Below are 121,896 nucleotides of genomic sequence, written 5' to 3' on the forward strand. Positions count from 1 at the left end.
TTTTAAAGAATACGTGCCCTAGTAGCTGAAAATACTGCTCTTCCCTTCAGCAGCTTCTTGATGTCTCTTAAGCCCTTTTTGCTTGTTTATATGGCTTAATTTTTTTCCAGAGAGGTGTTAGCTGGTTTCTAAATAACTAAAAACAGAAGGCTGGACTTGGAGGTTATTATGACTTTTCCTGCTACTGGTTTGTGGGATATGTTTGTCAAATCTCATGGTGCAGTCTTTGAGCAAAGAAAAGGCTTATTAATCAATGAGGATGTCTTGTACTTTGCACTTTGTTTTTAGAGAATATTGTAAATATATTAAATTTGAAAAGAGAGATAGAAACTGCAGATTTTTTTTTTTGTTCTTAAAAGAAGGCACCACCAGATATGCCCTGCTCCCTTGCAGGGGCAGATCTTAAATGAGGTAGCTCACAATCAGATGGAAAATCTTGCTTGTAAGAATAAACCAGCTGTAGTTTGTTTGTAGATGACCCTCCAATGTATTACCCTGAGGATGCATGTTTTAATGCATGTTTAATTATATGTAAAAAAAAAGTAAGGCCTTTCACTTGCTGGTATTCATGGGCCCTGTGAGCAAGGAAAAGCTGACAGTAGGAACAGGCCACAGTAAAACTAAGTGTGAAACTGATGTAAAAGTGACAAATAGTTTTTAAAACAAGTAAGTAAAGAAGAAATTTAATGGAAAAACAGTGATAGTTCCTTGTGGGTTTTTATAGTCATACTTTTAAGCACATGGTTGCCTCTCAGGGTCTGAAATCAGTTGTTTTTGATGTAACCTGTGAGGGAGCCTGGGGATGTTACCACAAATTGAGCCACAATTCAGCATTCATTTAATGCACTTCTCTAAGCAGGATCAAACTGCATTGTCAGGTATCTAAGCACAAAGTTTTACTGTTAATGAACAGTATGCACCAAACCCAGAATAAGAACTGGTTTTAAATTCTTCAAGCATGGATGATGACATGGAGTTTATTTCAGTTAGGCTTCTGCTTTTACTCTCTCACAACTATAAGCTGCAGTATAAAGTGTTTTCATAATAAAACCATCTGGTTCTTGTAACTGAATTATAATAATGCAATAGAATCATTTGGGCTGGAAAAGGTCTCTTACGATCATTGAGACCAACCATTAACCCAGCACTACCAAGTCCAGCATGTCCCCAAGTGCAACATCTAAAAGTTTATAAACACATCAAGGGATTGTGACCCAACAGCTTCTCTGGGCAGCCTGACCACCCTTCTGGTGATGAATTTTTTCCTCCTATCCGATCTAAACTTCCCCTGGCACAGTGTATCCTGTCCCTGTTCCCTGGGAGCAGAGCCTGATCCCCCCCAGCTGTCCCCTCCTGTCAGGAGTTGTGCAGAGCCAGAAGGTCCCCCCTGAGCCTCCTTTTCTCCAGACTGAGCCCCCCTCAGCTCCCTCAGCCCCTCCTGGTGCTCCAGCCCCTTCCCCAGCTCCGTTCCCTTCTCTGGACACACTCCAGCCCCTCAATATACTTGTAGTGAAGGAACACAGGATTTGAGGTGTGGCCTCACCAGTGCCAAGCCCAGGGGGACAGTCACTGCTCTGGTCCTGCTGGCCACTCTGTTCCTGGTACAGCTGGAATGCCTTTGGCCTGTTTGGCCAGCTGGGTTGGCTCATGATCAGCCATTGCCAACCGATAGGACGTAGGTTTGACTTGTGCAAGATGCTTGGCTCTAATACTGATTTCAGTTTGTTGGTGTGGTATTAAATGTATAAATTTGCATGACTGTAAAACTTCCATGTTGGTTATTTAGTTCCTGCTCAGTTAGAGACAAGTCATTGATGTTACTGATTTAGAAATGGGAGCTAAATCTGTTCTGCAATGTAAATATCATACAGTAGCTCCTGTAGAGAAAAATAGCTAAAGAATCCTTTTTCTCTCAATTTTAGTGTTGAGGAAGTCTGTTCCAGTTGTATATTTTTGTGAAATGAATTGACTGATGGCATGTTCAAAGAGAATATTTACTTGATAATTATACGGTGTGTTCTTTCAGATATTTAAATATTTAAATCAGACCTATTTGCTGGATAGATTTAGAGGGTTTGCCACAACTCTGAAAGATGCAACCTTTTTCCAAAGGTAATAACTAAATTAAGAAGTGCTTTCCTAGCAAAGAGTTGGCTGTGCACTCAAACTCCCCACAAATTATACCTTTTTTGGGAAGTCTGAGTGAGTTTCGTGAACCTGTGCTGTAGTAACCTCTGACTTTGTGAGATGCATCAGAACACCAAGATAGTGCTGGTTTATTTGGAGAAGAGATGCTTTCAGATGGGTGAAATGTGTTACTTTAAAATGTAATTTAGCTCTGCTCTGGGTTAACTTCAAAACGCATGTGAACTGCGTCATTGACTCCAAATTTTGTTGTTTTCAGGGTCTTTGTGATGAGCTTGCTCTGGTTGATGTTATGGAAGACAAACTAAAAGGAGAAATGATGGATCTGCAACACGGGAGCGTGTTCCTTCACACTCACAAGATCGTGGCAGACAAAGGTGCACCTCAGTTTCTTTGATTTAACACTGATATTCTGTGACTTTGCTTAATAGTGGAGAATTAGTTGTGCCATCCTAAAGAACTCTTAGGATTTGGCATTGAAAAAGGTGAACTGTGTGATTTGGGGTGAGTTCAGATGAACACCGTAAAGGGAGTGGCTCTTAAGCTGGGCTCTCTCTTACATCTCTTTACAATTAGGGGCTTTTATTAGTAAAATTGATTTTAGTGAAACTGTATGTAGAAGAAATAGTATTATTTTCATAGTGGAAATAAGAGTCAGAATGGCTAAATGGACTCTCAACACCCACATATTGATATATTAGGTCAGAGTTAGGAGATGGTGCTGGCTTTCAAACTGATGTCTCGGGTTTTGGGTTTGAATGCAATGCACAGTGCAGAAGCTCCCTGTAACTCCTGTATTAACACAATGCTACTGGAATTAGTGGAATTTTTAGAATTATTTTAAACACACTCTGTATCTTCTCCCCTGTGCTGGTTAGACTATGCTGTCACTGCCAACTCCAAGATTGTGGTGGTGACTGCAGGAGTCCGTCAGCAGGAGGGGGAGAGTCGGCTCAACCTGGTGCAGAGGAATGTGAATGTCTTCAAATTCATCATTCCTCAGGTCGTCAAGTACAGCCCCAACTGCATCATCCTGGTGGTTTCCAACCCAGGTAAGGCAGTCTTTTCCTAAAAACTTACAGATATGGTTTGACAAGATAAAACATTAGTTAGTTCTCAGAATATCTCTTCAAATACAAATTGTTGAAACTTAATAGCTTTTTGTGGACATAGTGCAGACAAATACTCTGTACTTTCTGATGCTCTCTTTATTCAGAACTTGCTATAGTTTCCATATTTTAAAAGAATGCTTTGTGATAAATACTTAAGTTCCTTGCATACTTTGGCTTAAGCAGTAGGAAGTTTAAAATTTTTATCTCTTAATGGATAGCTTTTGTGTCTGGATAGGATAGGGCTGTTTTCAGCATGAAGAACTTGCCCTGTAGTCGTGGCTATACTTTCAGAAAAAAGAATTTGCATGCTGAAGCTTATGGTGAAACAAGGGCTGAGTGTATTCCACAGTTCAATTAAAACAGAAAAAAGAGTTAATTATGCATGTTTGTGTGTTCACTTGCAAGTATCTCATTTTACTGAGACAGCTTGGATATTTGGATGTCTAAAGGTGACAGTAAATATTCTGATGTGCTTTGTAGGGTGTCACTGTAGGATTGTCTTTGCTTAATTCAACATCTGAAACCAGTTCTGAAGAACTGTGGTGATGAAGTGACCCTGCTTTTAAAGAAAACCTGGCAGAGTGGAACCATTGCATGCTCTGTTGGGGGTTGAGTAATTATCTGGTGTACAGTTAACCAGTGTTCTCAGCAAATGCAGTAACTTGCAGCAGTTTTAAGCACTTACCTGAAAACCAGACTGAGACAAAGATCAGGCTGTTCTTGTTCTAGCAAGGCTGAATTCAACCTGTTGACTTCTCTCCAGCAGAGCAGCTGCAGGAGGAGAATCGCATGTTGCTTTTTCAGAATTAATTTTATAATCCTTAGTTTTATCAGTGTGTGGAGTTTTGTCCACTAGTCTTACATAGTGAAGGTCATTGTGAGCCCATGAGAAGGGACTTGGGGGTGTAACCTTGATGCCCTTCCCTGCCCCAGCTGAGGCTGTAGGGAACATGCCACTTGTGAGGTGTGAACTGTGCTTTGTTGCCTGAGCAGAGCAAATGATGCATTTCAGATCTGTGTACACAAATGTGTTCCCTCCTGAGAATTGCCTGGCTCCTCAGAGTTGGAGTCAATTCCTGCAGCCTGGTTATTGTTGCTTTGAGCTGTGGATTTGAGGTTTTTCTCTCTGCTCACATCTTCTGTCTGCCATACCTAGTGTTGGGTTTTTTCCTAAAACTGTATTTTTAGAAATGTGCAGCTAAAGCACATTGCTTATCTGGCTTTTCATGCTGCAGAGGTGGTTGATGTAGAAAGTGCTTAGTGCACAAATCAAGAAATTAAACTGAAGGAATTATCAACTACAAAGAGTATGTAAATCTCAGACTTTTGATTGTAAATTGTTTAACCTGCTGTTGTGGTGGTGAACTGGAAGGGAGCATTATTCAGGACATTACTGGAATATTTTAGCCACATGAGATCAGTCCCAGTTCTGAATGCCCTAGAGCTTTAACTGTGATCAAAAAAAGTGTGTCCAGCTTTAGCTGGTAGGAATCTAATCTCTAAAAACCTTCCTCAAATATTCATAGGACCCATCAAGCTACTGTTCAAAATTTCAAGCACTGCATCCATTTTAATCCCCCAAACAGATCCAAACTTCCTTGATCAGTGAGCACAACTGTGTTGAGTTCTCCTGATTGCCCTGCTACACTCAGTAAGGAAATTGTTGGAGCATTCTTGGTGTGAGTGGAGTTTCATTTACCATGCATGCTTTTCCTTTCAGTGGATATATTGACCTATGTCACATGGAAGCTGAGTGGGCTGCCAAAAAACCGTGTGATTGGAAGTGGCTGCAATCTGGACACGGCCAGATTCCGTTATCTGATGTCCGAGAGACTTGGGATCCATCCAAGCAGCTGCCATGGCTGGATCTTGGGAGAGCATGGTGATTCCAGTGGTAAGGAGCAGTTCTGACCTCCCTGGGAATGAGCAATACCATTGCAGAGGTTGAGGCTTGAGGTTTGTTTCAGGGTGCTGAAGGAACAGCTGCAGTTGAGCTCGAGTTACTGGTACTTTGCTGTGTTTTTATGAAGATTAGACTCGAGAGAAGTACAGGAAATCTACCTACACATATTTCATAAATGTGATTGTGGCTGGATGATTAAAGCCTGAACTGAAAAGGCCAGTTTTGTGAGGTGGTGTCATGAAGGCTACAGCTTGTTTCTTTTCATCCTCAGTTTTTGTAGTGCCGTTCCATAGCCTGTAGCACAATTCTCTGAAAGCAGTACCAGCACTTGCTAGGTCAGTAGCAGAGGTTGTTATTCTAGCAGTCCAGATCCAGGCTAACAAAATTATCCCTTACCTTATTTTGTGATTTTTCTCCTTGCTGTTTAAAGCAAATATATTTTTGAAATGTGAAATCAAAGAAATTTATCTGTCCTAATTCAGTTAATGTATTCCAAGTCTGAAATGCTGCAGCAGAACATTTATGTAGATTGTTACTGCTTTATACTTTTGTGCTGTGTATTTTTAAGGGAGCCGTCTCTTCATTGTCCTATTGCATTTGATCAAAGTACAGTGTCTGATCTACAGCTGCACTTATTGTAGCCAGCCCTATACCAATGAAAGTAGAGTTTGGATGAGCACATGCAGAGCTTATCCTGTGTCATTGTCACAGCTGCTTTTGCTTTGAAGTAACTCCAAATTCCTGCTTACTTCCTAGAAACAGAGACTGAGCTTGCCTTTGAGCTTCCAGGATGCAGGGAGAGGTGCAAATTCCTGTCTTGATATTCTAAGTTTGCATATTGCAGCGCTCTTATTTGTGTAAATAAGATTAGACTTCTTGAAGGTTAATTCTAATGCTGATTAGTGAAACTGCAAATGCTGCAGTTTTGATTAAAATAGGTTCTTAAAGGCTGGGTAGCTAAAATATGCCTTTTTACTAGAATTTGATGTTTCTGACTTCAGAAACTTCCAGTGACTGCTGTCACATGTTACAAGTGACTTGTTAAAGTGCCAGTACTAAAACAGTCTCATGTTTGACTCCCAGAGTTCTCAGATTAACTGTAGCTAAATAAAAACTTAAAACCTGCCTCAGCCATTGCTGTGATTCTGCCTGCTCCTCATTTGTTTCCAATTATTTTAGCTGGGAAAGGTGGAGGGGGAGTTGCCAGGTGCTGTTGGCACTGATGTCCTGCCTCTGTTGCAGTGGCTGTTTGGAGCGGAGTGAATGTGGCAGGGGTTTCCCTCCAGGAGCTGAACCCTGCCATGGGAACTGACAAAGATCCTGAGAACTGGAAGGAGATCCACAAGCAAGTAGTTGCAAGGTATGATGACCTGAGGGATAATGTGGATGGATGCCATGCTGAGAACAGTTTGTCTGCACTCTGCCTCTGTTCTGGTGCAACTTTCATGTCCTTAGGTAGAGGGTTGCTTGAGTGAGTGGGACTGCTTTTTTAAACACAGAAATGCAGGGTTTCAGCTGGTAAGATTTTGTTATCCTGCAGGGAGGCAGGTTACTGCATAACAAACCCATTCAAGTGCTGGAGCACCCAGAGCTGTGGGTGCTTGTTTTCCCACATGGAGCTTCTTCAATGGGTAACTTTGTTCAAAGGGCACAAGCCCAGGAAAAGATAGCACGTTTCTGTGAGCAGAGTGTTGGAATTGGGGAAAATGCAGTTCATGGATGCAGGAGAGTTTGTGTACAGCTGACTACATGTTGCTAAGTCTTCTGTGAAATGAGTGTACACTCACTGGGATAAAGTGTGTGCAGATGTTGGCTAAAAACCTCAGGGTGTAGTGGTGCTTTGACTCTAATAAATGTTTGCCTATTCCATTGTGCCCCTGACTGAAACAGAGAGCTTGTCAGCTATAGGTGTGGTTTTCTACTTAACACTAGGATCTCTTCCTAGATGGGAGCTAATTTTGTTTTCAGCTAATCCTGTGAGAACAACAGGATTCTTTATTATACATAGGGGATTATGTGGATTTTATGCTTTATCCTCTAGTGTTGAAATGAATAACTTGGACATTTTAATTCCGAAACTTAGTGTGTTTCAGGAGTTTGAGAATTTTTTTAATGGCTAACATTCACTGGTTTTAAGACTTGTAATCTGCAGTGACTTGCTTGAAGTCATCTTAATTAAGCTGTATTTCAATGTCTCCTTAGTGCCTACGAGGTGATCAAACTAAAGGGATACACAAACTGGGCTATTGGCTTTAGTGTGGCTGACCTCTGTGAGACCATCCTGAAGAACCTGTACCGGGTTCATTCAGTTGCTACTCTGGTAAAGGTAAGAACTGGGGGCTGATTGGACACTCTGGCTCATTTTATTGTTCTGGACAAGCTAAATAGCCTCAATTAGCAAGGTGCTGAATGAAGGAAACTTTGTAAAATACTACTTTGAATTCCAAATGGCACTCTTGCCACAAGTATGGAGCTGAAAATGAAGTTCTCTGTGCAGAACTACCTTTGTGTGAAGCTTTGCCATGTGTAGCATATGCAGATTCCTTGAAAGGAAGTTTTCAGTGTAAAAGTGGAAGACTTCTTGGAGGCCCAGCTGTGATTCCAGGAGCCACTGTCCTTTCATAGCTGGTGTAACTGGCTGCACGTGGTCTGTACCGGCTCCACCACCTCTGCTGCAGCAAGGGCTCTGAGCAGGGGGAGCTGCTCCCTCTGTTGGCCTGTCCCTATCCTGTGTCTGAATCTTTTCAGCTCCCTGCTGTATAGAACTAAAAGTGAGAGGTTTGAAGGTGGGGTTTCTGCCATCAGCTGTTTGGTATTGCCAGGCATTTGATCCAAAACAGCTCTATGCTATTTATTTTCTTGAATTCATTGTGGCTGAAATTTTTCTGCAGGTTGTAAAGTGATGGTTTTTGAGCTCTGCTCTGAGGAGGTACCCTGCAACATAAACCAACCACAAATCTGTGGTGACAGGCCTGTGTCTGATCTCTTTTGTTTGTGACAGGGCATGTATGGCATTCAGAATGAAGTCTTCTTGAGCCTTCCTTCTGTCCTATGTGCCTCTGGCCTGACGAGTGTCATCAACCAAAAGCTGAAGGACGATGAGGTGACCCAGCTGAGGAAGAGCGCAGACACACTGTGGGACGTCCAGAAGGATATCAAGGATCTGTAACTCCTGAATGTTAGGTTCCAGCCATAGAAAAACAGCATGTTGTTTGCAGATGGGGGCTCTACTCACTATATATCTCAACAGTCAACATGAAACGTTCTTCCAGACTTTTGTCCATGGTAGCTGAACTTAGGCTTGCTGTAACGCACAAATCTTACAAACAAATAAAGCAATTTTCAGGCATCTTTGGTTGTCCTAGTGACTCTTTTTCAGTATGTAAATTACCTGCCTTACTCTGGCATTTTCCTTTAGTGTTTGCCGCAGGCTGCATGGAAGTGTAGACTTGATGTGTCCTTCTAAAAGGTTGGAAACAAAGTAATAAGAGTGAATTGGTGGGATTTCACTAACACTGCCTTGCCGTGAGGCTTTTCTCAGTCCAGGTGCTGAGTAAGTAGAGTTCATTCCCAGACCTGTTTCTGACAGAGAACTTCATAGTTTTACTGATGGGTAGAGGAAATGGAATGAGCATTTGGCTCTGTGCCACCAGCCAAAAATATACCAGCAGTAAGGTTCTGTATGCTACTGGCATAGAAGGAATCCCTTAAATCCGTCTCTCTTCTGGATTAAATTCTTTGCTTGTTAATGGTTTCTAGTTCTTATAATTCAAAATACATTATTTTCTATTTGATTATCCAAAATTCAAGTTTTTTTCTGGACCTACACTGGAATGTTGTGGTTTTGGTCTTGTTTATTAAACAAGCCAAGTTGGGTCTTAAATCTCTAAATTTCTGCATGGTTGTTAAAGGCTTTATATACTTGGAGGGGGAGCAGATTAAAAAAAATCATAAATTTATTTCTTAATCACTTACCATTATGGAGTAAATACTAACCATAAAATAGAACTGCTCAGCCTAAATGTCCAGGGGACAGACAGCATCAAATCCATCTGTCTTGTGGGGCCTTTAAGTTTTGTTTCATAACAAATGGTCTGAGACTATGCTGGAGCAATTTAATGCTCTTTTCTATCTGCATTAAAATGCTTTGGATATTGGACTAAATCACTTTCACAAGCAGGTTACTTAATTTTTGTGGTTGCTTTTAAAAGGGAAGATCATGCAAGTGTTGTTATATTGCAGGATCATGTAGTTACTGAAATATTCATGGAGTGCTGCTGGCAGCATTATTTACAAAGGGTATCCCAGGGAGACCTCGGGAGATGTTTTATTCTTAGTTACAGGCTAAATTCCATGCTTCTTTGCCAACAGGAGGGAGAAAATTATATTCTCAGCTTTCCTAGCTTGGTGTGGAGATCTTACTGGAAGGCTTTCCACACCTGGATGGATTAAAGTTACTGCTAAGAACTGTTCATGATCAGCTGGATTTAGGAGATAAATGGCACAAGGTGCTGCTCTTTTCAGGACACACCCTTTAGGAAAATTCACCTGAGCACATTTAGTAGAGGAAACTTGCACAGTTCCTTTCTGGCTTTGTTCTTGCACTCTTCTCTGCAATGAAGTAATTCAAAGTTGTGTTGTGGGACCTTGCAGGATTCTTGATGTGCATGAAGAGGCGTCAGCTGTCTCAGAGAACAGGGAGTGAGCCCTTTCCCCTTCTGGTGGTGTTATATATTGATTTTTGAAGGTCACCTGGCTACAGTAAACAGGATTTTTCACTGACTGCATCCTCACCCATCAAAATGTAGGGCCAGACCTTGTTCTGTGGTTGGCAAACTGAGACCCAAAGGTACATTTTGAGCATACATGGCCCTGGTGCTTGAGCTGAGGGGTTCTCTCACCTGCTGTCTGTCAGCTACTTCAGTCCCTTCGAGGTCCACAGGGGAGGTTTTCTTTGTTAGTGATCACAGACTTAACAAGATCTTTAATGCTAGACATGAAGCAAACAGAGAGCTAATGCCAAAATCTGTTCTGTTTAAAGACTAAGTGGATACAGGTGAAGGAGGGAACTGAAGGAATGAAGAAAAATTGGTTTACTTGGTGAGAACTTTTCTTGCACATCAGCAACCTCACTGAACTACCCTTTTTTCCTTTCTACTTTCCTTTTTTTCAACTGCTGTTTTTGGGGATATGACATCATGAAGGAAAAGTCTAAAAAATTTAGGCAGCAGTGAATATGCATCCTGGGTGTTACGGAGGATTAGTTCCAAATTGTTAAATAGGAATGAGTGTCCTAGGTTAATGGATTTTAAGTTTTTATAAATAGGCTCTTCAGGTATTGCATCCACTGATGTTTGTAAGACCTATGCAAGTACATCAATGATTCTGTGATTTTTTTCTCTTAGGAATCTTACCACACACAATCTTTTATCTTTGCAACTGCATGGCTGTAGAATAGCTTCCCTGTGTGTGTTTATACAATACCAGCCTATCACCTCCTGTTATTTGGAGTCTATCCACAGTTTAGTCTTATATCAACCATACAAATTCCTAAATAACAATATTGCTATAGGACATCTGTGGGTTTTTATCCAAATACAGTAGGTTCATGTTTATCTTCTGTATGCTTCGTTTGTTCAGGCCATTGATACATGAACTTTGCTTGTTTTGTCCCAAGAAAGGCAATACAGGTTCTTAGCCACATTCCTGTGTCTCAAGAGGTACCTTGGTCACTCCTTGGCCCAACAGAGAACATTGTGGTGCTGTTGGACAGAGTAGTGCAGCCAGCAAGAAGAAACACTTCAAAACTCTTCAGAAAAGTGAGGACATCCTCCTCTGCTCTCTCACACAGGGTAAGATCAGTAATGTTATTTTAATTGCCTTAAGGCTCTGGACACCCTTACATTTGCAGGTGCACAAATACTGGCTGCAGAGCAGAAAGTCAGGCTCATTACCCTACAAATGTACATATTGACAACAGACACAAGGGATTTTACTGCCTTTTAGTGTTAAATAATGTACGTTTTTGTTAGTCAAAGGATAAAATTGGGACAGGGAATTGAAGGCACGTTTAAACAGTGAGTGTTAAAAAGAACACATAGCTGCAGAGGGATGAAAATATTTTATAAATGTATTTTGATGACTTGTAGTGCTTACATGACTTTCACACCAGCTAACTTAAAAGTGTGGTTTATGGTAATTAGGTGACTTCAGATGCTCACTGAGTTCCTGTTACCTTGTATTTACACACTTCATGTTAGCCTTGTGCTGCAAAGAAATGCTATTTCCCCAGATTTACAGGTATAAGTCAGACCAATTAAGCCACAAACTCTCAGTGGAATGTGGATGCTGAAGTCCTTGATGTCAGTGTGGCGAGTAGCCCAGAAACATCTAGGGGTCAGATCCTTACATTGTGCTCCTGTGGCCTCCCAGGGCAATGTCTAATTTTGGGCATTTCTTTCTTCTATGAACAATTCTCCCCTAATGCATGTGTGTGAATCCAGCCTTAGGCAAGGCAAAATTTCCAAAGCCTTTCAGACTACAGTAGCCAGGGCCTTCCTAAAATCCACACCAGTCCCTGTGGTGTGCCACATTTTTATAAACTGCTCCTGAGATACCATTGCTGTGTGAGTTGTTTATTCTGTGCAAGGGAGTTGTGCAAATCATTAACTTAGAATGGTCTGCTGGAGAGGTCAGGCTCAGGAGGGCTGGATTTGCTCAGTGTCTGAAATGAATAATTTACCTGCAAACATAAGCAACAAGGACCAGCCAGCTATGCAAAGTAAGATTTCTGAGTAAATACATTTTTCTTTATGGTATTCTCTTTAATAGTTCTTCAACTTTGTTAGGTATGTTTACACATTCAATGCCTGAGGTAAAAAGACCAGAAAATCTGTCAAAATAGCATGAATGTGGATTCCTACCAATACTGATTTCTGGAAGGAAATATTGATAATTCTTGTTCTGTGAGATATACTAAATGAATATACAAGGGAAGCAAAAAAAAAAAAAGCACTTTTGCTTGAGATACTGCTTTCTCTGAGATGCTAATTCTGTATTTTGGGCAATAAGACAGAAATGCAATAATTTCCAAAGTCTCTGTTCACTCAGCAGTCTCCACCAGTACCAGATACTGGAATACTCTCCCAGTATCACTGGGAATCAGCCTAAGAACCACATCAAACTTGATTTTCCTACCCACAGTAGTGGAGTCCCTGATACTCTGACCGAAGATCAGTCTAGAAGAGTATTTGTTGAACTTCTGTTAATTTTTCTGAGTTTGTTTTCCCCATAGCAAATTGCTGTGCAGAAGGAAATAATTTTCAGGTTACTTCTGTACTGGTTTGATTCTGTGTGCTGCTGGGTTTTGTTTGTTTGGTTGAGTTTTTTAAAGAGAAAAGACAGAAGAATAAGCAGAAATATCTTATTTTTCTATATTTCAAGTGCATTCAAGACAGTAGAGTGGCTCTCAATGAGGCAGAAAAGATGTTAAGACTACACTGACCTCAGCTCAAGTGCCTCTATTGCACAGAGCAGGATTTATGCTTAAGTGGCTTGTTGAATGGGGTTAATTTTCAGTATGTTAAATTTTAATTTAAAAGTCTATCATGGCATAACCTGTTTTTTATAAAGTCCTCACTGTACTTCCACAGCTGAATGAATGGAAATGCCTCTTTCAGCACTGCACCTCTGTTTGCAGCATAGTCTTTCAAAGCATAGAAACCTTGGTTTGCAGCCAGAGAGGTAAAATGATGCAGTGGCCACTTGCTGCTAGCCCTGACAACAATTCCTCCAAGGTCACTCAAGATAATAGATGTAATAAGAATTCATGCCTATTCTGAGCCTTTTAACCTGAGAAAAAAATGCCAATCCAACAAAAATATAAGCCCAAAAATCACAACAAAAACAAACCTGGGAAGAGTTGACTTTGATGTAACAGAAAGGAAAAAGAACTATTGTAAGCAAAGAGACAGGACAAAACCAGAAACTTCCAGAGCATATGTTTACAAGAGCAAATAGTGACAGGACAAGGGGAATGGCTTCACACCAACAGAAAGGAGATTTAGATTAGATATTGGGAAGAAATTGTTCCCTGTGAGGGTGGGGAGGCCCTGGCACAGGTTGCCCAGAGAAGCTGTGGCTGCCCCATCCCTGGAAGTGTCCAAGACCAGGTTGGATGGCTTGGAGCAAACTGGGATAGGGGAAGGTGTCCCTGCCCATGGAAGGGGGGTTGGAGGTGGGTGATTGTTAAGGTCCCTTCCAACCCAAACCAGACTGTGATTTTATGATCTTTTGCAAGTGAGGCTTCTGTCTCTCCACGATTACAACTTTTAGTTAAGGAGAAAATGCCACAAGTTACACCAACATACTGACACATTCCTATGCTAAATATGATACAAGCACTGTGCTGACCTCAGGAAATGGATCATTATCAAAGCAAACACGTGTGTATACCTTTGAAAGTGTTTGTCTTTGTATATCAGTCTGAATATAGGTGGGGGCTTGGCACTGAACAGTAGAAAAGAGGCTTACATTTTATTTGTCAAGTTACAGCCATCTCAGACATCACACAGAAAGTCTTGGTGTCTCTCCGAAATTGTTTGCATGTGCCTGTGCATTTATTTCCCAGTAGAATTACTGGGATTTTTTTAGTCTCTAATGCCTAGTGCCTGCCTGGAGATGCAGACAGGGACACTGCTCCCTCTCCAAGAATGTGACCTGTATGTCCTTCCTTTGTCAGGAGATCACCTCAGGTGCCTGGGGTGAGGTGACTTCAAAAGGAAACATTCCCAAATCTCTGCCCACATGGGAAAATGGCACACGTGAATTGTAGCACGGATTATGCATTGAGCAGTCCAGTCCCTCAGAGGGATACCTGCTTATCACAGCATTTATTTTAAAATTTAAATAGGATGGTGGCATTCTGATGTTTATCCTAGTTGCAGGATCCAGCTGGGTGGTCAAGCTACTCTGGCATAATTTTCCAAAGCCAAGTCCAAAAAGATTAACCTTAAACTTGCCCATGGCAAGCTGTTATTTGCAGGATGGCTCTCATTGTCATTCCTGGATGAAAGAGTAGAGGCCAAAATATTCTGCAGCGCTGGGAATGTCAGCCTCTCAGACCAGGTGACAGGAATGTCTTTGGTTTGCTGTGTCCTGGAGTCCATGCACTCTCAAATTCCTAATTTAGGATAACACATACCGGGTGTCACTGAGAAAAATCCTTTGTGTCCCTCAAATGTTTTGTAGCCCATTCTGCCTCCTGGCTGTTTCACAGGATTACTCGACATGCCTGTCCTCTAACTGGAAGAAAAATTCTCCACTTGTGGGAGATTCGGAGCATTTTTTGGCCTTGCACAGACAGGGCAGGAGCGAAGGCCACCACTTCTCAGCTGGAATGAGGTGAACTTGCTGCCAGGCAGGCAAGGAGGGCTGTCCCTAGAGCATTTCTGGGCCCCTCCCTGATCTCCCCTAAACTCTGCAATGACAAAATGACAGGGACACTGGGGAGCTCATGTGAATACCGTCAGTGCCACCTACTGCTCTGTGTCACAAGTACAGTGTGTGTGCCTCAGTGACTGCTGCAAACCCCTGTCCTTTCCGCCTCGCAAATGTGACTCAATATCTACGCATTTTTAACATCCATGTCTGATTTTTTTCCACACAGTTAATTTAGACAAACCTGGAAACCCCAGCTCTGTCAGAGCAAGCCAGCCCTAGACAATGATCTCCTCTTAAACTTCCACACATGGAGAGTGTCTCTTCCCCTACAGGCACCTTCTCACTTGCAGCCAGGAGACTGAGGCTGATATTCCAAGAAAAAAAAAGGTTGTCTGGAGTGGTTCTGGGGGAAGGACTGTGGTATGAAGACGACATCCACAACTCACTTCTTGGGGTGATATACTGTGTTAGTTGCTCTACCCAAATAGGACTTGGGCCAAAGTGTGCAGACATGAAAACAGCCTAGAGGTTAACAGTTTCAAAATGAGATTTAGGTAGGGCAGAATGTACAGCATCATCCCCGCATTGCTCTCTCCTAGAACTCTAGGAAATTTGGGGAAAAAATACAAACACTTTGTATATTTCTCTTCAAAGACCTTACAAGCTCAGCCTTCATATTGTCCAGTATTCTTGTAAACAAAATTATTTCACTTCTGTGGGCTGAAAAAGAATTTGGTGGGGTAACAACTGGTGTCTGGCAGAAATGCAACACATGAATAATGTATTATTCATGTACACAATGTCGTTTGTGATAAGAACAATATGAGAAGTTAGGCTGGACTCAAAACCAGTCTCACTGGTTTCCAGATTTCTGGGAAATATTTTAATCAATGTTATATTTTAAAAGCTAGTCTTTCTGGTATGTTTCCATCTCCCCACTTCAGCAGCTGGCCTCTGTTTGGTGAAAAAGCAGCAAACTGCATGACTGAAGTCACAACCTTTCCCTGCCTCTGTGACAAAAATGACACATTGTTCTAGTGGCAGCAGAGCGTCCCTTTCAGCACTTGCACCTCGCTGCACTTCCCGTGGAGGACAGCTAAAGGCTGCCCTTCTTAATGTCAGAATACAGCTTTTTTCTGAAAAGCTTTTATTGTGTTTTACTATATGTGCACAGCAACACACAACCTCCTTTATGGCCCTAAACCCAGATAACTCCAGCTGCACCCAAATATCCCACAGTTCATCCTTCCAGGCCATAAATATAATTAATAGGGCCCTTTGCCCTCTAGCAATTAAGAGCATTTGCAGGGATGAAAGTTTCTGGATTATATGCTGGAGCTTGCTTTTCTGGGCATTTCAAATACTTTTCCCTCACTAATAGCAGAAGAGCAGGAATTTGGGATAGCATTGTGTGAAAAAAAACCCTCCTTCTTTAAGACATGCAGATTGGCTAAAATGAAATGTACTCAGAATACAAAGGAATGCTGATGTTTACTGTGCTACTGAGCACTTTTTAACTTTTTATCTGTTCAAAACTCCATTATCTCCAAACTGCCAAAGGTGAGTTACTCCCAGGTTCACTCAGGATGGCATTGCCAGTGCTTGTGGAATTATCTCATGGTACCTGACCATTCTTTCTAACTCATTCACCAAGGTTTAAGGAATCATTTAATCTTTTGTCAATATCAAAGAATAAATGAATTATCATCTTATTACAAACGTAAGCTGGAAAAACGTGACACTCAAGAACCTGAAAACCACAGATTATGTGAGGAGCTTGAAAAATTTGCTGCTACAACTTTAGTTAATTGTTGTAAAATTATTTGCATGTTTTTCAGGCTTTTGAATGCTTAGGGACATTGGTATGTCAGTGAACCAGTGTCACTGGTTATCTGGCATCACTACTAGAGGGTTTTTTTAGAGGGATGGAACACCTCTCCTATGAGGAAAGGCTGAGAGAACTGGGAATGTTCAGCCTGGAGGAGGCTTTGCAGTGACTTTATTACCGACTGAAGGGACACTACAAGACAGCTGCAAAGGGACTTTTTACAATGGCCCGGAGTGACAGGAAAAGGGGTGATGGCTTCAAGCTAAAAGGCCCTGGCACAGGGTGCCCAGAGCAGCTGTGCCTGCCCCATCCCTGGCAGTGTCCAAGGCCAGGCTGGACGGGCTGGGAGCAACCTGGATTAGTGGAAGGGGTCCCTGCCCTTGGCAGGGGATGGAATGAGATCTTTAAGGTCTCTTCCAACCCAGACCATTCTGTGGTCCCTGGAGAGGTAACTGATGTGAACAGTTTTGATTTCAGCACCTTGAGAGCTGTGTGAAGACCTGCAGAGCCAGTGGTACCCAGCCAGCAGTGGGGATGGGGCCCCCACACCCACAAACCCGTCGGGTTTCCCTCGGGGATGCTGCAGCTCCTGGGATTTACCCGCAGTGAGGGGGATCACACTCGGTGCAGTCAGTGAGGGGTGCCAGGGGCTCACTGCACCCGTCACCTTTAAAATGAGAAGTTTGGCTGTGTATTCACTTACACAGGGTGAAGGAAACGTGTGGGATGGGGATGGACCTGTCAGCTGCTTTGTTCTCTGCTCTCCACTCCTCACCTGAGATGGCCTTTGTGCACCTGGCAGCTTTAGGCCTCACCCTCAGCGTGAATGTCCCAGGAAAGCCATGAAACTGTGACTTGGGCAGATTTGGTGCTCAGAAATGAAGTGAGCCTTAATGTATTACTGGCTTTTCTTTTAAATAGCATGGGTTTTCAGCTGTGGTGTGATCTGGTTTCCTACCTACTCCAGGTAGTAAAAGCCACAGCTGCTCCAAAAATAATGATTCTCAGCCAGGCCTTTTTTATAGAAACTGGTGAATAGGGCAACTCAAACCATCGAGACAAAATGACACTCAGCCAATAAACCCCTGAATCTTTCCCTGGCCTCTTACCTTTTCCCTGGCTCTTTTCTGAGACAGCTCCAGTTCTTAATCTGCAAAAAAAACTTCTCTGCACCCTTAGGGTTTTTCAGTGAGCTGTATCCACCAGCTCAGAGATGAGTCTGACTGCCATGAATGCAGAGAGGGCATGGAATGTGGAAGTGGAAGAGCAAGTCTTTTGGGGGGTAGGTATTCTTTAAGGCAGGCTCAGCTGTGCCATGCATTATGTATTATGTCTAAGAGACTTCTGTGCTGATGGGCTGCCTGTCTCCTAAACCAGTTGTCTTGGACTGGTTTTGCCTTAGGTGAGCTCAGAGCCTTTCCCCCTATGCCTGCTGGTGCAGTGGTATTCTGCGCAGTGCCAGAGATGTCCTGGAGCTCACCTGGAGATCTGCTCCCTGCTGAACTCTGGGTTTTGGGCAGATTGTGCTCTAAGCTGAGAATCAGATTCAGCTTGCACAGCTGTCCCAGAAGCACTGGCTTTTCAGCCAGATGTGTAATATAAGCATCTAGCAAGCAGACAGCTGCTCTGGGGAGCTGTGACAATCTCAGGCTGTGAGCTGGGGACCAGCATCTCTGTAGATGTGTGTTCAGTGCTTGCAGCATCTCAGCTCTGTGTTGGAGAAGACAGAGGCATGCTGTGCCCTGACTTAGTACTCACTAAGCTCCCTGGGTGGAGGACATGAGCCCAGAGGCCAGGAGAGACCTGTGGCATAGAAAAAAACCAAACAGGTGGAAAATCAGGGACAGGACTGCAAGGAGGGGCAGAGTGCATGGCAAAACAGGGGTAGAGCCTTTGTAGCTTTGTAAAAGCTGGCAGAGCTGCAAAGCTGCTAAAGCAGCCAACAGCTGACGCAGAGTCCTGGGAACAGAGCTGGAGATCACTGTGGAGGTAGGAGATGAGGTAAACTCAAGCTTACAGACTGCTGAACTGAAAAAGATGTAACAGCATTTAACCTGGCAAGGAACCCGAGAGACATTGTGTAAAATGAGTCTAACTCCTGCAGCCAGCCAGCAGGTAGGAAATCTCCACGGGTGTAAGGGGAGGGTGTGTCTCGAGGGGAGGACTCAGGGGCTGGACTCCAATCAGGTGGTGAACTCAAAGTGTCCTCCCTGTTGGAGTTGGCTCAGGGCGGTGCTGACTTTACAACCCTCCAATGTCAACTGTTCCTGAGGTGCTGGTGGAGACTGAATGCTGTGGTTCAGGAGCTCAAAATCATTTTTTTACCTCCTTCTGAGAGAAGAAAAAGAGCTGTGGCCCCAAAACAGTTGAGACCTTTCTTAGGTCAGTGTTAAATTCTTACCTCTCCAAGCAGCTGCTTCTCAAGCCCTGAGGATTTCACTGAGCCAATTTAATGCTGGTGGTCAGACAGTTTAAACCCATTAGCTCCCAGCTATCTGAATAATTTTCTCCTGGGATCCCAGCACACGAGCAGACTGCTCTAACCAGAACTGCAGAGCACTGCCACGGGACCTGGACCTTTGCTGACTGCTGTGGCCCGTGTGGCGAGCACTCAGGGGCTGAAGAAAATGCCACTGGCAAGATCCCTGTCCATGACATCTCTGAATGGGCTTCTTCAGTGTGAGGATGAAGACCTGCCCGTGGAGGATTTGTTGCTCTTTGAAATTTCTTGGGAAGTTACCAACAAAGGTTTGTACCACACTTGGGGGTTAGCATTGCTGTTTTTTCAGGATTGGAGGGAGGGGTGAAGGGCTGGAGAAGAAAGGCATGCACAGGGAGATTGGAGAGAGCTGCAGAGCTGCTGGATTGGAAGAAGTGCAGGTGTGTAATTGTGCATGCTGAGCGTGGGTTGCATCTGCCTGGGCTTGTGTGGGATGGGCACAGCCAGGATGTCTCTGTGTCTTTTTGTGATCCACCACCAGGGAGAGGAGATTTGAACATCTAAGTGATAAGTCTGAGTGTGCAGCTGTATAAATTGCTTTGTACATACTTAGGTTTTGCCTTCCATGCAAATTCACTTGGGAATGTCATGCATGGAAATGAGCTGTACAACAAAGATCAGATGCACAGCAGTTTAGCAGTCCCCCCTCAGCCTTCTAGAGCAGTGTGGAAAAGAGGCCAGGCCTGGAAGGGGTATAAATAAACAGAGCTGTGTCACAGCCACTGAACAAAACCCAGGAGTCAATGACCAGCAGGCTTTGTGTGCCAGCTGAAGCTCTTCTGGACTGCTCTTTGCAAACACAGGTGCTGCCAGACAGGGGGTTCATTGGTTGCTGCTGGTCAGGCAAAGGGCATGCTGCTTATTAGGCAAAAATCCTACTGCCTCCATTTCTAATTCATTCATCAGATCATCCCCTTTCAGGCAGGTGTAGTTCTGCAAGCTTCCATTTTCACTGCAAAAGTGAGTTAGTATTAGTATGAGTAAATGATTGACCTCATGTCTGTTACTGTCCTGGCAGATAAATAGAGATTAATCAGGAGAGAGGATCTGTAAACTGTTAAGAATTTAACTTTAAAGAGGAAATGTGTGTGAGAGGAATAGGCAGTGCTGGGATTTATCCTCATGGGGAAACTAGAATTACTGTTTTGTGATACTTTCTGCTGTTTTGCATTGCTCTTTTTAGGGTGGTGAGCCCTATCAATACCCAGAGGTGAGAAAGAGTAGATTTGGCAGTTTGAATCCTTGTGGGCTTATTTTTCAGTAGCTTCAGCCAAGTTTTTAGAGTTAATCTATTAAAGCCACAACTGGGAGCATGCAGCATTCACTTTTGCAGTGTGCATAAGTAAGGCTCTGGCAAGCAGATGGCAGCAGAAATCTAGGAAATTCAGGAGTTCTCACTAACTTCTCTGAACTCCACAGCATACATATTTTCTGAGTCATCTGGACCCAGTAGTTGTAGGTATCACACAAGATATTTAAGAGAAGATAACCCAATTAGATTTTCCCAGAGCATGTACAAAATGTAGAGAATCTTTAATCATCCATAGAGCTCTGTCTGACTTCACTGGAGCCAAATCAACTGACACAGCTAAAATTTACTATTCACACATTTTATGAGAGAATTAATATTAATAAAGTCAATTTTATTCAGTGTGTTTAAAAATAAGGTGCCTTTGCTTACACCACTTTCCAAGCCCATATATTCAGACAGGGCTGAAGGAACATGGCATGGAAAACAATTTCTTCATTAGACTCTGACCTTGTGCAGAGTTTCCATTAACCAAACTGGACTAGAAACATCTGTGCAAAACCCCTTTTATAATCCTTTTTCAGCCAATTTTTCTGGTAAATTCTTCATACCGGGTGTTTTTTTCCTATATCTTTCAGGCAATTGAATGTCTAAGTCACGTGGTGAGAACTGTTCCCTGGTGACCTAACTTTTGTAAAGGGTTCTGGGAAAATGTTAGGGCACTGTGAGAGAGAGTAGACAGCAAAATACAGGGAGAGTCATCCCAGAAGATACATAGGTTTAGGAAATAATAATGGAAGCTTGCAAAACTACACCTACCTTGTATTGTATATTTCCTAGCTCCTTTAGAAGGAGAAATTGTTTATTTGATGAAATAAGCTGACCACACAGAGATTTAATTCTGCTGCATGTTGTAGTGTTTGTGCTGCTGCACATGTTCCTGACATAGAGGGCAAGATAAACATTAGCTGGATTTATTGCCTGACAAGCTAATTTTGAGCATTTAACATGAAGGTTTCTTTCTTCCTTTCTGGCAATGCAAAGGTGTGTCAGAGGAGCTCAGCTTGAAGTTGGTTTGCATTTCTGAGGTGGTGTAAAGCTGCTGCTGCCCACAGGAGCAAGTCCCAGTCTTTGTGTTAATTTTGGTGCATCACCAGGTGCTTGGGTACATTTCCTCCTTGGCCAGTGCTGCTTCTTAGTAATGCCTCCATTTCTTTTGTGGCACTGGCAATCAGGCTGAATTGTCCTCTTTCCTGTGGGGAAGGTGATAGCAGAGCTCACAGGTGGATATCCATCCCCACACACTGTGACCAATGACCTTTGCAGGTGCTGAGCAGAACATCTTCAGAGCCAGGGATGGTGAGAGGGTCCTGCAAATTGGAGAATACCTGATTCTGTAGAGGGGGAGCAAGCATTCCATGGCATTTCCCTGATGGTGCTGGTTGTTACTGAGGCATGAGGTGCAGCTGTAGGGAAGAACAAGATGGTTGTATGAACTCAGGGCTCAGAGATCTACAAGTATCCATCATTTCCAGAGTCTCATCTCTTCTTTATCAGCAGCTGGAACAGGGAAGTTGTCTCTCCTTTTGTTTTAAGAATGGATAATTTAATACATGCTCTAACAAGGCAGAGTTTCTACTTCTCCATGTTTCCTTTTTGTATTTTCTGTCCTGGCTGCAGCCTGGGCTAGGTTACAACCTCTGACACAGAAAACATTGGCCTCTCAGTTACTGCTCTCACTATTCTCTGTGTGGAGCAAACAAAGATAAGGTAGCTGAAGGAGAGAATGGGAAAAAAAAAAGGCTCATCTGCCAGTATTACTCTCCCTCACCCTTCCCCCAAGTCACATGGGAGGGAACTTGCCACCTAAACCAAACACAATATTGAAATCCTCTGGCATTGAAAGTCCTCTGCCAAAGAAATAAGAAATGTGTAGGGGTTTTTTTGAGATTTTCCTCACTTTAGTTGGCTTTTCACTGATGGGCAAAACCCTACGTGAAGTGGATCCACAGTGTTTCTGTGGCAGAAGGGGAAAAATGCAGGCAGTGAAGGGTCCCAGTTCACTGCAGTGCCACAAATCTGGTGGTAATCGTGGGGGAGGTCAGCATTTTTAACTCTTCCTTTCTCTCCTGGCCATCATGCTCTAGTAAAGTGAGGTCTGACCATACAGCTGTGGAAAAAAGGACTGATTTCTTTCCTCCATAGCATGAAGACCATTAAAAGCTTTAAGTACAGGAGCACAAAAGAAGTAGTTACCAAGCTATGAAGATTTTGGGCCTGGGTTGAGTTTGTCTGCAGTGAGATTTCTGGCACATTGGTTAGAAGGGCAGAGAATCTTCAAGATCTGCTCTTTTCTCTAGAAAGATGTCTTGAAAATAATTCCAGTGATATTTAGATGAGTATCCCTTGCTGTACCACTCACAGCTTTTAGATAGAAAACAGAAGAATGCTTAAAAATGCTGGGCAAACAGCCAGTTTGTGTCATCATTCAGCTGTGAACAGCTTAGCTCAAGAGTCACTGGTAGATGAATCTCAAATATTTTTATTCCATCCCCATTGGAACGAAGACTGTGCTAAAAACAAAACTTGTTTCAGCTCTCCCTGGAGCAGAGATCTCTGTTCAGTTTCTCTGGTGAAAAACTGGACATTTGGAAATTAAATCCTGAATCCACTGAAGTCAGTAGGACCAGCATTTTACCTCCTCTGTGTCTTCCCATGATGAAACTTCCTTGGGAGAAGGTGATTACTGTAATTTGTGACACAGCTGAAGTAACACCCTTTTGGGAGTGGGGATGTGCTGGCATAAACTTGGCATAAGAACAGCCTCAGAGCTCTGTGCATTTATAGAGTGGGGTGGAATATCAATGTCAAATCAATTCCAAATGAAGTCCTGTGCACTGGGGATGATGCACACAGAAATAGCTTCTCAATTGTGGACATCTGTCATAAGTTTCGATGGTTCAGTATTATTTCAGAATATGTTTGGAATGTCAGAATTTCAGAGAGTGTGGAGATCTGTCTTCTGAGGAGTCCTGACCACAAACATAGCTCAAAAACCACAGGAAAAATATCTGCTGGCTAAAGATGCTGGTTGTTTTTTACCTGACACATTTTGCCACTTGATTTTATTAATGGTACCTCAACAGACAATCAATCAATCAATCAGATTCCAATCAAATGTTAAAAACAAGTTCAATCTGAATTTTTATCATACCTGTGCAGATCAAAGACACATTCTGAGGAGAAGGATGAAACAATTGATGTGAGAGTGATTGTGGCAGTTTGAATCCCAAGCCTGGGCTCACGCTGCTCCCATGGATCCTGTGGCTCTCATGGTTCTCAGGGAAGCTTTAATGCATTCAGAGTGGCCTGGTCAGGACATAGCAAAGAAGCTGCACAGCCCTGGAATCATCCTGATGTTCTCTCTGTGTGGGAAAGGATCAGTGACAATCTCCACTTACCTCTGTCTCACTTCCACCGTTCACTTCCTATTTCTCTCCCTCATTTTTGGTTTCTGCTGCTCCTTCACTGTGTCCTTCTGCAGTGTGGGGTGGGTAGGAGGACAAGCTCTAACTGCTGCTTGGATTTTAAATATACAAAAGAAATAATGCAGCAGGACTTGAAACAAGGAAAAAAGAAAATGCTGGAGTGATGCAGAGAACTCCTTTAGACAAATTCTAGTAGTGTTTACACAGATAAAAAGGTTTAGACTTTTAAAATAATTCTGTGGAACTTTCTGAGATAGTATTTTGGTTTCATATTCTATTTTTTAAAGAGGTCAGTATAAAGACAACAAACTTCCCTTAAATTAACAAAATCCTTCTTTCCCAAATATCTGAGCTCCCCTTTCTGTGCCAGTTTATTTTTTCCCTTAAAAAAAAAAGAGGAAGAATGGAAAGGAGATAAATGGGGGGAAAGATTTTTTGTTGATTTCCTTTTAAAGTTGATTTCATTTATTGGTGGAAAGGTTAAAAGCATGTTTTAAAAAGAAATAATAGAAATATATTTATTTCAAGGATGTTTTAAAACGACTAAAACTTAATATTTTGAATAAAGTATTTTGTTGAACATCAGAAAACTAAACTATTCCTGTATCAAAATTTTAATGCTAATTCCCCTTATCTGTGATATACCAAACCAGTTCTCTTGTTCTGATTTCTACTGATTCTCTATTGATTTCTCATTTTATCATTTCTTCTTTGCTTTAACCCTGTTTCAAAGTACAAAATTTCAGAGGCAGCATAGAAAAACTTTTGGTACATCCCTGTTGTTTGGAAAGGTTTCCTGTTTATAGTACGACCTAAAACATTGTATTAGACAAGAAAAAGAAGGCTTACCAAATTGTTGAAGCAATTTGAGGATTCTGTGAGCTGAACATGTAAACCCCTACTCTGTTACTCAGTAGGATATGTAATGTTTTGCTTACTGACACCAATATTTCCAGGGAATTCAAAGCAACTGGGCATGTAGAAACTATCTCTTAAAGGATATATAATGTGTTCCTTGAGTTTGCTATAGAGAAGTGTAATTTCAAAAATCAATACATTATTCTAGACATTGGTCTGTTCTTCTCAAGATGTCTTTTTTAAGTTATACCCAACACTTCCTACATACATAGTTTCACTTGCAGTTTCCCTCCACTGTCAATTAAACCTTATGCACAGACATGCTTTGTGAGTCATATTTCCACAGTAACAGGGAAGACAAAAGCAAGTCTGGGGGCCAGGTAGCACTGCTTTTATCACAGTTGCCTTCTGAGGACTTTTAACATCCTGTAAAATGTACTTGGATTTTATCATAAGTACTTTTTATTGCATTTCAGGCAAATCAGTGCCCTGAAATGTTTTTTATCTTGCTGTTCAACAGATTATGACAGCAGAGCATAGCATACTCTCCATGCTTTCCCCCCTGAGAGGCCTTCCATACATCTTTGGCCCTTTAGGGCACACAGGGATCCTAAGGATAACCTTGTGGAAAGAAACACTGGCTGTGTGAAACAAAGATCCAGGCTCTACCCAGCCCTTGATCTGCAGCTTCCTCATTTCTCTTCACGTCCGTGGCTGTGGAAACTCAGCTGCATTGCCAATCCCAGTGTTGAACCCCTTGCAGTATGGAAGAGGCTTGTCCATGCTCCTGGGGGGGAAGGAGCTTTGCTTCACTCCAGGCATATACAGCTTTATCATAGTATTTAGTGTCTTTCATCTTGCAAGTCATGTTTTCTGTTTCTCCTGGATCACCAGGCTGCTCTGCAGTAAAATCTTCTCTCATTCTAAGCTCTGTATCCCTGCCAATTCAAACCAGCCAGTTTCATGACTAAGATTTCTACCAAGCCTCATATTTATCCATTTTGGATTGAAGCCCCTTATGCTCCTATGATGAATTTACCACCCCATAAAAACAGATGTATCATCGTAACTATTGCTTTATAGGTTGAATGTTCTGACTTGCCTCATATAATTAAAATTTTATGTTTATCTGAATCCAAGCTATTCAAATAGACTCTCTCAGCTTGTGAGCAGAGGAACTTGGAGGGGAAATACAGTGATATTTATCTAAGATTGCTCTAAAATCCCTGTCCAAAGCAGCCATGGAAGAATGTGATGACTTTAAATTAGTTTCTTAAGCTTTCTGGTCCTGCTGAAGGGGAGAATAATAGTCTCAGGCATAGGCTTCCTTCTGCAATTCCATGGCTACATGATGTGAAACTCTTGAACTGACAGCTTGATTAGGAACAGACATCTGCAAGATTCTTGTCTTCTCAGGTCTTGAATTAGTAAAGGTCATAATTTATTGTACTAGTTCTACTTAACAAGCTGGTACATTGGAACTGCAATTTTTTTCTCTTTGTAAATACCTAGAATCCTGAGACATGAAAATATTAAGACCAGGGATCCTTCCAGCATTCAAAACAAATGGGATATTTGTAGAGAAAAGGCATTTAAGTGAACAATTTCTTTTCTAGGAGCATAATTAAAACTGTAGCTCTGTCATTTGGCTGCTCAGGGCTGCAAGACACCAGGCTTTGCAGAAGGCTTTCTGTGTTTGTCAGGGGATCCAGTTTAATTAATCTGGGATATAATCTCCCAAAGTGCTGAGCAACTTCAGCCACCGTATTGTGCATAGCAGCGGTAGATTTTTAAGGAGAATTAGGTAACTTCTCAAGGTTTTTAATTCTGTTGGATGAGGTGCACTGGCACCTCTGGATATCCCAATAGCTTTAAAAGGGTGAGTCTAGAGTGCCAGCTCTCAATCCCTGGCAGCTTTCAGTGCTGACTCCATAGGTAATTTTGATGTCACTGCTGGAAGCTGTAGCACCATCTCCTTCCCCGGAGTGCTGCCATATATTTCCAAAACTTCAACATTCAGTGGAGGGAAAAAATTTTATGTAGGAGCATCAATCCCTTCTGTAGTGCTTCTTTTGCTCTTTGTACCTGTTGAGCTCCTTCTCTCCCACCTTGCCGGAGCTATGCTCATTGTTTCTGAGTGCAGCAGCTGCTTGGCTTCAGGTTTTCTTTTCCCTTGCCATCCCACCCCCTTGCCCTATTGTTCTTCTGACTTGGTGGTGGTGCAGTGTCCACTGCCTGGCACCCTGGGGACTCTGGCAAAGGGAGGTTTGCCCTGCCAGTGTGTGAATACCAAGGGCTGGCTATGGCAAACTTTGAGCAAGAGCAGCTAAGGGACTCTTGCACACCATGTGCAAGACAGGATGGATCTGTATTGACTTGGCAGGGAATGCTGCTGGAGTCTCTTACACATATGAATGCTACATTTTCTTTTAAAGCAGACAGTATTTTGGTTAAAGATGCTACAGACATTTATATTTTAAGTGTAGGCTATTTTCCCTCCAACTTTAACAACTTTTACAGACTGATAATGGAACAAGGCTCCTTATGCTTTGAGGATATTGGGTTAAGTCCATTTTTATAGCCAGTAGTCAATGAAATCAATCAGTTCCTCAGCTTCTCTTAGTGATTTGTGTCAAACAAACTCAGTTCTTACCACGTGATGAAAAATAGGTTTAAAAATTATAACTGAGGCAATAAAGCAAAAGCAGAAGGCTGTGCTTGGGATGCAGCAGAATCAAGATCAGACATGGGAGAGTGGAAGTATGAGGCCCAGGATTTTAATCCCTCAACTGCACAGTGAAGCTCTGATACCATTTAAGAGACTGAACTTCTATTTATTTGATTGAGGCTGGATTTCACTTAAAGCCTACATATGTGAAGGGATTTAACTAGCAGTGTATCTGATCCACAGATGGGTTGGAGCTTAGTACAGAGATCTGTGGCCTGTGCCCCTTTCTAATTTTTGTTCTTTATTATCTTCTTTTGCAGTGGGAGGCATTTACACTGTGATCCAGACAAAAGCCAAAACTACGGCAGATGAATGGGGCGAAAACTATTTCCTGATTGGCCCCTATTTTGAGCAGAATGTGAAGACTCAGGTGGAATTCTCTGAACCTCCAAACCCTGCAGTTAAGAAGGCAATGGACACCATGAAAAGCCAAGGGTGTCAGGTAAATCAGATGTGCTGCTGCTTCCCAGGGCAACAAATCTGACTCTGAGGAGATTAAAGTTTGGGTTAATGCTCTTGTCGTTCCACTTGACACAGCAGTCCTGGTCAATGTCACAATGGGAAAGGCTCAGAATCCACTGTTAGAACAGCAGAGTCAATTCATTAAAGGTTATTTTTGAGGAAGAACCAGTTCATCCAATTATGGGTTTTAGCAGTCATTTATCTGCAAGGCTGCTTAATTGGATTAATGACTTATTTATCTGGTCTCTAAGTACGGTGAGATTTTAATACATAAAATATGACCTTACTTTGAGCCCTTTCACATTCTTGCACAGGAGTGAGAAGAGTGTTCTATTACCTCTCATTTTTTCTAATGTAGCATAATACTGAGCTGAAAACCAGAAAAGGACTTGAGAAAAGCACTGAGGTGACAAAGAATCCACTTCCTCACTTCAGTGCAACCAGCTGCCAGTTCCCTGGGAAGAGAGGTTAAACTGTGACACAAGAAGTGGTTTCATCTTTCTTTCCAACATGATTTTTAACCAGTGTTTTCTGTGTGAGCTCATAGCCTTTCTGAGGCTCGGTTTCCCCAGCAATAAAATAGGAATAAACGTCTTCCTATAAAGATTATCTGCTAAAAGAAATAGATTATCTGCTGTGTTGATGGGCAGTTCTTAAGCTGCAAGTAGCTTTGGTTACCTGAAAATGGGTGGAAGGTAACTCATGCTAAATTTGACCTCCTTTCTTGAAGTCCTTATCAGAGATGTAGAACTTGCCTGCACTGTGACTCAGTGTTGAGTCCCTCAGAGATGCCAGTCTGCAGGAGGAAAAATTGTCTGCTCATACTGTGTGCTGAACAGATGTGGATTCTTACTGTTATGGAGGGGATTGACACACTTCAGTGTAGAAATTCCTGAAGTTCTTGGGTTGCCACCAGCTGTGGCACTGGCAATGTGTTGTCTCCCTTTGTAAGAGCAGTTGTACTGTTCTTAGGATCTAATGCCCTGTTATGCAGATGTCTTTTGTTGGATGAGTATGTGCCACAGCTTGGGAGGGTGTCTGTTGGGGACACTGACATGATGCTTGAATTGTACAGGTTCAAACTGAAAGGTACAATCTGCCATTTCTTATCTTTATCACATTTTCATAGGTGATTGATCAAGTTTTCCATGTTGCCTCTGTAACACTCCTGTGTCTGGAAAACAGCTAAAGACTTCTGGGGTAGATTGATTGCAATGCTTTGTTTTTCCAGCTATTAAATTCTCCAACTTAATCAGCTACCTCTGCCAGCCCAACATGTGCATGGTGCTGCTGGAGTATCCATATACAGCAGCAAATCTGTCCCAGGGATGTCAAATATAGCTTTGATCTCCAATAATGACGCTCTCGTTTCCAGGAGCTGCACTTATCCTATTAACATTTATATCTGGATTTTGCTTATGCATCAAAATGGATGGTTTTAAACCAGGGGACCTAGGAATGCTTCCAAACGTCTCAGGTCAGGTGTGTTCCTTGCCACAACCTGACCGTGTATTTAGATGAAGTCTGGGTTCCCTGCTTTTTAACCTCATTTTCCTGAATAGCAAATCTGGACAGTCTGAAATAAATACATGAGGAGTGAAAAGGAGCAAACCTGTCTTTGTTATGCCTTGTACTTTTTGTGAAAGCAGGCCCAAAGCTTTTATCTTTTTTGTTTTCAAGACCTGACCTCTCTTCAGCTCATTGCAGCATCAGGGCTGGGTTCAACCCCTGAGGTCCCAGCCATGTTGATGGCAGATTTAATGTGAAATAATTTGACTTTGCAGACTGTAGTGTGGGCTCAGCTGGGTTGGGTAGGCCAGTGCAGGCAGTGAAGTTGTGAATACTCTTAGAAATGTTTAATTATACCAATGGAGACAAAGCAGGAAAGCTGCATTTTTAGCCTGATGTGATTTTAGGTATTGAGATACTTTCTGATTGATCCTTCCACTCTTCCAAATGGAATCCTTCCCCTCTGTGCTGCTTGGGAAGAAGGAAGAAATGTCATAGTAGATACAGGCACCAAGGATCAGTCCTACAAACCCTCTCCCCAGTAATCTAGCGCAAATAGGAAAAGACTGGAGACAAATATGAGAGAAAGAAAATAATAATTTTAAAATAAGAGCAGAACTAGCATAGATACTTCAATAAGAAGACCTCATTATTCAAGCAAGTGCAGTCTTCCTAAGCTTTTTTTTTCTTTCATGGAAAAGAAGTTACTATTGCAATGAAAATCTAAAACAAAAGACTTAAAAATAAAATGTTCCTAAAGATTATAGTTTCCTTTGCTTAAGTATTACTCCATGTATATTGCAAAGAAAACTGCAAGTCCTGGGTTGTAGGACTGTGCACACACATTCTTGGTGTGAAATACTTCAGATTTGATGGATGAAGATCATTGTGCTAACTGGTCTTTACATTCACTTTAATATTTTCTTTCTATCCTTCTTATCCTTGCCTCTTTTCCATAGGTCTTTTTTGGAAGATGGCTGATAGAGGGCAGCCCATATGTCTTACTGTTTGATATAGGATCAGCAGCTTGGAACCTGGACAAGTGGAAAGGTGGATTTTGGGAAGTCAGCAACATAGGGATCCCTTTTCATGACCGAGAAGCCAATGATGCTGTGATTTTTGGATCATTAACAGCCTGGTTTTTGAAAGAGGTACAGTTTTTAAATCTAGAGATTTGCAGACCAAAACCACCTTGGGATGTGGTTCCTATTCTCCAGTTTGAAAACCAAGATTTTTGGAAAATTGATCTCAGTGATCAATTGATCTCAGATCAAATTTGTATTTAAAACTTAAATGTTTAGTGGTCATTTAGCTATATTTTTCCAGAAGAAGGGCAGTGGGGCTGCCAAGCGTGGAGTTTGAGTGACTGTGCTTGCCAGAACCCTCTGACACTCTAGAAAGGGGTCTGTTCTGAGGCACTAGAGAGGCACACGTTTTTCTTGGCCTAAGGATTATGGCTGATGGAAATCAAGGCACATGTCCTCTTAAAATTGTACTGTTTTGTCACAAGAAAGAAAGCATACAGAAGGCTTCACCAAAAAAAAAAAAAGTTCTCTGAGGCTGGGATGATGGTCAGGACAATGTATGTTTTATGTATTTCTTTCTATTTTCAGCTTTCCTGTCAGTTTGATGACAAGCCCAATATAATTGCCCACTTCCACGAGTGGCAGGCAGGAGTGGGTTTAATCCTGTCTCGATCACAGAAACTTCCTGTCGCCACCATTTTTACTACCCATGCAACTCTGCTTGGGAGATACTTGTGTGCAGCCAGTATTGACTTTTACAACAATCTGGACCAGGTAAGAGACATTTTTCTCATTCTTCTCTGGTTTTTTAGCTAATCATCTCCTGGCTCCCTTTCTGTTTACTGTGTTAAACCATTTATTGCATTTTCTGTCTTGTGTGATTGCTTATGACTGACCCATAGCTGGTTGTTTATTCCAGAGCATGAGAAATGGTATTTGTAAGATAATGAAGTGTCTAGGCATGAGTGCCTTTGTCTCATCTGACAGGTCTGAAAGCTCAGTGGAAACTAGTAAAACCTATTCAGCTCTAGCCAACATCTGACCCTTCAGGTGCAGCCTCACAACACTCTTTCTTAATGTAGCACAGTAGAAAAAATAACCAATAGCCCTCCTCTTGTGAAAAATACCCCAGAACTGCTGTGGATGATGGTTGCTTTGAGTTCTTTTTCCCCCAGCCTGCTTCTAAATTTTTACAAACCATAGCGAGTCCTAATTTCAAGCATTTCAGGTTAGGCCTAATTTGTAACTGGCAAATGTAGGAAGTACTTTCTGAGTTCAGAAGACTCACATGTGTTTCTTGGAATGTGTGTAAGCTGTCTATTGGTTTTGATTTTCACTGTTCTCTTTCCACTTCAAAGCATAACACAAACCAATGTTTCAAGGACCCAAATGTTTTTAGCACTGCCCTCATCGGGATACTTTGCATGATCTGGGATTTCTCATATTGTCACAGACAAACCTGAATTCAAGAGGTTTTTCCATTCCAGCACCTAGTGAAAGTAGAGGTCGATAAAAGAACCACATTGTTCATGCACTGAATGGCTGAAATCAGTGAAGAAAATTGCATGGTTGGTAATTTTCAGTTGGATGTTTGAAGCTTGACACGTTGGGGAGCTGTGTCTTCCAAAGACAAGGCCTAAGCAGTTGTGTTCTGCTGGCCTGACTCAGAAACAGAGAATCATGGAATGGTTTGGGCATTTTTGGTAAACATCATCTCATTCCGACCCCTGCCATGGACAGGGACACTTTCCACTATCCCAGCTTGCTCCAAGCCCCATTCAACCTGGCCTTGGACACTGACAGGGATGGGGCAGCCACGGCTGCTCTGGGAAACCTGTGCCAGGGCCTCAGCACCCTTACAGGGAAGAATTTCTTCATCATATCTCATCTAAACCTGCTCTCTAACATTCTGAAGCCATTCCCCTTTGTCCTGTCACTCCAAGCCCTTGTAAATCATCTCTCCTAGACTCCTAAGGTAGTTATGGTTCTTAGGTGCATTAATAAGGCAGCATGAACATCACAGTCCTGCTGTGTAGGAGTCCAGACATCCCTGCTCGCTCATAGTCTCTCTGTGTGTATAATATAGAATGGTTTGTTTTGATTCTGGTTAATTGAGTGAGCTGCAAGCAGTCTGGAAAGTAGTCTTTTTTTTCTCAAAGCAACTGGTTTTTTTTCCTCTTCATGAATACTTTTGGGGGCCTCACCCTTGTCTTTGTACTCAAAAGGAAAGCTAATGATCTCACATCTGACTAAACCTGCAGACTTTAATATATTTATAAACTAGCCACAGTACTAATATATTTTTTTCTGTCCACACATGACATGGACACTTTTATGTGTGAAAGCACTGTCCATCCTGTAAAGCGTCACAAATCCCATTGGTAACCATCAGCTATGTCACAAATACAGAAATGTCTATTCAGTTTTTATTCTAAGTATAAGTGGAATGAAACATAAGTACCAATTTCAAATATCATTCCAAATGGCTGTAAGTAATATTTAAGGGAAGGAAATTGTGGATTTCTAGGCCGTAATGCTTTATACCCTCTGTGGGTTGACATTTAAAGGTACTAATAGAGGAAATGATGTCAAGCTGTTAATACCATTGTTTAATATTTCTGTAGGATGCTAAAACTCTTCCTGGAAAAGTTAGCTTAGTGAGGGCTTCTTTGGTTGTGAAAAGGTCACCTTGGCCCAAAAGTCATCTGAGACACAGGAGCTTGATCTCAAATACCATAATTAAATAACAGCTAGATCTTCAGACATATTCTTGTTGTTGCCTTCTAGCAGCAAACTATTTAGGTCAAGCAAGCAATTTTCTTAGTGAAGAAGATTCTTTAGGGCTTCCTAATGTTTAATCTTTGGAGGAAGCAGTATTTTTTTAGAGCATTTCACTCTCTCCCACCCCAAAAATAGCTGGGTTTCCTGTTTCAGTGCTATTGCATAAATGTTTTCCTTTGAAGTATGATTAAGTTCTCACGTTTGACCAGTGTTTCACAGCTAGAACACAGTTCCCACCAGGCAGCAGCTGAGTTGGGAGGAAGGATGCAGCTGCAGGATGTGTTGTGCCAGACATCACAGAAAAATGGGTGCAGCACAGAATGAAAATGTGTGGCCTTATTGTGCCTGACACAGTCAGGCATGTACAGCTCATACAGAGAGAAGAGGAAACCTCATTTCTTTGTTTCGAGTCCTCCACACAGTCCACAAAGTGCTGAGTTAGGACCCCTGGTAGACAGTTCTACACTGCCCACACAGTACAGGACTCTCCCACTGCACTGTCAAACCATCCCCATAGATAAGCAGGGTTAGAAGATGCAAGATCCGCAGAGCCCTGAGCTGTAGGCTGCCAAAACTCCCTGTTCCATGAGCTGAGGGCGCAAGTCAGCCTGTAATCTGTAAGAGGACATTTTCTGGGGGGTTACAAACCCAGTCAGCCTAGTGGAGGAGAGCTGTGGATGGCTGGAAGATGGGAGGGTGCATTGTGGATGTAAGACTGTAATGTTGTGCGAGTCCTGACCTCTTCCTGAGCCATCTGCTCTTTGCCTCAGTCAGAGATGGGATCCTGGATCTTAGGCAGCATTACAGCTTAGCAACTGGTCATGGCATTCAGGGCTGTGCTTTAATTGACAAGGTGGTGATTGGTCAAAGGTTGGACTCGGTGATCTTGGAGGTCTTTTCCAATCTTAATCGTTCTGTGGTTAAGGTTTGAGCTTATGCAATTCTTATATTCTTACAGTTTTAACTCAGTTCATCTGGGCTGGCTGGAATTTATCTGCTTCTGCTCCAGTGAGAATCTGGGTGTTAAACCCTTAGCAGGTGTTCAGGAGCACAGTGGCCACCAGAAGTACCACTGTCATGTTACTATTTAGTGCATATTTTAGTACCTAGATTCACATTTAATTCACTCTCATCCTGGAAAAAGGAAGGGAGGGAAAACCAAAAGAACAAAACGGCATGACATGTACAGTAACTGGCAGTGTCTTTATTTTTATTTACTTTTAATTATTTGAAGAACCCTGGGTAGATGACTGGGCCAGGGACTGCTCACTATACGTATGGGTTGCTGTCTTGAACTCTTCCAAACTCAACACTTCCTAATTTCAATATCAAGCAGGGTTTTTAATGAGTTTAATTCCCAATAGAAGTTTTAGAACTTATGTATGTCTAAATAGTCCAGCTAACAGGGCATTTTCCCATTTTCTCCATGCCCAGTGTATCTTTTACAATGGTGTGTGAAATTATGTTTGTTGCCAAGATAAACTGAAGCAAAATTGCTAAAAGTTAGGAATTTCTGTGAAAAAAAATCTCTGAGTCTGTGGAGCCTTTCTCTCTTCAGGAGGAATTGGCTTCTCAGTTGAAGATTGAGAATGTTAATCTGTTATTGTTTTCCCCTTGTTTGAGGGGACTGATTCAGTTTTTTTGTTTGTTTTGCATGGGGATTTTTTTGTATCCTTTCATGCCTCTTGAGTTTTAAATAGACCAGCACCTTTCATAAATTGAATGAGACACTGATGATCCAAACAAGTTCCTAGGTGAATAAACAGCTCATTTTGGAAAATGATTTAATCTGGAATTTCATCTGAGAGGTCATCATCTGAAATAATTTTTGGGACCACTGGCCTGGCATCATGGAGAAGTTTGTGTGGTTCAGCCTCTGATGCTTCTTACTAGAAAAACACTTTGTGTTTAATGAGAAAAGGAGAAGCAAAAAAAGGTTAGTCATAGTCTTCATTGCCTTTTTCCTTAGGTTGCCCTGCTGATGTGTACCACTTCTGTTTAGAACCTGGAACATTTTCATTCAGCTCATACAGGTGCAGCTGAATCCCATTTGCAAGGTGGTGGAAAATCCTGTCCCAAGAATTCTAAAAGGAAAAACACTAAAAATCCCAATGAAAATGAATAGTCAAGAGTTTTTTGCTGACAATATCTCACTCCACTTAGTGCTGTACCATCCAGTTTGTCACCAAGCTCACTGTTACACACAGCTAATCCACTTTGGCAGCAGAGCAGCTGATGGAAATCTGATTTAAGCCAGGTAGTGTAAATTTCATTCTATTTTGGCCTGGCCGAGTTATACCAGAAAGTTCTCTTTACACAAGGCAACAGTCAATTGGAGGTAAATTTGATGTAAACTGGATTTTAAGGGAGTGGTTCTTACCTAATTCAGACAGCAGCAGTCAGTGAGATTATGCTGGAAGCAAAAATGTTTCCATTCTACCTTTTAGTCAGTAAGGAATTTAAACTTCAAACCAGTCTCTGACTGTTCCTTGGCCCTGCAGAATCACTTTGAACTTGAGTGTACCACTGTTGTAAAAGAACAAGAAAGATTGTTTTGTTCTCTTTTTAAAATCCTCAGGCATCAAACCTGTACCTTTTATTTGAATTACAAAATATTTACAGCGTTATTATCCACTCTTTAAGGTAAGGTTTAAATGGTGAGGGTAGTCTGTATTATTTCTGCTAAGGTGTTGTAATGTTTTATTTAGGAAAATTACGTATATTAATTCCTGTTTGAATTTGTATTGGTTTAATTTCTGTTGGTTTTCACCATACTATTTTTTTGCATTAGGAGAGCATAGCCTAATATCAGTATCTAGAGATTCTTTGTAGACTGTGACAAATAATTTGTCTTTCTTTCAGACAAGAATTTAGATGGCTAACATAGTCCTTCCTCCTTTTCCACTCTCAAATTATTCTTTTGTTTTGGAAATACTTTGCAATTTGTCTTTATAATTTTAAAGTAGGAATGGCTGATTTGAATTTACTGCTTCAGTAACTGTTTCCAGAAGAAACATAACTGCTTAATATTCTCTTCTTTTTCATTCAAAGTTCAGAATGTCATGCTGGGAGGCTCGGTGATTACCTGCTGTGCTCCCTAATGTTGAATTTTAAGAGGTCAATGAGATGTTATGCTCATTACATGGATCCACAGAAAAGCCAGAAACAACCCAAAAATTTCCCTCAGAATTGCACTGAGGGAAATGCAACTTTTACTGCAAAGCATTACATCTGTAGAACATCTTCTTCTTTTGTTTTGAAATTAGAGTGGCCTTATAAAGGAGTCATTTCCCCTTCTGGCCTTATAAAGGAGTCATTTCCCCTTCTAATTCTTGCCATCTTGTAAATTCTAATAATGTGCTTGGTTTCTACCAGTTAGGGAAGTAGAGGAGCCTCCAATAAATTTACAGGGAAGTGGATATTGAAGTTGTTGGTCTTTAAATATCACTGAAATTGTTGGACTAAAGGATCTTAAGAGCCTCTTCTTCCCTAGAGGGTTCTGTAAACAGTTCATCTGATTTAGTTTTTTTTTTTTTCTCTTGATGCAGCTGTGATCTGTGGCTTAGCTAGTGTTCCAATTTGCTGATAACAGCAAACAAACAAAAGCAGGCGTGACGCACTTGACGAATCTCTCTTTGCTCTGGCTGAACACAAAGGATATGGAACAGAGCTCACAGGTGCCTGAGCTGGGCCGGACAGAGAGCAGGGCTCAGTGTTGAGCAGGAATATTGGGTTGGGGGTGAGGAGCTGCCCTGGTGTCCTGCTGGTTGCAGCACATTGTCCCATGCCCCACAGTGCCTCTAACTCTGGAGATTGTCAGAGCAGGCTCAGCTGTCTTTGCACAGGACTAGGTGGGTTAAATTTGTCACCTGCAGTGTCTCATCAGTTAATTTTCATTTAACCTGCCCTTCAACTTGACTAAGGCTCTTTTCTGAAGTCGCTTGTCTAGCCTGCTCAGAAGTACACAGTTCATACTCCACACTGAGGTCAAAAGTCAAGGTCTTGCTTTACTGACTGTGCTGGAAGGTGCTGGAGAGTGAGAGCAAATGAAATGTGAGAACTCATGACCTCTGTTTGTACATCCTAATAGATGTGGAATTGTCTACTTTTGCAAAAACATGGCAAAAGCCCCACAAGTATATGCAAAATAAAATGCTTCCCATTTATAAAAGACGGGAAAATAAATAGCAATGAAGAAATAAGCACCAATATGTGTTAAATATGTAAAGTCTTTTCATGAAACCAAAGAAGTAAAAGTTAACTAGAAATAAGTCATAGTGCTTAACAATCTTTTTATGAACCTTTGTCCCAGCAATGTTACCAGGAGTCTTTATCAACAGTTGGTGAGCATGTCCCAAATTTGATTTTTAATCACATTTTGTAATTAAAACCCATTCTTGCTGAGAAAGGGAAAAGAGAACAAAAGGCCTTTGAAGTCTGACCAGCTATTTGTTTGCTAGCAATTTTAAAAGTATTTTTAATAGAAAGCCAGATGTGTTTGAAAAGACTTGCATGGTTCTGACTGTGTAGTTGTGCCCATCTCATTCATGTGTTTGTCTAGCATGCTAAAGAATGTCCCATTTGGTACCTTTTTTGCACAGAATGTTTAGACAATCAAATATGCAGTTAAGAGCTGCTTGTGAATCAGCTTAGTGTAAGCCAAGGACGATGCTGAGACGTGTGGCACTATAAGGAGCCAAATGAATTCCCCTTTATTTTTCTCTTCTTTGTGCTCTTTCTACCACTCAGATTTCTGTGGAAAATGAGATGAATGTTCTAGAGGAAATATCATCCTTTGTATTTCATGCTCTAAAATTCTCATGGGGAATGCGGAAAAGATTATATACGAAGATACAACTGAGAAATGGTATCATAATATTTAGCAAATTATGTGGTAAATTGTATTTGGCAAATGTAGAAAAGCTCTTGATATAGAGGATCATCAATACCAGAATAAAGCATCTAGTTTCTTTGGAAGTTTTCAGCTGAGATTTTTCAAGAGTCCTTTTTTTTGGTCACACTAGAGTGGTTAGATTGGTAATTTCAACTAACACAGTGGAAGCCACTTTCCCACAAGTAGTGTAGCACTGCTGCAGAATTAAAGCAGCTAAAAGCAACTAATTTTCTCAGCAAAGCAGTTATAAGATATCTATATCTACATCTGTGTCTGTACCTATCTAAGTGAAAATAAGAAGTTGTTTGCTTCACTGTAGTTCCCTGAAATGGTTCACATTGCGTCAACTTTCTCACAGTATGTTCTGTACCAGCATTAAGCTTTGCAGGACACTCACAGTCTAAATAGCTTTACTTCTGTCCAAGTTCTGAAGTGCTAAATGCAGCTGGCCATGGCAGGGGTCACACAGTCCTAACTATAGAAAGTGCTGTCTGCCCTGCCTGTGATAAGGGTTAAATCTATTATGGTCAATGAAGTTACACAGTCACATGCAATCAAAATCAGGCTGTGCAGCCAGCATTAGGCAGCGATCACGACAGAGCTCACTGAGAGTCATTGTCACCCTCCCTGAAACTCACACAGGCCATTGGGTGCCCATGCTGTTGACCTTAGGGGCTCAAGACTTCTGTTTCCAGAAGTGAAACATCATGGAAGAGTAAGAGGATTGTGATTTAATTGAAAGCATTGACACCTTTTTTAGACTACATTGTAGCGATTTTGCAGTGGATGCTGTCAGTGAACATTTGAACCTTCAAGCGTGGACTCAAGGGAATTGTGCATTTTCTTTGCATCAAGATAACATAAGCTCGGTTAAAAAAAAGGGTAGCTGCAAGATTTAAAGGTGATTTAGAAATACTTGGGTGTTTGGAATGTTTTATCTAGCAGTTTAACTTGCATCTGCCTCTAAAAATTAAGGGTGTTCAATCTGAAATATAAGAAGCAGCAAATAACAGTGGCAGGCAGAGTTGGAGGAAGAACACCTCTGAGTGTCAGAAAATATCTCATTTTCTATTTTCTTTTTTCCCTTCGGATTTGTGACTGAGTCTTTATATCCTGTCTCTCCACTTCTCTCTTGCCTACCTGTGATTTCCACCATTCTACCAAGTCCCCAGGTTCTGTCCTCATCCCCATTCCTTTTTTCGTCTCTCTCCTTCAGCTACCAGCAACCTCCCTGCTCTCCCAAGTTTTCCAACAAGTCCGTGGAAGCTGCAACATGATACGTTGCCAGCCAGCAGGCCAAATTCCACAGATCCTTACCTTTCATGGGATCATTAATCTAGATTTCCTCCCATGGCATGTTTTTTCAGGAACAAGCAGGATCTGAGAACTCTCATGCTCTTTCAAACTCCTTGAAGTTGATAAAATAGTTCAAACACCAGGATGACAAAACAGCACCATAATCATGTGGTTCTCATTCCCTGGGGGAATGGAGCCTAGCAGGAGAAACCTTCCCCGAGGGAGACAGTTTGATGGTCATGTCACACAGGTGTCTTTTTTGTTTGTTTCATTATTTAACAGTTTGACATTGACAAGGAGGCTGGAGAGAGGCAGATTTACCATCGGTACTGTATGGAACGGGCATCTGTGCATTGTGCCCATGTGTTCACCACAGTCTCCCAGATCACAGCTACAGAAGCAGAACATATGCTTAAAAAATGCCCTGGTAAGACCTGAATTGTTTTTTTTACTGCATTTCCTCTGAATGCCCGCATTTCCTTAGACTGAATGAACATAATAGAGACAGGTATGCAAACATGAAGAGAAAGAACACATGCAGAGGTGTGTCTGGCTATGCTACAGGGATTAGCCAATTTTCCATGGATGTTAGGCTTTTTTTTGCCAGGACTCCTAAATTTCAGGAATTTTATCTGTGGCAGGGTTTCCATGCTTTTAGAACTGAGCCATTATAAGCTTCATATAGATAAAACATTTTCTATTAGGTCAACAAGTAGAATTTGAAAAATAGCTGTGTGCCCAATAATTTGTCTGGTTTTCCCCTTGATATTAGTCTCATAAAATATGAAGCTTAGAAACCTTGTCCTGTTCCATACATGGATTTTAAGTAAGGTCATGATCCCAGTTTGATGTGTCATCAAAGTTCTCTTTAAATCATCTCAGCGCTTTCTAGGGATAAACCCCAGTACTCCATCTGCAGGTAAGCAGCATGAGGGAAAAATGGCACAACAGTTTTGGAGACTATTTAGCAGGTGTGTTGGTATCTTGGTTATTTTAAATGAAACAGTGCTCAAATTATTGATTTTGTTTGGGCTTGGTTTATTGTTTTGTTTTTGTTTCTGGTTGTGTTTTTTTGTTTGTTTGTTAATTTGGAGGATTTTTTGCTTACTCTTTGTAGAGTTATTGGTTGATTTGCAGTGCTGATTATAGTTTGGGATTGTTATGCTGGTTAACTTCAATGCTTCAAGCGACATTGTGGTTCCTGAACCCGAGCGGAAGAGCTGTTTATGGAATCCTTTGCCTCATTCCTGACTAGCTGTCAATAGGATGGTGGACTTAGATTATCTTTTTCATTTTATTTTAAGCACAAAAGCCATGTCTTAAAAGTCACTGACATTCAGTCATTTAAACGGGAATATCTGTGAAAGGTCTTGATTTTTACAAAGTGCAGAGCACTCTGAAAATCAGATTTTGAAGCTTTTTATATAGGCATGAGGCTTCTCCCCACCACAGCTACCATTGAAAATCATAGTCTGTGTTTTGGGATTTTAGGAGACTGAAATGAGTCTGAATCCAGTTTAATTTGGGGAAGAAAATCTCCAGACTGCTCACAGATAAAAACATCAGTTGAAGCTGAAGAGAATTCCATGCACAGAGATTTACTGGCCTGAGCTTTTTGTGATTGTCCTTGCAACTTTGAAGAAACCAAGTAAATATACTTAATGTTTGGGTTGAAAAACTACTGACACATGCCATGCTTCATGTTGACATAGCTAGAAAGAAATTTAGTAGAAATTGTCACCCCAAATCCTAAGAGATTACTTTAAGTGGAAAGTATGTTGTGATGGGAATAAGTACTTTAATAGATTCTCTGAATCCAAGACCACAAATAAACTGTCCACGAACCTATTCTCACACTATTTATTCTCTCTGAATTTGTGAAATCTGCATAGACATTGATTTTTTGGAAAGCCCAGCAGTCCTTCAGTAGGTCATTGAGCTTGAATTCTGCAAAGGAACATGAATACTGAAAGCATGTGTACTTTTCTCCATCCACTTTAAAAATAAACCTTTAAAAGGAGGATGCTGAATTGGCACAATTAAATTTTATTTGCATTTATTGAGACGTAAATTTTGCAACCAAATTTTTAGCTAAAAAAAACTCAGAAGTGTGCTAAATTGCGTTGTCTCTGCTACTCGTCTTTAACATCAAACTTGGATTATAATTTAAGTTATAAATCTCATTACTTGGAAAAGTCTCTTTAAAATTTAATAGACCTGATTGCATAGAGAACTTCTGCAGGAGGACAAAGGCCAATTTGCCAGTCTAAACCTGGCAGAATGACTGCTTGCATTATGCTGATGCCACTTGCTGCAGTTGTTATGCGATCAACAGTTTATCAAACCATATTTGTCAAAAGCTTGAGTATCTTTGACATATCCAGCAGGATTCTATCAGTGATCATAAGTTATAGTCTTGTGATTTGAAAACTGGTGTTACGGGATTTCTAGTGTTTTCACTCAGATATGGAACATATTTCTCATTAGCAGTAGAGAAGGCTTTGAATCAAAATTCCAAGAAACTCAGGTATCAGTTGAGTTCCAGATCTAGGCTTCCTATCTATATATATATTTGATATATCAATATATATTTGATCAAAATCATAGATGGAAACTCTGAAAAAGTACAAGTCAACTCTAAATGTTAGTGATCTATCAGAAGAAAACTTCATTCTGTGCTAATATTACTTAAATCAATGCCAGTTTCTTTCCTATAAATACATAAGTCAAAACATTCTGATTTGACCTACTTGGGACAATTTTTCAAACAAAAATATTATTTCATTAAACAACAACAACAAATGAACAAACAAAAAACCAGCATAGGGACCAAGCGCTCTTTCATCACTTCATCCCTCACACATGTTCAAAATATTTCTGTATGTTGAGCAGAAATAGTGAACTGGGTTCTTTGGGCCACCACATCTGTCATGCATCTCAAAGCCTTAAACAAGACATGGATTGAGCCCCAGTCCTCATGAAAGGATAAATGAAGCTGCAGTTAAACCAAAGGACATGGGAGTAGGTTATACACACGCTGCTGCTGGTGGGAGAGACTCTCCAAAACTCCCTGATAAATGAATGTGAGAGTGGAAGAAGCCAGCCAGAAATACCTGGGGAAGGGATTATTTTTGTATTTGGAAGACTCTGAATGGTTGGAGTCTCAAAGCATGAGCTGCATGAGCTAGTTTTTCCACACAGAACAAGAGAAAGGAGAAGGTGAGTTTTTGGTAAAGACAGTGGAAGATGTTTCTGCTCTGTTACCTCCCCCAAAGGTCTTTGTTGAGAGAATTCTTAAGTGCTGGGCAGGAGAAGGTAAAAGCACAAGTTTTCTCCTCATGTCCATCAAGACTGTTTGGTCATTGAAAACCGAATCTTAAGTACCTAACAAGTAAAGATTTCCTGCTCTTTAGTTTCAAAAGTGGTATTCCAGAAACAGATCCATCAAAACCTTGCTATTTCATGGTTACTACTAAAGGTTATATTTTTATCTGTTGTAGTTTAACCTAGAGTGTTTCAGGACATTTTACAGGTGAAAGTTTAACCAGAGATCACTTACATGGCAGGGAAACACATATATTGCTGAAGCAGACTGTAATTTCCAAGGAAATAATTAAAAATGGCTGTGCCATTTGCATAATGTCAGGCAAGTATCATAAATTAATATAGGTCTGTTTCAGTCACTTGTGTTGCCATGAAATACATCTGCTGAGGAACTGGCCTTCCCTTTCATGTCCATTCATAACCCATCTCAAAGGACATTCTTTCCATTTACTTGGACTGGATTTGGGGCAAGCCTTTGAATAGCTGCTGTGATCTACCAGGAAGGCTAAGAGTGACTGAATTTCAGTGCCTGTCCTCTGTGTATATCCTAAAACTCTACCTTTAAAATGCTGCAAATGAACAAATTTTAATTGTAAGTTCCTTTAGAATCTTAGAGAAGAGCAGCAGTAAAAATGTAAAGTGTACTAGTCCGTGGATATTTTTAGGGGAAATGCAACCAATTACTGGAAAGAAGCTGTTTTATAAAGCTTTTTTATATGCTCCCTTTTTGGATAAATCCTCAGAAGTTTTGATAGAATGGATATCTCTTGTGCCATGCAGTAAACAAGGGCATAGCACAGTTTCTGCTTCCAAGGGCTGTAGATCTGTACAGTTCTGTAGTGATCGAGCAGACAACAGTGATATCAAGGATAAAGAGGTAAAGGACAAGTTGCACAACAAACGTTTGGCTCAGTGGAGACATTACTGGGGTCTTGACAGGACAAAAGGGCAGGGTCTACCCAGTGCTGAGAACAGGTGAAAGCTGCTTTGATGCTGCAGGCAGTGGAGAGCCATGTGCAAGAGCTTTGTGGAGGCAGTGCTGTTCCCTCCCCCTGAGTAACATAAAGACATAACCTGTTGACATAAACCTGAGAGACACATTGGTTCTTTCCTTAAAGATTTCTCTGACTCTGAAGATGTCTACCTCTGCCTTTTCTCTGCTTTTCCAGATGTTGTCACCCCAAATGGCTTGAACATTAAGAAATTTTCAGCAATGCATGAGTTTCAGAATTTGCATTCCATGTACAAGGCTAGGATCCAAGAGTTCATTCGAGGTCATTTCTATGGGTATGCTTTTACTTTTCAAAAATTAGCAACGCTTGTCCAACACTATTTAAAGCAAGAACCAAAGCAGGAGGACTAACAAGTACTTCATAGAGAGTGGAAATGTTGAAACCAGCCTATTCAAATATCTGTCTGGGATTTCTCAGGCAGAAGCTAAGGGAATTTTAGACACCAGATCTGACTCTACTTAACAGATTGTGATATCAGACATCGGATCCTGATCTGTGTGTTATTTACCCAAGATGCAGTTTGTCAGCTTAAGATAGTCAATTTAAAGCACAGCAGAAAAGCCTCACTTTCATTTTTCTCTGGGGATAATAAGTTCCTCCAGAATAGAGGGCTGTTGTGTGTTTTATTTGATTGTATCTCGAGAAATACTTTGTTCTTGTCTGTTTTCTTGCTTTCAGCCACCTCGACTTCGATCTTGACAAGACTTTGTTTTTCTTCATTGCTGGGAGATATGAGTTTTCCAACAAAGGAGCTGATATGTTTCTAGAAGCCTTATCAAGATTAAACTTTTTGCTGAGGGTAAGAAAGCTTACACAGCTGTTGAAAGCATAGAGCTTATGCTCAAACTGATCATACTGTGGAAGTCGCCTACAAGAATTCCCTTTCAATACTCTGGTTTATAGGAAAGTAATTATGGAATAGTCACAGTTTTCATAGAGCTCTCCTCCTGAACCATCACAATATATGATGATTTTGCACAGTTTTAATTGATAGATTGATTGTGTAATTGAAAATAATTGATCACATAGTTCAAGAAGTTAATCCATGGTTGCCTCCCTGGTTTTTAGAGAGGAGCAATGAAAATAGTATTCTGGAGTTTACCCTGATGGCTTACATATTATAATGGAAATAAAAGTAAGCCTTTAAAGCTGCATTTTAAAAACATATTTTTAAGCAAATAGCTTAATTCGTTAGGACCTATTTATGATCTTTTAAATCTCTGCTGCCCTATTGGATGGGAATGTTGCATTAAAATTCACAGAGTGACAGTGGTATGGTGCAAAGCAATGGGAAGTCACTCAGTTCTCTATGGTTCTGTTTCCTCAGCTACAGAATTGGTGCAATGTTTCTAAATGCCTTTATGGAGTACTTCAGTGAAGATAAGGGCAAGGCCTTGTTAAAAATCACAGAGCAGGCCCTTACTGCCTACAGTGAGGGCATTGAAAATGTCTCCAGTTGTGTCCCAAAGACTAATATGTTGAAAATAAAACCCAGAACAAATGTTAATAATGCTATTTGGCTTTCAGTCATTTGGCAAGGATCAATTAGCTGTTGTCCTAGACTCTGTCTTTTGTACTCTTATCAGTGGAATGATACGGAAAATCTGGATAAAAATTATGATACTGCTCTGTCAGTAGAGATGAAAGAATCAGTAATGTTCAAAGCCCTAAGTACAATTGTTCTACCACCACCTTCTATTAATATGCCATTTAGAGCCTCTGGATTTTCTGGAAATTCTTACTCCCTTCATTCACACAGATCACCTCACAGAACTGAAGTATTTCTTCCACAACAGAATCAGTTGTTTGGCAGTGCTGTGCAGCATCAGCTGCCCGTTAATGGCATTTACATGGCTGTTACCTGTGAATGCTGGTAACATGGAAGGTCTTGTGTGATAAGAGGGAAAGAATTGCCTGAGCAATTATTGCAGGAATCTCTAATTGCAGCTAATGATTTATATCATAGAATCATAAAATCTTTAGGGTTGCAAAAGGCTTCCAAGATCATTGAGTCCAACCTTTGGCCAATCACCAGTTTGTCAATAAGACCATGGCAATAAGAGCCATGTCCAGTTGTTTTATTGAACACTTCCAGGGATGGTGACTCCACCACCTCGTTGGGTAGCCCCTTCCACTGCCTCATCCCCCTTCCTGATGACATCCATGGCAAACAAGGCTGATGGAAATTAAAGGAAACTGAGGCTAGTTTTGCCAGGCTCTATAGAACAGTGTACTGTTGCTTCTCCCATAAGCTGAGCATGGATTTATTGCATTATTCTTCCAGTGTGGATGCCAGCATCTGATTAGCCACTCTAACAACACTTGTTCTGTAATTAATCCAAGAGGTAATTCCATTGGGAGTAGCAGTCTATCTGTACTAATTACAAATCTGGAAATGGTGGTACTTCCTAAACAAGTCCCAGTAGTGGGCCTGAACCTAAAAAGTACATACCATTGCATGGAATAGTTTTATTTTATAGAGGCAAAACCTCTGCTGCTTGAAAACCTAACTAAAATTTTGGAAGTAAAATATGGATGTTGGGAGAGATTGTTAATGCACACTGGGATTGTGGCATGATGGACTTGGACCCCACTTTGAAGAGAGGGAAGGGAAGAACATTAATTAACATTAACATGACTCCCATAGGTTATTTTATACTGTACATTTCCCTCTATGTCAGTCTGAGAGAAGGCACACTATTGTACAGTTTTGTATCTAAAATTTGAAATGGAGGCAATTCAAAGTAATTTAATTTTTAAGCTCTGAACAGAGCTCACCCTTAGCTTTTCATTAAACAGTTGCTGAGAGGTGTAAAACCTCATTGATGCAGCAAAGAATGGACCTGGTGTTTTGAACCTTGTTCATGCACAGGAGAAACTAGCAAGTGAAACCACTTAGAAATAAAGGGTCAGAATTTACAGCAAGTGCTTCCTGCCTCTGAAGTAGTTGGATGAGAGAGATGGGCAAGAAGTTACTTGTGGCTTTTTGCATGTCCAGCAGGTTCTTTGCCAGAGCTTCAGGTAGAAAATGGTTGTTTTCTCTCTGCTGTAGGAAATCCCTCATATCATGCCTAGGCATACCTCAGCTAGTAAACCAAACACTCACTCCTTTGAGCCAGCACAGTTTGTGTCAGGTGAGAAAGTGTGTAGGACTTTTATTTTTCTGCAGTTTTTGTGCTCAGCCAAAGCCATGTTCTCTAAACCATGAGAGCTCAGGAAGCCCAAATTGAAACTGGGTGACATCTCTGTCTTGATCTCTGATTTGACAAAACTTCATTTGTAGCAAGAGCTACAAGATCTGAGCCTTCCTAGAAAACCAAAGTGCATTTGACGTTTCCTGTGACTAATTCCTAAAGTTGGCTGTGATAGCCTGTATCAGATTTTTTTATTTTAAATTCCTCTCCATTTCTTGTCATGTAGGTTCACAAGACTGATGTTACAGTTATCGTGTTCTTCATCATGCCAGCAAAGACCAACAATTTCAACGTGGAAACCTTGAAAGGACAAGCGGTCCGGAAGCAGCTCTGGTAATTGCCATTCCCACCCTGTACAGTCTGATGTGGACTCATGCAAAAGTCTCAGCTGGAGAATAATGCTCCTTCTTTTTTCTAAAACTGAGGATTGTGAGTAACTAGAATGTATTTCAGGGATGAAAGAGATGGGAAAGACAAATGAGGTCAAATATTTCTCCTTTTCATTTTTGTTTGTTTGTTTTGTCCAAAGTTATTTTTCGTTAACTTGTGTTGCCATTCTATTAGTGAGTAGTGTTTGTTTTGTAACAACAAAGTCAAATGCTCTAGAAAATCCAATGTTCTGAATGTCTTCTGGCTGTTTCTGGTACTCTCTTTGGATGTGCCATAGAGCTCCCACAAAATAAGACTGCCTGCTCATTTTTCACAGTGGGCTTCTCTGTGGGAAAAAGAAATCAAATACACACCTTCTTTAATTTAGAAATATGGAAATTGCACTGCGTGGTCCAGCAGATCAGCAGTTGATAACAAGTGTCTGTAATTTTCTGTATGGACTACAACAAGCAGTGGCTATAACCAAGCAGTGAAACTTACAGCTATAAAGGGAAAATTATCACAACCCTACTAATTTTGCAACTTTTCAAACAAAAAAGCAAAGCAGGAGCAGGATTAACCTTCACCTTGCTTTAACTGCTGTATGATTCTGTATAGGAAAAGACTGCTTTCAGCTGTTCTTCTCTGTGAAAAGCAGAAGACCCTCTGCATCTCTGTATGCAGCATTATCATGGTCCTAATCTGAACTCCAGGATAAACCCACCTGCTAGCAGTATTTCATAATAATATCAAATTATTCTCAGGATGCCACAGAAATTGAAGACAAGAAGAGGTTGGCACTTATAAAGGAATACAGCACTTAGAAATTAATATGTGATGACTGACTTGGGGTATAAAATCCTTCTTTTCCTCTGCTTCTGAAAAAGCAGTCTATCCCATCTGGGTTAAATTTTAGATATTGTGCATGGCAATCTATGAAAGTATAGTCATGTGGGAGCTATCCTGCTGGGGTTTGGATCAGTGTGGCCTAACATTTGGCTGCTTTACAAGTCACCCAAAATTGACTTATCTAGTGTCAATGTGAGCTGGGAAAGAGCAACTAAAAACAGGTATGTGAATTCCCAGCTTGGTAAAGTTTAAGATTTCACTTAACAAGTTTCATCTTTGCCTAAAGGATAATTAGAAATCAGAAAGGCAGGAAAGGTTCTGTGAAGTGGAACTTTATTCACAGTAGATTTACTGAAATTTAGAGTGCACTTGCTGTTTTGACAACAGAACTTTCTGCCAAGGGCAGAATAATAAAAATTACTCTTTGCATGAAGAACAGTGGTTCACTGGAGTTCTTCCTTAGTTAAAATATAACATTTGTCTGATACAGGCCTCATTAATGGCTTAAAACTTGGCCTGAGCTTTCCAGGAAATTTTTTGTTTTGCAAACTAAGATAAACTGCTTTTAGTCTAACACTTGTTTCCAAAAGTCTGTGAGTTGGGAAATAGGGCAGAAAGTGAAGGGGGAAGCCTGCTTTGAAAATCTCTATTTGTTTAATTCTTATATCTTGCATCTCTCTTCTAGGTCAAGAGAAGTTGGAGCTCTCTCTGTCCATTATTAATGATCATGTTACAGTACCTGGGGTCATATATAGCTCTTTTTTTCCACAGCTGACATGTGGTCTACTGATCACAGAAGAGGGTTAGAAGGAATCCCTAGTAAAGCCTGCCCCTGGCTTTCCCAGTGCACTCATCTGTAGGTGCAGGTCAAATCCTCACCTCTGCAGGAATCCATCAGCACAACTGCTGGCTGGAGAAAAGAGCTTTGAGAACCAGACCTCTGTCTGCCTCTGCATCCCGGGTTCCATCAGTATATCAGTTTAATTTCCAGCAGTAGGAATCTCTTTTATACTGTTCTTGTCCTGGATTCCCCTGTTTTATACGTATATTTATTTATCTTCCTAGGGACACTGCACAGTCTGTGAAAGAAAAGTTTGGAAGGAAACTCTACAATGCCTTGCTGAAGTGAGTGAATAAGTTGCTTTGCCCTGCCTTGCAGAGCCTCATGTTCAGGTAGCTTTACTTGTGCTGTTTCTGTGCTTTTGCTCTTTGTGAAGGGATTTTGACATCCATAGGAGGGCATAGTAGAAAGATATGGGACCATAAACAAGATGCTTGTTTAACAGGCAAATCACAGAGAAAAGAAATTAGGGTTCCAACAGCCTGTGATGGAAAAAAGAGTCATAAGAGACACAGGGATGTCTAAGTAACACATCCACTGTCAAAAACAAACTACTTCAGCTTAAAAAAGCACCAGAGACAAAGTAAAATGTGTTACTGATTCAGTCATACTGTTTCAGAAGACAGTTGGAAGTGAATGACCCAAAGCACAGGTGAGATGACTAGAACTTCAGTAAAAACAAGCTGTGTCCAAAACACAGAAGAAACCAATTCTTTAGCTCTTTTTTGAAAGCTAATTAGCAGATCAGCAAGTATGGGAGAACACAATATAAGGAATATAGAAGGGCCATGAAAACAAAGGAAAGGTTCATGTTGATATCAGCAAACTTCAGATCAGACCTTGTTGGCCATTTCTTCATTTTCCTTACAAAAAGGACAATGAATCATATGGTAAAATTGGTTGTGTGTTTTCTTCGCAGAGGAGAAATCCCAGACTTGAACAAGATTCTTGACCGAGATGACATAAGCATTATGAAAAGAGCCATCTTTTCAACTCAGGTCAGAAAATATGTTATTTGTATAAACATCTAACCTAAATAATGAATGTGATGATGTAAAAGGATTGCATATGGCATAGCGATACGTGTGCATTGGGAAGAAGTTTTCAGCAAATTTACTTCTCCTCAGTAACATGTAAAATCAGCTCTGATTGTTTTTAATGAGAACATGACCCAAAATAACCTTTTGGGGAGTCCATGGATATTGCTTCAGTGACATGCATTTTTAATTCTTTTATTCTGAACTAAGTCTGCATTTTGAGTTGTTCCTGAGCCTGGATTTTTCCAGTTTCATTGAATATGTTAAATCAAACTTTAAGGAGATACAACATTGACTAACAGTCTTCAAAACTAAATAATGGGGCCTTCTTAAAGTTAGTACAAATTAGTTTATTTTGAGGTAAATTAAACTTATTTACATCAATGACAAAATGTGCCACTGTCTTCCAGTAGCCTTAGGAAATGGCAACAGGACTGTTTGCCAAGAGTTTGTCTGATTTATGGATTGCCTTTTCTGTGCTCAGAGACACTCTCTGCCTCCAGTGACCACCCACAACATGATTGATGACAGCAACGACCCAATCCTCAACACCATCCGCCGCATTGGGCTGTTCAACAACCGCACAGACCGCGTGAAGGTGCGTTCTGGCTGTCTCATTTTAGATCCAAAATGGGATTTCCCTGAACATTCTCTGTCTGCATCGCTAGCATGGGAAGTGCAGTTAAATTCTTCATAGGTGGTATTATACTGCTAGAGTACTTCTTCGCTCTTCCTCCTTTTCCAGGAATAACTTGTCACTGCACAGCGATCCTCAGGTGCTGTTTAGCCAAGCTAATTTCAAGTTAGAAATCTGAGGTTAGGGAGTTGTTTTCATTGCTGCTTCCTGCACTGAATGAGGAGCTGCCACTCCTGAAATCAAGAAAGTGCCATGAGTCATTTGTACCCAGGTAGAAAACTCTGACATATATTCACTTGCTTAAAACTGGAGGTACAAGGTTTGAGCACAGACATTCCTGGACTATCTTAAGAGCAACACCCTGATACTCAGCATTTTCTGTAAAAGGTTAACCATGGCTTTGAGCAGAAACAATTCCTGTTCATGCCGTGCTCATGTTTATGTCACCTGTTGAAACTAAATTTGTGCAAATAAATCCTTTTCTTACTTCTGTGTTTACTTTGTCAAACCACAGAAATGATCAGCTTCTGCTTCCACAGGTCTGCCAAAGATGATTTTTTTTCTGGCAATCTCTGATATTCTAACTATGACTATCTCAACATCTATAGTAAAAGTTGAACCTAAAATTGCAAATTCTCCCTCTTCCAAACCTCTTCTTTAAAGCCAGATCCCAGGTAGCTTTAACAATGACATATCACTTATCCTCAGTTTATTTTTAAACCCATGGCAATGCCTGAGTAAGTATTTTCTTACACTTCCTAGTTGCTTCTTCCTGGCTTTACATATGAACATTACCTCCAATAAATTCTGGGATCATAATATGGTAATAATACGGGAGATGTAACAAAAGTAGGGGGGAAGGATGCACTGTGTACAGATGTAGTAAAAAATGCCTCAGTATTAACTGCTTGAAGGCATTACATAGCAGATAGGATATAATACAGCAGACATCATCTTCTGCTTCTCAGCAGATGTCAAGTTTGTAAAAATCTGTCATTACCACTGAAAAATTACCTCCTGCATGAACAGGCTTAATACTTAGTGAGCTGAATACCATTAAAAAAAAAAAAAACACAACAACTTTGTAAACTTCAAATTGAAAGTAATTTTGAGAGGTACAACAGCATATCCAGGCAGACACAGCTGGCATGTGAAAAACAACCTCAGCAATTCCAGTAAAATCACTGGGATCAACTAAGCTTGCAAAATGAGTTTACAGCCCATTTACTGGTTGAGTACATTCATTTGTTTACTCAAGTGGCATGACAATTTTGTTAAGAAGGGATAAAAGCATACTCGGGCATGGAATAATGGCTGTGGTATGTTCATGCAGGGAGATAAACTAGAGCAGTTTCAACTATTCCCTCACGTTTCTTCCTCCCGAAGCTGACTGGGCACCACATACAAGGCATTTCTCAACTAAGCAGCAGATGTGGGGCAGTAACCCCAAGCCCTGCAGAGTCATGCAGATAAATTTACTTTGGTTCTTTGAGGTGTCTTTCAGCAACATTAATTAAGCACAAGTTTGTGGTGACAGGGCTATAATGTGTCTGCTTTCAAAAGTCCCTCAGTTCTTGGGAGATCTGTGGAGTACAGTGAACATTCCTTTATTTCAGGGAATGGGCTGCGAAGCCTAGAAGTGCTGTGTCTGTCTGAGGCCTCCTCCTAGTGAAACATCCCAATAAAATCATGGAATGGTTTGTGTTGGGAGGGACCTTAGAGATCATTTCATTCCATCCCCTGCCATGGGCAGGGACACCTTCTACTAGTCCAGCTTGCTCAGAGCCACATCCAGCCTGGCCTTGGACACTGCCAGGGATCCAGGGGCAGCCACAGCTTCTCTGGGCAACCTGTGCCAGGGCCTCAGCACCCTCACAGGGGAGAATTTCTTCCTCATATCCAATCTAACCCTGCTCTCTGTCAGTGTGAAGCCATTGCCCCTTGTCCTGTCACTCCAGGCCTTTGTAAATCCTCTGTACCTTTGTACAACAGACCAAATCTTGCCAAATGCCACAGCCTTTGGCCTAATTCTCAATGCATGTGGGCCTCCTTGGTGAAGAAGGATAAAGCTAAATACCTGTCCAGTGAAAAAGGGGTTCATCATCAGTCCTATTTCAGGACAAGAATGCACAGTCAGGGGGCACTGTAGTGTGAGCAGTGGACTAGGAAACAGATGAATGGCCAGAGGAGGTGCTGTCCAGATACTTAGAAAAAGACCAGGGTGATTAAGGATCCTAAGCTTATTGATAATTGAAATATATCAATGATGGCTTTCTTTCACCTCTAACATAAGTTTTGAATATCCAGGTCATCCTACATCCAGAGTTTCTTTCTTCAACAAGTCCCTTGCTGCCCTTGGACTATGAGGAGTTTGTTAGAGGCTGCCACCTTGGTGTATTCCCATCTTACTATGAACCCTGGGGCTACACTCCAGGTAGGAATTCTGTACCCTTGACTAGTGTGGAAAGATGAACACCCATTCTGTTGATGCAGCCAGTTCCTTCTGAAGTGCAGCAGAAACTCTTTAGACTCTGTTTCCTCTGCCATACAAAGGTCTTACTGCTGGCAAAATTGTCCCTGCAGTGTACTCTTTCCCATACTAATGCGTAATTCTTTAATTTTCTATGGCTTTGGAACAAGAAATAATTTTTAAAACTTAATTACTGGTTGAAGGATTTAAAAAAAAAGGTGGGCAGGAATGTAAATATTAAAAAAGCAGGGCAAGAAATCTGATGCAGACAGCTGACATAGTTCAGTGGATTTAATTCAAGATAATAAATTTGAGAGAATTATGTAATACGATAGCTAAGTTTTTTAATAGAAATACATGGAGTGGTAGTGAATCTCATTGAATTAACTGGAAATTTCTAAAAATACAGAGAGCACATAGATTCTGATTTAAAATATTTTCTTTGTCAATACCCACTTATATCTTCCAGAAACAAAGACTGCTTTTTTAAGGTAAATTTATAACTCTTTTATAGACACCGGGCTTATTGTCATATGAGTGAAAGCCATGTAGATGTCTTTGCGTTTTTCTAAGACTGGAGTCTGCATGCTGGTTTAGGTTAGGCTTAGGCTCCTTGGCAAAAACTCATTAAGGAGGGTAAGCAGTTATCCTTACTCATGGCTGTGATGACAGCAAAAACTAAAATAAAATGCATACATTTTCTGATTTTATAAAAGTAGTTCCACATCTACTGTGAACACAGTCCTGAATTAATGATTGAGGTATGTTGTTTTGGGGTGGAATTTTTATTTTGTTGGGTTTTTTTTTCTACTATAGAGACCTGTTGGCAAACCATCAAAATCCAAAGTTTGATATGCTCATGCTCCTAAGAGATTCAGTTTTGTAAAGAGTTGTGAACAACTAATGAACATAGGTGTACATTAGGCTCCAATTTAAAATCCAAATAGTCCTGACCATATGTTGGGGTTCTCTGTTTCAAAACTGCACTCCTAGAAAGTTTTCAGTTTAGCTGCTCTGAAACTCAAACATGTGTTTGCAAACACGGGGTGAGTTTTGTGTTTAATTTTTTTTTTATTTTTTCCCATAATCCACAACAAAATACTATTATAGGTTTCACTTGACAATTTCAGAGCAGCTTTTGTGTTATGGGACTTTCTGTCTGCCTGTTTTTGGTTTGTTTTTTTTTCCTCATAAGGTGAAACCATTGCAGGTGTATTGTCCTGAAACCTTTTTTGCCTGTTTCTTTCTGCAGCTGAGTGTACTGTGATGGGCATTCCCAGTGTAACCACAAACCTCTCTGGATTCGGCTGTTTCATGCAGGAACATGTTGCTGACCCAGAAGCTTATGGTAAAAACTTTAACAGCATATCAAAATAACACCTCTGAGTTAGGAAAGCAAAAAGCACAGCAACCATGCTGTTATTCCTCAAATTTGTGTTTCTCTGTGACAAGGGAATCCATTGTGAGAATCTATTCAGAGCTCTGAATATCTTGTTAAGTTGGACAAGTGATTTCAGCTTTCATATTTATCCAAACTCTTTCCAGGTTAATGTTTTTGTCTCCCTTTAACCTTTTGTTTGCTGTATCCTTCCAAATTCATCACTGCTCATATCAGTCTAGAGTCTCCCAGCACTTCCCTTTAGTGCTTCTGGTTGCATTATAACACTCTGAGCCTTCCAAAGAAGCAGGGAAAGTCTGCTTCTCTTAATAGTCTGGGACTTGGAGACCAGTGACATGACCCTCCCCAAACAAGCGTTAAATTACCATGTGCACTTAAAAAAGAAAAAAAAAGCCATGGAAATACAAGGAGTCTACTTCAAATAATGATCTGCTTAGGAAGGTTTACAAATGGTTCCTAACTGGAAGGCCAGTGCCTGGTATGTCAGGACGATTCTGCCTCTTGAATCATCCTCTGCCTCAATAGCTCCTCCTTTTAGGGTTGATTGTCCCTGTTTCCCAACTGGTGCAGGTGTCACTAAAGCTGTGGCCTCCCCAAGGTACAGAGCAAGGCACAGCCCTTGTCCTTTCCTCCTTGCTTAGCCAGGGCTAACTGAATGTCCCATCTCTGGGAGTGTTCAAAGCCAAGCTCTAAGCAACCTGGGATAGTGGAGGTGTCCCTGCCCATGGCAGGAGTTGGAACTTGATCTGTAAGGTCCCTTCCAACCTGAGCCATTTTATAATTCTGTGGTTCTGTGAATATTGAATATATTCCCAAACTAGGGCTTCTTTCCAAGTACCTGGGCTTGTTTCCACATTCAGGGAGTGACAGCTCCACACTGGTGCCACCTTTGCCTGACCTAGGGGCAAGCGTTAGAGCCAGGTACAAAATCTAGATACACCTGCCTGGGTGAACATGTCTTTGAGACCCTTCAGAAAAGACCACAGAACACAGGTCACTTGCTCTTCTCTGCCAAAAGATAGGTGTGAGTTGACATAAATTTCTGTGCTGGTCCCAGGCACTTCATTAAGGTAGTTTTGCATCTTTTGTTCATTAAGAAAGCTGTAAGGTCTGGCACCCTCTTCTTCCCAACAATCTGGTTTAAGGAAGGTAGCAAAATTAAAGTATTAATCTCAACAATGTAGAAGCAAAGTTTACCTCTGCCATCTCTCTGCCAGAATTGTCTGTTGAATTATACATGTGAGTTAGCTGTCTCTATGGAAACACTTGTATTTCTATAGAAAACACAGCCTCTCCTACAGCCTGATTCTGGCTATCCACACTTGTGAATTCTACAACAAGCTAGGAAGGCATTAGATTGATTATGTTTTCTTTAAGAAGTCAGTATTTTAAAAATTATTGGAGATAAAAATGATATGTCTTTATCCAGAAACTCGAACCTTTTTGGACATACTTACACATCAACAACAAAGCCTCTGAGTTTTGAAGAATTTGCTGAATTTCAGCCTGAAAAGTAGAAAAAATTAAAGTTTAAAAAAAAACCAGTTTATTTCTCTGCATCTTTTGCTTCATCAGAATGGTAACAAATGTCCCAGTTGTAGCTGCCTTTTAACATTAAAAAGAATATACTGCATGTATCATTTGTAAGGCTACATGACAGAATGTAGGTTGGAGGTGTAGGAGGTCAGATCCCATCTTCAGTCCCATTCACCTCGGCCTTTCTTGTGTCCCTCAGGGATCTACATCGTGGACAGGAGGTTCCGCTCGCCAGACGAGTCGTGCAACCAGCTGACCCAGTTCCTGTACGCGTTCTGCCAGCAGAACCGGCGCCAGAGGATCATCCAGAGGAACCGCACCGAGCGCCTCTCGGACCTCCTGGACTGGAAGTACCTGGGCAGGGTGCGTGGCAAAGAGGCATTAAAAATTCCAGGCTCATAGGCCTGGCCAGAGCCTTCAGCACGGTACTCCAATGGGAGGACACAGCCCTGTGCTGAAATTCCCCTCTCCAAGGGGCTAAAGGCAGGGCCTGCACATTTCAGTGTAATCCTTTCATGCTCCAGTGGCAAGGAGAGGCTGAATAGGTAAGAGCAGAATCCAGTCACACCACCAAGCTCTTGCTGGTGCTAAACACAATGTGAAAATCTGGTGTTGTCGGCAACACCTGCACTAAGGGGGATTTGTGTTCCAAAGTCATCTTTCAGAAATCCTTCCTGTCCTTCATGAAATGGTGCTGGGCCCTGTGCCTCCTCAACACTCCTTAACTACCTCTGTGCTTTAAATGCAAAGTAGTGTTTCTAATTTGACACAGAATGCACTACAGTACCACCTATTAAGAAGACAGTAGCAAAGTATTGTTCTCAATTCTGCAGGACTAAAGAAGTGTATGCACATATATGAGTTTTGTAACTATTTTGGACCTTTTTCTGCTTTGATACCTGTGTGAGAACCTTAGTATTTATATGGTTCCCAACACTGCATAAGATATTATGAGCTATTTTTTCCGTGCATGTGCTGCAAACTCAGGAATACAGTGGATCTAAAAATATTTTTGTCAAATTCTTAAATACCAGGCATCAGTGAACTCATAAATGTTACTTCTCTGTCACAGTTACACATGCTTCAGTGCAGTCCAAAGTGACTTTGAATCAGCCTAAAACTTATGTGCAATACATATGCACACTTAAAAATGTAAATTTTCCTCATTAGAAAAAACCCCAATTCTTTCCTGAGAGAAGAAGAATACCTGTCACTCAATAGGAACAACACTGACCAAGACAAGTCCTAGTTTCCATCTTAATACATCTTACAGGCACCTTATTCAGCTTCTGTTCCAGACTTCTTTGTTGTGAATCTGTCATTAATGGCTCATCACTTCACAGTACAAGCAGTGATATCAGCTGGATTCTGTTTATCTGAAAACACATTTAGCCTTTGTTCAGCACCATCTTTTAGAAGATAACTCATTTTATGTTCCTTTTCCCCCCTTGCTTAAATCTACCCAAGATTTCTATGACTTGTAATGGCTTCTCTGTTTTGTTGCAGTATTACATGCATGCCAGACACTTGGCCCTCAGCAGAACATTCCCAGATAAATTTGAGATGGAACCAAGTGCTCCACCAAAGGTAAAATCTGCTTTTGGAGATGAGTTCATTTTCCCTGCTTTACAAGGAGAGAGAGGAAGACTGTGAGGGAGAAGAGAGTTAGCAATTATGGGTTTAACTGAAGGGAAGTAGGAACTCCTAATTAAAAGCTTAACAAGTTATAGACCCCGTCTCCAATCAGGAATATGCTGTTTTGGGCTGGGACGGAGTCAATTTTCCTCACAGTAGCTGGGCTGTATTTTGGATTTGTGCTGAAAGCAGTACTGACAGCACAGGGATGGTTTAATTCTTGCTGCACAGGGCTTGCATAGAGCCAGAAACTTCTCTGCTCCTCACCCACCCTGCCAGCGAGGGGCTGGGGGTGCACAGGGAGTTGGGAAGGGACACAGCCAGGACAGCTGACCCTAACTGGCCAAAGGGACACTCCAGACCTTATGGCATCATGCTCAGTATATAAAGCTTGGGGAGGATGTTCAGAGTGCTGTGTTTGTCCTTTCAAGTCACTGCTACCTGTGATGGGGCCCTGGTCTTCTGGGGATGGCTGAACAACTCCTTGCCCATGAGAAGTGGGGAATGAATTCCTGGATTTGCTTTGCTTGCGTGCACAGCTTTTGCGTTCCGTACTAAACTGTCTTAATCTAACCCATGAGCTTTCCCACTTTCCCCTTTTTGATTCTCTCCTCGACCCCTCCAGGAGGGAGCGAGCTGAGGCTGTGTGGGGCTGAGTTGCTGACTGGGGTTAGACCACAACCTGCTGGTATCAGATGCAAACACAGGGTTACCTGGTGTGACACAAGAACAGGTCTTCAGATGACTTAGACTGAGCTGGATGGCACCATGACACTTTGGACCAGCTGAGGGACTGGCCCTTGAAATTCCTCTTGGAAGAGTGGCAGCTTCTAATTTTTTCTTCTGCTAAATGCCATGGAGATGTTCTGCACCAACCACATAGAGGGGAGTTGGGAAAGGATGTTCTAGGGAAAGCAAGGCAAGGTATTGCCTTCATCTGAACATGGTATGTTGGCTGGAGCTGCAGGGGGTCACTTTAAAGGCACACACTTCAAACAGTTCTTGCCAAGTCTAGATTAGCACCAATTTGAGAAGAGAGGCTCCTCAGAGCAGTGTTACCTGAAACCAGACCTCAAAGAGCAAATATTTTTATTTTTTTATTAACGAGAGAGGAGGTACAGACCAAAAGCCCTTGCTGGGTTCTGGTTTTGTAGATGCTGACATTTATAAATAGAAAAGTGTTTTGAATGTTCAGATTGAAACCTAAATTTCAGTAAGCATATTCTGACTACAGAGTACAGAAGGATTTTGTCTTGTGCTGATTGTTTTAAGGCTCAGTAAAGATAGCCATGTTTTGCAAAAAGCAATGCTGGAAGGGCAGGATGTTGTTTATGGCACGGGGTAAACATCTCTTTCATAGAAGTGTGTACTTACTGGCAGAGGAGGACTGAGTGGATCTGGGTTGAGGGAAGCTTAATTTTAGATTTAGGTCTAGCTTACATCTGACCACTGGCTTCCTCTGAAGTGATGATAGCCTTAAATTGCTGTATAAAACCAGTCGAGGAACTCAGCTGACACATTCCACTTTCTGCTCTCTCTGCCAGACGGAAGGTTTCAGGTTCCCCAGGCCTTCATCGGTGCCGCCATCACCCTCTGCCTCCCAGCATTCCAGCCCTCACCACAGCGAAGCTGAGGACGAAGATGAGGATGAGAGATACGACGAGGATGAGGAGGCTGAAAGGGATAGGCAGAATATCAAGTCCCCTTTTTCCCTTGGAGCCTTGCCTCAAGGAAAAAAGAAGCAGCACGGAGAATACAGGAACTGAACTCATTGCTCTCACCCTGGCATTGCTCCCCATCTGCCCAACAGTTTCTCCTGTAGGCTTGGCAAGCTTTGTGTTAAGGACAGTGTGATGTAATTAGGGGAACCTTCAATGTTACTTGAGCTACACTTTTGGAAAGCCTAATGTTATTTCACCTTGAAAGTAGTTTAAATGACAATTTTTCGGTGCCCCTTTGAGGTAGAGGAGATTTTTCAGGCTTAATAAAACTAGAGAATGAGACAATCCCCTCAGGAGCTTATAAAAACTGCAGATCATACCTTTGTCTGTGGAATCATCTGTATTAATCATAGTCTAGACAAACAGCTACATTTTGGGTATCCCAAAGGAATTTCTGCTTAATTTATGTTTCCCCTTTTCCCCTCCTAAACTAACATGAACTTTAAACCAAAGCTCAAAAACTTAGAGAAAAAAAAAAAAGTGTTACACTGGAGAAATATTGGAAGAGTTAAAAAAGATACACTGAAAAGAAAATGGTCTTTCTTTTTCCTGATGCTGGTTATTGTAAGCTTACATAATTTAAAACACTTTTTTACAGCACACAGAAGTGTCTTGATCCAGTGGTAAAACATACTTCCTGTGGAACAATATAAAGTCTTATGCAGTGGGCATTTGAGTTTTAGAGACAAATGAAGTCATCTTTCTGAGGCCATTTAGCCCCACAATAAACAGCAGACCATTTATTTTCTGGTTCCTCTAGTATGTCTGTTTTATTTTCATCTTGTAGATTCCAAGTTTGTTAACAAACTGGTTTGGGAGAAAATTAATGTAACTTGGCTAAAGGGAATGACAAAACTTCCTTGAGTAGCAGTTTCCCTTGCAGACAAGAAGCCACAGACTAATGTGACAACATTCAAGGATCAGTAACTTCCATGCTCTGTTTCACTTCTTCTAGAAGAGACCTAATCCTAGCAAATAATGCTAAAAACCTTTCAGATATAATTTTGAAAAGCACTTGAGACTTCAAAGTTCTTGGGGAATAACTGATCCGCACAACAAGAACTAAACATTTCATGTGCCTTACAGAAAACTCTTAGAAGTATTGCAGCTCCTAGAGATGCAGAGTGCCTGAACAGGCTCCTCAGAAGCACATGTTGTCATGAAGAGGTTAGAGATCAATCTCTTGTTTTTCAAGTTTGTGCATCAAATATTTCTCATGCTGCTCAAGAGAAGACCCTTCCACAACTTTATTCATCCAGTCCTTCAGCAGGTAGGACAGTGTAAGTTTTGAAGGTATTTACCCTTCCTGTCAATCCCAAGGGGAGCCTAGATATCCAACTTTGGCTAGGCTCCTACCTTTCAAACACTTAAGCAGTGCTTGATGACATGGTTCTGACTATAGGCCGCTTAGAATAAAAGCGACAATGTGCCTATTTGTATTTTTGGCCACCTAAAATCAGTTTTAAAACTGGACTTTCATTCTTGAGCTGATTCAGATACTTGAAAGAATATTCTCAGAAGTCAGGTTCCAGTTTTTATGGTAAAAACTTATTTGGAATGAAAAGGAGACACTGTTTCTTTAGCTATTTAAAAGGTAATTAAACACTGAGTAATTTTTCATATAAAAGTGGTGAAAGCAAAGATACTGCAAATCTTTTCCTTCGCACAGTTTACTACATGGAGAACAAATGCATTTTGTGTTTCTTCCACAAAGTGCTCCTAATCAGAGTTCCCTTACAGAGTCAAATGATGGAATGGCTGAGAGTCCCAAAGAAAGAACATATAAAGGGCATATTGATGAAAGTTGATGTTTTCATAAATAAATCAACAAATCTGTATTTATTGCTTGTATTTCACAGCTCTGCTGTAGAGCAGGAAGGCTGTGTGTGTTTCAGCACACTCGCATGCTTGGAGCACCCTCCTGGTGTTAGAAAGTGCTCAGCTTTCAAGATGGGTCCAACCTGAATTCTCACATTCAGAAGCTGTAGTGGCCAAAGGGAGCTCTGACCCATGCCATGGGCTTGTGTTAGTTCTGCCTTGATTCCAGGATTAACCATTAGTAACAAGGCAATTTATCTACAGCAAAACACTTCTGCATGTTGAATTTATAGCACCAGGGGAACAGCTTCTCATTCAGCCACAGCAACAGATAGCCTAAATTAAATGCCATACATTCCCAACAGTTACTGACACCTGACAAACTTGGTAGCAGCTATCTGTTACATAAGGGATTGTCTTCCAGATGGAAATCACTGAGGTTTCACAAACAGCTCACCAGCAAGGCAGAAGGTTTATTCTGTTTCATGATATTTGTGAAGAATTGTTTAAGCTTGAGACCTTAAATCAGGAACACGCACAACAATCAGTCAGCTGGGAATAGGGTGAGTACAGTTTCTGTATCACTGGGACAGGCAGAGGCATATGAATTTCAAGGCACTGATAAACCAAAGGATGTATAACCCCTCTACTTTTCACTTTTCTAGTGGAAGGTGCCCCAGCTCACATCAGGGCATTTAGAATTGGATGATCTTTTAGGCCCCTTCCAAACAAGGCCATTCTAGGATTGTGTTCTCTGATTCCACGCTACTTTTTGTCTGAGCACTGACTGATGATCCTGTAAAACATGCTCAAAAATCACTTAGATGTGCCTAAGATATTCACAATATGTTTGAAACAAAGGGCAGCTAAATCAATAAAAGGATTCAGGTGGATACCACTGGTCTTGAGGTGAAGTTCATCATGAATGTTCTGTCATGCAACAAACACTGCCATTGGAAGATATATTAGTGCTTAAAAATGAACAAAACAGGACACTTTGATTTCACCAGTTCCTCCATTAAGTGATACAGATTATAAACAATCACCGAAAGTGTCTCTAACCCCATGAAACAAATTAATTCCTCTGTTCCTTCAGCTGTGTTTCTTTGTGTTGAGGTAAAGCAACATCATAGTATGAGTTAGAATTAATCAGCAGTATTATGAGAAAGATCAGATGAATTTAACATTAAAAGATGAAGAGCATGACTAGAGGGTTAAAAAACCAGTTGCTTGAACACAGAAATCATGTGGCTATTCTTTAATTACATCAGAACTACAGAGGGCTTTCCAGTAAGAACACAGAACTACATAAATAATACATCCTTGTCAGCACAGAATGATAATTAACAGATTTATGCATAACTCCAGTTCTGCAACGCAGAAAGAAAGAACAAAAAAGTGCAATCACAATGCAGTCGTTAATGAGGCCCTGATAATGCAAGACCTGTCCCCAAACTGTCTTTATGTGCTGGGACTTGCTCAGTAGGATTATTCAGAGTATTTCTGCAGGAGTGGACCGGGTCAAAAAGTGCTGTTGCCTATTCTCTGTGCTGACTGATACCTGCCAAAAAAAAAAAAAAAAAAAAAAAAATCACCAGTTTTGCAGTCACAGATAGCTGGAATGTATTTATATCTTATATCTCACTGAATTTATGGACTATCAGCAGCCTACAGGGCCACCAGTGAAGTGGTAATTGAATCTGTCTTTATCACAGTTCAAAAAGCTTCGCTATTCAGCTGAGTGGAAGGTGGTAAAAGGTTTCCCAATGACAATTGAAAAACTTTTTGATTAGGTTGTCCAAAAAGACAGTTTTAATTATCTTTTCAGGTGAGATGGTGCCATGTATTTTAATTTCAGATGGGATATACAAAATGCTCTAAAGAAAGCAGGACCTTTACAGATGCTTTCCTTATCTGAACTAGTACCTTTTAATCCCTTTGCATTCAAAATTTTACATTGTGAAAACACCTCACCCTTTGGGAACTTCAGTGAGAATGGATGAAACACTTTACTTACACAAGATATGCTTTCAGGTTCAAAGCGGTACGAATGTTAAAGACATTTTAAAGAATTTCACCAATTTAATAGACTGTCTGCCAAGTAGCCAGGTTGTTCACTGTTTTCTTCTTCCACTGTAAGAAAAGACACAGTGGGGAGAAGTAAGTTGTAGATAAAGGAAAGTTCAGCCAGCCAAAGTTTTCAGCTTTCAGATGTGCCTTAGGCACAGATTCAGTGCAGTGTGTCTGCTCAGCTAGGAGAGGCAGCATTTCTAAAAGCAATCACCTCTTCTCTCATTTTTAAGTGTAGGAATTTTTCTGTTTGCTGAAGAACAAAAATACAAACCATGTCCAGAGGGGTAAGTTAGCACATGATAAAAAAAAAAAAACCCAAAAAACTCACGCTGAAGAAAATAATGGATTTGTTCTTCATTTGTTCTTTATTGCCATCAGTCAAGTCTAAAACCAGCTGATCTGAAAGTGCATGGCTTACCCAAGTTTGACTGGTTATTTCCTACCACAGTGATGGAAAAGTTGTTCCACCTAGTTTTTTTCAAACAAGCTACCAGTTCTGCTTATCTCTCTCAGATATTTCACCCTTTTTTCTCCATTGCTGTCCATCTCCCCTGCTACAGCAACAGCAGGCAGGAAAATACCACTAAAATTTGGAAAAATCCACCTTCAGAGGATTTTGTGGGCATGCAAATGACACTTTGACTGATTTAACTTTAGAAGTGCTCATATATTTTTTCCAAAGCACTATGCTCATTTTTAATTCTGCCTTTCTCTCTCTCCAAAATGCCACTGATTTTTTTTTTTATTTCAAAGTTCTGCCAGGGCAGGGAAGAGAGGCTGAGCCCAGAGCCCCAGCTCCATTTCAAAAAAAAAAAAAAAAAAAAGTGTGGTAGCTGAAGAGATTTAAGGACAGAAGACATGGAGAGCAAAGGTTTAGGGTCTCAGCCTGGTGATGTGAAACCAACAGCTCCTCTCCTGGGGTTCTTATGAATTCTTTTAAGCCTTTGCACCAAATCCAGTGGAGGAATAAAATTTTCACAAGTAAAAAATATTCTATAGAAAAAGTTACCCCAGAAAATATTTGGGTTGGAAAATTCAATTAAAAAAATAGCCATTCCCTTGAATCCAAACCAGTAAAACATCTGAAGAGAAAATTAAAAGGAAAATATACAAATATTTACCTGCTATCATTATGTGGCTCATGTTGTAATCTTTGTAAATGTACACTCCAATACAGGGCTCTCTGTTAAACACTATCTCAGTTCAAAACAGACCTTCTAGATTAATTTGCTAGTAAATGAAATACTGAAAAATCAGTTTTAAAAAAGTCAGACAAAACATGCATTCATTCACCTTCTTGTGCTTTCTGTAAGGAAGTAAGGAACAGTGCAGCAGCTTCAGAAAGTGATAAAGGACTTGTGTCATGGCTGCGTGTTTCTAGAATGAAAAAATCAGAGATGCATGGTTTGTTAGTGTCCTATGGCAATTTTTACTTTGTTCTTTGCTTTTTTATTATTTCTATAACTAGAGACTCAAAGACAAGAAAATATTGCCTCCTTCACTCTACAACACTGTCTGCTCAAAACCAGCCTGGTAGCTAACATGAGAGATTAGCACTCTTTTTAAAAGGGAGATTATTACAAAGTCCCTCAGAAGTTAAAAAGAACATTTTCCTTTTTTGTAAGCTCCTAACTTTTTTACAACATTCTGTTCCCTCCAGAAACATTGCCTAGTATGGATTGATGACGTCTGCTTCTGTTACTTGTCGCTTCAGCACAATTAATAGCTTGATCTGATTTTTTTTTTTCCAGTGCAAAAAGAAAGTCAAAAGCATTGATGAAAATTCCACTTAGCAGCCAGGTCAGTCTGGAAATTATGTAAATGAAATCACACAGGTGCATCTGAGAGGAAATTCAGTCTTTGTCATGTGCTGGTTGGAATGAAGGGACTGAAAAAAGGGGGTTTAGTTCTTTCCTTGGCTGTGATTCCAGGAAAACAAATCCCATCCCATTTCCAGTGATTTCCCCCATAACCTGGGAAGGAGGATGGGCTCCACACCCCTGTGGTGATGACTCACCAAGCTGCACTCTATCATACAGGTCCTTCCTCTGGCTCTCGTCTGCGATGAAGCGACGTCCCTCTACAAAAGCAGGCAGACAAGGGTGAAAAGAATCCCCAAACTTGTTGTAATTCCTACTTCAAAATCCCTAAAGGACTCTTTTCAATTTTGTATATGGTCAAGAGCCTTCAATATCTTTGTTGGACTATGAAGTATTGCCTTTTAAATTGTATTTTTATAAAAAAAAAAAAAACCCAAATCCCAAACTAACAAAATAAAATCACATTGCTTCCTATGATAAAAAGCTCACTAAGGAAGGAACACAATGCATTATTCATTTGGAAGAATTTTTTTTAAATAACAAAAAGGGTCAAAATCTTCACTTTTGTGTCTAGAAAAAATTGTATTAATGTCACTAGAACTTTCAGTTATATTTACAGTTGTTTGGAGCTTATATTTATTTTATGTTGCAATTATTTAGATTGTCTCCCTTTTGCATTTCTGTCAGGATTATGACCTTTTTTTTCTCTAATTTACAGGGAGTTTTTTTTCTTCCTATTTTAATACCTGTCCTCCCTGATATCTTTTAATTTTAAATCAACAATTCAGAATACAATTGTTCATATTAATATCTATGTTAAATTTGATGATTTGGATCAAAGGAAAAAATCTCTAACTACAGAATCAGAGAATATTCCTGAGTGGGAAGGACCCACAAGGACCACTGAGTCCAGCTGTGAAGTGACTGGCCTGTACAGGGACCAAAGGTGTGACCATCATGACATAATAAGCACCATGCAATTAGCACATCCTCCCTAGAGGCCTCAAAACTTCTATCCCCACAGCATTCTCAGGATCTCCTGCTTGTGTGGAACCAAGGAATAATCCAGAGGTGGAGAAAATTGTCTTCTCAGAATGGAAAGAGCCTGGGACTTACGTGCACCCTTCAAATAGAGCATGGCCTGAGGAGTCCAGTTTCTCCTTTGGAAATGAGCCTTTATGCAAAAAAAAAAAAAGGGAAAAGAGACATGTCAACATTCCATGCCATTGCTAATTAGTGCAAATACTTAATGGCACCAAACTATGAGGTACAGCCTGAGCTCACCTGAGGGGCACTCCAGGAGAAGGCGACGAAGGACGCTGCCAGGAACAGGGCCAGGCCAAACGCTGGGAGTTTATGCAGCCCCTGTGCACAACAGAGAACCACAAGGTGCAGGAAAAGTCTTCCACATCTGCACATCCTCCCCATTTCACATCTAAATGTGAGGGTGTTCCCAACTGCTGCCTTGTCCCCGTCTTGCTGCCAAACCTCCTCTTGCTCAGGGGGTGTTTCAGTGCACGCTCATCTGATCACAGGATTAATGTTAAATTGAACTTTATTCTTTTTAGTCAAATCCATTCCATCCTGGTGAGAGCTGCCATCAAGGCGAGCACCTTTTGTGGTCCTATTTACAAAGGACATCAGATCCTCCAGAAATGAGAATAATGTACAAACTAATGGGTAAAGATAGTATAAAATCTGTCTTGATTTTACCAAACCGTAGACAACAAGCAGATGTGGGGGGCTTGTCATTACAAACAAACTAACTAACTAACCAAGAGACAAAATCTCTACTTCCTCAGGTTAAAAAAAAAAAAAAAAAAAAAAAAAAAAAGGAAAAAATGTTTTAAATTTAGCATCCTATCAATATCAACCATGATTAAAACAAGTCACAAGACAGGGGTTTTTTTTGATTCTTGGAGTTTGTTCGCTGATGCAGCACATGCAAATGGAGTCACTGAGCATGAATCCTCTGTGCACAAGTTGCACCTCTGCTTGTTCACACAGACCATGTTGTTATTCCTGGATTGGTAACAGTGATGGACACCAGAGAATCTAATTGTATGTTTCACAGTGGTTCATTTCATCCTGGGTTTGAGAGGTTGTGCTTTTGGTGTATTTTTAATGCAGTTGTTTAAAATACATATAATATATCTATGTGTGTATTTCTTTCAGGTTATTTTTAAGGAAAATTTCTTAAGCCCCCCTGCAGCTCCTAAATATTGCACTTGCATTAAAAAAAAAACATTAATTGCAAACTAAATGTTCGCTACAGACCAAAAAATTCTCACTTACCTTCATACTTATCTTGGTGACAAACCTTCAATCTTCTTTCCTTGGGATGATGTGTCACAAGATCTCCTTCCTACATGGCCAGGGGTCCCTTTTTAAATCTTCAGAGTGGAGGTGCCCTCCCCTTCCGTGGCGGGGCGGCGGAGTCTGAAGGGATCTCTTGTCAGCCTTGTAGATGGAGAAGCAGAAGGTCTGATGACTCCTGAGGGAAACCTGCAGCCTTGCAGGAAGTCCTGATTGAAATGATTGAAAGATGGATGCACTTGGAGATGCACCCCATTAAACAGGTGAACACCTCCTGAATACATCAGCATCAGCCCTGTGTGTTCGCAACGCATCACCTTCCTGCTGGATGATCAATAATCACAGCCAGAGTGGGCATTAATATGGATAGTGAGAGTTTACCCAGGATAATCTGCAATATATCAGATTAGCATCCCTTGTGGGAGCTGGAAAAGATGGTAAATTACTCAGCAGTATCAAGAAAAAAGTGACTTACCCAGTGTCACTAGCTTGAGGTTATTCCTTCCACAGAGGATGCAAGGATATTCCTTATTCAGAGGATGGGGTCTGTGGTTTGATTTCCTAATCATTGTTTGCATCTAGTTTTCTTACACACAAGTAAAAGTACAAAGCTCAACAACAGCAACAACAAAAAAGACCAAAAATACCCAATAAATCCTGACTTCCTAATAGTCAGAAACACTCTTCTGTCTCATGAATTGGCTGGAGTAAAAGCCCAGATCATGGGCTTGAATAGGTCAAACAGTGGAGCAGTGAACAGAAAAAAGGCAGGGATCAGGGAAGTCATTTCCATGAGCTACTTCTGGGTGATTGTTGGGCTCATTGCAGTCATGGAGAGTTGGTTTGGTCCTCAGGCAAAGAGTTGATCACACTTGATGCCTGGCCTTGCTTGCTCTGTAGCCAGGGTTTTCTCTCCTCCTGTACTTTTTCCTTTGTAAACTCAATGGAAGCAGAAGGAGGAGCAAAGCAAACAGGGAGGTAGAAACTTGCTGACTGGGGACTGGCCAATGGAAAGTTTACTGCAGCAGCCTCAGGAACAGGGCCAGCCCATGGTGTGACAAGAATCCAGGTCAGGCTGTGCGTGGGGCAAACACTGGCTCATGGATGTGGAGTTCAAGGAGGAATGTGCAGACAGGCACTGCTGCTGCTCACTGTGAGCTCCTCCCTGGCACTGTGTGTCTGTGGACACCGCTCCAAAGCACATTATTAAGTGAAGGTGCAACTGCTGTCTTGCTTTTGGGGGGGTATCACTCTGTTCCCTGCTCATGCCACACACAATTACTCACCAAATATGCAGACTTGCCATCAGCTGCAGCTTGTGCTGGTGTAGAGGCAAGAAACCAGAGGGAAGTTCAAGTTTTGGTCTCAAGCAGCTCCTGTGGAGGCTGGGAGCTGCTGTTAGGGCTCTACCCGTTTTAAAAGGCCATGCCCTGATGCATCCTAGCCAGCAGAAAGGATTCTACTTGCATCTACTTCACTGTGAAGTTTATTCTCCCTGCTCTTTTCCCTGTGCTCTGACAGATCAGAGGCATTTCTTGATGTTGCTTAACCCTTAGCCTTAGAAGGGGGCTGTGCATTTCATCCAGGAGACATTTAACAGCAGAGGCTTGGAAAAGGTGAAGCTACTCCCCTATTGCCTTCTGGAGTGACTTCAGATCTTCCTGTTATGCACAGACCACAGGGCTGGAATCAAAACATTCAGCTGAGCCTGTGAAAATTAGTCCCCTGCCTTTGGGATTAGCAGTGTGAAGTATGATCTCTTCAGGATGGTTCTCCTCGTGGCAGGAAAACTAGAATGTGTCTGGCACTGAAAAGAAGCCCTGCTTTTCCTTCCACTGGAATGAGGCAAGGTAACACAAAGGAAACAGGGGAGGAAACCAGCTCAGTCCCTCCCATTGAGGCTGGGGAGAAGAGGAGGAGAATGAGAGGCATGGAGAAAGATGTCACCGTGCTGTAGGAAAACAGCTTCAGTTTTTCTTGTCTTTTGACCTTTTGGCAAAATCTGAGTGACTCTGACCTGGTGTTGCTGGAGTCTCAGTCTCTCTTCCAAACCTGGCTGTATTCTGAGTCCCATGGGAATCCTTGTGGAGACTGGGGCTTGTTTGAAACTGCCTGGAGGGCAGTAGGGAGCTGAACTGAGCGGATCAAAATCTGAACTGCCTTGTTATGGGGACAGGTGACCACCGGTTCAAGAACAAAAGCAGGCTCTTGACAGCATCATCGTAAATTAAATTGTTTCACTGCTGTACCATCAGATGCCTCAGTGCCACCAGGGTGTCTAAAAGTCAGGAGTTTAGTTACAACCTGCAGCAAGAGACAGTTGACCTGGACCTTTCACATCAGGTGAAATGAACCCAATCTCAAATTGCACTTCCATTATGGTTTGGGGATTTGGAATTTTTTTTTTTTAATTTCAAACTGTTTTTATTATTCCCTTAAATCATGACTCATGGTCCTAAATCCATTTATTTTTACTATGACCAGTGACTCCAAGTTGCTTCAGTTTTCCAACAAAAGTGTATTTCAGAATCTTCTCCTTGGAAATCTGTAAGGAGTCTGCATGCAGAACAAAGAACTCCAGGTTTGTCAATTCTACTTCAGGGATCAAAATTTTAAAAAATTGGCTTCTCCCTTCAAAGCTTTTTCTTACCATGATTCTATGAAAAGGTGGCCATCTCACCCTTCCCAGAAATCCAGCCACTTCTAGGATGGTGTATGGGACAGTTTATTTGTAAACAGGGACAGGAGGCAATGTTTTGGGAAGGCAGTGCAGGTACTGACAGTGTTTGCATTCACAAAAGAACTGTGGCTGTGTGTGGGCACATGTGAGCTCATACCCTTGAAAAACGAAGCAGCCTATAATTGGGTTATGGATCATAACACACCAAAAAACTGTGGCACTTTGGGATGATGAGCCGTGCACCAAACACTCACTGTCAGCGCTGCCATTTCTCAGCTGATTCAGCTGGAGGAGGAAGTGGCTCTGGCATGTAATCAATACCCTGAGAGAGAAAAGTAGAGGGAAGCTTGCTATAGCAGCAGGACCCCTTATTAGAAAGAACATAACCTATTCTTATTTTTCGAGATGATCTAAAGGGCACAGGCTGCATATCCTGATGCTGAAAGTGATAAAAAGCTGATTTCTGGCATTGAAGTTCAGCGCTGAGGTGAGGGGAAAATGTTCTCGTGTGCTGGAGTTTTAACCAATGGGGTCAAATTTACCTCACTGACTTGCATCACGACCGTGCACTCTCCCAGATATTTCCCTGGAAATACAGGATACAGTCATTGTGTCCTGGTAAGGGCAGCAGTGATCCATGGCTTGCTCCGGAGAGAAAGGTGCAGCTGGGGTGTGTGTAGGTGGTCGGTGGGTACGTCAGCAAACACTGGTGCTGTCAAGGTATAAATCTCCCAGAACTTATGACCTTTGCTCTGTGCTCATTCTCATTTCCTTTGGGATTTTTTTTTCCTCTTAGTTTGGTAACTCTCTGGCAAATCCATCCCACTTCTGTCTGGCACCCGATCACCACCTAGCACAGTGTACTTCTGGCTCCTACATGCTACTGTAGCATCATGAAAGGCTGTGAAATGTCATGGCAGAGCCTGCAAGTAGGAAATTACAAAGCATTTTGCATTTCATTTGCAGTAAGTTGCATAGTAAGGCAAGCTTTCTACCAGTAGCAAAGTCAAATATAGATTGCCCTGGAAGGATGTTGATTTGTTATCACTGAGAAACTGAGAGAATAGATTAGACAATCCTTTTTTAGGACTCATTGCCCAAATGATCCTGCCCAGACACATGGTTATGAACCGTATGACCTCTTCTTTTTGGGCTGGTTTTTTGTGTTTCTGTAATCTTTCAAAGCTGATGCTGGACTTTAACCCCATATATCCCACTCAGACTAAGGGGAAATTTGTGTACAAGCTCCATATTTGCCCTGTAAAACCTGTTGACCAAAACAACCCAATCTGCAATCCATCAATACATTTTATGCCACACAAATGTGTTTTCCAGTGTTATTTATTTTCATAATAGACCTTAATTTACAGAACCATGGAATAGTTTGGGTTGAAAGACACCTTTAAAAGTCATCTAGTCCACCCCCTACAATAAGTAGGGATGTCTGCAGCTTCTCTGGGAAGGTGAATTTTCATGGTGCAGCTCTGAAGGGAAGAGATACTCTCTGGTGTAAGCCAGGTGTGTGATTAGAGAGGCCATCAGTGGCTGGCTCAAATTTATTTAACTATTCTGTTGCACATTCAGCATCACAGTGTCCTTGGGTGTGGTTCAGGCACTGCAGATTTGCTGGAGAAGCTTTTTGTCTTTTCTCTGGACTGTATGAGAAGAACTGTGCTAAAAACTGCTTGAGGTAGAGAACAAGGTGTAGAAAATCCATTCTGTCAGAGATCATGTAAATGCCTCACACAAGAGAGGTAACAGGGACTTTGCTGAGGATTAATGTGTGAGCAGTGCTGCAGCCAGGCCCAGGTTCCACTGCTCTCACAAGTGTGTTTGTGAAAGAGAAGCAGCTTCAAGGGACAATTGTAAGTAGAATTTAAATATATTATGTGGGGTGAGGGGTGTTTGAAAGCATCAGGAAAGAGCAGAAATCCACAAATTTTTGAAAGGTGCAAGCATCTCAGAAAGAGGTGTTACTTCTGAAGTTCAGTGAACCACAGGTTGGTACAACAAATTTTCTTCCAAGAAATGGACAAGTCTGAGGAAACTCCAGGTGAAAAGACCAGCTCAAAAACAGTTTTCTCCAGTCTGCAGGCTGAAAAGGAGATGTGGCCATCTAAGAATGGGCATTTACAGTGTCGTTTAGCAGGAGTTATACAGCTCTTCAGACAGGCAGGCTCTACTGCACATCTTGATAATTTAATACAGAAAAGAGGAATTAGTTAAGGGTCCTAATGACCTTTTTTTTTCACAGAACCAAGGGCAGAGATGACAGTTAAGACAGAGAGTATTTAATACACTATCAGCTCAAGAGACTTCATCACTTTCTTCCTTTCAAAAGTGGTGAGAGTGATGAAATTTATACAGCTCCCAGATTGCCTGTTCTAACTCTCAGAAATTAGGAGAGATCTGCTCCTGTTTGAAATTTTGCTGTAGGTGGAAAAAGCAGGTAATAGAAGTGAGAAACACCCCAGGAACCAGAATTTTGACACAGCAACAACCTGTATCACAACATTCCTTGCTGTTATAAACAATAATTAGAAGAGCAGGGAGACTTCAGATTGCACTGAAATTACAGACAATTAATTTAACAGCTGCAGGAGGGAGAGATGTGAGGGGGAAAAAAGTAAAAAGGCCAGGAAGCAGGAGCCTGATGCTTGATTAGAACCTGGTTGCAGCTGGTGGTCCCTCTCAGCTGAGTGGCAACAACTGTACCTTGTAAAGCTGATTTTCCAGCAGAATAGCTCACTTAAACGCTGAAGTTCAGTCAGCTACTACTCCTCAGAGGAACAGCTAAAGTAGCTGTGCTGTCACCTTCGGAGAAGGAAGAGAAGATATTTTTCTGCATGCTTTTGTAAGTATGAGGTTTTGGCTGTGTTTTTTGTTGATTGTTTTGTTTTTTTTTTTTTACTGGTAAATTACAGGGAAAAAATGAGGTATTCCTTAACATAGTGTTACTTATATCTGCTTGAAGTCTCTTGTGTGCTTAAAGAACAGCCCTAAACTAATTGTAGGGTATTTAAATTTTAATTTAGAGGTAATTTATCTATCTCTTTAGAGATAATACATCTGTAATAATGCATCTCTAATAAAGAAGATTGCTTCCACTTCCTGGTGTTTATTTGAGGAGTAAATCTTTTAAGTGAGACATAGTTAAAAAGTAGTCTCTTCTCTAAAATTGCTCTGAGCTTCTTTTTATTCTTATCTTTTGAAGTATTCCTGTGGCTAAGGACATGCTCATTAGAGTAAATGTTACTACTTGTACAAATACTAGAAAAATAAACTTAGAGATCTTGCCTCTGCTTATATGAACTAAGTTGCTGCCATGCAGGCAGCCTGTAATAAACCAGCTTAAATTAAACACTTAGTATTTATGTTTATTTCAGTTAAGGTTAATAAGTACTTAGACATAATTTTATCCTTCAAAAGATTATGTAAGTGTTAAGTGCTAGTGCTTTGGGGGAAAGGAATTAATTTTTCTACATTAAAAAAAATCCCTTAAAATCTGATTCTTGGGAGCTTCACTCAGGTTCACTGGGTGTCTTAGTGATAACTCCCAGGTGATCAGTTCAGGTGGTTGCAATGTGCAGGGTAGACATGGGAACCTCCCTGGAAATGAGGATTTATCCCTGCAAAATGAATCTCCCATGCCTTAGTCATATGCAAACCCACTTATCCTTTTAAAAAGGTAGGAAATACCTTTTAAATGTTGCCTGGGAGACTAGATAATAAAAACACACACAGGATGAGGTGCTTCTGTAGGGCATATTTCTTGTGTAATTCCCTGTGTGGCACTATGACAGCTGTGGCTGATTAGTACAAGGAGCACTGGATTTTGGCTTTTTTATTCTTGTAGTCTCACAGAAATGCTGGAAATCTTGTTGGTCTCTCTTTTTCTGCCAACCCCAGTACAATTAAAGTGCTTCCTTTAATTTAAAAAGTCCTCTGCTAATTTGCAGGGCATTCTTCACTTTTTATTTTCATTCCCCCTCACCTCCCTGCCGTGATTATAGTATTTAAGAATAAGCAGTGAGATTTCAGGACATATTTGTGTCTTTCTGCCCCAACTTTTCCACATCAACTTCTAGTTCCCTGGACAACAGAATGTCCTGGCTGAAGGTTTCTGTCACAGCTGATAAGTGGGACAAGGGTTTTCAAACCCCTGGATGCCAAAGCTCCAAGCTGGCTGCTGAATGGAAGAATTGGCATGAATATGTGTGTGCTGATCACCCTGACTCTCGTATCTTATGCCTTTTCTGTCCAGATATTTGGCAAGAGAAGAGGAATGATGAAGTCTTTTGAACGTGGAGCTAAGAAACGGCACCACAACCCAGTGGACAGCATCTGCAGGAAGATCAAATCCATCCAAATGATGGACCAAGTCTCCAACCCAGCCTTGCAGATACCAAAATTTCAGTCCCAGAACTTCGACAGCCCACAGAGCAATACTAAAAAAAATCTGGAAGAAATACTGAAGAGCAGAACCCGCAGGAGTCGTGGGAGCGCTTGCTCACCCTTGGTCAGCCCTGACAGTGACAGCATTTTCCCCGTGAATTCGCCTGGTCTCGGGGCCAGCTCTGACTTCCCCGCTGCAAACAGCACCTATTCCATCCTGGAAAGCTGTGAGAGGCCCAGCAGCTTGTGGGTGCCTTCCTCTCCCGTGGAGAGCTCTTCTCCATTCTGCTTTGGAGCCAGGGAGGCCAATGCCTGGAGCAAACCGCGCGCTCTGGCAAATGCTGAGCATAAAGATGTGCGGCCTGAGCAGAAGTATCTGACGTCAAGTCCAAATTTATATTTCTTCGCATCTGAAAAAAAGCCAGGAAGTGCTGTGGTCCAGCCTCCTGTGCCAAAGACGTTTCCTTCAAGTGAAAGAGGTAACAATACTGAAGAACACCCCCAACTTGGAATTTTAGACATCTGAACATTCAGCCTATGTAAATGACCTTTATTTACCACTTAAACTGGTAAAACATATTGTAGTAGCGCTCAAGTCTTAGAAGAGTGCAACAAGCGCTGAGTCAAATCTTAAATTTTCTCTAAAAAATATTGTGAGTGTAAAAAGTGAGGAATTAATAAGGCAAAAGTGTTTTTCAAATTTGCTAATCCATTTTTGGTTTGAGAGATAAAGAAGTTTTTAACAGTTTAAGAGATTGAGACTATTATTTGGTTAGTACTATAACATTTTTTTTTAATAGCCAAATTTTATTTGACTCTTAATTTATCCTATGATTTATCAGACTGATTTTGAAGATACAGAAGTTTGGATGTTGCTCTTAGTTTGTTTTTATTATTATTTTTTTGTAATTTGAAGGGTTTTTTGGTTTGTTTTAGGGATTTTTTTTCTTAATAGGTTAACTCTAATGATTTTTCTACAATGTGTCTGGAGGGGGAGAGAAGAAATTCCTGGCTTCTTAAAATGTCCTGTTTCATATGTTTACTCCATAGAAAGAATAACCAAGTTTTTCCAAAAATACATGTATAAAAGTAGATGCATGGAATATTTCCCAGCTCAGAGGCTCCAGCTGGGTAGATGGTTTTGTTGTTTCAGTCATCTGGAATGAAAGTTAAATCTGTTATCGACCATCTTTATTTGCTCATGATATTCTTCACAGGAGGGAGGCAGACTGCGGGGTACAAAGCTGACAATTTGTATGACGTGAGCTTGATCTGTGAAGAGAACCTGCTGACCACCATCTTCTGTGCATGTGACAGCCACCACACAGGTTTGCCAGGGTTTTCTCGTTGCTCTCTCTTGTTCTCCTCTCAATGGATTTCCAAGGTTCAAATCGTTTTTTGGTCCCTGAGAGATGCCGGGCTCTGAGATGTGTGGGTGCCTGTGTTGTGGCAGATGCAGAATAAATGTGCAAATGCCGGTGTCTCTTTTGCCTGGTGCCTGATCCTTCCCCTGCTGATCCTTGCAGTGTTTTAGCACAGGGGAAAGAGAGGAGCAACACATTTCCAGCAGTTACCTTATTGCAAATGACTTTCTTTCTTTCAGCCTTTATCCTGTTAGAAACTTGGGAAACTTCAGAGCAAGAGACAATTCCTCACAGTTCCACCTCAGACATGACTACAAGTGGTAGACTCATGGAATGGTTTGGGTTGGAAAGGACCTTAAAGATCATCTAATTCCATCCCCCTGCCGTGGGCAGGGACACCTTCCCCTATCCCAGGTTGCTCAGAGCCCCATCCAGCCTGGCCCTGAGAGCAAGGATCCGTATCACATGTCAACTTGTGCTCCTCTTAAACTGAAGTTCGCAAAACCAGTTTTTTACACAGAAAAAACCAAAAACCCACCACTACAAAAAAAAAAAAAAAAAAAAAAAAAAAACAACCACAAAAACCTCAACCCAACAAAGAAGAGCTCTAAACTTTTTTTTTTCCAGATCACACTCTAACTAGTTTAGGAATCAGTTGCTTGTCTGCAGTTCTTGAGGGCAGTTGGATACAATGCCGTTCAGTAGTGTGGCATTTTACAGTTTTTTATGGTGCCTTGCCAAGCTTTGGCATCTGACCTCTGTTTCTGCTTTAGGAAAAGTGGCAGTGTCCAAGATAGTTGATTATTTGAGACATACAACCAGCCGGGAATCAGAGGACAGTGGTCTTGAAGAGCTGTGCAACAAGCTTGACCCGGAGCACAAAGATATCTCCATGGACCTGGAAACCTATCATGCCATCATGGGAGAGTGGATTGAAGACTGTAAGAGAAAATGGTAACTTCTTTTAATAAATCTTTTGTGGAAAAAGGACGTTATAAGCTTCCCCTGTGGCTCTGAAAAGAAAGTGGTATTGGGACACCATGTCCACAACATTGGGTTTGGCTAAAGTTCTGTAAGTGTTGCAGAGTTGGTAAGCAGCTCAGTGTCCTGCTGATTTTGTGACCCTTGATGTTCCCTTCTTTCAGGGAAGAAGGTGCTACTGAGAAATCATCATCAAGCACAGAAGACCTGGAATCTCAAGTACCTAAAAACATCCCTGAAGGTGCAGAACATTTTACTCTGTTTCTGTTCAGGAAAGCTCCACTTTCTTGCTCTATAACAAAAACCCCCACCACTTTCAGCCAACAAGACACATGTCCAGATGAATGTTACATCAGGAAGCCTGGAGGCCTTTGGGGGTGATGTATCTAAAGGAGACATGTGAGTCCATTTAAGCAATTCTTTCTCAGAATATAGAACTCCTAGCTTTGAACCACTTGACAGAAATTCCAAGAACCTTTATTTAGGAACATTATTCTTGGAGATTTTAATGCTCACCTCAGTCTGCAGGAGTTCTCAATGCTGTCACCTTCTTCCTCACAGCTTCTGCTCAGACTTAAAATACAGCCAGTACATTTCCTACTGATATCTTGGTGCTTCTGTGTCCATTTGCCTTTTTAATTTGTGGTCAGATGTTTGTCATGTCTTTCCCTGTTTAAACTCGTTCCTTCCCTCCACCAAATTCTTAGTTGTCTGACAACAAGAAGACATTACAACCTGAAAATCTGGTCCTGCATTTTGTTTGGGGTTGTTTTTCTTATGATAGGGAGTTTGTTGAGTTTTTTGGTTGGCTTTTTTTTTTTTTTTTTTTTTTTTTTTTTTTTTTTTTGTAGTAGTAGTAGCAATGTCTATGATTTGGACTGTTAATGGCAAAGTACTTAACAAAGAGCACAAGTTTCATTTGCAGTTTATGCCTAGTCAGAAATCCAACATCCACTCTCTAAAGCTTCCCTATAATTTCTCAGGATCTCAAAAGAATGATCCTCATTCAAGTTTTGGTTGAAAGCATGAAGTGGGAGATGGCTTGGGGGAAAAGAAAGCACCCAGAAATTGCAGAGTGAGTACAGAAGCATCATTAGTGGCCCAAGAGGTGATTAGCAAAATCTTAAAGCACTCTCATGTAGGCATCCAGCTGTGGCACTTCCTGACAGCAAACTCCAGTTGCAGGGAGCAGAAAAATGCTTAAAACTACAAGTTCTTGGTGCCCATAAAACTGGAGAACAGGCTTAGAGGTGCTCTATTATCTCTGTGCAGAGCAAATGACTGCACACTTGCAGCATCACAACTCCTCTGTGGGCTCTCATCTCGCCTCTCATCAGTGCAGTAGGATCTTCTAAAAGTAGGTAAAATCACCTTTCTCACTCTTTCCTGGCTTTGTTACTGGGACAGGGAGACCTCTGACTTGATAATGTGTGTTGCGGACCTGCAGTACAACAACCAGAAGCTTCAGGAAGAGAACAACAAACTGAAGCTCACCATGGAAAATTTGGATGAGACCAACAGCAAGCTCCTGGCAGATAATGAGCATCTATGTCAACAATTAAAAAGGTGGGAGACCCTGATGGCACCAGGCCTGCCATGGGCAGAGCTGTGATCTTCCAGCCTTGATTTCATGCTTTTCTCCTCACCATTGCTTCATCACAGTGGTTTTCCTGACTTTATGCAACATCTGTAATGTTTAGTCTTCTTGCCTGGTTGTTCTGCTCTGTCCCTCCTGGTTTTCATAAAATCATTCATCTGGGAGCCAGGTTCCTGCAGCATGTGGTGGTGTGGGTGCACACAGGAAGAATCCCTGGCTAAAGCAAACAAACAATACAACAACAGCAACAATATATATATTTTAAAAAGGCATAATATTGCCAAGATAAGAGCCAAGCACTGGAAGGTTTCCAATCCTAGACCACATTCTTGTTGCTAAGCAGAGGGGAAATGAGTGTCTAAAAGCTATTTTGCTGCACTTTGGATGGACTGGGGTGAGTTGTGTCACTTGTTCAGCCTTTCTGTAGCCTGAGGACATACCACTGCCATGAGTACGAGCCCATTTTTCATTGTGTTCATCTGGCCTAATTAATTACACTGTGATATGGTTTGGTCAGCTGCCAAGCTGTTCCCAGGCTTTTCAGGGGAGATTAAGGCAAGAGTTCTACAGGGTAGCTGGCATGGGACATGTGCCCTTATGTGGGACCACCTGCTCTGGGATGCTCTGCAGGATCAAGTTAGCTTGGAAAAGGGCCTTGCCTGTTGCTTTAATACATGGTTTGGGGCTAATCAGATTAGGGTAAGAAAATGGTGCAGAGCTCATCCTTGAATACTGAATTGAAATGGTTTCTCCAACTGTAAACCATGAAGTGTTGTAAAGATGAATTTGTGCTCAGTTAACCTGATATATTTAACTGTAACAAGCTAAATTTTTAAGATATTCAACATAGCTTTGTTTGTATCCACCTGCCTTGGGTGGGATTTCATTCCTTACTGTAAGGCTGGAAGAGGGTGATAAATAGGAAGTAGAACCATAAGATTTGCTTCCTGGACAGAAATTATGAGCTTAAACTTGATTGTTGCTCTTCTGTTAAGTGTCATGCCAAAAAATAAGTGCCTGGTGGCTTCTAAAAATACTCTTTCCAGCCTAGCTAAACACCCAACATTAAATGGCTGAAGTTTCTCTGGGATGTTGTTTCCCCCTGTGCAGCATCCAGCACTCTGTGTTGAGAGCCAAATCCCTGGAAGAAGAGCTAGAGGAAGCAAGAAACAACCTGAATGTGTCAGAAGAGAAAAGAGAGCAGATTCTTTGGCAGAACAGGCAGCTAGTAGGTGCTTTTCCTTCTTGTTTCCCTTGTACAGCACCTCACACCTTGCTGTAACAGTGGTGAGGCTGCTCAGGCTGTTAAAAATGAGAAGTAAGACCTTCTCTGTGCCTTAGTGAAGCACCAGCCTCAGCTCTCCCTTTTTTGTGTGCTCTTTGAAACAAAGGGATTCAACACCATAGCTGTGGATGTGTTCATGGTCTGTTGCTTACATGCTAAAACCAATTCTTCTGTTTTTCTCTTTTTCTATTATTTTCTTTTTTTTTTCTTTTTTTTTTTTTTTTTTTTTTTTTCCCATAAACTTGATCAGGAAAAAGAAAATCAGTCTCTCAACATCAAAGTTACTTCTCTCCAGGAAGAGGTAAAATATATCATGATTTGACATGTTCTTGCCTAGCTAAAAATTTGCCATTAAGAAATGAAATGCTTGTCAGACTTTGAAGCCTTGCATGCTAATTAGTTTATCAAAATATCTAACACTTTAAAAAGGCTGATTTGTCATAAACTTTGTATCTTCAGGTTGCACTGTGCTTCATATTTTCCACTTGCTGGGTAAATAAGGATATGAGGTTAGGGAAACATAGGGACAGGGACAAACTACTTCTCCCCCCACCACCACTTTTTTTCCAAGGTTTATAGGCAAATTCTATGTATTTCTGGTTCCCACAGCTATAAATACACAAACTCTATATTGAAACAATCTCCATCCAACACTTCATCATTTCATATTCACTTCTGTTTTCCTCCCTTAAGATTCAAAGGAGGAATCTTGTGTAGAGCTGTAACCAAAATAATAAAAAAAAATGCACTGGGTGGGATCTCCACTCACAGATGGATCCATTGACACTGGCCAAGGACCTACAGGAGTTTTTTTGGGAATGCAGCTCCATTAGCAGAGTATCCCTAGGCTTGTTTTTTATTCAGAGAAGAGCTGTTAATTCTTTCTCTTTTTTTTTTTTTTTACTGCATGAGTAACAATTTTATAAACCAGTTTTTTATCAGGTGATAAAGTTTTTTAATGCTTGCTTACAGACTGTATTTCAGTCTATTCAGGGGGAAATGGAGAAACATGTTAAAGCAAACATAGTAAAGAAAAGCAACACCTTAAGATCAGTCTTTCTGCAAAGCTCCTTTGTCCAAATAGCTATTAAACCACATCTTTCTGAAAACAATTCTCATGCTGCAGGGCTGACTTTTCTTTAGCTTTGCCGGTCTGGCAGTGGTTATAAATCGTGTTTTGAGGGGTTTTCTCTCTTACCAGTGCTCTGGGTGGGAAAAGGAGCAGAAGCAGTTTTGGTGGGGCAAACACATGCAATCTATGTGCAAAAATGCTGGTAGTGCTCGAGAGTAGGCAGCAGCTTGGGGGTGGAGATGTCATTTTTGCCTGGTTTCTTCAAGCAGAAGCTGTCAATCCGTTCAGCTGTGCCTAAACACTCTGTCTTGTTTAGATTATTAGGAATAGCATGGACACCAACGGGCTGCAAAAGAAGATTTTGGAGCTGTCGAAAAAAGCAGCACAGCTTCAAGTAAGCATTTCAAAGCTGAGAGGAATAAGAAGTCAACCTGAATTTTACTTAGGTCTAGTGAAGGGGGAATTTCTGCTGCTGGAAGGCAAACAGTCCTGAACCTCTCTATGTTGAAGGACTGCAGTGAAATAGTAGTTTGGAGAGTGTGACAGCTTTCACCAAGGAAGTTGCTGTCTGGAGGCTAAAAACTAGGCTGATGGAAACAATCCAGTTTCATTATTTCCTCCAAGTTAAACTTGATTTGAATACCTTTCCCTCACTAGTCAAGATAATACATTAACGTCATGCTTTGAGAGATGTTGCTGAAAATATTGACCTGGACAGATGAGAGGAAACAAAAGTGACTGAAAGTTAAGAATGCTTTTGCTCTTTGCTGGGTACAAGATCTGTACTTTGAAACAAACACCACACAAGGTGTTCAAAGAAGAATTTGGTTTTTCTAAGCAAGGAACATTGATACTTTTTCCTTTCCTAGTAGGAAATAGGAACAGACTTTTATTAGAGTCTGTAATGATGGCTGGATTTCCTTTTGATCTTTTCATTCTTCAGATCCAAGCTCATATATATGAGAGCACTGTGGTGAATAAAGAGGCAAGTCTAATCCAGGTTAGTTGTTTTTACTTCATTACCAACTGAAAACAACCCAATCACGGAATAATTTGGGTTGGACGGGACCTTAACGACACCTCGTTCCAACCCCCTGCCATGGGCAGGGACAGCTTCCTGTGCCCCGGGTTCCCGGTCTGTACTGATGGGATGATTTGTAAAAAGGCAAGGCAGTAGTATTCACTGTGGCACTTTGATTTCTACTCTTCTCACACTGCAGAACCTGATCCTATAAATGGCTTCAAAGTGGGCGAGCTCTACTTTAGGACCTGCCTATGAGTCAGCATAATTAAAGGTTTCGGGATTTTGCTTGCTTTTTCCTTTTTTTGGTAAATCACAACCTATTAAAACAAACTTGCAAACTTCAGACAAAGTGTCCAGAAACTTCTAAAGGCTACTTTTTTCAGCAGGGACCTACAGAAGGCCTTTCCCTTCATGTCTTTTATTGAGATTGTTTGTGTAAATTAGAAATGGTGACTGGGAGCCGAATGGAAAAGGAAATTTGTCCTTTTATTGCTGAGGTGTAATTATCGAGGCTTTACTGAGGAGTGAACACTTCAGATGTTTTTAAACATGCATTTTATAATAGAAAACAAAGATAGAAGACCCTACAAATGTGCTGGCATTCTCTGGATTCATGAATTATGCAAAGAATTATTATTCTATGCCAGTGGAGTTTCTACTTAGCAGAACGTGCTATAAATCTCCTGATAAAATGTGTGACTATTGGAGTCCCTGGAAAGTGACTGCAGCTGAATTCAAATAGTAAAAAAGAGAACTGAACTTTGGTGTGATCCAGCTGAAAACTTTGTACTGAGTGTTTTAATAGTTTTGGTTTGGTGGGTTGTTTTTCCAGAAGCAGCTTAAGGGCACAAATTTATTAAATTCTTTTTTTGAAAAAAGTAGCTTTTGCTTTCTCCTACTTGAATGATTCAAAGTTTTTGTGAGCTCTTGTAGTATCATTTTATTTCAACAAGATTCTCTTAATCTATTGACTAAATGGGAATTTTGAAAGTAGACTGCTAGATTACATGGGGATAAATGTGAGTGGTTGGAATAATTTTGAAGAAACTGGTGTGGAAAACTGACTGTACTTGTTGCCATTAGGATAATCTGGTTCTATAACCTCATTTTTCCTGCCTGCCTTTCTGTGCATGTCATCTCTTTCAAAAGCCTCAATGGTTTTTAAAGAAAGGGTAGGAAGAACTCATAAAACTGTGAGAGGACAAGAGCCCCTACTCTGATTTCCTGTTTTCTTATAAATTTTCTGCTGTCTATGCAGTGTCTTTTATTGGAATGGCATAACCTGACTGGAGCTAGTTGCTGACAAAGGTGGTTCTTCTACCAGTTCCCCAGCCCTACCTTGAGGGCTGACTCTTTTTTAGCCTTTCTGTTAGGTTGTGAGTAATCTACAGAGTGCTACACTCTAATAATGAAAAATAGAGACACTTGAAATGTTGTAACTTGTTTGAAGGGTCAGTTGGGATTAAAACTCATGCTGACATATAATTTTGGCCATATTTTAAGTTAAAACTAGAGTGCTTTTGTCTAGTTTAATATGTTGGACCTGAAACCAGATGAGTAATAAATTTAAGTACAACACCTGGAAAAGAGGGTTTGTCTCCTTAATTTCAGAATTTAGGTAGGAAAGGTCATCTGAGTGCTTTCTATTAGTTAACATGCAAGGTAACTCACCGTATTCTTTTAAATTCACAAGAATTTTTATGTCATAATCAGGTTGCTGCTCAAGCTAAACCATGCATCTTATTGCTGTGATGGACGATTGAATATAATTTTTTTTGTTGTTCTTTTCTCAACAATCTCTGCAGAAGGAACAGGACATCAAGGAACTCAAATTAACCATTGTGGAGTGTTCCTCAATCATAGAGGTATGGGTTAGGTTGGGTTTGGCCTGTGCTGATTCTGCATGGCAAAGTCAGCCTCTCACCAAACCCCATGGATGTTTCAGACGCTGCGGGCTGAAAAAAACAAACTGCTGGAGAGCATCCAACACATGCAGCAAGAGCTGATCTCGTGAGTACTGTGGCCAAATCCCAGAAAAGGCAATTCATCAGAAATCCAAAACAGCCTGATACATAACCTTTTTTCTGCTTCTTTTAGGAATGGGTTGAGTTTCCCATTGTTGTGTAAATTTAACAGCAATATTCCTGAAGGGATGAATACACTGCACTGTGAACTGGAGCTTGCAGAGTCTTCTGAGGTATGAATTAAACCTAAATTAAATCTCTTCCCAGTTGTCTTGCATCAGCAGAGGCAGAACAAAGCTCATTGCCTGTATGAGATTAGATAACTCTGGAATTTGAAGCCATTAATCCTAGCATGTAAGCACAGAATGAGAAGGTTGCAATATTGTTCCATGCACCTTGGAGAAAGTCCAAAGAAGAGCCAACAAAACACTTGCAGATATATTAGCTCATAGTATCCTAGAATGGCCTGGGTTAGAAGGAACCTTAAAGATCATCCAGTTCCAGCCAGTTCCAGCCCCCCTCTTCTCTACCAAGTAAATCTGGAGGAGCTTGGGTCATGCATTTAGCTGGCAGAAGAACAGACTGGTGCGAGAAGATATCTGTTTTCCAATATATAAAGGCTTTTATGCTTCAGAAAGTAACTGACAGTCTGCTTCTTGTGCTGCCTACACCAGACATGAACAATGATTTTTTTTCTGTTGTGAAAGAGGAGACTTCTTTTTCTTCTAAGTCAACTGTAGTGAGAAAGGAAATTCAGCATTGGAGTGAGCACCTTGATAAAGTTGTTGGGTCCTAATGTAATGTACTATTAAGAAACTCTGATAAGCATCTCTGATGGCAAACCAAATATATTAAAATGAATAAAATAAGTTATTTATGTAAATAGAAGGTAATGATTAGGTTAAAATACTTTAATCAGAATTAATTACTTGTACAGTGCACTAGCTATTAAACCAATAATTTCCAAACTAATAATTGTTAAAAAGTTTGTTATTGCTCTCCCATGTTGATGACCATGGGCAAATCTTTTGTTCAACTTTGAGGCGCCTCCCTACTTGAGGGAGGGATCTCCACACGCACCCTGCTAGAAGGGATGTGTCAGAAGCCCAGACTTTAAAAAGTGGGACTGGGTTTTTATGGTATAAAGTGATTGTCAGATCTTTCCAGGCCAGCTGTGCCAGCTCAGTGGTGTCCTTTGTGAGGAGCTTGTCCTGCCACTTCCTCACTGGTGCCACTTTCTGTCAGGAAACATTGTTCTTCACATCCTCAGAATTTTTAATTTTGGGATCAAGGAATCAGGCTGGTCTTTGCATTCTCCAACACCAACAGCAGCATGCCCCCCCCCCCCCCTTTATAAATCCACTACTGATAATTTTTGTGAGTAGGGTAATGCTGAAGCTGTTTTACACCAGTTGAGGCAGAGCATCCTGCTACAATTATGGCTTTTGTTCTGATTTTAAGGCAAGCCATTCTGTTCCCACTTCCTTAGACAATCCATGAGTCCCATCCTTCCCTATGTGCTGTTTTCCCTCCAGATACAAGCCGTGCAGCATAGCAGAGAGATGCTGCTGAGTGATTTCTGCTGCTTCTTGTACAATGTGCCTTTGCAAAGAGTTAGCACATATAGCAACAACAACAAAAATGTACAAATAGAAGAAAACTTCAGACCCAGAAAGGAGAGGTAGGCTTGGCTAGGCAGCTTTGAAGAGTTAGCTATCATCCCATATTGCAGCTCCCCAGAGCCCCAGTGAGTCACTGTGTTTGCCCTTCAAACGCTGCAGAGAAACACGACTCCAAGTCACCTGTAAGGAAGGGCTCTGCTTATTCATCACTTGGTAAAGACTCCTCTGAATAAAGATAACTAATCACTGATTTCCTCTTGCCTACCCTGATGTGAATATTTGCATTGGATTGCTCAACACATTGGCTGGCTTTGGGGTTTTTTTTGTGGTTTTTTTTTTTTGTTTTTTTTTTTTTTTTTAATATTTTAAATCCTCATTGATGTGGTGGTTTTGAAAAAGCTTTTCCAAGCCTCAAGTTTTGGTAGCTCTGACCTTCCAGTAAATACAGAGCAGGGGTACTTCAGGAAAGTCTAAATGTCACTGCTGCTGGTTTCTAATAAGGGGGTGTCAAAACAAACTAGCTGGCTCTTCCATCTCTTCAAAGATTATCAGGACTGAACGGAGATCCCTGGATGAAACGCTGGACCGTGAAGTGCTGCTTTTGCTTCAGGGGTCTGAATATGCAGGAGAAAAATTCAAGACTATCATGAAAAACCTGGTCAGTAGTAAAGCTTACATGGATAAGGGTGCTGTCTTCGATCAGCAATTTAATTAGGAATAATCAGATTGTTTTCTCCTTTTCTAAAATTAAGAGTAGTTTGAGGTTGGAGGGGGTCATAGTTTAACAAGATCACTTGGCACCTACTCTAACACTAATTTATATCCTGGGTAATTCTGGGCAGACTTGTTGATGAGTACTAAAAATTATGGAGTTTGGGGAGGTTGTTTTAGGGTTTATTTTCTTTTCCAGCAAGAGGAAGCCTCTGAAGCAGAGGAGCTTGTCATGGCTTCATTAGAATGGGTAAAAGATCCCGATGAGGACATGCAACAGACCTGGGAAAGAAAACTTGTGGTGAGTAACTGTTTCTCTGAAGCATTTAGTGGGATGATGAGGCTGTGCAAAAACTTCAGGTGGGTATCTTGCTGCTGCATGCTGTGTGTGTTTATTACTGGAGATCAGAGTCCATCTGTGAGGCAAAGATGGCTGCATAAAGAGAAATACCTTCTTTTACTGAGGTTTTTTGAGGAGGAAAAGGATGATTGCTGTTCACTTACATGCTGTGCTCTTGCTGGCTTGTCTTGTGCAAGAGCTCCCTTAGTTAAAACTCTACTTGAAGGAAAGGGAAGATGAACCAGGTCAATTAGCAGAGGAGGCTTCATAACCAAATTTCCAAATCAAAACCTCCCTAGGGTTTATTTTGTTGTGAGAGGCGAAGAGTTCTGCTTTGACTGGGTATATTCCACAGGACAAACTTCAACAAAACCTTGTTTTATAACTTAGTTTTGTGTAATGTATTTCTCCTACTCCTCATTCCTCTGGTGAGGCTTGCAAGCACAGACTTTTTTCAAGGTACTGGTAAAAATATCTTCCCCATGTAGTAGCAAGTGCCCGTGGACACAACACTTTTGTTTCCTCCTTCTCTCCCTTGTAACAGCACAATTTCTGAAATTTCCATCCATCTTATTGGATGTGGCTTTTTCTCCAACCTGCTCCTTTCTGCTGATCTGTTGTTAGAAATGCTCCATCAACCCTAAGCTGTACATTAATGCTGCTTTCCAGCTCCCTAATGGATGTCAAACCCCAAAATTCCTCTCCCTTGGGTGACAGCAGGTGCCATCAGTGGATGTGCTGCATGAGGTTGTTGGTTCTTTGGGGAGAACACTGCCCTTCTTTTTTCCTCTGGTGCTACAGAATGGTGTAGCCCTTCCCAGGCAGGGCTGGAGCAGTCACTGGGAGCCATCCAGTCCTGGAGCCAGGTCTTTTTATAATTTTTCTTCAGCTAAATCCTGAAACCTTCTCCTTAGAGAAGGTGCAATTGTCTCACTTTCTTCACCCAGATGTGACTTTGGGTGGACTCTAGCAAACTGCTGGCTCGTGAATTGCTATAGCTTTTTGGTCTTGACTGAAAACCTCCTCCTTCAAAGCTGTCAGAGCTGAAAAATGCTTGTGAAGTTACATTCACATTGGGATCATTTTCCTGTTAAACATGTGAAGCTAAAAACTTTTAGTGTGGGGGTTGGAGTTGATTGTGGCAAATGAATCCTATTCTGGCTCCTAAAGAGTGTTGTATTTGGAAACTGAGCTAACAGAGGATCAAGAAAGAACAAAATCCTTTAAAAATAAAAGGTCCCATCCTTTACGGTCCCAGGGGGGATGGGAAGTGACTTCGTGTCAAAAATTATCTTCACCTAGACAGAACAAACCAGACATGTGTGAAATTTTGTGCATGCAGCTCAACACCAGCAGATTAAAAAAAAAAAGGGAGAGATATTCAAAGTAGCTTCTTCCAGCCTCAGAGAAAGCACATGGTCCAAGATTTAATTAGTTGGTTAACCAAAGTTATCACTAGAAGCCTTGCCCACCATTTCCTGTGAAATTTATTATGGACATGTTTTGCTGGGGTTTTGTATTTTCAAAAACATTTTAAAGGCTATTAGGCATAAAGACAACTTAGTGTGCTTACGTGTTTGTGCCTGTATACATATATCTAAGTATATATTGTGACAGCAAAATCTTTTTCACCCTTCTTCTGGGAGACAAGACTGGTACATGTGCTCTGATGAGCCTATACCACTTAAGTGTCAAAATCAGGGTATTTCTAGCAGTGAGTGCTGCCTGCCTTGGCTGAGGAACAGACCCTCAGTATGTGGGCAGTTGCATATGGTCACATCCCATTCATCCTAGGAACCCTATCAGCAAAGCCTGCCGTTTTTCCTTTTTTTTTTTTTTAAGTATGATACTTGATGTGCTATTTTTTTGTATTTGAAGCTCATGAGCATCAGACTCCAACTTGCAAGCAGATAACGTGGCCCATATTTGTAAGACTGATGTTTTCCCCTTAGAATTGCTGCAAAATCCCAGGAATATAAACTTGATTATTTCCTGACCTCCGTTTGACTCTCATTAAGCATTCTTTAAAAGCTGAGGACACTCTTTCATGTGTTCAGTTGAGAAAGGTCAGAGAGAGAGCACTGGATTCTTCTTCTCAGGACTTTATACTGCAAGTCACTGTTCAGAGAAATAGAGTTCAGTGTTACCTAACACTTAATTTTTACCCTTTTCCTTCCTACAAACCAGAGGTAAATCTAAAAGCCTTTGTGGTGGGGGTCATCCCTGGCACAGATCAGCTGTTAAGCATGTATGGCAAACAGGTTTTATTGGTTCTTGTTTATTTCATTAATTTTGCTGTAATACAAACTCAGTTTGGTACAAGTGGACTCAGTTGTACTTTGAGGAAAGAGCTGCAGAAGCCTAGATTATCGATTTTAGGGTTTCCTGCAAGATGGTCTTCATTAAAACTTTCTCTTATGAGCTATGGTTTTTGTTGCTGTATCTGGGCACCTTGGTGGAGGAGTTCTATCTTTACTCTGATAGGGTAGAGTGGGGTGTAGGTGATGATATTAATTGGTGGAGCAGGGAACTCAAGTCTCACCGTGTAAATTGAGGCTCTGGCTCTGCTCCTCCTCTAACCACATGGCAACTTCAAAATTCCACAGGCCCTCAAGCAAGAACTAGGAGAAAAAAGACATCTTTGGACCCAGAAACTCCAGCTTTTGGAAAAATGCAATGAGTCCTTAGATAAGGATTTTATTCGAGTGGCAGGCAACCTGAGGAGAACCAAGACAGAACAACTTCACCTAAGGAAAGAGCTCTCTGCTAGGTACCCCTTCAAAGCATTTGTGTCTTTTTTTGGGGGAGGAGGTTGGGGTTTGGTTTGGTGTTGTTTGGTTTTGGGTTTTATTTTTTTTTCTGGTTGCTTAGCTGTTCAGTATCTTATTTTGGGGCATTTTTTTTAGTGGAACAAAGTCTACTGAATTCTCAAGAATTTTTTTCATAGAAGAAATTATCTTCTGTTTTGGAGAGTGGATTTGGTTTTAGTACAAGGTCTACACTGTGTGGGAGTTAAGCTTTGTGTGTGAACTGATGTACAGTCTTGAAGGTGTCTTTGTAAACACCAGGGAGACCACAGACTGAGAAGTTAAAGCACGAGGGTACTGCCTATTGAGCAGGTGCAGCCATTTAAAAAATTGCTGGGTTTGTGTGAAGCAGGAGAGTTGTCAAATATCTGTCTGCAGGTATTTTTGCTTTGGGATACAGTTGCTAGGCTCAGGGAAGATGTCTAAATTTCCCAAGGGTGTAGCTTCAATGAGTTGTCATTAAATATGAAAATGTAACTTTTTTGGCATATGGTTCCTTCTATGAGTTGTGATCTTAGAACTAGGATCATAAAATGACCTGGGCTGGAAAGGACTTTAAAATCATCCAGTTCCAAGCCTCTGCCATGGGCAGGGACACCTTCCACTATCCCAGGTTGCTCCAAGCCCTGTCCCTGGGTTTGGGATGTTCCCAGGGCTTGGCAGCCCTGACAGCTGATGCAGAGCAGTTGTACCATACTTTTGCCTGACTTACCTTCCACTGAAGCACCTACTACATGCTCTCCCTCCACCTGGAAAAGAGCTGATAAAAATACTGATGGCTTGGTTTCTCAAGGCTGTCTCTCTATAAAAATTCTTTGTGTTGAAAGCAACAACAAAAAAAACCCTGAAGTGAGTTAGAGAGGAAATGGGCAAGGGTTTCTACAGTGGAAAAGAAGAGTTTTGTTGAAAGCCATCCTCTTTAGCACCAGTTCTGATGGCATCTGCTTGCTGTCAAATGAAATTCCCTCTCAGATGTGGAGAACTCAATCCAATGAAGCAGTAATAACTCCTGGGTATCTTTTTCTAGTAGGACTGCCTCTATATCCAACCTCTCTTTCTCCCAAACCCTGAGAAAACACATTCTGTTGTCCAAATTGCAAAAGCTTGCCCCACTGAGCCCTTGCTTCTTGACAGTTCTCTGCTGATTCCCGTGTGGTACCCAGAAACATTACAGAAAGCCTTCATCCCCTTCCTGCTCTGAAAAACCCCGTGTCCGATTCCCTGCTGCTGGATCCTGGGGAGCTGCAGTGTGTAACAGCTGACTTTTGGTGCATGTCCCAGCAGCCAGAGTGTGTCACCTCCCAGGCCAGCCTGCTCTGAAATGTCACTAACGGGCTGTGGTTTGTGCTGTCTCTTGCTCCGCAGGCAGCACAAGATAGAAACTGCCAAACAGCTCCAAGAAGAAGCTGCTGGCCAGGCAGAAGCCCTGTGTTTAGAGCTGCAAAAAGCCACCAAGCAGCTGGAGGATGCCAGCAAGCACGTAAGGGGCAGCCTAGTTCCCTCCGTGCGGGGAAGCAGGAGATGCGAAGGGCCGTGTCCGATGCGCGGCTGCCCTCGGGGAAGGGAATCGCTTGTTCCGAATGGTGTGCCTCCCTGCAAAAGTGGAACCAGCAGAGGAAGTAAAATTTGAGGGGGTGGTGACAACAGTTTGCTGATGAAAGAGGCAGCATTGCATATTTGTGGTGGTTTAAAAAAAAAAAAAGAAAAGAGGGGGAAAAAAACGCACCCAAAAATAGCTTCCATACACAGTCCACCCCAACGTAAAAATGCAGAAGTTCAGAGGGAGCTTTATCACTTCCTGAGAAAGAACAGATGCAGTTTGGTTTCATTTACATGAACTGTAGAGGCTCCTTGTGCTAGCCAGGCTGCTTTATTTTATCTTTTTTTTATTCCTTCCTTTTTTCTTTAAATATTGTTTTGTGCTTAGGCGGAGGATCAAGTTGAAGCATTTCACTCTGCTCGTGAAGAAGCAGCATCCTTGAAGAACAAGTTGGAGGAAGCCATTTCTGAGCAGCAGAAGCTTAGGGATGTGAATGCAGCTTTAGCAAGCACTTGCCAGTTGCTTCAGGAGAAGGTGGAAGACCACAAAAGTGAGTAACTTCTGGCAATGTGCCAGCATTCACTTTTTGCATGGGCAAGTATTTCAGGGTTTAGTTACATCAAGGGAAAATAGGACTGATCTGCAGGTCATCCAGTAAAATGCTCCGTGGAGTCTTGCTTGTTGTTTTGGGATCCCCCCCCCCCCCACCCCTTTTTTCCTACTTTTCTTTCTCCTTGAAGAAATCTGCCACCATCTGAGCTGAGAAGCAGGTGGGATCCTAAGGAGTGGGTGTTGGGATCCACCAAAGCTTCAGAAGCTCCCAATAAACCCCCAGTCCTAGGAGGGGGCATTGGTAATGCCACAGATGGCACAGGTACTCCTTTATCTAAAGTGCTGTTTCCCACCTTATCCCTTACAGAGCCATCCCTCTTTCTTAAGCTTCCTGAGCAAATAGACTTGATTTTTGTACATTCTGTGTTCTGTTTGGTTGTTGTTTGCTCTGTGTTTTTGACTGGCTGTGTGGTGTTAGGCTGCTCTCTTTAGTGGAAAGTAATCCTGTCACTGCCTTGTACATGTGCAACTTCTGTCACAGAGCCATGGAAACTTCATATTGCCTCTTTCTTACTCACTTCCTGACATCAGCACCTCAATAACCTGGGCAATTAAATAGTGCAGAGGTCTGAATCGAGAACATGTGCCTTTTTCTTTCCCAACCCTGGAGTCTGATCACTTTCTTACAGAAAAGGGATTTGACTGATTTAAGCCCTCTGAATGTTTTGCCCTCAGGCATGCAGTTACCATATATGCTCAACAAATACGTGTGCATTGCAAACAACTCCATGTGAAACCACTGTTTGTCGTGCCAGAAAAACTCCCTGGGACCCTTTGCTTTATCTCTAAGGCACAACTTTGCACTGATATGGCAGAAACAGCCCCAAACTGTGCTTGCCCCTCTCTGACCAGTGTTTTGGTGTTGTTCATGTGTGTGTGCTCATGTTGCTTTCATGCTTCCCACAAACGGTGCAGCTGCTTTATTTTGCTCTTAGCAAGAGGCATGACAGTGGAAATAGTTTGTCATTTTCCAGCTCTGAATAGATGAAGCTCTCCTGCAAAGTGAGCTTGAGTAGATCAAGAGAGAGAACCCCAGATATCTAAGACTGGTGCCACTGTGACTAAACTCCCTCCTCCCACCCAAAAAAAAGTCAACCCCCAAAGAACCACCATCACCCTGAAAATAGCTAGGACCTTGGCTTTAAATTATTCCAGTTGCCTTACAGAAGTCTTCTTGTAGATAAATAAACTCAGATGTGTGGAGAATTGGCTAAGCATTGTGAAGAACAGGGCTGGCAAACAAGGGTGGCACTGAAGGAAAGAATAAAAGCACTTCTTATTGGTTCCTGTAGAAAGGCAGACAGGTCTGGTGCCTCTTCTGACTGAAGGGCTGGGCTGTGGTCTTCTCCTCACCTACCCATTCCAACCCCCTGCTTCCCCCCACCTGCATGGGAAGAGGGGAAAATGCTTCTAAATACAAAGCCCATGGACTTTACAACTTCTGTATAGGATGTCAGGTGGAAAGGCCAAATATTTCTTTTCCCCTAATCTGTAAGTGAAGGATCTGTTTCCACAGGGAACTGTGGCATTCTAACACTAACAATGTGGGGAAGCATTGCCCTTGATCTGCAGGTGAAGATGTCCAGTGTTTTCTCTTTCCTGTGAAAAAGCTGTTGCAGGCTTAACCAGACTAATGCAAACTACAGTAAGCTCTGATTAGGAGTAGCTAGAGATGCTGTGACATCGGATTGCTTGTTATCAAGTTGTTAGGAGCCCTGTTAGACTTGTAAATGTCTCTTCATAGCAACTGCTAATGCCCTGAGATGGGAACTGCTGCAGAGGCGACTCTGTGAATTGCTGTGCCAGGTATGGTGCCCTTTGCTGGGAGCAGGAAAGGTGGGCTTGCACAGGAAGGGCTCTGGTGGAAGGACAACACGGCTGAGACCAGCTGCAAACAATTTGGCAGCACCTGGTATCTTCTTTTCTAACACGTGCATAAGCCGTATGTACAAATCTGCATGTTATTTTCCTTATTCAGCCTTCTGGAAAATGTGTCAGGACTTGCAGGTGTGGTGTTGGTCTGCACTGTGAGAATTCTTGGTGATCCTATCAAAAGGGGCTAAGGGAAACCTTCCCTGATCCACTGGTGTGATTTTTGTCCCACAGCCAGCCCCCACTTCTGCAGACAGGCTTGAAAACAAATGTTTAAAATCTCAATTTTTCTAGTATCCAGACGTGGGAATAGGCAGTGAAACAGTTATTAACTTTGTGGCTCTCTGTGGAGAAATACATTGGAAATTACATAACTTTGGAGTGCTTTGCTTTGAATAAAATTACTTGCTTCAACTTTGGGAGGGGGTGGAGGAAGAAATATTGTGGAGAGACTTTTTTTCCTAGCTGGCTCTAGTAAGGAATGCTACAGCTCAGGATCTGAGCACTCTGGATTCAACACTGACCAACGAGGTATTTAACAGCAGACTGAAGGTCCTGAAATGTCCCCTCGGCTGTGACAGGGGCATCAGGGAGTCAAAACTGGGTCATCTGCACATGAATAAAACTTTAATTCTGCAGATCCCTATGTACAAATATAAGGCTGGAAGTAGCAGGGGAAACAGCTGCAGAGTTTTGCAGTTTTGCAGCTGTTAGCAGCAAGTGGTTCACTTGGGAAGATAAAGTTGCATTTTGCTCAGAATCAGTGATGTATTGCTCCTTCTCCTTTTTTGTTGTTTTTTTTACTTACCTGCCTGCCTTAAACTCTATTATACCAGTGCTGTGCAGAGTTAGAATCTGACTACGCTCTGCTGCCCACGTTAGCTGAACACGTAAAAGGGAAGGTAAGTGTGCTTGCTGTGGTCATTGCTGAGCTTGTTAAAATGGGATGCTGGGTTTATTTGGGTGGGGGGTTTTCCCTTCATCACCTAAGGGAAATAAATAATGTTCCTCATGAGAAACTTTGCTGGGTTAAACATTCAGTAAAAGCAATTTGAGATCAATATCTGTGTATATGCATGCAGGTGTTCACATGTGCACAAAAGCATATTCCAAACCTTTTTGTGAAGCCAGGGTCCCACTGCCTCTGAAGCACAACACAGATGTGTGATAAAGAGCTTTTTGAGGAAGATCAGAGTCTGAAGATGGCACTTCTTCCAATTTATTTTCCATTTTTCGTTGTTTAAGCAACCTTAGGTTAAAACCACCTGTGCACATGTTGCTTCAGAAGTTGTCTCAGATGCCATCTTCAGATGGCACCTCTTGGCTTGGCTGAAATAGTGTGGTTTGGATATTTTTTTTTTACTCTCTTCACAGGGTTTGAGTGGCTACTTTGGTTCTCCTCTTAGGCTCATCTTGCCTGGTTTTTTAGGATTTATTTCCAGACCTAGCTTGAGCCAACATATTTTGTTGCAAGTGTGAAGTTTCATTATCCTGTCTCTTCCTGTAACTGTTCTGCCCATTAAGGATATGAGCTCTTCTGCTTTTCTAGACAAAAAAGCCACAGAAGATGTATTTGTGTAACTGTTGGTGTTACATTATGCAGATGCCTGTGTGTGGGGGGAGTTGGTGGCATTAATGTATTCAGTGTGGTGGAACAGCAGCACTTCTTATTTTTTCAATTAGCAGCTCCATTGCTCCAAACGACCATGGAATGAAGGACCCACCTCGTACTCTGACTTTCCCTGGGCACTGCCCTTGGGTGTTTCACACTGGCACAACTCCCCTCTGCTAGGTAAGTCCTGGTAGTGTTAGACATTTGTCTTTCACCTGAAATACAGAAAGAGTTGACAGAACAGTCTCAGTAGTGCTGAGTGTGCTGTTAGAGTGTGGAAAATCTGTTGTGGGCTTTAACCTATTTCTGCAAGTAATCCAGGAATCTGAACCATGATCACAGTGCTTGCAGTGAAAGGCCTGAAGAGGTGGCTGTCTGTCAACCTGACAGTTCCCAAAATCTTCAGGAACTATTGGTATAAATCATAGATCCAAGTATATTCCTGAGAGGATGCTTGTCAGTCTGGACCCAGAGGTTGTGAGTTCTGTTCTTCCCACTCCCTCTGACTGGCACATCCTGGGATGTCCTGCTCCTTGATTGCTGAGCTGAGGGCAGTCCTGGTTTAACAACCTGAGCAGTAACAGAGCTACTGAGAGTAAAATCACAGAGTGAGAGAATGGTTTGGGGAGGGACTTTAAAGATCAGCTAATTCCATCCCCCTGCCATGGGCAGGGACACCTTCCACTAGCCCAGCTTGCTCAGAGACTTGTCCAACTTGGCCTTGGACACCCCCAGGGATGGGGCAGCCACAGCTGCTCTGGGCAACCTGTGCCAGTGTCCACTCAGCCTTCTCTTCTCCCAGCTGAGCCACCCTACCTTTCCCAGCAGATTGTACCTGTTGCTTTTTCCTGCATTCCTGAGTTGTTTGAACTTTCCTGCAGCTCTCAAGCTTTATGAGGCTTGAAAGCAGCCATGCAGCTATGCATTGCAGGGCTGCAGAGTTGCAGGGTGCTGCATTTGGGACTTCACATGCAAGCATTTCTCCCAGCAGTGAGCTGGTACCACACAGAGGCTCTTCTCACACAGACTATAAATGTTCAAGTGTAATTCCAGGCCTTATTGATGGGAATGGAAGCAAATCTATCTTTGCTGCACGTGCTCTTATTCAGAGCATTCTGCTACTCTGAGAGGGTTGTTTCAGTTTGCCAAACTCTCCATCTACACAACAAGTTGAGGCCACACAACCAAACCCTTTCTTACCAAGATAGAAGTTGCCTTACTATAAATCTGCGTGTTTGGTCTGCTTCTTGATTATTTTAGAGTTAGCCAAAAAATTGACTTGTAACTAAATCTGACATGGCCAAGGACCACCACTCTTCCTGCTTGTCCTTCTTAACAGATGCTCTGACCTTGGAGACCTCCTGCCCAAATAACCCTCCTGGGCACAGCTGGGACCAACCTTGCAGGCAGAGCTCTGGCAGCTGCACCTTGGAGAGGTATGATGTGGGACACGTGTCCAACTCAGATGTGACACCAGGAGAATGCAGGTAAGGTGGCATAACAACCTTTTGGGGTGAAGGGGGGAAGAGTCAACAGGGTCTAGCAGATTCCATGCGCTGGGTTCAGCTGTAGGGCCATACCTTAGAAGGGAGTACTGGACACCTGGTGATCAGTCCATGGCCATCCAGGGCAGCACTTTGCTTCCATTCACAGCTACCAGAATTCTTTATTGGAACTGCTGGTAACCAGCCAAATACAGTGATGGGGTTTCCATTTCATGCTGGAGAACTGAGACATGATTTATGCACTCTTGTCTATTGCCCATGTTTAACTCATAATTGGCATTCCCATTAGGTGCCAAAATCCTATTGGCTTTGAGGAGTCACTTTTCTTCTTTTGCAGAGCTTAGAGCAGGAATTCTGAGGTCCTTGCCTATCAAGCTGCCTCCTTAGATCTTTAAAATAGAGATTGAACTGCTTGAGATTATGAAAGCTGAAGTGAATTGCAGTGAATATTTTAAAAGATGAGGATGTTCCTGAAGGTGCAGAAGCAGGCAGTCTGCAGCAAGAGACTCAGCAGCTCTCAAAGCTTTTGCCACTGGTTTTCTGTAGAATAGTGCAGTGTGGAGGAGGTTGGGAAAAGGACTGGTGGTGGTTCTTCTGTTTGGGGGAGGAGGGATTGATGTTGGCGATGAATTTGCCTCTCCCTGAGAGACCAGCTGACTGACTGCACAGAGAGTGGTGACTTCAGTTGTTATGTGCTTAAGGAAAATGGGCACTCTCTCTCTCTGTTGTTTGGGCAATATGCAAATAAAGCCTGTGTTGCCAGGTGGAAAATATGCTCTGCTGATGACTACACTGATGCAGACCTTCCTGTTTCCATTACAATGATGGACTCTTCACTTGCTGAGGTGAGTGCTGGCTCTGATGCCTGAGATGTGGTTTTGAACAGGCTTGAGCATTTTGTGCCTTGCTCAGACCCAGGTGCAGATGGCTATAAATCAGCACTGCTCCACAGTGGATGGAGCTGGCATCAGTCAGCAGGGTGCTGTGGGGGGTGTTCCCTTCTGTTTGGGCATGTTTCTGCAAAACCTTGGTTATAAAACTAAGTGTCTTGATGTTCACGTGCAACTGGGTCATGCTTTTAGCAGTAGTGTGTTTTAAATGTGGTTTCAGGGCTGGAGACAGTGCTGGTTATACAGTAACAATTGGTTCTGCCAGGGAAGAACTGAGTGTTTTCCTTCTTTCTCCACTTGCAAGGAGCCACAGGATGCTTCAGCTGGGAGTACTGCCTTTCTTTGCACTTTCTCCCACGGGCACCATGTAACAGCTGAAAACTGCCATCTTTGCTGTAGGGGAGCTTTCCTTCAGCTTTCCTTGTGGCAGCAGCAAGAGAAACTGCAGCTCAGCACACCTAAGCTGTGCCTCAGTCCTCACTATTGAAATCTAGCCCTCAGCTCCACCACACAGGGCTCCTAATGAGCTTTATAAACTCCTGTATTGGTGGGGATGGTGAAGAATATTGGTCAGTGGTTTCTGTGAACCTGGAAATAACCTTTTGGGACTAAAGAGCAGCCAGCCTTAGGGTGATCCTGCCTGGTGTGTGGTACCTGTGAGTACAGCATGGTCTGGTTGTAGTGGTTAATCAAAGCAGAAAGTGCAGTGTGGGTAGAAAGCAAGAGTGCTGGGGACTCTGTGGTTTCAGCACAGTGGGGTAGAGCAGGTGAAGAACCCCCAGTCTTTGCTGCTACTACTTAAGTGCCCTTAAAGAGGATCCTCTCAAGGGTTCCTACTTTATCCAGTCCTTCTGGGAAATCATAGCTGTGCAAAGGTCTGTGCAACCCATGTGCTTTGTTGTTCTGGGGCTTTCTGTAATTCCAGCTGGCTCAAAAATGTCACTTTCCATTCTTCTTACCACTTTGTAGTATGAACATTGCACATGAATGTTCTGAAGGGGGAAAATGAAAATGTTAAAGCTTGCCCCAGAGAAAAGGCAAATGGACTGTGCTCAGCATCTGTTCTAAACACTGGCACGTAGGAAATTTTAATATCCTTGTTCAATACAAAAAGTCTCTCTAGTTTTCTTTGGAGTTTTATTACTCTGCAGTTGCAGATGTATTTGAGCAGATCAGCTTGTAAGTAACTCAAATTTTTTGAGTCAAATCATTGTCACCATAGAAGTTCAGGGGCTACTTAATAAAGGAACACTTTTGAGATCCAAGTGAAACTTGGGCTTTTTGTTTGGCTTTATATATGTGGAAGTCATACCAGAGTCTGAAAACCAGACAGGTCTTCCAAATGTTAATGATAGTCTGGGAGGAGTTGTATCAGACTGTGGCCAGAATTCATGGGCTGAGATAGAGAACCCTTGGATTAGTATGCTAATCAGAGGGTGGAGGTGGGGAAAGTGATTAGAGGTGGGCTTTAGGATTGTCTTTGGCATTTCTTCCTCATTAAAGGACTGTGCCATTCTCCAATGCCCTGTGTAAACAGATTTTACTGTGAGGCCCTGGCACAGGCTGCGCCATCCCTGGAAGTGTCCAAGGCCAGGTTGCCTATTGGTCTGAGCAACCTGGGATAGTGGAAGATGTCCCTTCCAGTGGTTGGAACTTTGATTTTTAAAGTCCCTTCCAACCCAAACCATTGTGTGATTCTAGTTTTTTAAGAAATCTAGAATGTGGTGTTACTCTTTAATTAGGATTTTTTTTCCCCTTTATGTGGAATCCATGGGAGTGTACAATTCTGGCAGCCAGCTTAGGGTTCTAAAAAACTGAATTGAGGGTTTTCCTTCATTGCAAACAGAAACCACTGACCATGTGCCCACCTGGGCAAGGACAGGCAATATAGCATAATGCATCATTTCAGTCAGTTCTAGGTGATTCAAGGGCTTTTCTGTTCACTTGGGTGCTGTGTGTTAGTTTTAAAAGCCCTTTAGATTTCTTTTCTTTCCAACATGATGGTATTCTCCCTCCCCAATAGTTCTGCAGACCCAATGGCCTCAACAAGGCAAATGCATTGCTGCACTTCCTCAGACTTATGAGAGAATTCAAATAACAATAATAAAAATAGCCTGAATTTGCATTAGGGGAAGCATCCACCTGGCTGGGCCAGGGCTGTGCAAGAGCAGCCCAGCTCTGACAGGGCAGGGAGGAGGGAAAAGGCACTTCCTGATGCTGGGAGCAGCTGGTCACTCTTGGGAGTGACCAGGGCCTTTAGATACCTCCTGTTCTCATTTGCTGAGTTTCCTGTGTCCTCTGAGGGCATTGAAGGGGGAAGGAAAGATACCAGAACACAGGCAATCAGTTGTTGATGTGGTTTTTCTGTTTCTCCACACACATTTCAGCAGTGTTCTTGGGTGCTTGCTGTGTAGGGAGTTATCTGGCTTTGTTCCTCCTCCTCTTGAAGAGAAGGAGTGGGTTTGGGCTGGTTTTATTTTCTATTCAGCACTTTTCTTCAGCAGTGGGTGTAATTCAGTACAAGTCATTGCCAACTGAGCCCTTTAAACCTCATCATGTCGCCCGTAAAGAGAGACCAGCCCAACAACTGAATGAGCGAGCTGGAGCTTTCCAGGGTGAAATGCAGAAGAGGGATATTACACATATAGCACCTCCCTCGAAATTAAAAGCCTCAAGAGGATATTGGTTTTGTCTGTGATGTGATAAGACTTGGGTCCAAAACCGCACTGTGGCAGCTAGAGGAACATGAGCAGATCTGCCAGCTTTTAATTGCTTTGTTCCTCTGCTGTTTGCACACAAGGGAGGCTTGAGGCCTCTGAAGGGGCTGGGTCATTGTTATACATAGTATTGTAAAACTGGATCCCTTCAGAGGCAGTCACTAAGAAGTACAACACAGCACACAAGTTTGCTGTGTTCTGAACCACCTGCTTGGTCATGCTGTGACTACTGGCACTTTTATTTACCTAATGAGTCTGATCCCTACAGCCAAGTGAACCTCGTTTGTAGGTTTTGAGCTCCAGACCTTGAAAACGGATCTCTACTGATGCACAGAATTACTGCACCACCACTGCTCCATCTTAACACGTTTGTTGGGTCATTGAAGATGTGAGTTAGGAGCAAACCATGGAGTCAGGAACCAAAACACATCTCCGAGTATGACATTCCTGAGATGGCTTTAGACTAGTGGGTGAATCTGTGAACTTGCCAGCTAGTTCTTCACTGCTGGAATAGTTTAGGCACAGCTGGAAAAGTTAAAGTTTTGACATACTAGTTTTATACTGGCAGTTATCATTCTGATGCCAACTCTTTTCTCTCTCTCTGAAGACTGACCGTGAGGAGTCGACACCACCAGCCACGTTGATCACATCCAGGTCAGGTCTTGTGCAAGACTTAAAAGCCTTTATCAAGATCTGTATCATGTGATGAGTATCTGAAAGGGTTTTGTGTTGGCAGTGATCACTTAACATCAGCCCGAGAAGCTCTTGCATCCTCAGTGGGAAGCACAGCACCGGTACCAGGTGAGTCCTTAACCTGGGCCACTGGAAGTCCTGGATGTGCCCAGGTCTGTGTTTACTGAACAATAAAAGCTGTGTTTTCTGCTGTCTGGTGTTGCAGGTTGCCTTGTTATGGAGGAAAGATCATCCAAGGGCTTACATGAGAGAGGAGAAGATGTGGCAACAGAGACAAGCAGCAGTAAGGACCCAGCTGCTCCTGTGTCAGGTACAGTGGCTGCTGCACTGCCTGCCACTCACCCACTGAGGAAATGGTTTGCTTCCAGCACATCTTTGAAGTGAGGAAGCTGAGTAAGAGCAACAATATGAGAATTTATATTTTTGCAAGTGTTTTCACCTACCAGTGTTCTCAAGCCTCCCTGAAGCTGAGTAGGAATAAAGTTTTTTACCCCCCTTACCACAGCATTGCAGGCAAGGGAGCATGAAACAACTTGGTGAGATCTTGGGGCTTGCTCAGCTGGCAAAACAGTAAGTGGGCACAAAATCCCAGACCATTTTGACAAGAGAAAAGATGTTTTTATGCATTTAAACAGGTATTTAGTTTGACAGTGCTACTAAGCACTTTCCGCTCATTCAAGGCTGTTGCACAAGAAGCTGGGATGGGTCAAGAGAGATGAGGGTAGAGAGATTTGAGTATTGTTCTGTCTTTGCTACAGCCATAAACACCCACCAGATTCTTACCAGCTCTGATGGTTTTCTTCCACTGAACAACTATAAAACCAAACCAAAAGTGGAGCATGTATGCACACTGTATTTAAGCTGATTTTGCAAAGCTGATCTGAATAAGCAGCACAGAATAGCTGTGCATGCTTGTTTGGAATATTTTTTTAATCTTTACCTCAATATAAGACTACAGCTTCTTGTTTGGTTTTGTTTCTTTCCTCAGTACCATCTTCCTGAAATCTAATTCTGTCCCTTCATTTAACAGCATTTTCTTTCTACTGATTTCCCTCTACTGTTAATTTTGATATGTGGTCCAGATGCCTCTGGCTAAGAGGAAGCAGATATGCAGAACATATTTAAAGGTGTTCCAGTAGTTTTAAAGTCTGAGAATCCAGCTATCTGTTGCACACGTCTGAAAAGAATGTTCCTAATATTAGAACTGATAAATCTCCCCTTGCAGGCTTCACACCTGAAGCTGGAGTTTTTCTGGTTTGTTGTGGTTTGGGGTTTTTTTTGGGTTTTTTTTTTCTTTTTTTTTTAATTGTGGCTTTTTTTTCCCCTGTGCCATTTCTGTGGCTCACGGGTGTGTGTTACTGCATAAACAGAGGAGAAAACAAAATATTCTAGATGTTTTCAAAGGTATAAATATTAATTAAAAGCTGCCTCTTTAAACAGCAAATATACCAACAACAATAATACTTCATGCTAGTAGCAAAATAATAAAATTTATTTATCCAAGGGCATATTACTGTAACTCTTGCATCTTCAACTATGAGAAGTACATCTGTATTCTCAGCTGTAGACATATAACACGTCTTATGAGGATTTTTTCCAGTCATAGTTGTGATCATACTACTTCCTCTGTGTCCGTGTAGTGTTCTCTGCTGCCTCCTCTTTTTCTCAGTGGTCTTTCATGGCATTTGGTGCAGTTCTTTAGCTCAGCTGGCCCATGGCTAAAATGGTGGGTGTTGGAAGCTGGGTGTGTTTTATTAATAGTTACATTTGGATTTGGGAATGTTTTTCCACAGGACCAAGTCAGATCAAGAAGGAATCCTGCCTGGCCATGGAAGAACACAAGCCTGTGTTTCAAAATGTTTTGAAGCAAGACCCGGTAAGAGTGCTGGTGACAGTGAAAAGCCCAACTGGCTTGGCTGAGCAGTGACAAAGGAGGGGACAGCCCCTCCAGGGGTGGTGTGGCTGCTCCCTCGCTGTAACTGCTTTGCTGTGCCTTTAGGAAGCGGACCAGGAAAAGAAAAACAATCAAGAGCGGAGTGAGGAAGCTCCAGCTGTGGTTCCCAGCAGGAAAGGTAAGGGAGTTTTATTGAACACCTTCATATTACCGCAGCACGAGCTGAGTCCAGAGTTGTGTAGAGAGGTGCAGGGAGATGCCTGTCCCACACCAAGTGTGAGCAGAGGCTTTTGTTTCAGGATTTGGTTCCTGCAGTTGGAGATCAAAATGAAGAGAAGAGCAAAATCTGCTCTTATTTCTGCAGATACTGATCTAACCAGATCCCACATTCCTCTGGACAGGAGGCAAATTCTTAGCTGTAAAGAAATATTTGAAACAGTCTGGCACTCCTGCTCTCCCCAGAGATTTGTAAAAGAAGCATCTCTGTGCTATCCATGATACAGAGGAGCACGATGTTGTTTCTCCTTAGACATACTCACTTTTCAAATCACCTCCTCTTTTGCCTTTGGAGATCACTAAAAGCTGATGAGGTAGTAAATTGCATAACAGCCTGAAGCAAAAACCTGCCATTTTGGGGCTTTGTACAAGTGGCAATGCTGTGGTGCCTCACAACAAATTAGAACCTGAGGCACACAAGTTCTTTTCAGTGGTGAAAGCCTAACACTGGCAATCTTGACCAGGGGCTTCTGTGGAAGCTTAAAAGACTCTCACAGGTTGGTTTGGAGAGGCTATTTTTTCACTTTGGTCTGAAAATGTGGGTTTTTTGTCTCTTCTCAGGGAGTTCACCCACTGCAGGTGGCATTAAAGGAGATAAAACAAAGCAAAATGAGCCGTAAGTGTTTTGACTGTTAATGATCACCTGCAGGTATGAATTTAAAGCCACAGTCTTAGCCATGGTTCTTTTTTCTTCTCCTACAGTGACTCCCCAAATGAGAAGGAAGTGGAGGTAAGTCTTAACTGCTTGTATCCTGAAGTATTTCAGATACCAGATCTTGTAGATAAACTCTGATTATTATCTTCTCCTATGTAAAAGAATGATCCAGCTTCAACTGGATGTCTTTCTGTAGGCTAACTTCTGTACTCTCTTTCCAAGCCTAATGGAAATTTTTGCAGGAGATGGGATGGAGAAAGGTGGAAATCTGTAAAATTGAACAAAGACTTGTCACTACTGTGACATTTGTTTGCAAGCTTGAAGGAGCATAGCTGTGACCTCCTCCCAGGCAGAATGTGCTGATTTAAGACAGTTTTGTCAAAAGGCACAGATGGCAGAGTGTGCTGCCAGGATGTCACCTCTTCTGGCTGCACAACGTTCCCACCATCACTACAGATGGGAAGACCTGCTTTAAGGAAGTGGGTCATGTTCACTTATTCTTCTGTATCTCTCCTAAACTTTGGTCACAGGGTTTAGTCCCAAATGTCATGTCAGTGTCTAAATCTACTTAAACTTCTGCATCACTTGGATTCCTCTGAAATCTTTTCTTCTCCCACAACAGGCTGAATTTCTGAGGCTGTCTTTAGGCTTTAAGTGTGACTTGTTTACCTTGGACAAAAGAGTGAAGCTTGAAGAGAGGTCCCGAGACCTGGCTGAAGAAAACTTGAAAAAGGAGATCACAAATGCTGTGAATATGTTAGAGGTCAGTATTGGCCAGGGCTGGTAGGGTCCATGGGATAAGTAGATGTGAGTGTCTCTCTTCAAACAGCTCTTTAAAGGGGGGATGTGTGCATGGGATACATGATGAGCAAATATGAAAGAAGTTCTGGAGCAATGCAGTTGAAATACAAGAGATTACAAGGGATAACCTTGATCCAAATGCATTGCGTGCTCAAGCAGCGGAGATTTTTTTCTGTTGCACAAAGCTTCAGCTGCTTTTATGCTCCAGTCTCTGCCCACTGGAGCTCTGTATCCAAATTACACTGATTAAGGATGTTGATGTGGGCCTGAACGCAGCTCCTCAGTGTCAACAGCTCAACCCTTCATTCTCTGTTAATAATTCACACCAGTTTTCATACTAATGTGTGCTCTTAGGCATTAGTTCCTTTGTGTGAAGAAGATAACCAGGCACAGGAGATCATTAAGAAGCTGCAGAAAAGTCTGCAGTTCCTTAGCCAATATGCAGCTCGAGTTGCCAGCAGAGCAGAGATGTTGGGAGCTATTAATCAGGTAACACTTTCCATCCAAAAGTACTTTGTAAAAAGCTAAAACCTTCTAGCTGCAAAGGGATAGCCACATCTTCTTTCTGGGCTTATGGTTCCAGGACTGAGTTTGGGAATCTGGTGTGTGCAGTGTAGACTGGTCCGGACAGCTTAGTCTGGGCCTTATCTTCTCACTCTGTGTCCTTACAAGGAATCCCAGGCACTGGGAGCAGCTATGCTGCACTAGAACTGTGCAAAAACCCACAGCAGAAATAAGGTTCTGCTTGGGGAAAAAAAAAAAAAAGACTTTTCAGCAGTGAGATGTACAAAATACCAAGCAGTGTGGTAACAATGGCCTTGATGCTGCAAAGGTGGTTCTGTGCCTTATGGAAAGGACAGCTAATCAGCTAAATCTATGGAAAGTCACAAAGCCCTGCTCAAATGTTAGGTGTAGTTGTGTATAACACCCCAGAGCAGCACAAAAATATGGCTTGGCAATACCAGCAAATGCATGGTGGCAGCTGAGACTGTAGATCAGAGGAGATGATGATGAGTTGTAAGAGCTTGGAAAACTGAAGACTGATTTATTATTTTGCAACAAAAGTGATCCCCAGAGAAATGAAACCTCTGTAGCATGTGCCAGGACTGGGGTTGTAGTGAAGCTTTGAAAGGGAGGATAAAAGCAGATGCTGGAGGGGGAAATCTCCAAAGATGAGGCAGTTCTTGAGAGCTGCTGCTTTCCCTGCTCCCTCAGGAGAGCCGGGTAAGCAAAGCTGTGGAGGTGATGATCCAGCACGTGGAGAACCTGAAGCGCATGTACGCCAAAGAACATGCCGAGCTCGAGGAGCTCAAGCAGGTCCTGCTCCAGAACGAGAGGTCCTTCAGCTCCCTTGGAGACAGAGGTAACCAGGAAAAGCCTCTTTCCCCTTGCTAGCACCTGCCAGACAAACCCTTATAGCTGCAGAATAGTTGTATAATCCCTCCACATCTTAGGGTGATAGAATTATATGGTTGTTTTATCCCTCCTTCTAAAAAGGGGTGGGAAATAGCCAACTATTAACACTATGAAAAGCAGCTCTCTGAAGTTAAACTTGTACTTAAGCTATCATGGATCTCGGGGGGTGTGTGTCTGGGACCACTGCAAGTACACAGGAATGTCCTGGCTTTCAGCAAAGTGCATGGCGTATGCTGGTGGTAATCTTGTTTCTTGTGAGCAGTAGGTTTGGGTGCTTGTTCACAGTAGCTATTTCTGGGCAGCTGAGCTTTGGCTGCTCTCTACAGATGCACACTCTACAGATACAGAAATTACAGATGTAATTTCTACATGGGAATTACCAACCCTTAAGTGCAGGGGGCCTCTATTTCCCCTTCTAAGCAGCCAGGTTTGCAGCCAGGGCTGTGCACTTGTAGCTTTGCCAGAGAAGTATTAAATTCTTCTGAAAAATAGCATGTGTTTTTTAAACACCAAAAGGGAAATCTTCCACAACATAAAATCCTTGCAGGAGCCTTTTAAATTCAGTCCTGTAAAAGGACACTACCTCAATAATAGAATATATTTTATAATGACAGAAGCTGATGCTTGCAGAGGATGGGGTAATGTGTGAATGTTATGAACTTAGCTAATGAAATAGGAAGCTTTTTCCTGAGACTTCATTTCTGCTTTCTGAGAGTGCTTTGCTTAAACATACACTGCAGAAAGTCAGACCTTAGGCTGCAAATTAAACTCACTGCACTCCTGTAAGCAGCAAACTCCTCCTGTAAAGCTCTGATGTTTGATCTCTTGACAGATGAATCTGTGAATAAGAAGCTACCAGGTCCTTTTAATTTTAAGGTAATGGTCCTTACATGAAATTTCAAAAATTTTTAAGAGTGTGTGTGTGTTTTTCTTTGCTTTATGTGCTGGTGCTCTGCTGCATGCTTGACTTGGTGTTTTTCTGTCACAAATATGGACTGGTGTCATCAAACATGAGGATCTACTTTTCAGGCACCCCACCAATCTTCTAAGTGGTCCCCCTTAGAAGATGAAGGTGAAATGGTTGGGCTCTCACTGACTGGTTAAAAAATATTGTTCATGCATGGTTCTCTTGGAATTAAAGGAAGATTTAGCACAAAAATATGGGAGCAGCTCAGACTGAGTGTAGGAATTCCTGTGAGTGAGGTTAGGGACATTTAGTTACCTTCAATGTCGGTGTTTTGCTGGAAGCTGTGCAGCCAGCCTCACTCAGGTGGGCAGAAATCACTTACTGTGGAAAGATGCTGCTTGAAAGATCTGATTTGATCTGCACTTGAGATAGGATTCTTTGTGCGTCACTTCACGCTAAGTGTCAGCATCTTTTTTTTAATGTAGTTTGCACAAAACAGATGGTATTTTATGTACTCAGTGGGTAACCCAGTTGTGCCTTGCTAAGAGCCAGTAATGCCTCTTATTTGTGTAGCCCTCGTCAGCCCTGCGGAGAGTTAGCATTGCAACAGTGCCCAGGAGTGCTGGGAATGCAGGGATTGGGGTGCCACTGGTAAGTAGGGACTGCTGGAGGGATGCTGAGGTGCTTCACCTCCCCAAAACTGGCTGGGATAAAGCATTAGAATGCCAGTGCAGTAAATGTGGCAAATTTCTCCTCCAGGCCCAGTTCTACGAACCCAATGGGGATGAACGGAGTGACAGATTCAGCAGGAGATCAAGCAGTTGGTAAAGTCACCTGGGCTTGTCTTTGAATGGGGGAAATATTTTTCAACTCTAACTGTGCCTGTAGTAAGCAGTTTATGGAGCATCTTGGGGTATAATAATGTTTAGGCTACACCTTTCACATTAGTTTTATGTGCTACAATAGGTAAATGAGCCTTGTGAGCTCACCTTTTTTATTTATTGAGCATTGAGAGCTTTAAAAAAAATCCCTCAACTTTCTTGCTTTGGAACAAAAATGTGAAATCTAAATATCTACAGCAGAAGGATCTGTAGTTTTGTTTGGTTTTGTTTGGGTTTGTTTTTTTAATGATCCTAACTTCAAGCAATTAAATTTGTAAGTTATTTGTCTGAGGTCAACCAAATGAGTAGGCTGCTGCTAAATTTCTGATTTTCTGTTCTCTATCTGCTGGGGAAAATCAGACAAATTTGCTTAACACATGGCAGGGGCAGGCTAGGGGTGAAGCAGAATGAGAAGCGTCCTTCGTTGCAGAGGTTTCTCAGCACCTATTCCTGGGCAGAGTATGAAGAGGAGCCTTTTGAAACCAAGTAAGTTCAGCAGCAGCCTCCTCCCAGGTGTGCTGGTTTAGTTTTTAATGAGCTTTTAATTCACCACCTGGTCAGGGCTATAAAGCCAAGCTGTTGTGAATTGGGCAAAGCTTTGGAGCTGTTGATTCTTGTTTACAGGAATGAGCAGTTGGAATCGCCTGCTGAAGTGCAGGAACAACCAGCTAGGAAGGAAAGTGTCTCTGAGAAAGGAAAATACCCACCCAAATGGACTCTGGAGTCAATGTAAGTTTCTTTCAGAAGTTAAAGCCATGTTTGGGAGGTGCACATGGGAAGAGGGTTCAAACAAAAGGCCAGGACTTTCAGTGCTTTGTCTGAGCAAGATTTCTTGCCACTCTTGCAAGGCAGTTTTTGTGACTCCTCTTCAGAACCAGTGTGTGAGGTACAGGGAGCATGGGTGGATGGGTGAGCTGGGCCAGCTTATCAAGAATTTGCTTCCTTGACTGTATTTTAAACACAGAACAGAAGCTCCCCCTGCACAGTTCCCAAAACAGTAACAACCTGTCACTTTCAATGTTTGTGGGATCTAGTTTGCTTTAAGGCTTGGTGGGGTGGGAAGAGTTGCACGTTTTGGGGAAACACTGAAGGGCTCTGTGCTTTCCTGCCCTGCCAGGTGCAATTCGATGTCAGCATGGGCATCCCACTTCAAGGCTTCCTTTTGCAACGCTAACAAAACCCTCTGGGTGTCCGTGTCCATCCTGGTCCTGCTGGCTGCTCTCACGAGCTTCCTGACGGGGCTGTCCCTGCAGAGGCCAGCGGATGCAGCCCCCGTGGGCACTGGGGACTCCTGGAGGTCGCTGCAGCAGCTGCTGTGGCCCTACACAGGACTGCAACACAACGGCCCTCCCCCGGTATAGCCCCGGCTGCGCTGCCAGGGCTGCGCTGCCACGCTCTGCAGGACAGGAGGTGAAGCTGGCATTATTTAAGGTTACATGTCTGGATCTGTTTTGTTGGGTTGTGGGTATTTTTGGGGGGGAGAGATGAGGGTTTTTTTTTTTTTTCTTTAAAGCATGACTTGAAATTAAAAAAAAAAAAAAAAACTTTTTTCCTATTCTGACAAAAGTCATCTTTAAACGTAGCTAAAAGGGTCTCAGTTCTGTTGAGGTTTACAATAGAACAGCAATTTTGAACGTAGCTAACAATAAACATGTCTAGGTGGTCTAGCCACAATTGAATAGAGAATTTATTTTGCTTGAACAAAGATAAAATGTTTGCATTTCAGAACCTGTTTCAATGTTTTGAATAGAAAAGGATTTAAGACTTGAAATGTAACTTTATTGAAAGCTTTTGATAATAAAGTTTTAAAGGAAAGCCTGTAGTATCTAAGAGTATGCTAAAACTCTGGTAGCAAGGAGCAGCTGATACACAGAATCAATGAACAGGAAGCCAGCTCTTCGCACTTTATCCATGGCTTCACTGCTGGCAGAATCCTTGAGCATGTGGTAGAGCGTGGAGTGAAATTCAGCCTCTTCTTCCAGCTCTTCTGAAAAAGCTTCACTGGTTTCAGTGAGCTTGAGGCTTTGCACTTTCTCACCATTGAACATGAAAAGAGACCAGTCGCTGTCTTTGGCAGGACCTGCTGTGAGATGTTCCCTTACCTGTTGCAGGAAGAAATGCACGGTGAGGTGAAGCCTGTGCCGTGGTCAGAGTACAAATTCTAATATTTGTGCATCACATGCATTTCACCTGAGAGCGAGAAAGCCACTGCAGCCTTCAGCAGTGGGGTGTGTCACCTTTCTCCAGCCACACGTGGGAGCGTTTGCCTGGCTGGGAGAAGTTTTAACCATGTGTTTTAGTTCACAGGTGGAGACAAACCAACACTGAGGCTCCTTATTCCCTCCTTTGCAGCAGGGAGCAAAAGAAACCCTACAGGCAGGAAGGAAGTCCCAGCTGTTCTTTCCAAAGCTGGCAGAGCAGATTGATTTTCAAGGGGCCTCTGAGAGCGTGAAGCTCTGTCACTCCAGGTCTGGCTAAGGCTAAAGCCTCCCTTGGTGGCGTACCAGCTCCATTTTCCTTAGCAAGTGTCTTTGTTGGACTTGTGTCCCCTGAGAGCTCCCAGGTGCAGTCTGTGACACTGACCTGAGGCAGGGGCTGAAGCCAGCACGGGTGAGTTAATTGTTCCTGACTGGGGAAGGGGTCAGTGCTGGTCTGCTCTGGGACTTTGGTGGGACTCCACAAACCTTGAACACGACTTGCTCTGGCCCTGCTTCTCCATTCCACTTGCTGTGAGCAAAAGCAAAAGCAGCTGCAAGCAGAGCCATCTGTTGATAGGCCTTCACTTCTGCCAGGGCAGCCTGCAGTGCACAGTACAAATCAGACACACAGATCTCTGATTCCTGGTGTTACAGCAGTGCCAGGGCCTGCTTTACTCAGTCCCTGGCTCAGCTGGCAGCACAGCAGCTCCCAGTGCAGGAAAGGGTGACCTGAGTGAAAAACAGGAAAACCCCCAGGGAACTCTGGCACTCACCTTCCTGGGCACAGGGACGTACTTGGGAGAGTACTCTGCTGGGAAAATGTTCACTCCAGCTCTTTTCAAAGCTGTTCTGAGGGCAAAAGGACTCATCCATTTTCCTGTGATATGGGAAAGCACCTCTTCCTCTTCCACCACTACTGAGGACAACATACACTGATTATCCTGTTGTACAAACCAGTGAAAGCAACTTACTGGTCATGGAAGCTCCTTTCTGGTTTAGGCTTCAAATACTGGTATTTCTGCTATGCTGGGTATGATATTATAAATCATCTGCTACTCTGGGCTGTGACCTTTCATTTACAGATCCTAAGAAAGCCAGCTTTGTGTAGGAATCAGAAATGACACCGGTGTACTGATGTGTGCACCAATGAACAGATGGATCATCACAAGCAGCTTTGAACTTTGAGAAGAAACAAGGGGCATTAGTAGCAGGCTGCTAGAGATCCCTGTGTTTCTCTTGGTAGAGCTGGGAGGAGAGAGGAACACTTTTCAGCTCTCTAACAGTGGAACGGGCTTGAAATCAGCAAGGCAAAAGCAGCAGCAAAGCACTGACTGAAACTTTGCAGAGCAAATGCACAGATGCTGTCTCATAGTAAATAACTGAAATTAAATAACCAGTGCAGTGCTTGGAAAGGAAGAGAGATTCAAATTGCTCTTGTGGAAGCATCCCAAACTCTTAATCAGGGACACAGTAATAATGATGGGGATTTTTAACTGCAAATGTTTGATTAAAAGATGATTGACAGTACCTTAATTTGTATCTGAATGGTTGCAAAGACTGCAGTCACTGTGAAGAGTCCTTCATCCACACCAGCAGGGTGCAATTCCCAGGCCTGATAGGGCAGGTTCAGGTGAGCATCCTGGAGAAGGGCTACTGTATAAAAGGCACTCATGCTAAAGGTGATGCTCTTTTCTTCTGCTTCATAGGTTATCTTGCTGATGCCATCAGTTCTCCACTGCTGGCCTGGACAAAGAGGATGGAAAGATGTACATGGAAGGCTTCTGCTAGTAATGCTGAAGTAAAACAATACCAAAAAAAGTAATAATAAAAAAAACCTTTAAAATCCCCAGATCAATTAACATTGACATCCCCAAACTATTTCTGGGTTCCAACTTGGTCCTTATCTTTATGGCTGGATTCTAACAACAGTCCAACTCGGGTATAAATTCCACTATTGAAATTTAAAATAAGTTTATGTTCCAAGTTCATACCTGCAGGATCCCATCGGGCTAGCACAGGCCCTTTAAAATAAATGACATTATCAGGGAGCCTCAGGGTTATCTGTACTGCCTCCTGTGTGCCATCTTCAGCCTCTCCTGGGGAATAGGGATACACCTCCAATCCAACATCCAGCAGCTTTGGCAAGAGAGGACAAGGACAGGTAAGGGGTACATCAGAAAGTGCAGGTTTTTTTCCTTTGAGTTCATCTAACATTGCAAAGCTTTTTAATGCCCCATTTAAAATGGCTTGCTAATATTGCACGTTTCCAAGTACACGTTTGAAGGCAGTGGAGGAGTGGCTACCACGAGGTCTTGGAACCCTTCCTGTGCTGCTGCAGGCACCCTCAGGCAGGGCCACAGCGCGGGCACAGCCACTTCTCACAGAGCCGCAGCCTCAGGAAGCAGGAGCAGGGGAGGCAAAGGCAGCTGTAATTCCACTCTGTCCCCACCGTGGCAGGGGGAGGAGAGGCCACAGGGGCTGGGAATGAACAGCCTGGGCCTCTCCCCTGCCCACAGTCCTGCCCTCCGAGTCTGGCTTTTTGGGAACTTGGCTCATTAAAGGTTTCCAGCTTCACAGTGCAGCTGTGGGCTAGATCAGTGCTAGAGGAAGCCAGTGACCACAGTCCTCAACCAGCCTGCAGAGCCTGGAGCGGACCAGCAGAGATTTTTGGTACCACTGTGCTTTTACCCTTCACAAATGAGAAACTGATGACTTGCAAACCTTGCCTGGGTAGTCTGCTGCTCAGAAGCCGTGTGCGGTGCATGTGACAGCAGTGACAAACCTCGGGAGCAGCTCCTCAGGGGCACCAGGGGCTGACCCCTGTCCTCCCTCACCTCCACCATGCTCCAGTCCCCGACGTCCTGGGCCTGGGGCGGCAGCTGCAGGGCAGAGATGTGGTACACGCCCCCCACGGGCACCAGCTGCTGCACATCCACGGCTTTTGGTGCCTCTTCTCTGCCTCCCGGCTCCTCCTGCAGCAGGGCCTCCTCTTCTGCAAAGTTCACCAGACAGCAGCGTGAGCCGGGCGCTCGGACTCACCGACGTTCCCCGCTCCCGCTCCTCCCTGAGCGCTGGGCGCGCTTCGCTCTGCAGCGTTTCAGCCCCATCTGCTGGCGCTGCTCAGCGCTCTCGGAAAGGGGCGACGGGCAGGGCTGGGCAGTGGAAAGCGCTCCTGCGCTTGGGGCTGAGCTTCGGCACTGGTAGCCAGGTCCAAACGCTTTCTATGGGAATAAGGTTTCACTGACAAAAGGAGTCCGGTATTACCCACAGAAGAATTCCACAAACACAATTAAACAGTGGATTCTGGACAGGTTTAGTAAGATTGTATTGATATGAAAAGAAATGAGGCAAGTAACATATCAAAATAAATAAAAATAAGGCACCAAAAGGTCGTGGGCTGAAGGTGAAAAACATATGATAATTATGAGGAGCAAGAGGGATTTAACATGAAATACAATTTTCAGATAACAAAAATAATTACATACATATATATCACATAAAAGAATAAATTTGAGGTTTAATTAATTGGAAAATGATAGTAAAAGGCAGAAACACTGCAGACAAAAATGGCCATAAATATTTTCTTTCAAAAAGCCAAACCAGCCCACATAAACCATCGCAAGGGATGGGACAGGAGGAGAGGAGTTACTGTTGACAGGAATCAAGAAAAAAGTGTTCAATATTGTAAAGCATCTACTGTAATGGTTATGAAATTTGCTCTGAGAGAATGAGACCAAATCAAAAAATGACAACTCTAAACACTGTAAAGTGAAGCTAAATTATGCCAGTATTTTACAGTTGTTTTATTTAAGTCAGTACCACAAGAAAACTCACTCTTATTAAACCAGAGGACAACACCACAACACTGGAGACATTTGTAACTTATGTGGGACAGACAAAAGAGTTTTATTTCCTAAATTAGGCCCTCTCACTTTAAGCACCCATTCAGGTAACACTCAGCAACACCCCACACTACACGAATGCCTACCATGATATGCATTGGTATCGTCATTTTCTGAGGAATTAAATCTCCCCAGAGCCTGGCAGATTCATAAAGATGGTGTGTCTCACCCATAAACAATGTATAATAATACATATATCTGTATAAACATGATAAACAAGTACATAAGCATAAATAATAGAGAAATAAAAATAAGTGTGGGGACAAACTCCATTTTCCTATCTGTCCTGCTATCTCCCCACATGATTTAACAATCATTAATAGAAATGTCAACAAAACCTAAGTGTTATCAAAACTTTCCTATATTTACAAACTTTGCTCCGTTCACATGGCAATATTGCAGTTTTTCCAGGGATCGGGGAATGGCCTGGGTTGGAAGGGACCTTGAAGCGCAGTTTCAGTGTCACAGGCCGGTGGCCGTCCCGCGGCCCAGGGCCGGCATGTCCCGGGATGCTGCCGCAGCTCCCGCTCCGTTCCTGCACTCGGGGCAGCTGCAGGAATTGTCTCCTCCCGTCCCGTCCCGTCCCGTCCCTGCTGATGCCCCCGTCGGGCTGGAGCACCGGGATCCCAGTGTGCGCTCACGGACCCATCCAGCAGCAGGATGGGAGCCCCAGGGACAGACAAACCGGGAGCGGGAGCAGAGAGGACACAGGAAGAAAAGGAAGAACAGGGTGTGGGATGGAGATGAAATAAAAACAGCTGGGAAGGGCAGCACGACAGAGAGGAATTAAAAAAGAGTAGGGACAGGGAATGGGACAGAAGGATCCAGTGAGAAACAATGGCACGGGGAACAGGACAGAGCAACAGGGAATAAAAAGGAACACGAGAAGGACAAATAAAAAGATTGGTAAACACACAGGAAGGACAGAAGGATAAAAAGAGGGAAGCAAGGACAGAGAGAGAAAGTGACCACGGCAGGTGGGTGTGGGGGGAAGGTGCAGCAGAGGGATGGAGAAAGAGAGGGATGGGCAGCAGGACAGAGGGTTATGAAGAGAAGAATACAGCAAGGGAGAAGGACTGAGCAGCAAATGCAGACTGGTACAGGCAGAAGGACAATGAGATGGTGTCCCAGATTGCGAGGCAATCTGTATGGCAGCTGTCTTCTGTTAAGTGGGCAGTTTTCCTTATCTCTTTCACAACCAATTCTCCCTCTCAGGAGACATCTGCTGATAATGGGCCATTGAACGTCACTGCATGACTGATAAAAGTTACAGCATCCCATTGTGAGATGCTCTGCCCAGAGGGAGGAGCCTAGCATCCCTACCTGGATATAATCTGAGTTTTTGGGACACCAGACTTAGACTTTTCCACTGGATTCCCAGCAGCCATTCCAATTTGGACAGCTACCAACACCCTGACCAAAAAGGGTGTCAGGTTGTATTCTGACTCTGTCAGTGGTTTTTCTTTTGTATTATTGCATGTATTTTATTTTCTTTTTGACTTTTCCTAATAAATTGTATTTCTGACTTGGAGTCTTTCACTGATTTTGTTTTCAAACCAGAACAGATGGACAAAGAAATACTGTCACGGTGCAGGACAAAGGAAAAGGGAGAGGAAGGAAGAAGGAAAGATAAAGATGCGAGCCTCTCCCTGCTCCAGCTGTGAAACACACCCTGGTGACTCCTGTGTATTATGGCCATCCTGTGAACTGCAGCCTGGTGTCTCAGTCTGGGCTAATCCAGCTTCACAGGACAGCATTTAAATTTTTTTTCAGCAATTCAGAAAGAAAATTTACTCTGCACCAGTCAAGTAAATCCATGTGATCTTGAGGCAAAAGCTGGATCTTTTCTTCTGTAGAAACTGACACACTCCTACAACTCTGATAACATGGCTACATTCTAAATGTGCCCCACAAGGAAATGCAGTTTTGTCTGCTTTTTGTTTGTTTGTTTGTTTGTTTAAAATGAAGAATTACCTGGAATTAAAGACTAAAATACAATAATATTCAAGAAGGTGGGAAAAATTACAGTGAAAAAGAGTTGTTTATTGACTGAGCTGGTACCTATGGTTCATATGCTGAACAAATCAAGCATGCTAAATCCCAGTGGTAGAAGTTTACATTTCATAGAAACAAGCTGTTAAAAGGTAAGACTGAGAAGAATATTCCAATGACTGAAATTCCAAAGAGCACTCCTGTCTATAAAATATTTCTTGATACCATGCAGCCTGAAACACTGAAGCTCTGCAATAGGATTTTAAAAATCACACTGAACCTGACTGAACAGAACTAAGCCATTTTTGTTACCTGGTTTGAAGAACTTGTCGGGAAAAAAAAACAAAAACAGGCTACGTAAGGCAGAACACACTAGCTTTAATTTTTAATGTAGCTACCACACAGAAGACCTGTTTTGGAATGCACCTGCTTCCAGATGGATAGGATTGCTGGAAATAAAGGCTGACATTTTTTACAAATGTCTGTAACTCATAGACTAAGTATCAAAATTATTTACATAGTATCAGAAAGCTGTGTTTAATCGTCCTCAAAATACATGAGTTTTTGCTTTTCCATCCATTTAGGCAATGTGGAAAGAGCCTCCAGGGCCCAAAATCTGTCAAGGCTGTGAGACTGCAGCACACAAATGCCATGACCACATCCTGGTTCCCTAGGAGAAAGATGACTGGAGCTACAGGTGTGTTTCATGCTGGTTGCAGGGAAGGTGTTCCATTTCAGGACTTCAAGGTTCAGAGACAGAAGAGAGAAAATTGGCATTCTGAGCAGACAGCAAAATGCTTGAATTTGTGCCAAGCACATCCTGGAAGTGCTTGGGATCTGATCTGAGGCTCTGTTTTGAAGGAGACAACAGCAGGACAAGCACTGGACACACTCGGTGACAGCTCTTCCCTGCTCCCCTGCATCTCCCTGCATCCATACATTGAGCCTTGACCAAGTTCATCTGCAGAGAAGGAGAAGATGGAACTTCATACAAGATCCTGCAGAAAGAATCTTCTGTCATTTTGTCACCCAGCAGAAATATGAGGAGCTGGATGGAAAGTCCAGTGTTTTGTCAAAAAGAACAAAGACTCCAGCTTTTTGAATCTGACACCTAACTACAGCAGAACAGAATATGGATCCCAGGAGGATGGACTGGCTTTGTGCACTGGTCAGGCACTGGAATTGCTCACAATCGCTTCTCCTCTCCCTAACTGCAGACAACTGAACACCGAGGAGTAAATCCTTTCTTTTCAATTCCAGCATCCTCCTTCTTTCAGTCCACAAACTGCTGCATCTGAACAGTCAGCCCAAAGCACATGAAAGATGCAAGCCTGATTTTAGAAGATGAAGTAATAACAACTGTTTTGTTATTCTCCAGTTGAAGATACTGCCCTACTCTGGAAGAGCAGTACAAAATACAGGGCACAAAATACCCAAACCAAAACACAAACATGAGGACATCCATATTACAGAACTCTGATGCCTGCTTAAACTCCAAAACTGTCAGGCAACATTTCTCCCACCTCTCCTCTCTGCTACCTGCTTTATGTCCCTCAGCATGGGGTTCATCACTGTTTCTCTGTCATTTGCAAAGGGCCACATCCCAAGGTCCCCAAACCCAATACTTCCCTCCCTCAACTGGACTTGATGATCCATATGGGTCCCTTCCAGCTGGGAATATTCTGTTCTGTGATTCCAGCACAAATCCAGTGAAACAGGATTGAAACAGGAATTCCTACACTCCTGGGAATGATGAGATAAACCTCCAATGGGAAGGAAATACAGGATAAACCAGGTGGTTGGTATTCTACACACTTCCTTTGGGAAGACAGACCTGAGCTGGAAAAGGTCAGCCACGTGCTTTTCATTTTGTTTCCATGACCATAATAACATCACACCCTGGAGCCACGCTAGGTAGTGCTGCAAAGGGAATTATATCCATTAGTTTACAAACTGAGAGCCTGAAACCACTTTGGAGGCACAGATATGAACCTATTTGCCTATCTAAAGAGAATGTTTAATTTTCCATGAATAAATTTAGGAAGTCTGTAATAAGAGCTGGCCTGAACTTGCTCAATGGATTTTCCTTTTAAAGGCAAAGGCAGTATTTTGTTCAGTGGGATAGATCCAAAGAGTGAATAATAACCTGAACTGCTTAGTTGAGGGGAATCTGAACAAGTTTCTCTGGTGAAAAACTCCTTTGAAGTGACCCTATTTTGATTCAAAAATATACAGCCTTTTGAGCATTACATGGTTTTATGGAGCAGATTTGGGCAAGGGGCTTAGAGGGAGCCTGGTCCTGTGAGGGACTGGTTGGACTGCTCCCGCCTGCTCTCCAAAAGTGGCTGAATTTGGAAGGATCATGGAATCATAGAATGGTTTGGGTTGGAAGGGACTTAAAAGATCCCAGTTGGCCCCTCCTGGGGCAAAGCCATGCACAGAGATGGGAGAGGAGACACTCCACTGCCTTGCAGCCTCTCCTTATTTGAATAATATATTTTGGATAATGTTGTCACAATCCTTATTTGTTTGGATTGTGACAACATTATTTACTGTATCTATAAATATCCCTCTGGCACAGGGAATAATGCACTGGATGATATTTTCCAGATGGTCTCATATTCCTGGGTGAGGTGATCCCCTGGCATCATTTGGAGAGGGAAGAAAATGGCATCTGCAGGCCCACACATCATTGTGCAAGTGGCCTTAAAATAATTCCATGTTTTTCCCTGCTCTCAGGACAAAGCAGGAAGAGCCAATTCCCTGTATTTTGTTGTGATTCCCAGGTTGAGACATAGCACCTCTCAAAATATATATCCTGCAAAAAAACTCTCAGGCACACAGGAGTCAGTGGCTTTTCTTTTCTGCTTTTTTGTCCCTCAGCCTTTCCTTAATTTTTCTTCACAAAAAATGCTTTTTCTTTTAAGAGGGGGAGGGATTTGAGGATTAGGAAATTGAAAACTTTTTTTTTGTCTTTTTTTAATTTCTCACACTTGTTTCAACACAAGAGCTGTGCAAGGCAGGCATTTGAAGTCACCACTGCTGTTCCAAACACCCAGTGTTTTCCAAGGCCTTTGGAAGGGGCAGCCTGACCAGGCAGCCAGTGGACCATGCCATGATTAGCTGCCATTAAGTTGTGCAGGTGAAGTGATCTGCCTCCTGTGGCAGGACAGGCAGGATCACCTGAGGCATGCCATGGAACTCCTTGGCTGCGTTCCCCAGGAGCCCCGTGACATTCCTGCAGGGTGGGACAGAGGGGACAGCTGGAGCTGCAGAGCTGTAGGAAGGGTTGAGGGGCAGTGTCCTGTGCAGGACCAAGATGTGTGCAATGAGATGTCCTGTCCCTGCACCTGGGATACCCTCTGGACACACAGGGATGCTGAGGAGGTGCTCTTGCAGGGGTCAGTGGGGTACAGAGCAACTGGATCAACTCCCTGAGCAGACTCCTGTGGGTGGTGTTATCCCACAGAATCCTGTTGGAGCAAGGAGGAGAGCTGGGTTCTGGAGTGGAAAAAAACAAGCAGAATTAGCCAGGTGCACCGTGCAGGTGTGCAGCAGCTTTGAGCTAACCACAGGAACTCAGGGCACACAAGCCAAACCCTGGCCAGATTATCCAAATATGTTGTGCAAATCCAAGCATATATTCTTTTGTACTGTAATAATCCTATTGATTGGTTGATTTATTGGGGGAAAACCAGAAGGTCAGCCAATAGGGGGAAACAAGTAGATGCCTCTGAGTGGCAGAGATCCCACTTTAGACCTCCAGTTGGGACACAAACCTGCATCCAGCACTGAGCCATCGGTGCCTGAGAGAAATCCTTAATATCCAAAATTTGGAAGCTAAGAGCTGGGAACCCAAGATGCCCCTGTGCCTGAAATGTCTCAGGTGTCCTCAAGGCCCCAGGAGAGCAGGAGGGGTCTCCACTGTTATTTTTACAGAGTAGTGGAGCATGTATGGGCACCTCTGGGCTCGGTGACCGTGACAGCTGAGAGCACTGGCTCCTGCTCCTGACATGCTGGCAGCCACTTCAGGAAGAGCACTGGGAAGCCCCTTTGGAGCTGTCATGGTTCACAGCCTGGCATGCTGAGAGGCTGCCCCAGGTCAGCCCCTGTTTGCTTTAATTCCCTGCTCTTTTGGGAGCTGCTTCCCAGGGGTCTGCATCTCCCTGCAGGGCGAACAGAAGGGGCTGGCAGCAGGTAACCTGTGTGTGAGGGCAGCTGCTGGGAGCAGCTCCCAGACCCTGTGCCCTGCCCTCGGCAAAGCCTCTCTTCCCTGCACGTCTTTGTGCCATTTTTTACCCCTGTGCTCTTGTGGTTACCTGTGCAGCAGCAGCACCGTGGTTTTTGGACGGCTCTCCCTCCCCAGGGGTGCTGGCAGGGCCATTTCCAGCTGTGGGGGCAGTGGGGTGGCCGTGCCCTGGGCAGGAGCACCAGCCCTGGGCAGCAAGCAGTGCCTGGCCACAGTGCTGGCCCTGGAGCTGAACGGAGCAGAAGGGCTGTAAAACACAGGAGAGGCTTTGCCCATGCCTGTGGTGTTTCTGGTTGGAGAAGAGCAGCCCTGGAAGCGTTTAGGCAGCAGGGAGGACAGGGGTAGGATGCACCAAGAGAGACCAGCCTGGCCATGCTGCAGCTGCCTGCTATCCACACCGGCAGTATTCCCAGCTCAGCCACTCTGGAAGGAGCTGGAGCTGCCTTTTTTAGGTGCCTCTACTCACAGAGTACCAGGGCTGGAAAGAGGATGGCACAGGGGCTCTGTCCTCAGCAAGGGATGGCTCCGGGGGGAGATCTGGGCTGTCAGTGCTGATGTATTGCAGGGAAGCCCCCACTGTCGCTGCTCCCAGGGCCAGGTGCTGCATCAGAGACAAAATCGGAGCTGTGGCCCCTGCTCATCCTGACATTTGCCACCTTAGAGTCATTTGATGGAAACCAGGGGAGGGCGTGAGTTTCTGTGCTTCCCTTGGAAATGGAAACCACAGCTTAGGAAAGATCCTCTGGACTTCACCTGCGCACGACACTCACGAGAGTGACCTGTCCCACTGACCACACCCAAAACACCACTACTAATGTGCACAGCTCTGCTGCCTTTAGCTTCACTTAATTTTAGCTGCATCTTATTTTGGTTCACCTATTCCAGATTGGCTGTTATTGTCTCTCTGGAGCCAGGGAAAGCAAAACTGTGCAGCGCTGGTGGAAGCTCCCGACTGCCGCAGATCTTGGAGGAGCTGCCTGCGGTGGAGGAGCCTTCTGTGGTGGGCGAGCCCTGAGCAGTTTCAGGGGAAACATGGTCACTGCAGTGTCACAGGGCAGGGCACAGCCACGTGTCCCCTCAGCAGGTGTCTCCTCCACCAGCCTGAAGGCTGCACCTGCTCCAGGCTCTTCAGCCGGGAAAACGGAGTGCCTGTCTTTGCTGTCTGCACTTCCCGGTCATGGCAGCGTGATTAATCCCTAATCCTACCCTGCTGCTGTAGGCAAGGGTGTTTTCCCTCCTCCCGTGGGCTTACGGCAGCCCTGCCTGCTGGCAGGTGAACACACACCTCAGCACTGCTCAGGACTAAGAGCCCTGCTGTGTTTACCGACTCCAAGGCTACTACGGAAAACCACTCCGGTTTTCCTGCCCGCTCCTCCTTCCTTATCAGTCCCGGGGTGGCTAAGGATGAATGATTAGAGGTAACGGCAAATATTACACCCGTGCTACCAATCCTGCTTTTCAAATGGAGCTCAAACAACATTTCACCTGACACAATGCCCAGGAAGGACGTTGGGGCTGTTGAAAGACCATTAAGCTTTAAGGAGAGGATGAGCTGCAGAAAATGTTCCATAATTAACTCAGCCACCCACAGCCTGGTGGAAACCCGGAAAACCTCAGTAAACATCGGCAGTTCTGAGTGTGAACAAAAGGACTCTATTTCACCGGTTTAATACTCACTCTAAACTCGGTAAGTGCTGTGTGCTGGCACTGGTTGTCTCAGGGGGAGTGAAAATCTTCAGTGGACCCGTCTTTCCCTGGTGTTTTGGTGGGTTTGTTGATCCTGCTCTCATGCCCCATCCCAGAGTGGAATAAATTTCCCTGGGGATGAGTAGTTTCTGCTTTACATAAGTGTTGTGGGATTTTTGGCTCATAGGGCACCTCTAGCACCTGGCAAGGTCAGTGCTTAAGCATCTGCTAATCCTTGAGATTTGGGCTCTGGCCTCTGGCTCAGGAGTCTGGAGCTCTGCCCAGCCAGACCAGAACAGACCTAAGTGGGACTAAGGAGGGATGCTACCAACAGGAAAACCAGACAGGTCTGCTGGAATTCAGCCAGACAAACACGAAACCCCTTGCAACACATAAAATAAGAATAAACCTCTGTTAAATGATTGTTGTGATCCGGCTGATGAGCACGCAATGTACCCATACCTATTCTTCTACCTGAGGATTTT

The 121,896-nt window shown here is 42.4% G+C and overlaps 5 protein-coding genes and 1 long non-coding RNA gene across 13 annotated transcripts in view; 3 read left to right on the top strand and 3 right to left on the bottom strand.

Moving 5' to 3' along the window:
• The window catches only part of LDHB (lactate dehydrogenase B), a 10,542-nt gene extending 2,031 nt beyond the window's left edge, over window positions 1–8,511 (top strand). The window contains exons 3-8 of the mRNA XM_068190672.1: window positions 2,405–2,522; window positions 3,024–3,197; window positions 4,978–5,151; window positions 6,403–6,520; window positions 7,363–7,486; window positions 8,162–8,511. Of these exons, the coding sequence (XP_068046773.1) occupies window positions 2,405–2,522; window positions 3,024–3,197; window positions 4,978–5,151; window positions 6,403–6,520; window positions 7,363–7,486; window positions 8,162–8,329 (876 nt within the window). The 3' untranslated portion in view covers window positions 8,330–8,511. The remainder of the gene's footprint in view (window positions 1–2,404; window positions 2,523–3,023; window positions 3,198–4,977; window positions 5,152–6,402; window positions 6,521–7,362; window positions 7,487–8,161) is intronic.
• A 10,074-nt stretch (window positions 8,512–18,585) lies between these two features.
• On the top strand, window positions 18,586–59,994 carry GYS2 (glycogen synthase 2). Its single transcript, XM_068190682.1, has 17 exons — window positions 18,586–18,811; window positions 18,952–19,177; window positions 27,513–27,694; window positions 30,183–30,374; window positions 30,837–31,022; window positions 39,502–39,646; window positions 43,713–43,830; window positions 44,235–44,355; window positions 46,977–47,083; window positions 49,034–49,093; window positions 49,729–49,807; window positions 50,331–50,444; window positions 52,791–52,917; window positions 54,206–54,301; window positions 56,088–56,251; window positions 57,395–57,475; window positions 59,068–59,994. The coding sequence occupies exons 2-17, from the start codon at window positions 19,057–19,059 to the stop codon at window positions 59,287–59,289; spliced, it is 2,115 nt and encodes a 704-aa protein (XP_068046783.1). The 5' UTR covers window positions 18,586–18,811; window positions 18,952–19,056; the 3' UTR covers window positions 59,290–59,994.
• On the bottom strand, window positions 50,591–56,199 carry LOC137474267 (uncharacterized). Its single transcript, XR_010999262.1, has 3 exons — window positions 56,064–56,199; window positions 55,806–55,858; window positions 50,591–50,713 (listed from the first exon to the last, which is right to left on the bottom strand). It is a non-coding gene; the product is annotated as an uncharacterized lncRNA (long non-coding RNA).
• Window positions 59,995–61,439: 1,445 nt separating the features above from the next.
• On the bottom strand, window positions 61,440–67,452 carry SPX (spexin hormone). 2 transcript variants are annotated; one of them, XM_068190684.1, is made up of 8 exons: window positions 67,251–67,452; window positions 66,240–66,320; window positions 66,072–66,129; window positions 65,153–65,215; window positions 64,429–64,512; window positions 64,257–64,318; window positions 62,871–63,195; window positions 61,440–62,593 (listed from the first exon to the last, which is right to left on the bottom strand). In XM_068190684.1, exons 1-6 carry the CDS (start codon window positions 67,254–67,256, stop codon window positions 64,275–64,277), a joined length of 336 nt encoding a protein of 111 aa, XP_068046785.1. In that variant the 5' UTR covers window positions 67,257–67,452; the 3' UTR covers window positions 61,440–62,593; window positions 62,871–63,195; window positions 64,257–64,274. The 2 variants fall into 2 exon arrangements, with proteins under 2 accessions (XP_068046785.1, XP_068046784.1); XM_068190683.1 differs by lacking the exon at window positions 64,257–64,318 and having other exon boundaries at window positions 67,251–67,451.
• A 4,744-nt stretch (window positions 67,453–72,196) lies between these two features.
• Window positions 72,197–109,201, top strand: IRAG2 (inositol 1,4,5-triphosphate receptor associated 2). 7 transcript variants are annotated; one of them, XM_068190688.1, is made up of 40 exons: window positions 72,197–72,294; window positions 74,216–74,825; window positions 75,564–75,674; window positions 76,484–76,664; window positions 76,856–76,932; window positions 77,012–77,090; window positions 78,099–78,257; window positions 79,399–79,516; window positions 79,824–79,874; window positions 80,962–81,039; window positions 81,589–81,645; window positions 83,475–83,534; window positions 83,615–83,679; window positions 83,767–83,866; window positions 85,800–85,913; window positions 86,166–86,267; window positions 88,913–89,076; window positions 90,479–90,593; window positions 91,041–91,203; window positions 93,010–93,071; window positions 93,974–94,039; window positions 94,821–94,929; window positions 96,089–96,236; window positions 97,018–97,099; window positions 100,469–100,515; window positions 100,598–100,662; window positions 100,760–100,864; window positions 102,348–102,430; window positions 102,554–102,626; window positions 103,286–103,340; window positions 103,427–103,454; window positions 104,002–104,142; window positions 104,535–104,669; window positions 105,396–105,543; window positions 106,429–106,472; window positions 107,077–107,154; window positions 107,263–107,327; window positions 107,769–107,870; window positions 108,009–108,113; window positions 108,502–109,201. In XM_068190688.1, exons 2-40 carry the CDS (start codon window positions 74,237–74,239, stop codon window positions 108,743–108,745), a joined length of 4,368 nt encoding a protein of 1,455 aa, XP_068046789.1. In that variant the 5' UTR covers window positions 72,197–72,294; window positions 74,216–74,236; the 3' UTR covers window positions 108,746–109,201. The 7 variants fall into 7 exon arrangements, with proteins under 7 accessions (XP_068046789.1, XP_068046788.1, XP_068046790.1 ...); XM_068190687.1 differs by lacking the exon at window positions 72,197–72,294 and adding an exon at window positions 72,715–72,805; XM_068190689.1 differs by lacking the exon at window positions 72,197–72,294 and adding an exon at window positions 72,715–72,805 and having other exon boundaries at window positions 94,824–94,929; window positions 108,502–109,112.
• LOC137474908 (dynein axonemal intermediate chain 7-like) lies at window positions 109,142–116,497 on the bottom strand. The gene is made up of 7 exons (XM_068191969.1): window positions 116,416–116,497; window positions 112,417–112,616; window positions 111,574–111,718; window positions 111,111–111,325; window positions 110,356–110,523; window positions 110,069–110,182; window positions 109,142–109,486 (listed from the first exon to the last, which is right to left on the bottom strand). The coding sequence occupies exons 1-7, from the start codon at window positions 116,495–116,497 to the stop codon at window positions 109,211–109,213; spliced, it is 1,200 nt and encodes a 399-aa protein (XP_068048070.1). The 3' UTR covers window positions 109,142–109,210.
• Between the last annotated feature and the right edge of the window lie 5,399 nt (window positions 116,498–121,896).

This window comes from Anomalospiza imberbis, chromosome 5 (assembly GCF_031753505.1).
Source record: "Anomalospiza imberbis isolate Cuckoo-Finch-1a 21T00152 chromosome 5, ASM3175350v1, whole genome shotgun sequence".
Classification (NCBI taxonomy): domain Eukaryota; kingdom Metazoa; phylum Chordata; class Aves; order Passeriformes; family Viduidae; genus Anomalospiza; species Anomalospiza imberbis.

What these genes read in the sequence shown, in the direction of transcription:
- GYS2 (XM_068190682.1), top strand. Translation starts at nt 19,057, where the DNA reads ATGCCACTGGCAAGATCCCTGTCCATGACATCTCTGAATGGGCTTCTT. An exon ending in GAGCCATCTTTTCAACTCAG is followed by an intron (nt 49,808 to 50,330) that starts GTCAGAAAATAT and finishes TTCTGTGCTCAG; the next exon opens with AGACACTCTCTGCCTCCAGT. An exon ending in AACCAAGTGCTCCACCAAAG is followed by an intron (nt 57,476 to 59,067) that starts GTAAAATCTGCT and finishes TCTCTCTGCCAG; the next exon opens with ACGGAAGGTTTCAGGTTCCC.
- SPX (XM_068190683.1), bottom strand. An exon ending in TCTCCTGGAGTGCCCCTCAG is followed by an intron (nt 66,130 to 66,239) that starts GTGAGCTCAGGC and finishes TTTTGCATAAAG; the next exon opens with GCTCATTTCCAAAGGAGAAA. An exon ending in GTATGATAGAGTGCAGCTTG is followed by an intron (nt 64,513 to 65,152) that starts GTGAGTCATCAC and finishes TTTTCATTCTAG; the next exon opens with AAACACGCAGCCATGACACA.
- IRAG2 (XM_068190688.1), top strand. Translation starts at nt 74,237, where the DNA reads ATGATGAAGTCTTTTGAACGTGGAGCTAAGAAACGGCACCACAACCCA. An exon ending in AGCTTGCAGAGTCTTCTGAG is followed by an intron (nt 83,867 to 85,799) that starts GTATGAATTAAA and finishes ATCTCTTCAAAG; the next exon opens with ATTATCAGGACTGAACGGAG. An exon ending in CAGGTCCTTTTAATTTTAAG is followed by an intron (nt 106,473 to 107,076) that starts GTAATGGTCCTT and finishes TTATTTGTGTAG; the next exon opens with CCCTCGTCAGCCCTGCGGAG.
- LOC137474908 (XM_068191969.1), bottom strand. Translation starts at nt 116,497, where the DNA reads ATGACAGAAGATTCTTTCTGCAGGATCTTGTATGAAGTTCCATCTTCT. An exon ending in CCATTCAGATACAAATTAAG is followed by an intron (nt 110,524 to 111,110) that starts GTACTGTCAATC and finishes TTTGTACAACAG; the next exon opens with GATAATCAGTGTATGTTGTC. An exon ending in CAGAGCAAGTCGTGTTCAAG is followed by an intron (nt 109,487 to 110,068) that starts GTTTGTGGAGTC and finishes TTCCTGCAACAG; the next exon opens with GTAAGGGAACATCTCACAGC.